This window comes from Heteronotia binoei, chromosome 8 (assembly GCF_032191835.1).
Source record: "Heteronotia binoei isolate CCM8104 ecotype False Entrance Well chromosome 8, APGP_CSIRO_Hbin_v1, whole genome shotgun sequence".
Taxonomy (NCBI): Eukaryota; Metazoa; Chordata; class Lepidosauria; order Squamata; family Gekkonidae; genus Heteronotia; species Heteronotia binoei.
This window is the reverse complement of record NC_083230.1, coordinates 120,247,177-120,373,617: the sequence shown is the minus strand read 5'-3', so window position 1 is coordinate 120,373,617 and position 126,441 is coordinate 120,247,177. Positions and strand designations below refer to the sequence as shown.

Below are 126,441 nucleotides of genomic sequence, written 5' to 3'. Positions count from 1 at the left end.
CCTCTTTGCCTGAAACGATTACTAAAACCCTGCTCGACAAAACGCAGGGTCAATTATTTCTGCTTTACCTTAATTTTAACATAGAGCAGAGGTGGCCGGACTTGCTTAACGTAAGCGCCGCATAGAATAAACGTCAGATGTTTGAGAGTCGCAGGACAGGGGGGAAGGGGAGGAAAGCGAGTAGATGGGGGGAGGAGAGGGAGGGAGGGAGAGCTGGAAAGGAGGCAACTTTAACGTCAAATGCATTCTCCAAGTTGTCGGCTGGCTTGGCTTGGAGAAATGATTTTAAAAACGCCTTCTCCGAGTTGGTCAATGGGGCTTCAAGAGCCACACAATGTGCGCGAAAGAGCCACACAATGTGCGCGAAAGAGCCACATGTGGCTCCCGAGCCCCCGTTTGGCCACCCCCTGGTATAGAGTATGCTGCGCAAGTAGAGAAACGATATAAGATCACCCACAAAAACATAGCAGAATGTTCAGATACCAAATCTGACCTTAACCCTGATCTCCTAAGTAGTTGTATGCATACAACGCCATTGTATTTTTTCTCCCTAAGCTTCAAATCAAAGGCTGTGTTTAGTTTAATAAGTTCCTAATTGGTAAAGGTTACGGAAAATAGCGTGTAAAAACTCCAACACAAATAAATGGTGCAAAGTCCTAGCTTAACATGAAGTGCCAGCAGAGAATGCACTGGTATTTCTGTACTGTGATAACAATGAGTGGGGATCCCCATTTCTTCAGAGTTTTCAAAAACAGAGGTGGCCTGTATCCTGTGGCCCCTCTTATACCTGCAAACCTAGGTATGCTCCCCTTGAAGTCAACTCCCATTGTACAAACTGTAATATATTTCTGAGCAAGTATCCATCACAGAGATAGGCCGCAGAGGGTAATTTGTGCACATAGTTTTAGAGCGGAGAAAAACCATCTCAAAAGTTTAATATTAAGTCCTATAACCAAAGCCCTCACTTCCTGAAGCCAAAGAAGTATTGAAGCCGGAGCAAAAGATTTATGACAGGGGTGTTAAACCCGGCCCGGCCCGACGAGGTCTCATTTATGTTGGGACTAGATGACCCTGGAGGTCCCTTCCAACTCTATGATTCTATGTCAGATCCGTCCCTCCTGGAGGTCCCTTCCAACTCTGTGATTCTACGTCAGATCCGTCCCTCCTGGAGGTCCCTTCCAACTCTATGATTCTATGTCAGATCCGTCCCTCCTGGAGGTCCCTTCCAACTTTATGATTCTATGTCAGATCCGTCCCTCCTGGAGGTCCTTCCAACCTCTATGATTCTATGTCAGATCCGTCCCTCCTGGAGGTCCCTTCCAACTCTATGATTCTATGTCAGATCCGTCCCTCCTGGAGGTCCCTTCCAACTCTGTGATTCTATGTCAGATCCGTCCCTCCTGGAGGTCCCTTCCAACTCTATGATTCTATGTCAGATCCGTCCCTCCTGGAGGTCCCTTCCAACTTTATGATTCTATGTCAGATCCGTCCCTCCTGGAGGTCCTTCCAACTCTATGATTCTATGTCAGATCCGTCCCTCCTGGAGGTCCCTTCCAACTCTATGATTCTATGTCAGATCCGTCCCTCCTGGAGGTCCCTTCCAACTTTATGATTCTATGTCAGATCCATCCCTCCTGGAGGTCCCTTCCAACTCTATGATTCTATGTCAGATCCATCCCTCCTGGAGGTCCCTTCCAACTCTATGATTCTATGTCGAATCCGTCCCTCCTGGAGGTCCCTTCCAACTCTATGATTCTGTGTCAGATCCGTCCCTCCTGGAGGTCCCTTTTCAACTCTATGATTCTGTGTCAGATCCGTCCCTCCTGGAGGTCCCTTCCAACTCTATGATTCTATGTCAGATCCGTCCCTCATAACAAATGAGCTTTGACACCCCGATTATGAAAAGCAAAAAGTCAGTACAGCTTGTATGTTAGACCTGGGGAGAGCTGGGTTCAAATTCACAACAAGCCATGAATCTGATCGTATGATCGCACAAGAAATTCTCAGAGCCTAGCTTACCCTGGCTATTGTGAGAATTCAGTGGAATCAAAGGCCCTTCTTGTCACCCTAAACCAGGGGTGTCGAACACATTTGTTATGAGGGGCCACATCTGACATAAATGAGGCCTTGTTGGGTTGGGCCATGTCGGGCTGGGCCAGGCATGTCAGGCCAGGCCGTGTGTGTATCTATCCAAGATTAGGTAGCAGAAATATAAACTTTATAAAGGACGCAGACAACACACAATTAATTTAAAATAAAGAACAAACCTTAAAAACATGCTTAAAACATTAGCACTCAATGGCCTTAAAGGTGCTTTCTTTGTATCTCTCCCATGGGATCCAGGGAACTGGACAAAGGAAGCTCTGGCTGTTTCCTTCCTTTCCCCTTTAAAGGGACTGGGGGGAGGAGCCTCAGCCAATAGAAGGAAGAGAGGCTTGGCTCAGTAGCTCTACTGTGCGATTGAGCAAGCCGTGCAAAGCAAGCTGTGATGCAGAAGTAAGCAAGATTTAGGGAGAAAGAAGCAGATGACAGCCAGTTGCTCGGGGGCCTGATAGGAGCCTGATTTGGCCCCCAGGCCACATGTTTGACACCTGCACCCTAAACCCTTTGGAAAAACCATGAAATAGAAATGTGAATAAATCCCAAAAGTGTCACTGTCTTAACCAGCTTCACCCAAAGTAACAACTCCTGGAATTCAGGAGGGGAATCCACGTTACTCTGACGCAGCAAAACTATACAGCAGTTTCGCATCTCCTGAAAGACAATAAACTAGGGTCCATTTTTGCAGTGGCGATGAGGGGATCCTTGCTTCTCCACTCCTTTTTTAGGGTAGCCACGTCCCCCCTGGACACCAACAGGGGACAGGGCAAAGATCCAGGGCCAGATCCAGGGTGGAAAAACTCCTGAAAAATTGGGGATGGAGCCTGGGTATGGTAAGGACCTCAGTGGGGTACATTGCCAGAGTCCCCCCTCCAAAGCATCCCTTTTTCTCTGGGGGGAACCGATCTCTGCAGTCTGGAGCTGAGCTGTAAATCCAGAGATCTCCAGGTCGCACCTGGAGGATGGCACCCCTACTTTACGGAGCAGGTTAGAAACAACAGGCTCGAGGGCCATGAAATGTGAGAAACACCCTGGGAAGCACCACTATGTGAAATGCAACACTATAATAACGACAATTTCACTTGGACCTATGAAGCTGCCGTCTACTGAATCAGAACCTCGGTCCATCAAAGTCAGTCTCGTCTACTCAGACTGGCAGCGGCTCTCCAGGGTCTCCAGCTGAGGTTTTTCACACCTATTTGCCTGGACCCTTTCTTAGTTGGAGATGCCGGGGATTGAACCTGGGACTCCTTCTGCTTACCAAGCAGATGCTCTACCACTGAGCCCACCATCCCTCCCCTGACTGGCAGTGGCTCTCCAGGGTCTCAAGCTGAGATTTTTCATGCCTACTTGCCTGGACCCTTTAGTTGGAGATGCCAGGGATTGAACCTGGGACCTTCTGCTTAGCAAGCAGATGCTCTACCACTGAGCCACCATCCCTCTCCATATATATGAAGCTGCCTTCTACTGAATCAGACCCTCGGTCCATCAAAGTCAGTATTGTCTACTCAGACCGGCAGCAGCTCTCCAGGGTCTCCAGCTGAGGTTTTTCACACCTATTTGCCTGGACCCTTCTTAGTTGGAGATGCCGGGGATTGAACCTGGGACCTTCTGCTTACCAAGCAGGATGCTCTACTGCTGAGCCCACCATCCCTCCCCTGACTGGCAGTGGCTCTCCAGGGTCTCAAGCTGAGATTTTTGATGCCTACTTGCCTGGACCCTTTAGTTGGAGATGCCAGGAATTGAACCTGGGATCTGCTCACCAAGCAGATGCTCTAACACTGAGCCACCGTCCCTCCCAATGGGGCATTCCATATCTCTTGACACTACTCCTGGTTTCTTTTTTTTTCTTTCTACACCTCCTACATAAAACACCTACCTCATCGGGATTGCTTTAGAAGAATGGGACTCTAATCCACAGAAGTTTAGGTAGCGCTAAAATGTGAGTGTTTAAACTCTCATCTACAATTAAAAGAGTTGTATAGCAAATTTCTTATCAGCTAGCACAGGGGTGGCCAACGGTAGCTCTCCAGATGTTTTTTGCCTACAACTCCCATCAGCCCCAGCCATTGGCCATGCTGACTGGGGCTGATGGGAGTAGTAGGCAAAAAAAAAACATCTGGAGAGCTACCGTTGGCCACCCCTGAGCTAGCACATAAATAACATGGAGAAGTTTCAGGGTCAATTCTTTCTGGAGCCTCCACCTGATGCCAGCCTCCAGGTGGGACCTGGAGATCTGCTTTTACAACTGATCTCCAGCAGGCAGAGATCAGCTCCCCTGGAGAAAACGGCTGCTTTGGAGGGTGGAGTCAATGTATCATGCTGAGGCCCTTTCTCTCCCCAAGCCCCCACCTTCTCCCAACACAGTATTTTCCAACACAAACCTGGGAATCCTACAGAGATCAGTTCTCCTGGAGAAAATGGCGGCTTTGGAGGGTGGACTCTGTGGCGTTGTACCCCACTGAATAGGGTTGCCAATCCCCAGATGGGAGAGAGGGCCCCCCCCCCTTCAAGGCTATCAGAAAAACAGGGGAGGGGAAATGAAATGTCTGCCGGGCGTTCCATTATTCCCTATGGCAGGGAATAATGTTTCCCAAACTTTCCCCCCCATGGTCCAGTTATTTTTACACTTCTCCTTCATGGCCCACTAAAATTCGGGGGTGGAGCCAGACTTAGGGGCTGGAGACAGGAAAGCCTGTCTCTTTCTTCTATAGAGGTCTCCAAGGAAAACAGAGCTCAGGCTTTGCAGCCTGTGTCAGTCTTCAAGCCTAGCTTTTTCTCTGCACAACAGAGAGACGGGAAAGGAAGAAGGCAGAGCAGAGCTTATGCTTTGCTGGGGGCGGGGCTAGCTTTGGCTGTTTCTTGTGACCCAGTATTGAGGCTTCCGTGCCCAGTACCGGGTCACGACCCTGCAAATGGGAACCGCTGCCCTATGGAGACCAATTTACATAGGGTATTATAGAAAATAGATCCGTGGGTATATGGGGCTTTGGGGGGGGCTGTTTTTTGAAGTAGATAGAGGCACCAAATTTTCAGCATAGCATCCAGTGCCTCTCCTCTAAGCACCCCCCAAATTTCAAAAAGATTGGACCCGGGGGGGCAATTCTATGAGCCCCCAAAGAAGGGTGCCCCTATCCTTCATTATTTCCAATGGAAGGAAGGCATTTAAAAGAAATGCAGTCCCTTTAAATGCGATGCCCAGAACTCCCTTCGGAGTTCAATTGTGCTTGCCACACCCCTTGCTCCTGGCTCAAACCCCCAAAAGCCTCCCGGCTCCACCCCCAAAATCCCCAGATATTTTCTCGAGTCAGACCTGCGAACCCTCCCACTGAGGTCCCTGTCCCTCCCCAGGCGCCATCCCCAAATCTCCAGGAGTTTCCCAGCCTGGAACTGGTGACTCTATCCCCTGCCCCGCCCCCACCTGTGGCCAGAGGGAACCTGGCAACCCCACCTGGTTATGAAGTTGCCAACCCCCAGATTCCCCCTGGAGCAAATGCCCACTTTGGAAGCTGGCTATGTCATCGCGCCCACCCTTCCAGGCTCCATCCCTTAACCTCCAGGAATTAGCGTTGCCAAACCCAATTCAAGAAATATCTGGGCACTTTGGGAGCGGAGCCAGGAGACTTTTGGGGGGTGGAGCCAGGAGACTTTGGGGGTGGAGCCAGGAGACTTTGGGGACGGAGCCAGGAGACTTTGGGGGCAGAGCCAGATGCAAGGTTGCGACCAGCATCATTGAACTCCAAAGGGCATTCTGGCCATCGCATTTAGAGGGACCGCACACCTTTTCAATGCCTTTCCTCCACTGGAAATAATGAAGGATAGGGGGCACCTTCTTTCGGGGTTCATAGAACTGGGCCACCTGGTCCAATCTTTTTTGAAACTTGGAGGGTATTTTGGGGAGAGGCACTGGATGCGATGCTGAAAATTTGGTGCCTCTATCTCAAAAAAACAGCCCCCCCCCCCCCCGGCAAGAGCCCCAGATACCTGCGGATCAATTCTCCATTATTTCCTATGGGAATAAGTCTCCATAGGGAATAATGGAGTTCCCAGAAGACATTTCCCCTCCCCCCCCCCCGCTTTCTGATGACCCTGAAGTGGAGGGAGGGGCTCCAAACCGGGGGAGGGGTCCCCTGCCCCCTACCAGGAATCCCCTCCCCCCCCCTTGAAGCTGGCAACCCCAGCCCAAAGGCATCCCACGAGGCGAGACCGTTATCTGTCAATCACCGGAGTGGGGGGGCCACCACCCGCCAGGCTGGGCTGGTACCTTCTTTCCTTGCTCTCCTCTTGCCCATAAAAAGACAATTCAGTAAAACCAATCGCACCCACCCTTCCAAGATCGATCGGGGAAGGGAAACCCCGCCCTCCTCCGCGGGGCTGCTATGAGCAGGCTAAACCAATCGAGCCCTGACGCTGACGTACTCCCCCACCCCCGGGATGCATCGAAGAGGAACGAAGGGAGGGCTGACTAATCGAGCCAGTTCCTCGTCGATGAGCTAGGCTGCTGCGGGAGAGGCAATCGATCCCAGATGAATCGATGACCCTGCCTGATTCTGGTGCTGTGAAGGGCTGCTGCGTGGAATGAATGGAGGCGCCTCCGCTCATTGACATATGAACATATGAAGCTGCCTTATACTGAATCAGACCCTTGGTCCATCAAAGTCAGTATTGTCTTCTCAGACTGGCAGCGGCTCTCCAGGGTCTCAAGCTGAGGTTTTGCACACCTATTTGCCTGGACCCTTTTTAGCTGGAGATGCCGGGGATTGAACCTGGGACCTTCTGCTTACCAAGCAGATGCTCTACCACTGAGCCACCGTCCCCTCCTCTGACTGTGGAGAGCAGAACTAGGAGTGCAGCCCTTGGAGGCATGTTTTTACCCCGGGCGGTCTCCTGCTCAGCTGCCTTCAGGCCAATATAATCTGATCCGCCTATGTTCAGGATTTTGTATAGCACCAAATATCTTAATTTTTTAAAATTGTTCATGTTTTATCGTTTTAAATTTGTAACTGAAATGGTTGGTTTTGCTCTGACTGTTAGCCGCCCTGAGTCCACTTCTGGAGTGGGCGGGATATAAAATCTAAGGTAAATAAAATAAATAAACTGAATGACCTTCTTTCGTTTCAGTGTCAAAAGCCATAGGAATTCTTGAGGATCCATGCTTCGGACCCACGGTTTCAGGCTGCTGCAGCGCCACAGTGTTAGGTCCTTGTGAACGGTCCAGTCCATAGTCCTGATCTCCACGTGATGCTGTGAATGATATTGGTTTTGGTGACGTTCTCTTTAAAAAAGTGGAGGATCCATGAAGATCCGACTCCTCCTCCCCTCCTGCACCTAACAGTAGTAAACTGTGTATTGTAAGGAAACAAAGTCCATTGTGTCTCTTATACATTGTAATGAAACACCGTTCCTCCAACATAAACATAGACTAGGCCGAGAGGGCACACTGTGCATACATTGTCATCTTTGGAAGTAGTTCCCACTGAAGAATTTATTCGTAAATAGTAGATACTGGACGGCAGCCACCACCAATGGTCTTAGATTTATACCTGGGGGTGGGTGCGTGCGGGGGAGTGACTGTGTGTATATATATATTTACGTATATACAGAGGTCATTTTGTAGAAAAATAGGTGGTGGAGCTCATCCAGGGACTGTTATGTAGCTGCACCTACTATTCAATGGACAAGGAGGTGAAACTCTCAGAAGGAGGAGGAGGAACTCTCAGAAAGGTTCAGGAGCTGTGCTCCTGTGAGTTTCCCACTGGATCTGAGGCCTGCATATATACTTCCTTGGCAGATACACGTAAAGTGGCTACAGGGTGCGGCTGGGTGTAACAGTGAGGGCAAAGGGTGAAGCTCTGTTATAGGTTCAGAGGATGTCATACTTTAGTTGGACAAGAAAAACCTCTGGGGAAGAAATGCCCTCATTTTGACCCAGGCCTTATTAGCAATAGAAAGAGCCCCGTGGCGCAGAGTGTTAAAGCTGCAGTATTGCAGTCCTAAGCTCTGCTCATGACCTGAGTATTATCCCCGGCAATAGCTGGTTTCAGGTAGCCGGCTCGAGGTTGACTCAGCCTTCCATCCTTCCAAGGTCAGTAAAATGAGGACCCAGCTTGCTGGGGGGGGAAGTGTAGATGACTGGGGAAGGCAATGGCAAATCACCCCGTAAAAAGTCTGCCGTGAAAACGTTGTGAAAGCAACGTCACCCCAGAGTCAAAAAACTGGCGCTTGCACAGGGGACCTTTCCTTTCCTATTAGCAACAGGATAATTAACAGACCTTCTCACATTCTGACGTGTTACTGTTTTATTGGTTTCCCACGCTAATGCTACCCAGATCAAAGGTTTTCTGAATTTGTTAATTTTACTATTCTGCCGTTGGATTTTAATTTTGTACCACTTTGCATTCTAAACCCCACAAGCTATAAGTAGCTCTGCTTACCGTACCTCATTCCTCGTCTGAAGAAGTGTGCATGCACACAAAAGCTTACATTCTGGAAAAAAGCTTGTTGGTCTTAAAGGTGCTACTTGACTCCTGCTTTGTTCTACTGCTTCAGACCAACACGGCTGCCCACCTGGATATACCTTAACATTGTGTGCTTTGCACAGGGATCATGCAGTTTGTCTCTTGCACAACAGTGCCCTTTGGTGTTTTACATTTTTTATTAGTTTTCCAAAGTGAAAAAGAGACAGAAGAAAGAAGAACTGGAAATAAAGAATCAATACAAAATATATCAAAGATTTCAGGTTTTCACGGCTGGTAACACATCATTAGGGGTTTGTAGAATCTTTCGGGATCAAGTGCCGTGTTCTACTGGAGAAAGTTTTCCTTCCAGACGTTTTGTTCTCAGCTGCGGAGAACATCCTCAGTGGCGTTGCAGCCGGAGCAGGCGCTCAGACCTTCTTGGCTGCTGTGCATTGAGTGGGGCCAGGGCTGCTGGAGAGCTGCTATTTGTAGGCTGGAGGGGGTGTGATGAAAGGGCAATTAGTTTGTGGATGTGCCCATTGTTTGGTGGGGCTTCCTGGAAGGGTAGTGATAAGGAAACTGGCTGTTGAATGTGACCATTGTTCTGTGTTAATTGCTGGGAAGGTTGGAAGGGGTTTGAAGATAAGGAAGATGGTTGTTGACTGTGCTGATTGTTCTGTGGAATGTGCTGATTGTTCTGAGACTTTCTGCAATTATAGTCTGTAGGGTGTTTTGCAGAGCTGGGTACCAAGATTGGTGGATGAAAATGCCTTCTTCCTTTCAGAAAGGAAGAAGGCATTTTCATCCACCACAATGGTCACATTCAACAGCCAGTTTCCTTATCACTCCGGCTGCAACACCACTGAGGATGTTCTCCACAGCTGAGAACACAAACGTCTGGAAGGAAAACTTTCTCCAGTAAAACACGGCACTTGATCCCGAAAGATTCTACAAACCCCAATACAAATATAGTCTAATCTGCGTGACGCTATTCCCTTAAAAACAGATGTTATCAAATAGTGCTCTTTGAAGCCGCTGTTTATGTATCCCCGCCCCTCAAACTGTGCTGTTTGTATGTGTGTTTACAAAGCGGTTGTGATGACAACCCTCATCTATGGCTCCGAATCGTGGGTTTTATACCCGTCATCACCTTGCGACTCCTTGAGCGCTTTCATCAGCGCTGCCTTCGCACCATCCTCAACATCCACTGGAGTGACTTTGTGACCAACACTGAAGTCCTCAAGCGGGCAGAGGTACCAGCATCGAGGCACTGCTGTTGAAGACGCAGCTGCGCTGGGCAGGGCATATTTCTAGGATGGAAAAACCACCGCCTTCCCAAGATTACCCTGTATGGCGAACTCTCCACCGGCCATCGAAATAGAGGGGCACCAAAGAAGAGGTACAAGGACTCCTTGAAGAAATCCCTTGGCACCTGTCACATCAACCATCACCAGTGGTCTGACCTAGCCTCAGATCGCAAAGCATGGAGGCACACCATCCACCAGGCTGTCTCTTCCTTTGAGAACGCACGCATAGCTGGTCTTGAGGACAAAAGGAGATTGAGGAAGAATCGCACTGCTACAGCACCAACCCTAAATCAGACTTTTCCCTGCAGCCGCTGTGGCCGGACCTGCCTGTCCCACATTGGTCTTGTCAGCCACCAGCGAGCCTGCAGCAAACGTGGACTACTGCACCCTTCTTAAATCTTCGTTCGCGAAGCCAAGCCGAGAGAGAGAGAGAGAGAGAGAGATCTGTCAGCTGAGGACTCCTGTCACATCTCTGATGGACTGTAGTCAAAATCTGAAAATAAAAGCTCACTAACAGCAAGCAGCTTATTTAAACTCCACGAAGGCCTTTGGCAGAACACCTGGCTTTCTCTGCTTTTCCACAACTCAGTCATGACTGAGCAGAGCAAGCCTCCCTAAGGCACGTGCTCAAAACTGGTGACATAACAGGGAATGTGACATTCTGTGCCTTCACTCCCCATGAGAAAGAGCAGGGCGCAGTCCCCCTCCAGAAAGCTTACAGGGATTCCTGTGTAAGGAATGACCCCCTGTCTTCACTCTTCCTGTTAAGGTATGCTGGCTAAGGCAGACCAGTTATAGAATAGGGACTATGCCATCTAGATGGCCATCTGACAGCAATGAAGATCCTGTGAATTTAGGGGGAGGTATCTGCGAGTTTCCTGCATTGTGCAGGGGGTTGGACTAAATGACCCTGGTGGTCCCTTCCAACTCTATGATTCTATGACTATTATATAATAGTATATATAGTTCGGGAAGGGACAGTGGCTCAGCAGTAGAGCATCTGCATGGTAAGCAGAAGGTTCCAGGTTCAATCCCTGGCATCTCCCATTAAAAAGGGTCCAGGCAAATAGGCGAGAAAAACCTCAACTTGAGACCCTGGAGAGCCGCTGCCAGTCTGGGTTTGATGGACCGAGGGTCTGATTCAGTAGAAGGCAGCTTCATATATGTTCAATACCTTAAATTTATTTTGGTGGCAGCTTTTGATTGTGTGTAACTCCAGAGAATTATCTCATGCAAAATGTTAAACATCTGGAAGCTTTACCACAAGATGGCAGTATAATCCAGACTGCATGCAATTTCAATATACTTTTTTTGTTGGGTGGGGGGGAGATTGCTATCAAGTTTCAGCCGATTTATGATCTAATCATCCTCCTCATCATTAGGGCTTTTCTTGTAGCAGGAACTCCTTTGCATATTAGGCCACACCCCCTGATGTAGCCAATCCTCCTGGAGTTTACAGTAGGCCCTGTAAGGAATTCTAGCAGGACCTCCTTTGCCTATTAGGCCACACACCCCTGATGTAGCCAATCCTCCTGCAGCTTTCAGCAGGCCCTGTACAAAGAGCCCTGTAAGGAATTCTAGCAGGACCTCCTTTGCATATTAGGCCACACCCCCTGATGCAGCCAATCCTCCTGGAGCTTCCAGCAGGCCCTGTAAGAAGAGCCCTGTAAGGAATTCTAGCAGGGCCTCCTTTGCCTATTAGGCCACACACCCCTGATGTAGCCAATCCTCCTGGAGTTTACAGTAGGCCCTGTGAGAAGAGCCCTGTAAGGAATTCTAGCAGGGCCTCCTTTGCATATTAGGCCACACCCCCTGATGTAGCCAATCCTCCTGGAGTTTACAGTAGGCCCTGTACAAAGAGCCCTGTAAGGAATTCTAGCAGGGCCTCCTTTGCATATTAGGCCACACCCCCTGATGTAGCCAATCCTCCTGGAGTTTACAGTAGGCCCTGTACAAAGAGCCCTGTAAGGAATTCTAGCAGGACCTCCTTTGCATATTAGGCTACACTTCCCTGATGGCCAAACTGTGGCTCTTTCACACATATTGCGTGGCTCTTGAAGCCCCCCTGCCCCGACCCATTGGCCAGCTTGGAGAAGGCATTTCTCTCTTTAAACCAGGGGTGGCCAACGGTAGCTCTCCAGGTGTTTTCTGCCTACAACTCCAATCAGCTCCAGCCAGCATGGCCAATGGCTGGGGCTGATGGGAGTTGTAGGCAAAAAACATCTGGAGAGCTACCGTTGGCCACCCCTGCAAACCGCTTTCCCAAGCCAAGCCAGCCAACAGCTTGAAGAATACATTTAAAAGTAAAGTTGCTTTCTTTCAACCTCTCCTTCCCTCATGTTCATGTCTTGCGGCTCTCAAACATCTGATGTTTATTCCATGTGGCTCTAACATTAAGCAACTTTGGCCACCCCTGAAGCAACAGAACAGAGAAGAAGATATTGGATTTATATCCCGCCCTCCACTCCGAAGAGTCTCAGAGCGGCTCACAATCTGCTTTACCTCCCCCCCCCACAACAGACACCCTGTGTGGTAGATGAAGATATTGGATTTATATCCCGCCCTCCACTCTGAAGAGTCTCAGAGCGGCTCACAATCTGCTTTACCTCCCTCCCTCCCCCACAACAGACACCCTGTGAGGTAGATGAAGATATTGGATTTATATCCCGCCCTCCACTCCGAAGAGACTCAGAGCAGCTCACAATCTCCTTTACCTTCCTCCCCCACAACAGACACCCTGTGAGGTGAGTGGGGCTGAGAGGGCTCTCACAGCAGCTGCCCTTTCAAGGACAGAGTCTCAGAACGACTCACAATCTCTTTTACCTTCCCCTCCCCCCACAACAGACACCCTGTGAGGTGGGTGGGGCCGAGAGAGCACTCCCAGGAGCTGCCCTTTCAAGGACAACTCCTGCCAGAGCTATGGCTGACCCAAGGCCATTCCAGCAGGTGCCAGTGGAGGAGTGGGGAATCAAACCCGGTTCTCCCAGATAAGGGAGCTCTGGCTGACCCAAGGCCATTCCAGCAGGTGCAAGTGGAGGAGTGGGGAATCAAACCCGGTTCTCCCAGATAAGAGAGCTCTGGCTGACCCAAGGCCATTCCAGCAGCTGCAAGTGGAGGAGTGGGGAATCCAACCCAGTTCTCCCAGATAAGGGAGCTCTGGCTGACCCAAGGCCATCCCAGCAGCTGCAAGTGGAGGAGGGGGGAAACAACCCCGGTTCTCCCAGATAAGAGAGCTATGGCTGACCCAAGGCCATTCCAGCAGGTGCAAGTGGAGGAGTGGGGGAATCAAACCCGGTTCTCCCAGATAAGAGTCCTCTCACTTAACCACTACACCAAACTGGCTGTCAGAAGGAGTCCAGTAGCACTTTTGAGACCTACAAAGCTTGCATTCCGAATAAAACTTTGCTGGTCTCAAAAGCGCTTCAAAGTCCTACTTCCTTCCCAGAGAGATGGGATCAGCAAGCCCCGCCCCCTCCTTTCCCCGCAGGGACCCCGCTTCCGCGTTCCCGTGATGCTCCGCGGCCTGGCCAACGTCTCCTCCGGTGGGTTCCTGCCTCGGCCGCAGCTTGAGCGTGAAAAAGGTAGCCCAGCCTACGGGTCCCGAGAGGGCTCAAGCGGGAAGGCGGGGCGAGCGGAGCGGAGGCGCCATTTTTAAACGGCCCGAAGAGGGCGGCGGTGCTGTGCCGCGGCCGGCAGGTGAGGGGGAAGCAGGAGGAGAAGGGCGGGAATAGCCGGCCAGGTCGCGGGTCGTCGAAGAAGCCCCGCGGCCCTTGGTCCCCGCTGAAGCTCGGGGGGATCTTGGGGTCTGCGGATCTCGTGGAGGGGGCTCGGGCCAGTGCGCGTGCGCGGCGGGAGGAAGCGCGAGCCAGGTGCCAGGTAACCAGGCAACCGACAGGCGCGCGCTCCAACGTCTCTCTCTCTCAGCTAGGGAATGAGGGGGCGTGGCTGTCGTGGGTGTGGCTTCAGGGGGCTCTGCTTGGGCTCTTATGAGAGCCAGGGGGTGTAAGTGGTTCAGGGAGACCCAGGCTTCGAATCCCAAACTGTGTCATGGAAGCTGACGGGGTGACCTTGGGCTCGTCGTGGTCTGCCTCACAGGGTTCTTGTGAGAATGAAGGAGAGGAGAATGATCCTAGAGTTGGAAGGGACCTCCAGGGTCATCTAGTCCAACCCCCCTGGACAATGCAGGAAACTCACAAACACCTCCCCCTAAATTCACAGGATCCTCATTGCTGTCAGATGGCCCTCTAGCCTCTGTTGAAAAACCTCCAAGGAAGGAGAGCCCACCACCTCCCGAGGAACCCCCTGCACAATGCAGGAAACTCACAAACACCTCCCCCTAAATTCACAGGATCCTCATTGCTGTCAGATGGCCCTCTAGCCTCTGTTGAAAAACCTCCAAGGAAGGAGAGCCCACCACCTCCCGAGGAACCCCCTGCACAATGCAGGAAATTCACAGATGCCTCCCCCTAAATTCACCGGATCTTCATTGTTGTCAGATGGCCATCTAGCCTCTGTTGAAAAACCTCCAAGGAAGGAGAGCCCACCACCTCCCAAGGAGGAAGCCTGTTCCACTGAGGAACCGCTCTAACCGTCAGGAAGTTTTTCCTAATGTTGAGCCGGAAACTCTTTTGATTTAGTTTCATCCCATTGGTTCTGGTCTGACCTTCTGGGGCCGCAGAAAACAATTCCTCACCATCCTTGTCTATATGACGGGAGAGATGGGGGGAGAAGAATAGGTTTCCCCCATCTAGGGTTGCCAGCCTCCAGGTGGCTCCTGGGGATTCCCCCCCCCCCAGAATGGCAGCTCATCTCCAGAGGAAATAACTCATTTCCCTTGGAGAAAAATGGAGGCATTGGAGCAGGGGTGGCCAAACTGTGACTCTTTCACACTTATTTAAATCGATTCGCCAAGTCGGCCAACAGCTTGGAGAATGCATTTAAAGTTAAGGTTGCTTTCTTTCCACCTCCACCTCCCCCCCATCTATTTGCCTGCCTGCTCTCAAGCATTTAAAGTTGCTTTCTTTCCACTTATCCCTCTCTCCCCATCTATTTTCCTTCCTTCCTCTGACCTTCATGTCTTGCAATTCTCATTTGACATTTATTCTACGTGGCTCTTAGGTGCAGCAAGTTTGGCCAAGCCTGCATTGAAGGGTGGGTTCGTTGGCCTTGCAACCCACTCAGGTGAAAGAGGCAGATGATGAAAAGGAAGGCAGGAAGGGTCGCATCAGTGCTTAGTTCTCCTGACCCTTTCTTACATTTCCAGGGAAATGCCAATCACCACTTTGGCATCAGGCAGCATTCCCCCCCCCCCCCGGACACTTTGGCCAGGGATCCTGGCCGTCTTCTGGGCGTGGAACAGGGGTCACTGCATGTGTGTGGGGAGGTATTTGTGAGTTTCCTGCGTTGCGCAGGGGCCTGGACTAGATGACCCTGAAGGTCCCTTCCAACTCTATGATGATACATTTCCCAGGCTCCATTCCAAAATCTCTACAACCCTGCCCCCTCCTCCATCCCTTGCTGGTGGCCAGGGGAGATTTGGCAACCCTGTCCCCTCTACTCCATGGAGGAGAAAAGGGGCTTCTCCCCCCTACCCTCCTGTTATTGGTACTCTTCCTACTATGGGGGAGAAGGGGAACATTTTTCTCCTATAGAGCCTTTCTGGTCAGGCAGCAGGAAGGAGAGTTAGGCAGGAATCCCCCCCTTTTTGCTTCAAACCTTCCCCCCCCCCCCAGTGCCGGGCAAATCTCTTTTGGGGGGCCAAGCCACCCACCCCCTTCATGCCCCCCACACATCACTTTCATCTTGGCAGGGCGTGTGGGCAGGTGATCCAGCTGCTCTCTGGCTTCTGCCCATCAGATCTGCGGTTGAAGAAGGCATGATTGTGTGTGTGTGTGGCTTTAGGGGGGGTGGGTCTGCTTGGTGTGTAAGTGGTTCAGAGATTAGTATCTGGGAGACTCAGGTTTCGAATCCCAAATTGTGCCGTGGAAGCTGACAGGGTGACCTTGGGCTAGTCGTGCTTGTCAAGAGTGCCTCTTGTCATTTAGCCAGAACGCTACTTTCGCTTCTCGCTTGGCCAGCTCCTATCTCTGTGTAACAACTGAAGCATTCCTTCTGCCTGAACTCAGGGATGGCCAAGGCCGTGTCTGCCTGATATGTGTGCCCTTGCAAGGGGGCTATGAAAGAACCAGGGGGGAGAGATCGCTTGCTTCGTGCTTTGAGCTTGAATGTATAACGGTTTTTACATGAGGTATAGGCAGAGGGCACTTGCCCGCCAACGCCAGTTTTCGCAAGAGCCGTCTTGAGCCTAACCTGTCAGTAAGTCAAGTAAAAGTCTATTATTTGAATGGCCTAGTGTTGATCACTGAGCTGCTGGGGACTTGACAATGCTCAGCCTCACAGGGTTGTTGTGAGAATAAAAGAGAGGAGAGGAGAATGATGTCAGCTGCTTTGCAGCCCCATTGGGGAGAAAGGTGGGATATTAATAAACCAAATCCATAAATTATACTACCCCAGGGACTGTCATTCCACGCTGGACACTGTCCTTTCCAGGTCCAGAGCAGTTTCTTTGGTTCCAGGGACTGTCATTCCAGTTGCAGGACACTTCTGCTATCCTGTATTCAGGGCTTCCTTGCTCTCTTTCTGCACTGAAAGCTCCAGCCGCACTTGGTTCTTGCAGCTTGGCAACCGCCTGCCGTGTCTACCAGGAGGAGTTAAATTTGGCTGCCCTTGCCTGAGCCTCCGTCTCCACGCATAACTCTTGTTTGGTGTCGTGGTTAAGTGTGCGGACTCTTTAGCTGGGAGAATCGGGTTCGATTCCCCACTCCTCCACTTGCAGCTGCTGGAATGGCCTTGGGTCAGCCATAGCTCTGGCAGAGCTGTCCTTGAAAGGGCAGCTTCTGGGAGAGCTCTCTCAGCCCCACCCACCACACAGGGTATCTGTTGTGAGGGAAGAAGATAAAGGAGATTGTAAGCCGCTCTGAGACTCTCATTCAGAGAGAAAGGCGGGTATAAATGTAGTCTTGTTGTTAAAGAATAAATGCAAAAATGGCCTTCAAGACTAACGATTATTGTGGCATACACCTTTGTTTTCTAGAGGCTGCTCGATTAGCATGAAGCAGCCTCCCTTGGCAGATCCACCTAAAGAGGCTAGAGGGGGAAATGTAGCAGCAGGGTCAAAGGGCAAGGCTCTATTACAGGCTCAGAGGATGTCATACCTTAACATTGTGTGCTTTGCACAGGGCTGGTGCAGTCTGTCTCTTGCACTTCGGTGCCCTTTGAAGCCGCTGTTTATGTCTCCCCCCCCTCTCTCTGTGCTGTATGTATGTTTGTGATCTGTTGGCTGAGGACTCCTGTCCCATATCCGATGAACCGTAGTCAAAATCTGAAAATAAAAGCTCGCTAACAGCAGCTCCTTTAAAACCCACAAAGGCCTTTGGCAGAGCCCCTTGTTTTCTCTGCATTCCCGAAAACTCAATGATGAGTGAGAAGGGCAAGCCTCCTTAAGGCATGCACTCAAAACTGGGGACGTAATAGGGACTGTGGCATTCCGTGCCCTTCACTCCCCTCGAAATAGAGCAGGGCGCATGACCTCTTCAGAAAGCTGACATGGGGATTACTACATAAGGAATGATCCACTATCTTCACTCTTCCTGTTAAGGTATGCTGACTAAGGCAGACCAGTTATAGAATACCGTAAGTTTATTTGGGTGGCAGATTTTGGCTGCGTGTAACTTGACGTCACCCCAGAGTCAGAAACAACTGGTGCTTGCACAGGGGACTAGCTTTACCTCTGGGGTGTCAAACTCATTTGTTATGAGGGCCGGATCTGACATAATTGAGACTCCATTGGGTTGGGCCAGGCCAGGCCATGTGTGAAGAAGTAGATATTGGATTTATATCCCGCCCTCCACTCCGAAGAGTCTCAGAGTGGCTCACAATCTCCTTTACCTTCCTCCCCCACAACAGACACCCTGTGAGGTGGGTGGGGCTGAAGAGGGCTCTCACAGCAGCTGCCCTTTCAAGGATAACCTCTGCCAGAGCTATGGCTGACCCAAGGCCATGCTAGCAGGTGCAAGTGGAGGAGTGGGGAATCAAACCTGGATAAGAGTCCGCACACTTAACCACTACACCAAACCGGCTCTCCTACCTATTTAAGATTAGGTAGCAGAGATATAAACTTTATAAAGGACACAGACAAACACAATTAAATACATATTTTTTTAAAACTTAAAACATTAGCACTTGTTGGTCTTTTTTTCAAATAAAGTTCCTTTTATTAAATACTACACCATAACAACATATCAACATAAATAACAACAAATACGCTAATAACAACAAATACACTAATCAGCGTAGAAAATGCAACAGTCAAACCTCGCACACACCTCATAAACACTCTCCTGTTCCCACAAGGAGTGTTAGGGGTTTGTCAATTCAGATTTCTATTATTCCAAAACGAGTCCTTTACTTTTCACCCAAGTATACATAGGATCCCATGCCTCTTTACATTTTTGTAAGTTACCGTCATGCAATCTTGTAGGCAGCATATCTAATTCCGCAGCTTCTAATAGTTTAGATACGAATTCCTCTCTATTAGGTATCTTCGACATCTTCCAGTATTTTGCATATAGTATTCTTGCAATCGTAACTATATGCAGTAATAATTTTGTCGTTGTTTTGGGGATAGCACTTGTTGGTCTTAAAGGAGCTTTCTTTGCATTTCTCCCACAGGATCCTGGGAACTGGGCCAAGGAAGCTGTGGCTCTTTCCTTCCTTCCGTAGGGGACTGGGGGAAGGACCCTCAGCCAACCGAAGGAAGAGAGCTGCTTGAAGGGCACTTGGTGTAATTAGTAGACTGATCAAAGCCACCAAGTAGTACACCGTCTTTCAGTTTGCAAAAATATATTACAAGGATTGTGTACAACACATAATAAACAGTACGATAACGATAGAGGCCGATGTTCACATTGAAATGAGAAGCTTAGTGCTGTGATTAGAGAATGCAGAACAAGGTTCCTAAATAATTGAGCCCTTAAACTGAAGAAGGAATTGAAATGTCATCAAAATCTAGAGAGACGTCTTTTTAAGAAAGCGGCTATGTTGAAGCTACGTTCCGCAGGAGCACCCACCTTGTGAATTTCAGTTGGACTATTTCCAAATTTGGACTTATATCTGTTCATTTGGGGATGGGGTTGTTTGGCCCCTTGGGGTTTCTGTTACTTTAAAAGGCCCTAGCGCCGCCAGCTTCTATCTTTATTGTATTGTTTATTATGTGTTGTACACAATCCTTGTAACATATTTTTGCAAACTGAAAGACGCTGTATGACTTGGTTGAACAAAGCAGGAGTCCAGTTTCACCTTTAAGACCAACCACGTTTTATTTAGAACATAAGCTTTCGTGTGGTCTCTAAGCACACTCCATCAGACGAGGGGATCAGGTATTATTTGGTGGCTTTGATCAGTCAACAGAAGGAAGAGAGGCTTGACTCAGTAGCTCTACTGTGCGATTGAGAGAGCCTGGAAAAACAAGCTCTGCCTCCTCCCCCTTCCTCCCCAAGGGAGGAGCCTCAGCCAATGGAGGAAATAGAGGTTTTGCCCTGTAGCTCCTGTGGAGCTGAGCAAGCCTTGCAAAGCAAACTGTTATGCAGAAAGAAGCAAGAGAGGGAGAAGGAAGCAGATGGCAGTCGGTTGCTCGGGGCTCCTGATTCGGCCCCCGGACTGCATAAGAACATAAGAAGCCATGTTGGATCAGGCCAAGGGCCCATCCAGTCCAACACTGTGTCACATAAGAGAAGCCCTGTTGGATCAGGCCAATGGCCCCTCCAGTCCAACATTCTGTGTCACATAAGAACATAAGAGAAGCCCTGTTGGATCAGGCCAAGGGCCCATCCAGTCCAACACTCTGTGTCACATAAGAACATAAGAGAAGCCATGTTGGATCAGGCCAATGGCCCATCCAGTCCAACACTCTGTGTCACATAAGAACATAAGAGAAGCCATGTTGGATCAGGCCAGTGGCCCATCCAGTCCAACACTCTGTGTCACATAAGAACATAAGAGAAGCCCTGTTGGATCAGGCCAATGGCCCCTCCAGTCCAACGCTCTGTGTCACATAAGAACATAAGAGAAGCCATGTTGGATCAGGCCAATGGCCCATCCAGTCCAACACTCTGTGTCACATAAGAACATAAGAGAAGCCCTGTTGGATCAGGCCAATGGGCCATCCAGTCCAACATTCTGTGTCACATAAGAACATAAGAGAAGCCATGCTGGATCAGGCCAATGGCCCATCCAGTCCAACACTCTGTGTCACATAAGAACATAAGAGAAGCCATGTTGGATCAGGCCAATGGCTCATCCAGTCCAACACTCTGTGTCACACAGTGGCCAAAATCCCAAACAAACCCAAGTGCCATCAGAAGGTTTACAAGTGGGTCTAGAAGCCCTTCCACTTCCCCCCCCCCCCCTCCACGCACCAAGAATACAGAGCATCACTGCCCCCAGACAGTTCCTATAATATACTGCGGCTAATAGCCACTGATGGACCTCTGCTCCATATTTTTATCCAATCCCCTCTTGAATCTGTCTATGCTTGTAGCCGCCGCCACCTCCTTTGGCAGTGAATTCCACATGTTAATCACCCTTTGGGTGAAGAAATACTTCCTTTTATCCATTCTAACCCGACCGCTCAGCAATTTCATTGAGTGCCCTCAAGTTCTTGTATTGTGAGAAAGGGAGAAAAGTACTTCTCTCTCTCCTTTCTCCATCCCATGCATAATCTTGTCAACCTCTATCCTGTCACCCCACAGTCGATGTTTCTCCAAGAGCCCCAAGCGTCTTAACCTTTCTTCATAGGGAAAGTGTTCCAAACCTTTAATCATTCTAGTTGCCCTTTTCTGGACTTTTTCCAATACTATAATATCCTTTTTGAGGTGCGGTGACCAGAACTGCACACAGTACTCCAAATGAGACCGCACCATCGATTTATACAGGGGCATTATGACCCTGGCTGATTTGTTTTCAATTCCCTTCCTAATAATTCCCAGCATGGCGTTGGCCTTTTTTATTGCAACCGCACACTGTTTTGACATTTCTGACAGCCCCACTTTACCTTTTTAACTCCAGAGAATTCTCTCATGCAAAATGCTAAGCTTTACCACAAGATGGCAGTATGATCCGAATTGCAATTTCAAGATAAGTTTTTGGGGTGTTTTTTTCCTGTCAAGTTGGAGCCAATTTATGGTGAGCCCACAGGGTTTTCAAGGCGGGAGACATTCTGAGGTGGTTTGCCGCTGTGCCTCCTTTTTATTCCTTGGTGGGTTTCCTGCCCAAATACTGACCAGGACTGATCCTGACAAAACTGGGTTAGTTGGAGCTATCAAGTTCAGAACGTTAACCAACCAATGCGGCTGACAAAGGTTATTGCTTAAAAGAAAATCAATAATTTTTAAACCAGTAAAAATATTTAATAGCAAGATACAACAACGAATAAGTCTTTAAATATTAATTAAAGATTACTAAATGCTCACGCACGGCCCCGTGGTGCAGAGTGGTAAAGCTGCAGTACTGCAGTCTGAGCTCTCTGCTTATGACCTGAGTTCAATCCCGGCGGAAGCTGGGTTTTCAGGTAGCCGGCTCAAGGTTGACTCAGCCTTCCATCCTTCCGAGGTCGGTAAAACGAGTCCCCAGCTTGAAAGTGTAGATGATTGGGGAAGGCAATGGCAAACCACCTCGTAAAAAAGTCTGCTGTGAAAATGTCGTGATGCAACATCACCCCAGAGTCGGAAACGGCTGGTGCTTGCACAGGGGGCTACCTTAACCTTTTTTTAAAAAAATGCTCATGTAAATGAAAATGTTTTTACGTAAGACATCTCTCATAACTATCACTACAATCTTTGTGTCATGACAAGAGTGCATTTTTAACCCGGAGCCTGTAGGGTTCTTATTATCGGCACTGTTTGGTACGCTGCAAGATTGGGACACCGCATTGGCTTGATGTGTAGTCTACCTCATTCTTTTGTATTTTTAAATTATTTTTTTCTTTATTTTGTCTTGCTATAGGCAAGTTTAGACATGCTTAGGTACAGGGAAAAAACAGTTATGTAAAATGCAGTCAACTGCGGCACTCTGCTAAAAAGGTAGAAAGGTCAAGGTAGTCCCCTGTGCAAGCACCAGTAGTTTTCGACTCTGGGTGTGACGTTGCTTTCACAACATTTTCACGGCAGACTTTTTAACGGGGTGGTTTGCCCTTGCCTTCCCCAGTCATCTACACTTTCCGCCCAGCAAGCTGGGGACTCATTTTACCTCGGAAGGATGGAAGGCTGAGTCAACCTGGAGCCGGCCACCTGAACCTGCTTCCGCCGGGATCGAACTCAGGTTGTGAGCATAGGGCTCCGACTGCAGCACTGCAGCTTTACCACACTGCACCACGGGGCTCTTAGCACTCTGCTACAGCTGCTCAAACGACTAACGTCAGGGAACTTTTCAGCAATAAGGCCAACAGAGGTGGATTATTGAACGCTCTTACGCATCTGTCTTTACAAAGAGTTTTTTTTCATCTGAGAACACAGGACAGTTTGACTTGCAATGATACTTCGGAATAAACACCGTTCTGTAGATTAGAACATCTGTCGCACCCAGAGGGACTGTCAAGAATGTAGCAAAGCTTTAGCTGTGGGACATGACATTTCCTACTCCAGACATATTTTCCAAGTAAAGATACTTGCTGTAGTAGAACTCTAACTTGCAAATGAAATGAGATTTACGAAACCAAATAGACGTTAGCGAAAAAAAATGCGTATTTCAGCAAAGACTTATGTTTTCTGTAACGCACCTTGTAGTCGTTAAAAAAAAATTAAACCATAAATGCGTTGACTGCTAATTAGGCGCTTTTCTGTTTGTACAGGTAATTTGGCCTCTGGGGATGCCCTTAAGGGAGAGAACAGCCTCTGTGACGGTGGCAGGCTTGGGCCGACAGCATTTGTACCCGATTGTCGTCTCAGCGCTTCATCAGAATGGACGCTCTGCCGAACTTTGTCCCTCCAGCGGGCGGACGGGGCGATCTCGTCGACCCACAAGTAGAATTGCAAAAATTGTTAATTGATGAAAGGATGCGATGCGAACATCATAAAAGCAATTACCAAACTCTAAAGGCAGAGCATACAAGGTATTTACTAGGCTTCCTTTTCTTTATCGGTTGAGGCGGGGAGCTAAATCAAGAATCAAACGAGGAAATGGCTGAGAATTTCTTCGCTGTTGAAGTCCATGTCTCTTTTCACTAATGAAATATTGTTTCTTACAAATTAGGTGCAGGTATTGTGAACTATTAAGCCAGTGTTCCTGCAATGCTTTTCTCTTTTTTTGTAAGTTCTATTCGCATGATGAAAGGCGCTGGGTTTATGTGGCAAGCAGTGTTCCCTCTAAGCTGCAGAGTCTGGTGAGCAGAAATTCTTACTTTGCAAGCTACTGGTAAAGTTGTGAGCTATTGCATCAATTAGTGTGCCTTGGGGTCATCCTTCCTGAGCAAAGACAAAAAAAATGTATGAGCCGGAGGCTAAAAATCTGTGAGCTAGCTCACACTAACCCAGTTTAGAGGGAACACTGGGGCAAACCACCCTAAGGCACCACACCGCTGTAGGTTTGTGTCACTAAGCCACTGGGATGATGAGTTTTCCAAATGTTTGAGAATGCTAACTGTATTTAATACACTTGAGAAATACACACAGTATTGAAGTATCATTCTTTGTGCCCCTGAACTGTTGTTGTGTCTTGGCATTTTTGCAGAATTCTTCTTAACAGTTAGGTAGCTCATCTAAAGATAGATGTGTTGTAAAAAAAACAAAAGGTAAAGGCAGTCCCTTGTGCAAGCACCAGTCGTTTCCGACTCTGGGGTGACGTTGCATTACAACGTTTTCACAGCAGATGTTTCATGGGGTGGTTTGCCATCGCCTTCCCTAGTCATCTACATTCCCCTCCCCCAGCAGGCTAGGGACTCATTTTACTGACCTTGGAAGGATGAGTCAACCTTGAGTGCCTACCTGACTCCAGCTTCCGCCAGGATCAAACTCAGGTCGTGAGCAGAGAGCTGGGACCGCAGTACTGCAGCTTTACCACTCTGTGCCACGGGGCTCTTTGAGATGTGTTGTAATATAACATAAAATTTAAAAAATGTCTTTCTAGGCTACAGAACGAATACATAAGATCACAAAATGAGCTCAAGCAGCTGCTGGAGGAAAAGCAAACTGTTCACGACAAATTTCAGGTTCTGCTTGCCGAATTTCGAGAGGAATTGCTGAATAAAACGAAAGAAGTAGAGGAATTAAAGACACAGGTAAGGTTATCATAATCTCATTTACATGAAGGAGTTGTGCCTGACCTACGGAGTTTATTATTCTCTCCCTTCCCTTTTAACAATCTCCTTTATCTTCCTCCCCCACAACAGACACCTTGTCAGGTGGGTGGGGCTGAGAGACCTCTCCCAGAAGCTGCCCTTTCAAGGACAACTCCTGCAAGAGCTATGGCTGACCCAAAGCCATTCCAGCAGGTGCAAGTTATCTCCCAGATAAGAGTCTGCACACTGTCAAGCATGCGGGTTCAATGACGAGTCGAAGTTGATACAAAGACTAAGTTTATTGATAGACCGATACTTTGGTGTAACAGGTTCTTGAGAGTAATGCTGACAATACATTGATACAATACTTTTAAGGCTTACTTCAAAGGGATTCCAAAGGATGGGGTTGTGGGGTAGCATTCACACATAAACTATCATAAATGTCTACATTCCCATAGTGTTATCAGGACTGTGTCCTTGCTTTCCCTAGATGGCTCATACTCCCTTACCGAAATGTATGGGAAGGTGCTGATTACTTGGTTTCAGTTCTTACTACTTCTAATTATAAGCCATAAAGTAAGACCAGGGTGGGGGAGGGAAAGAATAACAAGCTAGCAAAGTTGGATCCACCATGATACTTCACAGACCAGGTTAGGCAGGACCCTAAAACAATCAATTATTAATGGAATTTCACCATGCTTGACACTAACCACTACACCAAACTGGCTCCCAGGCTAACCTCAGGATCAAGCTAACCTAAAAATAAATATTATTAGAGAGAGAAAGACTACATAGAACATCAACATGAGCTTTACATAAGCTATAATCATTTTACATGCAGAGCTGATTATTTCACATACACAGTTGATGAAAATATCAAATGACTGATATAAACACAGGCATTTCGGCCACAAGAACCTTCCTCAGTGGCCAAAGATATATGCTATTTCAAAGTACATACATTCAGATGTAAATATATAAAAACTGAAGCCAGGTGTGGCTTTCTCACGTGTTGTGTGATTGCTGAGAATTTATGAAGTAGGCCATGGATAACGTCATGGTGACTGTACACGCACAACACCACTTCAGTGATGTAATAATAATCTGGTATAAAATTTCCTAGGTCTCTCTGGATGTGTGTGTCATCAACCAAGAGTTTCAATAAAGATTATTTGCCCCCATCCATCCATCCATCTCAAGACTTCCTCCAGGCACCAGTTCACAGTTTCTAACCATCTCCCTGGGATCCGTCAGAAGTGCAACATAGTGCAGAGTATCATCTGCATCTTGCTGACTACCCAGCCCATATCTTGGGATGACATGCCCCGGCAGTTTTGTGTAAATGTTAAAAAAGCAAGACAGAATCTCGTGGTACCCCAACTGATCGGGGCCAAAGGGGCTGAAGAAGAAGAAGAAATTGGATTGATATCCCGCCCTCTGCTCCGAATCTCAGAGCGGCTTGCAATCTCCTTTATCTTCCTCCCCCACAACAGACACCCTGCGAGGTGGGTGGGGCTGAGAGAGCTCTGACAGAAGCTGTCCTTTCAAGGACAACTCCTAGGAGAGCTCTGGCTAACCCAAGGCCATTCCAGCAGCTGCAAGTGGAGAAGTGGGGAATCAAACTCGGTTCTCCCAGATAAGAGTCCGCACACTTAACCACTGCACCAAACTGGCTGTCTAGTGGCAGTCCCCAGCTCCACCATCTGCAACCTACCTTTGATGCATATCACCCATCTTCGCTGCAATTCCAATAAGTGGTTTCGTTTGCTTTGATCAGTTGCCAAGTCAGAGTAACCTTGTTCATTTATATGAGCTGACCAGCTAGCCCTGTATCTTCTCTCCCCACCCTGCACCCCTGTACTTTAGGAGAGAATGCAGAAAACTTGGGTACTGATGGAGTATTTCTATTTCTCTTTCATGAAACCAGGGAAGAACGCTGAGAGATGTACCTGCAAGCCCTGCACCCTTTAAAGAATATAAGAACACATTCTGCATTTTCTCGTTTGTGGTCTTTGATACAGGAGTTGTCTGGTTAAATCCTCTATTTTTGTTGGTTTTGTTTTCTATTGATACTTAGGTGATAACTCCACAAAAACTGGAATTACTGAAAGCACAAATACAGCATGATTTAGAAACACCTATGAGAGAACGCTTTCGGAAGCTGGAAGAGGTAAGGGGGGAAAAAACCTTCTGAATAAAATGGCAGCAGTTTACCAAACCCTTACTTTCTTATTCACAGTCTGCCTTTTTCACTGAGGCTCCTGGTGAATAACAACAAATAACAGTGCAGTAAGAACAGTGTTATATAAGCAACAGTTACTCCACCTTCAGAGGACGGTGGGAGACAGGGGGGGCCTGGCGTGACTTTGTCCATGGGGTCGCAAAGAGTCGGATTCGACTGTGCGACTGAGCAACAAAAGCAGTGTTAGTCTACTGCAGCAAAAATAAATGGCCACCCCACTGAATGCTGTTCGGCATACGTTTTTATGTACTAGATGCTGGGGTCATTTTGTAGAAAAATAGGTGGTGGAGCTCATCCAGGGATTGTTATGCAGCTGCACCTACTGTTCAATGGACAAGGAGGTGGAACTCTCAGAAAGGTTCAGGAGCTGTGCTCCTGTGAGCTCCCACTGAATCCGAGGCCTGACTAGATGTAAAGCAATAACTCTTAATTGGATAGATCTCTGACACGGGAACTATGGGAGGGATCAGGATCTGCCTCGTTAAGAACCCCCAAATTGTATCTGACAAAGTGGGCTGCAGTCCACGAAAGCTTCTGCTGGAATAAAATTTGGACAATCTTTAAAGCGCCAATAAGCTCCTGTTCCTTTATACCAAATGAAGTGTTGTAAGCGATATCTTGCAGTCATTAGATAACAGCTCTGTTACCTTTTTACCTTGGAGAGCAAGTTTGGTGTAGTGGTTAAGTGTGCGGACTCTTATCTGGGAGAACCAGGTTTGATTCCCCACTCCTCCACTTGCGCCTGCTGGCATGGCCTTGGGTCAGCCATAGCTCTGGCAGAGGTTGTCCTTGAAAGGGCAGCTGCTGTGAGAGTCCTCTCCAGCCCCACCCACCTCACAGGGTGACTGTTGTGGGGGAGGAAGAGAAAGGAGATAGTGGGCCGCTCTGAGACTCTTCAGAGTGGAGGGCGGGATATAAATCCAATATCTTCATCTACCTCACAGGGTGTCTGTTGTGGGGGGAGGAAGGGAAAGGAGATTGTGAGCCACTCTGAGACTCTTCGGAGTGGAGGGCGGGATATAAATCCAATATCTTCTTCTTCTTCTTCTAAGTCTTTTGTCTTATTCCTCTCAGCTGTTGTATTAATGCGGTTGACACAGGGGCTGGAGCGAAGAGCCCACCTTTGATGAGTTGAAGCTAAATGAGTTTGATGAGTTGATGAGAGCCAGTTTGGTGCAGTGGTGAAGTGCGCGGACTCTTATCTGGGAGAACCAGGTTTGATTCCCCACACCTCCACTTGCACTTGCTGGAATGGCCTTGGGTCAGCCAGAGCTCTTGTAGGAGCTTTCTGTGAAAGGGCAGCTTCTGAGAGAGCTCTCTCAGCCCCACCCACCTCACAGCATGTCTGTGGTGGGGGAGGAAGGTAAAGTAGATTCTATGCCACTCTGAGACTGATTCAGATAGAAGGGAGGGGTATAAATCTATTATCTTCTTCTACGGCAGGGGTGGCCAACGGTAGCTCTCCAGATGTTTTTTCCCTACAGCTCCCATCAGCCCCAGCCATTGGCCATGCTGGGTGGCGCTGATGGAATTTGTAGGCAAAGAACATCTGGAGAGCTACCGTTGGCCACCCCTGTTCTACGGTCTTCTTAATGAGATCCCTTACCTAAGGAAGTGATCCCTTGCCAGATAATGCTTTGGCAAATATAACCTAAAACGTCACCATTAACTCCCTTCTGCAACACGGTATAACTCGTGTTCGGTTTGCACCCGGTAAATATTATCTGCCTGTTGTTTGTGCATGCGCCTGTACTTGGTTCACATCGATTCAGTTCGATCACACATTTCTTCTTCTTCGATTTAGGAAGGAGAAAAATACAGAACGGAATATAACAAACTTCGTTACGAACATGCTTTTCTCAAATCCGAATTTGAGCACCAGAGAGAAGAGCATGGCCGCATTTTGGAAGAGAGAAAAATAAAATACGAGTCTGAGGTAAGAAAGCAAACATACGAAAGAAGAAGAATTCAGGCCATGTGTTTCATTACCTTTCTATGAAAACAGGCAGAACTGCATGTGCGCAGGCCATTTACAATCTAATCCAATGTATGTTTATTTGGAAGTGGCCCCTGCCAGGTGAAGCTCTTTGCTAGTGACATCCAGGCCCTGCAGAACCTTTGTAGCTTCTAAAGGTTCTGTAATATGGAATTGTTCCACCAGGCTTTCCACTGGGGATAGTTTGCTACCACTTATTAGACCGTGTTAGGTCCCCTTACTTAGTGAACGTCTCATTTCAGATTCTCAGGCATTCGCATCTTTGCATTTCCAGTCAATGCCAACGGCTCTTCTTAAGGGAAGGTATCTTCAGATCCCAATGGCTCAGCGTTTTTGTATCTGTGGAGCTACAGTTTTAAAGGAGTTAATCCATGATATTTTATTTTGTCCCATGTACAAAGAGGCTAGAGCCAAATTTATTGATAACCTGTTAGCAGGGCGTACATTTTCTTCTGACACCAATAAGTTGGTCTTTTTGTTATCTGATACTGTTCCATTTGTCACCTCTAGAGCGTCTCTTTTTGACTTGGCTGCTAGAAAAATCAGAGCCAAAACTGCCTCCTTAGATTAGTTGACCTTATTTTAGATGTCTATAATTTTATAGTTTATTGATATTTACCATAAATGGGTTCATTGGATTTACAGCTTTTTAACTGTTTAGATATTGTCTCATCATTATGGTTTTATAATATCTTAGCAGTTTAAACCTAAATGTTTGTATTTTAGCATTTTAGTAATGCATTTAAGGTGTAATCGTTGCATTATACCCCATGTAACCCATTGGTCTGTTTATTGGACTGTTTTTCTCTCTGATTATTTTTTTTTTATGATACCGTGTTTAATCTTGTATTGTGGCGGCCAATGGCCATATGCAATAAATCTTTTCTACATTTCTACACTTATTAGCAGTGGCACCTTTAAAAAAAACAACAACAACCAACAACAAGCTCGGGTGTCAGTTGTCAAGTGCCAAATGGTTGTGTTTTATTCTGGGTGCTTGAGCTGGAATGCTGTTTTGCAGTTTGTCATTTAATGTTTTTTGTAAGTGTGTTTTATCTTTATAGATTGTTTTATTGAACATTGTGAGCTGCCGTGAGCAGTCTGAAATAAATAAATAAATTACGTAAATCAAGGGTGTCAAACATGCAGTTCGGAAGCCGAATCAGGCCCCCAGAGGGCTCCTATCAGGCCCCTGAGCAACAGACTGCCATCTGCTTCCTTCTCTTGCTTCCTTCTGCATCACAGCTTGCTTTGTAAGGCTTGCTCGATTGCACAGGAGCTGCAGAACAAAACCTCTGTTTTCTCCATTGGCTGAGGCTCCTCCCTTGGGAGGAAGCAGGGAAGGGAGAGTTTGCTTTGCCAGGCTCTCTCAATTACACAGCAGAGCTACCGAGACAAGCCTCTCTTCTCTTCTATTGGCTGAGACTCCTCCCCCTCCTGGGCCCCTGGGAAAGGAAGGAAGGAAAGAGCCAGAACTTCCTTTGCTCAGTTCCCTGGATCCCATGGGAGAGATACAAAGAAAGCATCTAAAACCAATGAGTGCTAACGTTTTAAGCATATTTTAAGTTTTTTAAAAAATGTATATTTGTGTTTGTCTGTGTCCTTTATAAAGTTGATATCTCTGCTACCTAACCTTAAATAGGTACACACATGTCTTGGCCTGACATGCCCCAGCCCAACCCAACATGGCCCAGCCCAACAAGGTCTCCTTTATGTCAGATCCAGCCCGCACAACAAATGAGTTTGACACCCCTGAGAAAATTATTAATTTCCTTGTTTTTCTGCTTTTCATAATCTGGAGAGGTACTGTTGGCCACCCCTGCAGTAGCTCAGAAGGTAGAATTTTTGCTCACAAAGCATCACTAGTTTTTTTTAAGTATTGATACTTTTCCTCTGAAATGGGAAAGAAACCACTTCCTAGCTCTGTCTTTACATTTCCTGACAGAAGGAGCCGTACATAACATTTTGGTGGTTTGGTGTAGTGGTGAAGTGGGCAGACTCTTATCTGGGAGAACCGGGGTTGATTCCCTACTCCTCCACTTGCACCTGCTGGAATGGCCTTGGGTCAGCCAGAGCTCTTTTATCTGGGAGAACCGGGTTTGATTCCCACTCCTCCACTTGCAGCTGCTGGAATGGCCTTGGGTCAGCCAGAGCTCTCTTATCTGGGAGAACCGGGTTTGATTCCCCACTCCTCCACTTGCAGCTGCTGGAATGGCCTTGGGTCAGCCAGAGCTCTCTTATCTGGGAAAACCGGGTTTGATTCCCCACTCCTCCACTTGCAGCTGCTGGAATGGCCTTGGGTCAGCCAGAGCTCTCTTATCTGGGAGAACCGGGTTTGATTCCCCACTCCTCCACTTGCAGCTGCTGGAATGGCCTTGGGTCAGCCAGAGCTCTCTTATCTGGGAAAACCGGGTTTGATTCCCCACTCCTCCACTTGCAGCTGCTGGAATGGCCTTGGGTCAGGCAGAGCTCTCTTATCTGGGAGAACCGGGTTTGATTCCCCACTCCTCCACTTGCAGCTGCTGGAATGGCCTTGGGTCAGCCAGAGCTCTCTTATCTGGGAGAACCGGGTTTGATCCCCCACTCCTCCACTTACAGCTGCTGGAATGACCTTGGGTCAGCCAGAGCTCTCTTATCTGGGAGAACCAGGTTTGATTCCCCACTCCTCCACTTGCAGCTGCTGGGAAGGCCTTGGGTCAGCCAGACCTCTCTTATCTGGGAGAACCAGGTTTGATTCCCCACTCCTCCACTTGCAGCTGCTGGGAAGGCCTTGGGTCAGCCAGACCTCTCTTATCTGGGAGAACCAGGTTTGATTCCCCACTCCTCCACTTGCAGCTGCTGGAATGGCCTTGGGTCAACCAGAGCTCTCTTATCTGGGAGAACCAGGTTTGATTCCCCACTCCTCCACTTGCACCTGCTAGCATGGCCTTGGGTCAGCCATAGCTGTGGCAGAGGTTGTCCTTGAAAGGGCAGCTGCTGTGAGAGCCCTCTCAGCCCCACCCACCTCACAGGGTGTCTGTTGTGGGGGAGGAAGGAAAAGGAGATTGTGAGCCGCTCTGAGACTCTGTCCTTGAAAGGGCAGCTGCTGTGAGAGCCCACTCCAGCCCCACCCACCTCACAGGGTGTCTGTTGTGGGGGAGGAAGTAAAAGGAGATTGTGAGCTGCTCTGAAACTCTGAGATTCACAGTGGAGGGTGGGATATAAATCCAATTCTTCTTATATTGGTTGGGGATGGAATGTTTTCATTAGTATAGATGCTACTTTGTATTTCATGCACTTTGCTAATATCCTGGGTTTATCAACCAATAGCCTCACTACTTGATTAGCTAGCTTAATAATGTGAAATGCTTATGTCAATAGAAACATCCAGCACCTAATTGAGTCTGAATACTAGTATATTTTTTGCATGCTGAAAGTTCCGTTTCACTCCTGTCCATATGAGTGTGTCGGTGAGCCTTCAGGCAGTGTGAGGAATGGAGATCCACGGCTCCTTCTAACACTGCCATCCAGGCCTCGTGTTCTGTGTGTCACGTAAGAAACAGGATTCCTGACCGGACTGTGCCCATAGTGTCAAGATCCCTTGCCATGTTGCATTCGTGCTGTATTAGGCTGGCTTGCTGTAGTCTATCTGTCTACTGTGTATCAACCCGAAGAATGTGCCCCACACTAGGAGCCAGCACAAACTGGCTCTCAAGCAGTGCTTCCTCTAAGCTGCAGAGGCTTGTGAGCAAAAATTCCACCTTGTGAGCTACTGCAGGGGTGGCCAACGGTAGCTCTTCAGATATTTTTTTTGCCTACAACTCCCATCAGCCCCAGCCAGCATGGCCAATGGCTGGGGCTGATGGGAGTTGTAGGCAAAAAAACATCTGGAGAGCTACCGTTGGCCACCCCTGAGCTACTGGCAATAAAATTGTGAGCTCCTGCATAAATTAGTGTGCTCTGGGGTCATCCTTCCTGAGCTAAGACAAAAATGTGTGAGCTAGAGGCTAAAAATCTGTGAGCTAGCTCACATTAACTCAGCTTAGAAGGAACACTTTTCTCAAGGTCATTGCCATCTTGTGGTGAATGCAACGCAATTACAATCCATTTGTTTCTACTTTTCTGCAAGAACCAACTGTCTTTGCAGAGGTGCGCTTTTAGTAACTCAGATTCTGGCGGGACCCCACTGTGGTCCCAGATAAGATATAAAATCTGACACCTATAGCCATCTTTAGTTCTGACACTCCCTTGGAGTGTTCTTCTGACACTCCCTTGGAAGTGTCTATGTTCTATCTATCAAATAAATAACCTGGAGAGCGTCTTTTATTGAGGATAGCAGCAGCGCTGACACATCGCATTGTTCTGTTCAACTGCCAACAGGTAGCAAGACTGGAGAAAGACAAAGAAGATTTGCATGGCCAGCTTCTTAGTGTCGATTCTTCAAGAGACAACAAGCAAGTGGAAGCGCTGCTGAGAGAAAAGGCCCAGCTGGTCCAGAAAGTAAAGGTGTTGGAAGCTGAAGTGGCAGAACTTCGAGCCCAGAAAGAAAACTCCGGCATGCAAGCGGAAAATGTCCAAAGGATACAAGTACGTCAGTTAGCCGAGATGCAGGCTGTGGTGAGATCCCTGGAGGTAAGGCGTTCTCATGGTCTTCCTTTTCTTTGTGCGCCGGCAGTATTTGGGGGATGTATGTTGAATTTGGTCATAGCCCTAAACTTGTATTAAGCTATCAAGGAAGTGGCTTTCACTCCAGTAAGATTGCAGGGCTCTACACGGGCCAGGGCCTTCTCGGTGGCAGCACCAACACTGTGGAATGCTCTCCCTGAGGCCATAAGAGCCCCGTGGGATCTCTCCCAATTCACCCTGTGAGGTGGGTGGGGCTGAGAGAGCTCTCACAGCAGCTGCCCTTTCAAGGACAACTCCTGCCAGAGCTACGGCTGACCCAAGGCCATTCCAGCAGCTGCAACCGGAGGAGTGGGGAATCAAACCCGGTTCTCCCAGATTAGAGTCCGCCCACTTAACCACCACACCAATAGATAAACAGAAGATTTGATATAATATAATCTGATCCGCCAGTGCTTTAAGATGCTGTATAGCACCGATATTTTGTCTTAAACTGCAAATAGTTTGTTTTAAACGTTTTATACCAGTAATTGAGATGGTTGGTTTTATTATTATGGTTAGCTGCCCTGAGTCCGTTTTTGGAATGGGCGGGATATAAATCCAAGGTAAATAAATATATAAGCATTCCTTGCAAAAGAGTGTACCGTTCAGTTCTTTGTGTGCCGGCAGTATTCGGGGGATGTATGTAGAATTGGGTCATAGCCCGAAACTTGTATTAAGCTACCAAAGAAGCGGCTTCTGCCTGACTCTGACTCCGGTGAGATTGCTTCCTGGCAAAACAGAGTCCTGTGCAGTGAGAGAGCTAGTTTGGTCTAGTGCGGGGGTGTCAAACCCAATTGTTATGAGGGTCGGATCAGATATCACTGAGACCTTGCTGGGCCGGGTCACGTCAGGTTGGGTCCGATGTTCCTTCTAAGCTGCAGAGTCTTGTGAGCAAAAATTCTACCCTGTGAGCTACTGTGATTAAAGTTGTGAGCTACCGGCATGAAAGTTGTGAGCTACAGCATCAATTAGTGTGCTCTGGGGGTCATCCTTCCTGAGCTATGGCAAAAATGTGTGAGCTAAAGGCTAAAAATCTGTGAGCTAGCTCACGCTAACTCAGCTTAGAGGGATCACTGGTTGCGTTGGGGCAGGCCATGTGTGTACCTGTTTAAGATTAGGTAGCATAGATACAAACTTTGTAAAGGACACAGACAAACGCAATTAAATGTTTTTTTAAAAAACAAACCTTAAAACATGCTTAAAACATTAGCACTCGTTGGTATTAAAGGTGCTCTCTTTGTATCTCTCCCATGGAACCCAGGGAACTGGGCAAAGGAAGCTCTGGCTCTTTCCTTCCTTCCCCAGGGGATCAGGAGGGGGAAGGTAAAGAGTCTTGGCTCAGTAGATTGAGAGCCTCCCCCCACTTCCTTCCCAAGGGAGGAGCCTCAGCCAATGGAGAAAATAGGGACTTTGCTCTGTAGCTCCTATGTGATTGAGTGAGCTTTGCAAAGCAAGCTGTGATGCAGAAGGAAGCAAGAGAGAGGGAGAAGGAAGCAGATGACAGCCGGTTGCTTGGAGGCCTGATAGCAGCCCTCTGGGGGCCTGATTTGGCCCCTGGGCCGCATGTTTGACACCCTTGGTGTAGCGGTTAAGAGTGTGGCCTGTGAGAGAACTGGGTTTGATTCCCCTCTCCTCCACGTGAAGCCAGCTGGTGCAACCTTGGTCAGTCACAAGTTCTCTCACAGCTGTTCTCTCAAGACCAGTTCTCAAAAGAGCTTTCTCAGCCCTACCTACCTCACAGGGTGCCTGTTGTGGGGAGAAGGGAAAGGAGATTGTAAGCCGCTCTGAGCCTCTGGGTATAAATCCAATTTATTGTTATTTTTCTTGTACTGGAGAGATGAATGGACTATTTACTCACATAACCTGTAATGTCATGATGATGGCAATAATTGCTATGTAAAGTATTTGGGGTGAGAAATGTTAATAAGAGATTTAATGCAGAGGGAACAGAGATATTGCGGTTCCAGAAATCACGCAAATGCCTTTAGAAAAAAGTAAGTCTATGTATTTGTTCTAACCTTAAACTACAATCAGGGTTGCCAATCCCCAGGTGGAGGCAAGGGATCCCCCGGTTTGGAGGCCCTCCCCCCGCTTCAAGGTCGTCAGAAAGCAGGGGGAGGGGAGGGAAATGTCTGCTGGGAACTCTATTATTCCCTATGGAGATTTATTCCCATAGAAAATCATGGAGAATCGATCCGTGGGTATCTGGGGCTTTGGGGGGGGCTGTTTTTTGGGGTAGAGGCACCGAATTTTCAGTATAGCATCTAGTGCCTCTCCCCAAAATACCCCCCAAGTTTCAAAAAGATTGGACCAGGGGGTCCAATTCTATGAGCCCCAAAAGAAGGTGCCCCTATCCTTCATTATGTCCTATGGAAGGAAGGAATTGAAAAGGTGTGCTGTCCCTTTAAATGTGATGGCCAGAACTCCCTTTGGAGTTCAATTATGCTTGTCACAGCCTTGATCTTGGCTCCACCCCCAAAGTCTCCTGGCTCCACCCCCAAAGTCCCCAGATATTTCTTGAATTGGACTTGGCAACCCTAACTACAATGCAACACTTGATGTACAATTAATATTCCATTTAGTCTTCAGTTTGCTGTTTTATAATCTAGTGCTTAAACTCTACTAGATGCTACATGGAAGATTAAGTGAACAAGTCCCTATTACAAAGCAATCTGCAGTCTAAGATGCGTTAATGTACAGCTGATAGTACCAAAAGGCTCCAACCAGATTTGAGGGCTAGTAATCTATTGCAGTTGCAATCCTGGGTGCACACTGGCGGAAACCAGGGGTGGGGGGGTGGGGAGCAGGAACACAGTTCCGACTGCCTTGGTGACAGGTGTGGCCTAATATGCAAATGAGTTCCCGCTGGGCCTTTTCTTTAAAAAGCCCTGTGCGAAACAATGGCGCCACTAGGGGTGTGTGGCCTAATATGCAAATGAGTTCCTGCTGGACTTTTTTTCTTTAAAAAGCCCTGTGCGAAACAATGGTGACACTAGGGGGTGGCCTAATATGCAAATGAGTTCCTGCTGGGCTTTAAAGCCCTGGTGGAAACTTCTGCATAGAAAACTTTTAGGACCAGGAGCCAGGAGTCTCTCCCATGCAGCAATTTAAAACTTGCTTTTCTTAAAAATATGAAGGCGGAGAAACAGTCAGTGAAGCTGCAGCTGGAGCGCGTTGAAAAAGAACTGCTGCTGAGTAACGAGCAAAACGCAGCCTTAACCAGCAAGCTGCATAAAGCAGAACGGGAGATTGGTGCTTTGACTACAAAAGTAAGTGTGTTTTTACCGTTTCTAGTGTGTATTTTCAGAGCTGTCGCAGGAAACGTTATCGCTAAGTGTCTCTTTGGAGACAAAACGTCTCCATTTACTTTTTTCCCCTTTCTCATAATTTTAGTGCTTGAGAAGTCATACGCTTACTATGCTTGAAGAGCATCCCTAACATTCTGTTCTCTGGCGCTAATATTGAAGGCAGCAGTTACTTACAGAAGTCACATTTAATAGCCATTAGGGAAACTGCCTTCTGCTCAGGCCAACCAGTGCCGGATTAAACCCTGCGGGGGCCCCTAGGCAATTGAAATCTCAGGGCCCCCCTTGCAAATTATCTCAGAGTTCTGCCACCCGCGGTCTCCACTGCAGCCTGCAGGCACCTTCTCAAAAGCCCCATTGACAAAGCTGTGGGGGAGAGGCAGAGAGAGGCAGACATGGCGATGACTCCAGCTGCACCAGGCAAGTTAGGCAGAAGCCATCACAGGGCCATCAAGGGCCCTGCGGGACTTCTCACAGTTCTGCAGGGCCTGTAAGACTGAATTGTTCCACTTGGCATATGGCATCTAAATGAGGGAGGGCCGCCACCCCGCCAGGACTTCTCTTGTATTCATATCAACCGCCTAGGATTCGATGGCTTTGGAGAGAGGACGACATCACATGATCCTGCTTAGATCCAATTAGCGAGAACAGGAAAAGCTACAATGGATATCCACTTGAAAAGGGATGCAATTTATTAAAAGTAAATTATAGAGATTCGTTTACCCTTTTGACGTTTCTGTAAATGTTTAAACGTTTTGATAATCTGCCCCAAAGTAGGCAACCGCAGCTACATCATTTCGGCAAGCAGATATACAAAGTTCTTATTGTGCGGAAGATCTCCAGCCATTCCTGCATGGGAGGGAATGGTCCACCATTGATCACAGGGCTCTGGAACCTGTAAATAAAACCGGGTTCTAGAAATGCACTTAGTGAACTATGGATCATAAATTTCTTGTTCCATGTGCTCAGAGAATTATCTTGGGATTCTAGTATTTATTTAATGGGATAGTAGCCACAGAATGCTCAAGAGCCCCGTGGCGCAGACCGGTAAAGCTGCAGTCCTAAGCTCTGCTCATGACCTGAGTTCAATCCCAGTGGAAGCTGGTTCAGGTAGCCGGCTCGAGGTTGACTCAGCCTTCCATCCTTCCGAGGTTGGTAAAATGAGGACCCAGCTTGCTGGGGGGAAAGTGTAGATGACTGGGGAAGGCAAGGGCGAAACCACCCCGTAAAAAGTCTGCCATGAAAACGTGAAAGCGACGTCACCCCAGAGTCAGAAACGACTGGTGCTTGCACAGGGGATGTTACCTTTTTTAAGCCACAGAATACCACATCAGCATTCTAATAAAAAAAGCACCACCCAAAGAGTGCTTTTGATCAGCATTAAACATGAGCCATGATGGCCACGTGTTTGATAAGGTTTCTAGGTTGGGTTTTTTTGTTTTGTTTTTTACTGCTTCACAAGTCATATTGATTATTTCACTTCCTAACATTTCAGGAAGCCGTTTCCAGGGGAAACGCAAACCGCTTGAAAGCGCCGCCCCTAACCCTTTCTGAACGACGCTATGATAGAAGTGGGATCTTGCTAACAATTCCTATTCTGTTCTATAGGCTGAAGAAGTGAAGCACGCAAACAGGTTGGAAATAACAAACGTCAAGCTGGAAGCCGCACGAGCCAGGAGTGAGATTGAAAGAGAAAGAAACAAACTTCAGACCGAAATAGACGGTAAAACTTTGTTACAATCAGCTGTTATTTCTACCAGAACTTTACATCCCACAGTAACAAGGAGAGCCCCAGGTGTGTGAGGCCTGCTTGGGCTGGCTGGATCTCTAGCCAGCCCAAGCAGGCCTCGCTTGCCTGGGGTTCTGCTTTCTTGTGTCGACTTGCTTTTGGCTGGTGCGTTGGGGGGCAGCATATGCTAATGAGTTATGCTAAAGAGCTCCACCACCTGATCATCCCTATTATATGTTAACATGGACAAATTTATTGCGGGGGGCACTTTTTCACCATCATACGTCTATCTGACGTGAATATTAAATTTTTCATCTGATCTATCTTTAACAGGCGTGTTATAGCATTTTTGTGAAAAAAGCAAACCATTTTTTAAAAAAACTATTCCTACATTGCAGTTTTAAGTAGAGGAGTACTTGTGTGAGACTTTTCTTGGAAATAAGAATTGAAGTCCAGTAACAGTCTGCCAGTACCATACTCCTGCTAATACTAATTGTAAGCCAAGAGTAAACAGTTAAATATTTATTACAAATAGGGTTTACCACAGCTAAAGTTAAGCAGTTTGAAATCTCATTGGGTTCCACAGGAAAGAGTTGTACTTAGCTTTCTTGGTGAGAGCAAAGGTCCCTCAGTGGCTATTAGCCACAGGGTATTGATGGAACTCTGTCTGGGGCAGTGATGCTCTGTATTCTTGGTGCTTGGAGAAGGGCACAGTGGAAGGGCTTCTAGTGTCCTGGCCCCACTGATGGACTTCCTGATGGCAGCTGGGGGGGTTTTTGCCCACTGTGTGTGTGTGTATATATATTTTGGCCACTGTGTGATACAGAGTGTTGGACTGGATGGGCCATTGGCCTGATCCAACATGGCTTCTCTTCTGTTCTTATGTGACACAGAGTGTTGGACTGGAGGGGCCATTGGCCTGATCCAACATGGCTTCTCTTCTGTTCTTATGTGACACAGAGTGTTGGACTGGAGGGGCCATTGGCCTGATCCAACATGGCTTCTCTTATGTTCTTATGTGACACAGAGTGTTGGACTGGAGGGGCCATTGGCCTGACCCAACATGGCTTCTCTTATGTTCTTATGTGACACAGAGTGTTGGACTGGAGGGGCCATTGGCCTGATCCAACATGTCTTCTCTTATGTTCTTATGGGACACAGAGTGTTGGACTGGAGGGGCCATTGGCCTGACCCAACATGGCTTCTCTTATGTTCCTATGTGACACAGAGTGTTGGGCTGGATGGGCCACTGGCCTGATCCAACATGGCTTCTCTTATGTTCCTATGTGACACAGAGTGTTGGGCTGGATGGGCCGTTGGCCTGATCCAACGTGGCTTCTCTTATGTTCTTATCAGTGGGAAACAAAGACTCTCCAGATGTCAAGAAGACAGGAGATGTTGTTTGGGGCAAGATGAACTTCGTTAATTCTCAGGTGTTCCTCTCTTGGGCCAAACTGCAATTGGACTTCCTGGTTTAGGGAAGTTTCCTGTCTAACTCCAGTTTATGGTGACATCCAGATCTGGGTGCCGTAAGAAGCTGAGTTTTGTTTCTTTCCCCGCCTCCATTAAAGCACTAATTAGAATCATGAAACTAGCCCCAGCTTGTTAAAAGTATCCGGAAGTTTTGATTGTGGTACTGTGCGTGAGAAGGGATGCGCAAGAAGGGAGCGCACATTCCCAAGACGAAACCTGCTTTGTGTTTGTGACAGACATAGTCACCTGAATGCAGTTGAAGACTTGGATCCTGTGACATCGTTGCCCTCTCTCTGGCCACTGTGAAGGTTTTGCACCATGGGGGAGCCATGCCATAGGATGCAAGCCAAAGAGTCTTCTTACATTTGTGTGGAATTTGTTTCTTAAATAGGGACACATTTCTCAGGGAATGTATCCTGTTCCTGGGGATTTTCCTCATTAAAGAAAGAGAAAGAAACAAACTTCAGACCGAAATAGATGGTAAACCGTCCCAATTTATAGCCAAAATGCGCAGTGGGAGGAATCCGGCAAGGCAACAAACAAGGGTGTATTGAACTCAAGGTGATTCACGAGTGTGAAGATGTAGCACTTTAAATGACAGCTGTTACTAGCAAGGCTGGATACTCACTTTTCAAATATATAAACCCAGAGTTACGCTCCGATAATGAAATATTGAAGACGACGTTAGAGCGGCACAAAGTGCTTTTAATGGAAAAGGATCGGGAGTTGGTGCGCAAAGTACAAGCCGCAAAGGAAGACGGTTTCCAGAAGCTTGCAGCATTTCAGGAGGAAAAGTAAGTGGCTTTGCACATTTTGTTGAACAGCCCTTATACAGAGTTGAGAACCGAGAGCAGTAACAGACTCCTTCCCTTTTACTGTATACCGCACACTGGCTGTGATCACACGCATTAAAATAATGCACTTTCAATCCACTTTCAATGCACTTTCCAACTGGATTTTGCCAGTCCACACAGTAAAATCCAGTTGGAAAGTGGACTGAAAGTGCATTATTTAGTGTGTGTGATTGCAGCCATTATGTCTCAGCTAAAAAACCTTGGTGGCTATTGCTGTTGAGTAATTTCTACTGTACTTTTCGAGTCTTGAAAATGCTTAATAGATATTGGACCTACAGCCTGCGCTTTCTAAAATTAATCTCCCTCTCTTCCAAGAAGCTTTTGATAGTATAGCACAGGGGTGGCCAAACAAGCTTAACATAAGAGCCGCACAGAATAAACATCAGACGTTTGAGAGCCGCAAGACATGAACATCAGATGTTTGAGAGCCAGGAGGGAGGGAATGAGAGGGGGAAAGAAATAACTTGAACTTTAAATGCATTCTCCAAGCTGCCGGCTGGCTTGGTTTGGAGAAGTGATTTAAAGAAGAAGAAGACTGCAGATTTATATCCCGCCCTTCTCTCTGAATCAGAGACTCAGAGCGGCTTACAATCTCCTCTATCTTCTCCTCCCACAACAGACACCCTATGAGGTGGGTGGGGCTGAGAGGGCTCTCACAGCAGCTGCCCTTTCAAGGACAACCTCTGCCAGAGCTATGGCTGACCCAAGGCCATGCTAGCAGGTGCAAGTGGAGGAGTGGGGAATCAAACCCGGTTCTCCCAGATAAGAGTCTCCACACTTAACCACTACACCAAAGAGACAAATGCCTTCTCCAAGCTAGCCAACCGGGGGGGGCGGGGTGGGGGGGCTTCAAGAGCCACACAACATGTGTGAAACAGCTGCATGTGGCTCCCAAGCCGCAGTTTGGCCACCCCTGGTATAGCATTTAGGGACGTTGGTAATATTTTTTGCAGTCGTTAAGTTTTTTCACTTTGGTGAAGGTGATATTTCAACCTGTAACTTCTTTCATGCCATCCCACTGGTATGGAGTTCTTGGCGAAAGTATCCCTCCCCCAAGGGGTCCTCCCTGCCAAATGACAGATGGAGATGAGAAAGCAGCACAGTTGGCAGATGGAGGCCTTTGGCAAGACTGCCCAAGGAAGTGGGGAACACGGCAGAGTGAGGGCAAGCCTTGTTTGTATAATACAGCTCATCAGGCAGGCATCATATTTGGCAGAACACAGAGCCACCGCTGCCCCGAGCAGGAGAATGGGCCTCGGCGAGTGTGCTCCTTACAGAACTCCAACAGCCAGTTTGGTGTAGTGGTTAAGAGCGGCAGGCTCTAATCTGGAGAACCGGGTTCGATTCCCCACTCCTCCACGTGCAGCCGGCTGGGTGACCTTGGGTCAGCCACAGTTCTGTCAGAGCTGTTCTCTCAAGAGCAGTTCTCTCAAAGCTCTCTCAGCCCTGTCTAGCTCACAGGGCATGGGGAGAGGAAGGGAAAGAGATTTGTCAACAGAGGCTAGATGGCCATCTGACAGCAATCCCGATTCTGTGGATTGGGCAGATCATGAGAAGGAGGGCAGGAAGGGTTGCATCTGTGCTTAGTCCTCGCAGCCCTTTCTTATACACCCAGGGAAATACTGATCGTAACTTTGGGGTCAGGCAGCAATTTTTCTCCAGGCCAGTTTTGCCAGGGATCCTGGAGAGGTTTATTATTTATTATTTTGCCAGTGTCCTGGCCTCACTGGTGGACCTCCTGATGGAACCTGGGGTTTTTTGGCCACTGTGTGACACAAAGTGTTGGACTGGATGGGCCACTGGCCTGATCCCACATGGCTTCTGTTATGTTTTTATATGACACAGAGTGTTGGACTGGATGGGCCATTGGCCTGATCCAACATGGCTTCTCTATGTTCTTATGTTGACACAGAGTGTTGGACTGGACGGGCCATTGGCCTGATCCAGTAAGGCTTCTCTTATGTTCTTATGTGACACAGAGTGTTGGACTGGACGGGCCATTGGTCTGATCCAGCAAGGCTTCTCTTCTGTTTTTATGTGACACAGAGTGTTGGACTGGAGGGGCCATTGGCCTGATCCAGCAAGGCTTCTCTTATGTTCTTATGTGACACAGAGTGTTGGACTGGATGGGCCATTGGCCTGATCCAGTAAGGCTTCTCTTATGTTCTTATGTTGACACAGAGTGTTGGACTGGATGGGCCATTGGCCTGATCCAACATGGCTTCTCTTATGTTCTTATGTGACACAGAGTGTTGGACCGGATGGGCCATTGGCCTGATCCAACATGGCTTCTCTTATGTTCTTATGTTGACACAGAGTGTTGGACTGGACGGGCCATTGGCCTGATCCAGCAAGGCTTCTCTTATGTTCTTATGTTGACACAGAGTGTTGGACTGGACGGGCCATTGGCCTGATCCAGTAAGGCTTCTCTTATGTTCTTATGTGACACAGAGTGTTGGACTGGACGGGCCATTGGTCTGATCCAGCAAGGCTTCTCTTCTGTTTTTATGTGACACAGAGTGTTGGACTGGAGGGGCCATTGGCCTGATCCAGCAAGGCTTCTCTTATGTTCTTATGTGACACAGAGTGTTGGACTGGATGGGCCTTTGGCCTGATCCAACATGGCTTCTCTTATGTTCTTATGTGACACAGAGTGTTGGACTGGATGGGCCATTGGCCTGATCCAACATGGCTTCTCTTATGTTCTTATGTGACACAGAGTGTTGGACTGGATGGGCCATTGGCCTGATCCAACATGGCTTCTCTTATGTTCTTATGTGACACAGAGTGTTGGACTGGATGGGCCACTGGCCTGATCCAACATGGCTTCTCTTATGTTCTTATGTGACACAGAGTGTTGGACTGGAGGGGCCACTGGCCTGATCCAACATGGCTTCTCTTATGTTCTTATGTGACACAGAGTGTTGGACTGGATGGGCCACTGGCCTGATCCAACATGGCTTCTCTTATGTTCTTATGTGACACAGAGTGTTGGACTGGATGGGCCACTGGCCTGATCCAACATGGCTTCTCTTATGTTCTTATGTGACACAGAGTGTTGTACTGCAGGAGCCATTGGCCTGATCCAGCATGGCTTCTCTGATGTTGGCAGGGCTGGGCTGTTGATGGTTTAAGTAATGTGATGAAGAAATAAAAATTATTGCTGCCTTTCACAGTTAATATATACTGCTTAACGTTTCAGACTAGAACTTGAAACCAAATTGGCAGAAATGGAGAAAAACAAAATGGAGCAAGACTGCGAGAGGCAACTGGAAAGGGATCAATATGAAAAGAAAATCTCTTCTCTGCAATTGGCAGAGGAGTCCAGCAGGAGGGAAATTCAGAACCTTAGGTAACATGAAGCGATTGTTAACGGTAACTAGGCGTATACATTTTTAACATTTTACGGAATGTGGCATTCCGTGCTGCGCATATATGCATAGAATATGAACATGGACCTTAATGCCTAGCAGCTTGTTTGTAAGCTGAGCAGAAAAACATGTCTTTCCTCCAAAAATGAGTTCGTACTCGAATGCATATAAACTGAAAACTCTTTATTTTGTAGCTATTTTTCTGCCAGAATCAGCGTGTTTATATTTGTTCTCCAAATGTCGCCATCTGTTCAGTTCTGCAGTACTGAAACCTGAAAGACCTAATAGATGAAGCTTCATCAGCTAAGGCTTTCGAATTTCCATGGCAGTTTATTCACAGTATTTGAAAAATGGCTATATAAGCATGTAAATCATGTGATAAAAAAGTAAAGGTAGTCCCCTGTGCAAGCAGCAGTCGTTTCCAATTCTGGGGTGACGTTGCTTTCACAACGTTTTCATGGCAGACTTTTTATGGGGTGGTTTGCCATTGCCTTCCCCAGTCATCTACGCTTTCCCTCCAGCAAGCTGGGGACTCATTTGATCGACCTCGGAAGGATGGAAGACTGAGTCAACCTCGAGCCAGCTACCTGAACCCAGCTTCTGTTGGGATCCAACTCAGGTCATAAGCAGAGCTTGGACTGCAGTACTGCAGCTAACCACTCTGTGGCACGGGGCTCCTAGCCCATATTGTTACTCACTTGGTAATGTCCAATAAATGCTAACATTTCCTTGTACTTGCTCTAATGAGACTCTCTGTCTCCTACTCCTCCCAAGAACTACGTGAGTACAAAGGAAAATTAGCTGTTGTAGCATCTCAATAAATTCTATAATATGCGTGTATTTTTTGTTAATGATTTTCTTAACTACTTTACATAGCATATTCTTTTAGACCAACAGGCAGGAGACAATACAAAGACAATTCAGAATACTGCCATCAGATTCCTTCCTCACAGATTTTCACCCAAAGGGTGATGAACATGTGGAATTCGCTGCCACAGGAGGTGGCGGCGGCTACAAGCATGGACAGCTTCAAGAGGGGATTGGATAAAAATATGGAGCAGAGGTCAATCAGTGGCTGTTAGCCACAGTATATGTGTGTGTGTGTGTATGTATATATGTGTGTGTGCGTGTATATGTATATATACACACACACATATATTGGCCACTGTGTGACACAGAGCGTTGGACTGGATGGGCCATTGGCCTGATCCAACATGGCTTCTGTTATGTTCTTATGTTCAGATTAAAGCATCCAATTAAAGCCTCCCACACCACACTGTAAATTGGACGCTTTAATCCAGGGGTGGCCAAATTTGCTGAACGTAAGAGCCACATAGAATAAACATCGGATGTTTGAGAGCTGCAAGACATGAATGTCCGATGTTTGAGAGCTGCAAGACGGGAAGGAAGGAAGGAAAATAGATGGGAGGAGGGAGAGGTGGAAAGAAAGCTCTTTTAACTTTAAACGCATTCTCCAAGCCATTGGCTGCCTTGGCTTGGAGGAGTGATTGAAAGAGACAGATGCCTTCTCCGAGCCAGCTGATGGGGTGAGGTTGGGGCTTCAAGAGCCACATGTGGCCCCCGAGCTGCAGTTTGGCCACCTTTGCTTTAATCTGTGAGGAGGAAATCTTTGATGGTACCTTGCTAGAAAAAAAGATTAACAAATAAATTACCAGGGCAGTGGAGAAAATTGTCATACCTTACTCAGGACCAGTTTAATCATCATCGTGAGTTCACTGAAGAAGAGGGCTTGCCACAAGACGTAGATGTAGAATTCTCATACGAACATTGGAGTGAATATTGAACACTGCATTGAATACGTTGCTTGATATTGACTGCGGAACATTGAATTTAATATGTTGTATGATGCTGCTACCATATATGTTGTGTGAAAATTGCCACAAGGTAAGTTAGATATGGTGTGCCCTTGAGGTAGTATTCTGAATTGCCTTTGTATTGTTGTCTGCCTGTTCTAAAAGAATAGTCTGGGGTAGGGAACAGTGGCTCTCCAGATGTTTTTTTGCCTACAACTCTCATCAGCCCCAGCCGTTGGCCATGCTGGCTGGGGCTGATGGAAGTCGTAGGCAAAAAAACATCTGGAGAGCTACCGTTGGCCACCCCTGCCTTAAGTGATATGTCCACACCCTCCCTGACTGAATTGCCATCCATGCCACCTTGAACTATCTCTGAGCTGTGGCTTAACTGTTTTATTTTTAATCTGTTTTAACTGATTGATTGTTTTACTATTTATCTGTTAGATTGCTTATTGTTAGTTTTAATGGTTTACTATGTTGGAACTCGCCCTGAGCTCACCACAGGAAAGGACAGACTACAAATTGACAGCAATAAATGAAATAAAGTAAATATTAGCTCTCCCAAGAAGTATCCACAGCAATCATCTTTATTAAAGGATTCCATGGAAACCTGGCATTACTTTTAGATCCCATGCAGGAGGATTAATATCGGATCAGGCCACCTTTCATTGTTCTGGAGTCGTTTCCCCTCCGTTCTTTATGCCGCTATCAGATTTTAAATTTCCAAATATCAACCTCACCTAAATTTCTCTATTTCTTAAAAAATATAAGATACTGCATTGTGTTACTTTTGCAGGCTGAAGCTTCAACAGCAAGTCATTAATTCCGAAGGGCTGGAAAAAGAGAGAAGCGACAATGCTCACCTCAAGCAGGTGAGGGTTTTGATGGCGCGACGTGTTTCGTCTTTTTGTGATACAGCATTAGACCGCTCGGTTTTAATTCAGAAAGCAACCAATCTGAGGGATGTTTGCGTTCCTGTGTTTCCACTTGGGCTTGCCAGTTTTAAAAAACAGGTAACGGAAAAGAGTTCTGCTGGATCAGGCGAGAAACCTATTATGGTCCAGCATTCTTTTCCAGCTGCAGTCAGCCATAGAGCCAGTTTGGTGTAGTGGTTAAGTGTGCGGTCTCTTATCTGGGAGAACCGGGTTTGATTCCCCCACTCCTCCACTTGCACCTGCTGGAATGGCCTTGGGTCAGCCATAGCTCTGGCAGAGGTTGTCCTTGAAAGGGCAGCTGCTGGGAGAGCCCTCTCAGCCCCACCCACCTCACGGGGTGTCTGTTGTGGGGGAGGAAGATAAAGGAGATTGTGAGCCGCTCTGAGATTCAGAGTATAGGACAGATATAAATCCAATATCTTCTTCTTCTCTTGGGAGTCTCCCGAGAGGCACAGAGGCAGGGGCTTTCTCCCTACCTTTGCACCTGTTGTCCTTGAAAGGGCAGCTGCAGTGAGAGCCCTCTCAGCCCTACCTACCTCACAGGGTGACTGTTGTGGGGGAAGGAGATAAAGGAGATTGTGAGCCCCTCTGAGACTCTGATTCAGAGAGAAGGGCAGGGTATAAATCTGCAGTTTCCTCCTCCTTCTTCTTCAGATGCTTTTGTGAACTCACAAGCCTGGCAACAACACCACCGCAGGACACATCCGGCTTGCCGTCTAGAATTTTGACAAGCAATACCGAATTCATCTCTTATCGTTTCTTTTTTTTTGACAGCACATCCAAGAGTTGCAGCTCCGCGTGGCTTCGCTTTCGCAGTCAGAGCAGGACTTCCTGGATTCCAATCAGAAACTCAAAGAAATGCTGGAAAGGTTAAAAAACGAATGCCAGAATGCCAGAAGTCAAGCAGAGAGGGCTCAGTTAGAGGCAGCGAGGTACGTGTTATATCAGGGGTGGCCACACTGTGGCTCGGAAGACACACGTGGCTCTTGCACACATATTGTGTGGTTCTCGAAGTCCCCTCTGCCCTGTTGGCCAGCTTGGAGAAGGCATTTGTCTCTTTAAATCACTTTGCCAAGCCAAACCAGCCAGCAGCTTGGAGAATGCATTTAAAGTTACAATTGCTTTCTTTCCACTCTTCTTTCCTTCCTGTCTTGTGGCTCTCACACATCTGACATTCACGTCTGGTGGCTCTCAAACATCTGATGTTCACATCTTGGGGCTCCGGCTCTGAAACATCTGACGTTCATGTCTGGTGGCTTTCAAGCATCTGCCGTTCACGACTGGCGCCTCTCAAGCATCTGCCGTTCACGACTGGCGGCTCTCAAGCATCTGCCGTTCACGACTGGCGGCTCTCAAGCATCTGCCGTTCACGACTGGCGCCTCTCAAGCATCTGCCGTTCACGACTGGCGGCTCTCAAGCATCTGCCGTTCACGACTGGCGGCTCTCAAGCATCTGCCGTTCACGACTGGCGGCTCTCAAGCATCTGCCGTTCACGACGGGCGGCTCTCAAGCATCTGCCGTTCACGACGGGCGGCTCTCAAGCATCTGCCGTTCACGACTGGCGGCTCTCAAGCATCTGCCGTTCACGTCGGCGGCTCTCAAGCATCTGCCGTTCACGTCGGCGGCTCTCAAGCATCTGCCGTTCACGTCGGCGGCTCTCAAGCATCTGCCGTTCACGACGGGCGGCTCTCAAGCATCTGCCGTTCACGACGGGCGGCTCTCAAGCATCTGCCGTTCACGACGGGCGGCTCTCAAGCATCTGCCGTTCACGACGGGCGGCTCTCAAGCATCTGCCGTTCACGACGGGCGGCTCTCAAGCATCTGCCGTTCACGACGGGCGGCTCTCAAGCATCTGCCGTTCACGACGGGCGGCTCTCAAGCATCTGCCGTTCACGACGGGCGGCTCTCAAGCATCTGCCGTTCACGACGGGCGGCTCTCAAGCATCTGCCGTTCACGACGGGCGGCTCTCAAGCATCTGCCGTTCACGACTGGCGGCTCTCAAGCATCTGCCGTTCACGACGGGCGGCTCTCAAGCATCTGCCGTTCACGACTGGCGGCTCTCAAGCATCTGCCGTTCACGACTGGCGCCTCTCAAGCATCTGCCGTTCACGACTGGCGGCTCTCAAGCATCTGCCGTTCACGACTGGCGCCTCTCAAGCATCTGCCGTTCACGACGGGCGGCTCTCAAGCATCTGCCGTTCACGACGGGCGGCTCTCAAGCATCTGCCGTTCACGACGGGCGGCTCTCAAGCATCTGCCGTTCACGACGGGCGGCTCTCAAGCATCTGCCGTTCACGACGGGCGGCTCTCAAGCATCTGCCGTTCACGACGGGCGGCTCTCAAGCATCTGCCGTTCACGACGGGCGGCTCTCAAGCATCTGCCGTTCACGACGGGCGGCTCTCAAGCATCTGCCGTTCACGACGGGCGGCTCTCAAGCATCTGCCGTTCACGACGGGCGGCTCTCAAGCATCTGCCGTTCACGACGGGCGGCTCTCAAGCATCTGCCGTTCACGACGGGCGGCTCTCAAGCATCTGCCGTTCACGACGGGCGGCTCTCAAGCATCTGCCGTTCACGACGGGCGGCTCTCAAGCATCTGCCGTTCACGACGGGCGGCTCTCAAGCATCTGCCGTTCACGACTGGCGGCTCTCAAGCATCTGCCGTTCACGACTGGCGGCTCTCAAGCATCTGCCGTTCACGACTGGCGGCTCTCAAGCATCTGCCGTTCACGACTGGCGGCTCTCAAGCATCTGCCGTTCACGACTGGCGCCTCTCAAGCATCTGCCGTTCACGACTGGCGCCTCTCAAGCATCTGCCGTTCACGACTGGCGCCTCTCAAGCATCTGCCGTTTATTCTGTGTGGCTCTTACATTAAGCAAGTTTGGCCACCCGTGTTATATCTTACTGCAGGCACTGAGAACTGGTCTTTGCCTCAGGCCAGGGGCACCATAAAGAAGCCATAAATGGAGAGGCCTAGCAGGGCTTCCTCACCACAGTATTGGCTGGACGGATGGAGATGCTCCCAGAGGTGAATCACGCAGATGCAGCCGCGTGACATGCAGAGCCGTCTGCGGGGATCATGGAAACATCTCTGATTTTTATTGATTGGGCTTTACTCGTATGCCGCATCGCAGCCTGGGAATTGCTCCTCTACCGCTTGGGATTCTGCTCCCTTCATATGGCCTTCCCCCATTGCTCAGTACTGTTAAGCTGGAGGACCGTCTCAGTTCACATTCACTTACCTGTTTGCTCAGGTCCTCATCCGAGCCCCTGCTCCTTGTGCCTCCCTACCTGAGTTAGTTACGTGGTCATGCCAGCAAGAGCCTTTTCGGCCTCTGCACTGCTATCTAGCTTGAACTACAGCTATTAGTCTTACACCAGTTTGGTGCACTGGTGAAGTGCGTGGACTCTCATCTGGGACAACCCAGTTTGATTTATCCACTCCTCCACATGCAGCCGCTGGAGTGACCTTGGGTCAGCCACAAGCTCTCTCAGAGTTGTTTTGCTCAGGAACAGTTCTCTCAGAGCTCTCTCAGCCCCACCTACCTCACAGGGTGTGGTAGGAGGGGAAGGGAAAGGAGATTGTAAGCCGCTCTGAGGCTCCTTGGTAGTGATGGGCAGGGGTCTAAGACCAATCTCTTCCTCTAGTCAAATGCAGGTCTAGGTTTCCCCCCAGGTATTCTATTTAAAAAGGGAAGGGCTTCTCTTGCATTCACTTACAAGGTAACCGTTTTGTGTGTATCGCCTTTTTAAGGGGGCCATCTGTAATTAATGATCTCTGGCTTATTTAACTCCTTTGCATCCCTGCCTTTCTCCCCAATGGGGGGCCCCCAAAGCAGTTTGCATCATTCTCCTCTCCTCCATTTTATCCTCACAACCACCCTGTGAGGTAGGTGTGGCTGAGATGGTGTGACTGGCCCATGGTCATCCGGCCGGCTGCGTCTCCCAGATAACTAGCCCAACACTCTTTGCTACTATACCGCACTCACGCCCGATATTTGCTTTAATATTTTTTTTTCCGTCAGCTGTTTGGTCTTTCTAGTTTGTTACGGATACAATCACAATAGCTAAGATTTATATTTTGACAGCTTCATTTTGATTGTCTCATTATTGATAGCTGCCTTGAGGAATAAAACACCTTAATAATAAGCGACCGTAAGAAACTCGCCCTGTAGGTTGCGTGGGCACAGCTGCCTTGCTTTGTGTTGGAGAGCCAGTTTGGTGTAGTGGTTAAGTGTGCGGACTCTTATCTGGGAGAACCGGGTTTGATTCCCCACGCCTTCACTTGCACCTGCTGGAATGGCCTTGGGTCAGCCACAGCTCTGGCAGAGGTTGTCCTTGAAAGGGCAGCTGCTGTGAGAGCCCTCTCCAGCCCCACCCACCTCACAGGGTGTCTGTTGTCGGGGAGGAAGGTAAAGGAGATTGTGAGCCACTCTGAGACTCTTCGGAGTGGAGGGCGGGATATAAATCCAATATCATCTTCTTCTTCCCCCTATCCTCAGAGAGAAAGAGGACAGGTAAGGATCCATGTTCCCTCTAAGCTGTGGAGTCTTGTGAGCAAAAATTCTACTTCATCAGCTACTGGCATTAAAGTCGTGAGCTGCCGCATCAATTAATTTGCTCCGGGGCCATTTTTCCTGAGCTAAGGTAAAAATGTGTGAGCCAGAGGCTAAAAAACTGTGAGCTCACTCCCACTAACTCAGCTTAGTACAGGGAACACTGGTCAGGATGCCTATGGCGATTAACTGTGTAGAGGGATTCTGCTAACTAGGCTATGCTGAGTACTATAGAGAAAAAACCCACTCCGTCTTTACGAAGAATGAGCTGGAGCCTTGTGAGAACGAGAGAGGATTTTTGGGTTCCACTTAAAAGCCATCAGTCTTGAAAAGGGCAACGAAACGTTTGACACTGGCTAACGTGGGCTGGTTTTATGTGGATGGACTTATTCTAGAATGATTAAAGGGCTGGAACACTTTCCCTATGAAGAAAGGTTGAAATGCCTGGGGCTCTTTAGCTTGGAGAAACGTCAACTGCGAGGTGACATGATAGAGGTTTACAAGATAATGCATGGGATGGAGAAAGTAGAGAAAGAAGTCCTTTTCTCCCTTTCTCACAATACGAGAACTCGTGGGCATTCGATGAAATTGCTGAGCAGCCGGGTTAGAACGGATAAAAGGAAGTCCTTCACCCAAAGGGTGATTAAGATGTGGAATTCACTGCCACAGGAGGTGGTGGCAGCTACAAGAATAGCCAGCTTCAAGAGGGGATTGGATAAAAATATGGTGCAGAGGTCCATCAGTGGCTATAAGCCACTGTGTGTGTGTGTATTTTGGCCACTGTGTGACACAGAGTGTTGGACTGGATGGGCCATTGGTCTGACCCAACATGGCTTCTCTTATGTTCTTAGGTTTATTTTACATCTCACTGAAAAAACAGTGGACTGAACATGCAAGACGGAAAAGGGATAATTTGTTTAAGTATCTGTGTGCAATCTGGATGAAAAAATTCATTACGGACTGTTCTCTTATGATTTTGGTTTATGAGTCAATAGCAGGCTCTTAACCTTCTAGAAGTGCCTGTGCACTTTAATTTACTTGTCTGCAGACTGTTTGAGAATAGCGGTTATGTCTAAGTGCCTACGGGCACTCTTGTGTTTCATATTGCAATCTGTTTAAGGTAGAAGCTTTGGAATATGAAAGTGCCTTTTGTGTACATTTATATTGTTCATCTTAGATGACTTAGGCGCAGAGTCTACTCAGAATGAGAGGCCAGATTTCCCCTATTACATATACCGGTATATGTTCTGATAGTGTAGTTTCACCCTGACTTTTTTCTGGTATAAATCAAGCTAGGCTTGCAAGCCAAAAATTGCTTCTTTCCCCCCTTAGGAATATAGAAGACAAGCGTGTGGAGTGGATGGAGGAGAAACATAAACTCGTTCAGCGCGTCACAAAGGCAGAAGAAACCTACGACCAGATGAGACAGAAATTACACCGGGCATCAGTTGTTCAGAAAAAGGTATGTTACTCACAACGAATGTCAGTCAGTCATATTTATTACAGTCATTAGACCATCCATGTACAGGAGAAAAGATACAAAACAAGAGTTGACAATTGAAAAGTTTGCATTCTTATATATGCAACATATGTCTGCAGGAAGTGTTTTCTTCTGGTTTAGATGAATTGTGTTTCTGCGTTCTGGTTCTGCTTTGCGACAGCGCCATCCTCAACAGAGTAACACTCTTTGAAATACAGAGGAGTGAGCCGTGTTAGTCTGTTGCTGCAAAATAGTCAAGTCCGGTAGCACCTTTAAGACTAACAGATTTTATTGTAGCACAAGCTTTTGAGAAACACAGCTCTCTGCATCACCTGCTTCATGTTATCTCTGTGCATCTCTGACAAAGAGAGCTCTGTTTCTCAAAAGCTTACGCTACAATAAAATGTGTTAGTCTTAAAGATGCTACCGGACTCTTGACTATTGCAAACCCTTTTAAGCCCACCAACTTCATTGCTTAGGATGAGCCTCTTACTAATTCATCAAACATATTATTGACCAGGGGTGGCCAAACTTACATAACATAAGAGCCACGTAGAATAAACGTCAGACATTTAAGAGCCACAAGACATGAACATCAGATGTTTGAGAGCCATAAGGGAGGGAAGGAAGGCAAATAGATGGAGGGGAGGGAGGGGAGAGGTGGAAAGCAAGCAACTTTAACTTAAATGCATTCTTCAAACCATTGGCTGACTTGGCTTGTGGAAGTGATTAAAGAGAGAAATGCCTTCTCCAAGCCAGCCAACAGGGCGCTGGGGGCTTCGAGAGCTGCACAAGATGTGTGAAAGAGCCACATGTGGCTCCCGAGCCACAATTTGGCCACCCCTGGTATTGACTGTTAATAACAAATATGTTTGAATCAAAAACGCCTAAAAGATAATAAAGTCTCTCTCGAGACGTTAAATAAGCGGCCCCGTGGCGCAGAGTGGTAAAGCAGCAGTACTGTGATCTGAACTTTCTGCTCACAACCTGAGTTCTCTGTGATCTGACCCAGTGAAAGCTGGATTCAGGTAGCCGGCCCAAGGTTGACTCAGCCCTCCATCCTTCCGAGGTCGGTGAAATGAGTCCCCAGCTTGCTGGGTGGGGGAAAGTGTAGATGACTGGGGAAGGCAAGGGCAAACCACCCCGTATAAAGTCTGCCGTGGAAACGTTGTGAAAGCAACGTCACCCCAGAGTCGGAAACGACTGGTGCTTGCGCGGGGGACCTTCCCTTTCCAGGAAGACGTTAAATGATGTTTTAAATTGTTTTATAAATTCACAGAAATGTGATAAAGACATAGAAAAACCGCTCAAAGATTGGAGCATAAATAAAATTCCAGTGCAGGCTTCGTTTCAAAATACTGTTTTTGTTTGCAAAATCATAAATAAGGTTTGTTGTCTAACAGATTCATTCAGTGTGATTCTGTTCTAATAAAACAGGGGTGGCCAACGGTAGCTCTCCAGATGTTTTTGCCTACAACTCCCATCAGCCCCAGCCAGCATGGCAAAAAACATCTGGAGAGCTACCGTTGGCCACCCCTGCAATAAAACAATACTATTGTTTTCTAAATCATATGAATATTTTCCCCTTCCCCAAGTAGTTTATGAGAAAGTAATGCACTCGTTTTCATAATATTCATAGAAGTGTGGAATCATAGAGCTGGACGGGGCCATAGAGGCCACCTAGTCCAGGAGTGCGGCCACACTTGCTTGACGTAAGAGCCACACAGAGTAAATGGTGGATGTTTGCGAGCCGCAAGACACGAAGGTCAGATGTTTGAGAGAAGGAAGGAAGGAGGCAAATGTAGATGGGGAGGGAGGGAGGAGGGAGAAGCGTAAAGAAAGCGACTTTAAGTGCACTCTCCAAGCTGCCCGCTAGCATGGCTTGGAGAAGTGAGTGAAAGAAGAAGAAGAAGAAGATATTGGATTTATATCCCGCCCTCCACTCCGAAGAGCCTCAGAGCGGCTCACAATCTCCTTTCCCTTCCTCCCCCACAACAGTCACCCTGTGAGGTGGGTGGGGCTGGAGAGGGCTCTCACAGCAGCTGCCCTTTCAAGGACAACCTCTGCCAGGGCTATGGCTGACCCAAGGCCATGCTAGCAGGTGCAAGTGGAGGAGTGGGGAATCAAACCCGGTTCTCCCAGATAAGAGAGCTCTAGCTGACCCAAGGCCATTCCAGCAGGTGCAAGTGGAGGAGTGGGGAATCAAACCCGGTTCTCCCAGATAAGAGTCCGCACACTTAACCACTACACCAAACCGGCTCTCCAATGCCAAACCGGCTCTCCAAGAGACCAATGCCTTCTCCAAGCCGGCCGATGGGGCAGCGGAGGCCTCAAGAGCCACACAGTGTGTGTGAAAGAGCCACGTTTGGCTCCCAAGCCGCAGTTTGGCCACCCCGATCTAGTCCAACCCCCTGCTCCATGCAGCATCAGCCGAGAGCACCCCTGACCACTGTGTGTCCAGCTGCTGCTTCAAGACTGCCGGTGAGGGGAAGCTCACTACCTCCCTGCTTATTAAGGTGCTGAGGATTGTCACGCCAATCGATAATGGTATCCTTAAATATACGGATTTCTTACTTACAGAGAAAGACACTGAACGACAATAAGCAAAAGAAACTGCTGGAGAAGATAGAGCTCTTAGAAGCCAAGAAAGAAGAGCTGGAAATTGAAAAACAGGTGTTGAACAGGTAATTTTTGGTATTGCTCAGGTTGCAGTATGGTTCCGCCATGTGATAAAACAATATTGCTGCACGATTAGAGATGTGAGTTGCTGCTGCACATCTGGATATGCCATTTTAAAGCCTTGCACTGGGAAGTTAACGTCGCGTCTTTTGTTGTTTCTTTCAGACAGAACGTTCCTTTTGAAGAACACATCCGGCTTCAGAAAAGGCTAAAAGACTTGCAGCGCAGACACAACGAATTCCGCCAATTGATTCTGTATCCCAGCATCCCAACCCAGAACCCCATCACTTCATTGTCATCCACTGTTGTCCCCAGGCCCGAGGCATCCTTCTATCATCTCCAAGTGGGTGACTTACTACCCAAAAAATCCCCAAAGGTTCATTTCACAGGGCGATAAGCCATTGCCAAGGCAGTAATAAACAGGAAAGGGGCAGGAGGCTTTCAAAGCTGCCGTGGCTGGGTTTTCTGGAAGTTTTGGATACCAGAAAGCATACAGAATGCAAGCATACCCACAGCATAGCTCAGGGGTGGCCAAACTGTGGCTCGGGAGCCACGTGTGGCTCTTTCACACACATTGTGTGGCTCTCGAAGCCCCTACTGCCCTGTTGGCCAGCTTCAAGAAGGCATTGGTCTCTCTAAATCACGACTCCAAGTCAAACCAGCCAGCAGCTTGGAGAATGCATTTAAAGTTGCTTTCTTTCTACCTCCCCCTCAACTATCTTCCTTCTTTCCTTCCTGTCTTCTTGCGGCTCTCAAACATCTGACATTTATTCTATGTGGCTCTTACACTAAGCTCTGCTCACAACCTGAGTTCGATCCCCAGCGGAAGCTGGGTTTTCAGGTAGCCAGCTCCAGGTTGACTCAGCCTTCCATCCTTCCGAGGTCGGTAAAATGAGTACCCAGCTTGCTGGGGGGGGGGGGAGTGCAGATAACTGGGGAAGGCAAGGGCAAACCACCCCGTAAAAAGTCTGCCATGAAAATGTTGCGAAAGCAACGTCACCCCAGAAGCGACTGGTGCTTGCACTGGGGACCTTCCCTTCCCTTACACTAAGCAAGTTTGGCTGCCCCTGGCATAGCTTATGTTAAGTAAGGAATTTCTGTGATAGACTCAGAATCCAAACAGCTGTTTTAGGTTATACTCAAGAGCTTGGAGTCTCCGACATACCGAGGTAAAGGTTCTGCTTGGGGTGTGTATGTGCGTTTTTACTTTGAGTCCTTTGTCCTCTCCTAAACTGCATTCTGAATCGGTTTCATTGCAGAGGGCCAAGAGCGTCTGGGATTCCCCTTATCTTCAATACCCTCAGTGGTTATCTGTCCCAAGGCAGCAGTTAGAGTTGCCAGTCCCCAGTTGGAGGCAGGGGATGCCCTGGTTTGGAGGCCCTCCCCCCACTTCAGGGTCATCAGAAAGTGGCGGGGGGGTTGAATGTCTGCTGGGCACTCTGTTATTCTCTATGAAGACTGGTCCCCAGGGCTTTGGGGGTAGAAAATGCCCAGTAGGAACTCATTGGCTTTCAGCTGAGGCCTCCCCCTTCAATCCATCCCAGCACTACAAGATCTGCTGGACCTGGACAACAGGTCACATCTGTCAGGCAGAATCTGCCACTTTAGTCTTTGTCATTTTAGATTTTACGTATTTTAAATTGGGTTTTTATTGGTTTTTTACTGTTGACTGTTTTTACGATGTAACCCACCCTGAGCCTGTTATAAGAACATAAGAGAAGCCATGTTGGATCAGGCCAGTGGCCCATCCAGTCCAACACTCTGTGTCACAGAAGAACATAAGAGAAGCCGTGTTGGATCAGGCCAATGGCCCATCCAGTCCAACACTCTGTGTCACATAAGAACACAAGAGAAGCCATGTTGGATCAGGCCATTGGCCCATCCAGTCCAACACTGTGTCACATAGTGGCCAATATATGTGTGCATGTATACACACACACACACACACACACACACTGTGGCTAATAGCCACTGATGGACCTCAGCTCCATATTTTTATCTAAACCCCTCTTGAAGCTGGCTATGCTTGTAGCCGCCGCCACCTCCTGTGGCAGTGAATTCCACATGTTAATCACCCTTTGGGTGAAGTACTTCCTTTTATCCGTTTTAACCTGACTGCTCAGCAATTTCATGGAGTGCCCATGAGTTCTTGTATTGTGAGAAAGGGAGAAAAGTACTTCTTTCTGTACTTTCTCCATACCATGCATAATCTTATAAACTTCTATCATGTCACCCCTCAGTCGACGTTTCTCCAAGCTAAAGAGCCCCAAGCGTTTTAACCTTTCTTCATAGGGAAAGTGTCCCAAACCTTTAATCATTCTAGTTGCCCTTTTCTGCACTTTTTCCAATGCTATAATATCTTTTTTGAGGTGCAGCGACCAGAACTGCACACAGTACTCCAAATGAGACCGCACCATCGATTTATACAGGGGCATTATGATACTGGCTGATTTGTTTTCAATTCCCTTCCTAATAATTCCCAACATGGCGTTGGCCTTTTTTATTGCAATCGCACACTGTCTTGACGTTTTCAGTGAGTTATCTACCATGACCCCTTCTACGGGAAGGGCAGGCTAAAAATTGAATAAAAGAATTAAATAAAATTGGCATGTTAGGCCACACCCATTGACACCAAACCATCCGGAACTACGTTCCTGTGCATTCCTGCTCAAAAAAAGCCCAGCCAGTCCCCATAGGGTGAATTGATTCATGGGTACCTGGGGCTCCGGAGGAACTATTATTTGAGGTAGAGGCACCCAATCTTCAGCATAGCATCCAGCGCCTCTCCCCAAAATGCCCTCCAAGTTTCAAAAAGATTGGACCAGGTGGCCCAATTCTGTGAACCCCCCCAAAAGGTTCCCCTTCCATTATTATTGGAGGAAAGGCATTTAAAAGGTGTGGGGTCCCTTTAAATGTGACGGCCAGAACTCCCTTCGGCGTTCAGTCGCGCTTGTAACAACCTTGCTCCTGGCTCCACCCCAATATCTCCTGGCTCCACCCCCAAGTCCCCAGAAATTTCCTGAGTTAGACCCTGTAGACTAGTGGGTGGAGCGTCCCAAGCAAAAGGTGTGGATGCTTCCGCCAATGCAAAAGAAAAAGGGGAGAGAAACTTCTGCAGTGGCTTTAAAAGAGAAACATAGAAAAGTGCTTGGAGGATGACTGACCACTCTGGAATGTCCTACTGCCTCCCCACCCCCGGCTTGAAGAACTGCTATTCCAGAAACACAAAGCCTTCTTGGGTGTGCGGATCTGGCAGTCAAAAAGCTTATGGTTTCCGTGTCAATTTCCTTTCATAGCAGATATACAAACATAGCCAGCTTCAAGAGGGGGTTAGATAAAAATATGGAGCAGAGGTCCATCAGTGGCTATTAGCCACAGTGTGTGTGTATATATATATATAAATTTTTTTGCCACTGTGTGACACAGTGTTGGACTGGATGGGCCATTGGCCTGATCCAACATGGCTTCTCTTATGTTCTTATGTGACACAGAGTGTTGGACTGGAGGGGCCACTGGCCTGATCCAACATGGCTCCTCTTATGTTCTTATGTGACACAGAGTGTTGGACTGGAGGGGCCACTGGCCTGGTCCAACATGCCTTCTCTTATGTTTTTATGTGACACAGTGTTGGACTGGATGGGCCATTGGCCTGATCCAACATGGCTTCTCTTCTGTTCTTATGTGACACAGAGTGTTGGGCTGGATGGGCCATTGGCCTGATCCAACATGGCTTCCCTTGTGTTCTTATGTGACACAGAGTGTTGGACTGGATGGGCCACTGGCCTGGTCCAACATGGCTTCTCTTATGTTCTTATGTGACACAGAACGTTGGACTGGATGGGCCATTGGCCTGATCCAACGTGGCTTCCCTTGTGTTCTTATGTGACACAGATGGGCCATTGACCTGATCCAACATGGCTTCTCTTATGTTCTTATATATCTATAAACATAGGAGAGCCAGTTTGGTGCAATGGTTAAGTGCGCGGACTCTTCTCTGGGAGAACCGGGTTTGATTCCCCACTCCTCCACTTGCAGCTGCTGGAATGGCCTTGGGTCAGCCATAGCTCTCACAGAGCTGTCCTTGAAAGGGCAGCTTATGGGAGAGCTCTCTCAGCCCCACCAACCTCACAGCGTGTCTGTTGTGGGGGAGGAAGATAAAGGAGATGCAGAGTGGAGGGTGGGATATAAATCTTCTTTCTCTTGTATGATAGACCTTATATGAATCTGAACATTTGGGGGTTAAGCACTCCTAACTGACCAGTGCGGGATAAAAATAAACTCCAGGCCGCAGTACTTTTTTTAAGTGGTCTTTGGTATTTTCCAGTATACTCAAGCTCATACCTCCTGCCTCCCTGCCGTATTGTGCTGGGACACTTTATTAAAGGCAAACAGAGACAAAAAGCACAAGAATAAAACTGCCTTTTCCACAGATGACGTCTTTATAGCCTCTGTCATAAAAGTATTATTCGCAGCAGATATATCTATCAACTTAATGTCCTTTCCTCCTTTGGTTTGCCTTTTAATTTCAAGGAGGAACAGCATCAAAGAGAACTTTCTCTGCTCCGCAAACGCCTGGAAGAACTGGAGACCACACAGAGAAAACAGCTGGAAGCGCTCGGTGCCTCTACCGACCGTGTTAGATCAGTAGCAAGTTCAGACTCTTGATACGTATGTTGGAAAAGGATGGTCCACCACCTGGGAACACTAAATCTGCTCCAACACTAAACGATTAAGCATTAGATGCACATTCTCCCTTGCCAAAAGCATTCACACAATGTGCCTTGAATGAAATACTGAAGTATATCCTTTGTTGTTTTGTAACATTTTGAACTAAAAAGTTAATTTCAACCAATACAGTCATGCAAAATAAAAATAACTTGAAGAAAATATCTTCTAAATTCAGATTATAAGGCTTATAATCAAATTTAAGGTTATACGTTGTGCTAAAACTTTTTCTAATAATGTTTGTATGCAAAAATTCCTTGTAAAATCTTTTGTTTTATATATATATATATATATATATCCATTTTTCATTAATAGATTACTGTGATTTGGAAGTGGGCAGCAGCAGTCCATGCAGACTAGAAAAGGAGGTGGAATTTTGGGATCACTAATTTTATATAACATAATACTTGATTATTTGCACTTTAACGTGACATTATGGGTTACTGAAAGTGATTGTTTGCACTTTAATATGACATTATGGGACACTGAGAGAAAAAAACAAGTCCTTCAGCTATCATAAATGAAGTATGAATATTTACCTTTTTTACAGAGATATTTGTATGCTGTGCAAATAAATGTTTTTAACAATGATCAGCCAGCGACTTGGAGAATGCATGTAAAGTTTCATTTCCACCTCTCCCTCCCCTATCTGTTTGCCTTCCTTCGGGCCCTGTGTGCCATAAAACATAATGCCAGGTCGCCGTTCCCAGCCTGCTCTCTCTGCCTCCCAGCCTGTGGCTGTCCAGATGTGTGGTAGTGACAGCCATGGTGCCCTTTTTTGCCTTTGCTCTTCCACTCGTTTCCGAGGCCAAGACGTCTTTCTCCTCAGAGAACAAGGCAGCCCAGTTGCCTCCCAATCCGTGTTCCGGCCTCCCTCCTCCACTGGCCCCATCCCTTTGTCAGCAAACCACTGCTCTGTGCCCCCGCCCTTGCCAACCCACCCCCTTCACCGTCACCAGGGGTGGAATTCTAGCGGAAGTTCCTTTGCATATTAGGCCACACCCTCCTGTAAGCTCCAGGAGGATTGGCTACAGCGGGGGGGAGGGGTAGCCTAATATGCAAAAGAGCTCCTGCTAGAATTTAACGTTTCTTTATTTCCACCTCTCTCTCCCTCCCCTCAACATCGTTGAGCTGCGGTTGGAGGAGGTAGAAGGGAAAAAACACCACCGCTCCTCTTTCTCCACCTTTGCTGCCATCCCCTCCCTCTGTTTTACCTCAGCCTTAATCCCACCCACTCCCCTGTGGCTTGGGAGCGACATGTGGCTCTTTCGCATGTTATGTGGCTCTCAAAGCCCCCCACCCCTGTTATGGCCAGCATGAAGAAGGCATTTGTTTCTTTAAATCGCTTTTCCAAGCCAAGCCAGCTGGCAGCTTTGGAGAATTTATTTAAAGTTGCTTTCTTTCCACCTCTCCCTCCCTTCCCCCATCTGTTTGCTTGCCTGTCTGCGTTCCTTCTTGACTTCCGGCTGTCAAACGCCTGGTGTTTATTCTACGTGGCTCTTACATTCAGCAAGTTTGGTATTAACCCTAACCCTAACCCTGCCCTAACCATTTCATTTTTATTTCTTGGAACACTTTTGACCACACACCTCACCACATGTGCCCACCTGTGTGCCCCCCCCCCAACAACCCCCTGCCTTCCCTCCCTTGGACCACTTGCCTGTGGGTCGGATAAGAGCTTTGGATGGGCCAGTTCCGGCACTTGGGCCGTAGGTTTGACACCCCGAACCGCTACAATGAAAACAAGGGTAGAATAGAAACATGACTGAGTCGTCTACTTTCCCCCAGTGTGTCGTGTAAGTTACAAACCGGTAACAATTCACCGAAGCTGCTAACAGACCAAATTAGATAAACGTAAAAGCTTTTATTTAATAGAAGTTCCGGAATACAGCACGATTGGTAGTTGAACAAAAAAGGCCACAATAGTGGGTTTCAAGGATCTTTTTACACCGTAACTATATCTAGTATAACAAAGTTCAGTAGTACATTAACAAGCTACCTAGTCATACCTGGATGGCACGTCCACCCCACACTGCTGGTTTCATGATTTAGTGTTGAACTGGTAGTAGGGAGACACAGTCCCCTAGCCCCCCCCCCAAAAGTAGGCAGAGTTGAACTCAACTCCTCGCCTGGACTGTTCCATGAGCATTGCCCCTTGGTTCACCCGCATCTACCACTGGAACTAGCAAGAGGTAACGATAGCCCAAATCGCTCGTCTTAATTCAGAACAGGGTAGGTCCGCTCCAGCTTTCATAGGAAATGGGGAAAGTATTCATGCTTTTTCGAGGAGTTCTTCAAAGCAAACCCCCTATATAACCACTTGGCTATGTTAATGGAACTGAGAGCCAGTTTGGTGTAGTGGTTTAAGAGCGGCAGACTCTAATCTGGAGAACCAGGTTTGATTCCCCACCTCCTCCGCATGCCGCCCCACTGGGTGACCTTGGGCGTTTCCCTGTTCTCTTGCCTTGGCCAGTGGCTGAAATGAACTGGAAACTGTGCCCCACAATCCTTTGCAGTTCCCACAGTGGTTTAAGAGCGGCAGACTCTAATCTGGAGGACCGGGTTTGATTCCCCACTCCTCTACATGCAGCCCCCTGGGTGACCTTGGGCTGTTCCCCCGTTCTCTTGCCTTGGCCAATGGCTGAAATGAACTGGAAACTGTGCCCCACAATCCTTTGCAGTTTGTTTCATATATCTGATGTAGAAAAGACTGTCTGGAGTTAAAAGAAACAAGTTAACATGGTCCTCCCGCTCAATCTCAGCAACTGACCACATGCGATTCACTATAGAATCCTACAGTTGAAAGGGACCTCCAGGGTCATTTAGTCCAGCCCCCTGCACAATGCAGGAAACTCACAAAGACCTCCCCCTAAATTCACAGGATCTTCATTGCTGTCAGATGGCCATCTCGCCTCTGCTCAAAAACCTCCAAGGAAGAAGATTCCAAGTTGTCAAGAGAAAGCTTTTACTCATTAGAAGATGGGATTGTTTTATCCCAGTGTTTCCCATTTGCAGGGTCGTGACCCGGTACCAGGCCACGGAAGCCTCACTACCAGGTCACAAGAAAAGCCAAAGCTAGCCCTGTCCCCAGCAAAGCTACCTCCACCCCATCTCTGTGTTGTGCAGAGAGGAGCTGGGCTGCCTCTCCTTCCTTCTCCCCCACTCCCAGTGTTTGAAAGAAAAGTTAGCATCCACTGGCACTTTAGACCCATGAAGTGTTCTTCAAGGTATGAGCTTTCATGTGCCTTGCAGTATATTCTTTTGGGGAGATTTCCCCGGGAGGCCTGGGTGGCAAAGAAGGGTGTATGTGTGTTTTTTCATCCAGGAGGGGCGGGGAGTGGGCATTCTAGTAGCTGTTTTTTTTTACCAAACAACCCCTGGGCAGAATTTTTGCTGGCTGGGGTCATCTGATGGTGAGGAAGGCCTTCCTTCCTTCCTTCCTTCCTTCCTTCCCTCCCTGCAAGTGATGCTCTGTCTGTATTCTTGGTGCTGGTGGTGGGGGGGAAGCAACAGTGGGAGGGCTTCTAGTGCCCTGGCCCCACTGGTGGACATGCTGGTGCTTATGGGGCATTGTATGAGGGAATTTTGGACTGGATAGTCCACTGGCCTGATCCAACATGGCTCCTCTTATGTTTATGTTCTTTCCATGTCTTTCTTTTCCTTTCCTTTCCCTCCATTTCATTCTTTCCCTTTCTCTTTCTTTCCTTCCATTTTTACTGGATGAAACTTTTCTGTTCATCATGCTGTTGTTGCAGACATAGGAGCTCTGTCAATGAAAAGTTGGCACCCCCAGTTGTAGCCAGGTGGCCTTCTATGAGATTTCTGTGTGAGTGAGTGAGAGTAAGAGGTGTGGGGCAAGAAGAGATTATTGGAGATTACTGCGGTATATCTCAGCAGCACTGGAAGAGATGGTACTATGAACTTGGCACCATTTTACTGGCCCTGCTTTTTAACAGCTGTCTGACACAGCTGTTAAACTCCTGCTGTAGATATTAAAAAGGATGAAAGTAGTTCACTGGCTAAGTATCTGCACAACAGATTGCTTTTAAAGGCATGGGAAACACAGCCAGTAAAAAGCTGCAAGTCCCTCATAAATATCCTTTTTGGGATAACTGCAGAAAAGCTTGTATGAACTTCATATAACTTGAAATTAATTCATTAATTGCAGTACAATTCTCTCCTACCTTTCACAGCAATTTCCCCATGTTTCAACCAAAGAAAAGTATGAAAAATAGCTGTCAAAAGATTTTCTTGAAACCACGCAAGCTTGGTTGTAGCTTGAGGCAGGGTTCCAGTAGCAGCAGCTGAAGGAAGGGCCTACTAAATGTGTCAGCACATTTTGAGGTACAGCAGCTCCCAGGGCCCAGAGTGGATGGTACACAGTGCTGGCATTCCTGATGGCAATGGCAACAGCACTCCCAACTGCATACACTGGCCAGTGCTGTTGAGGAAGGGATGTGTAGGTGGTGCAGGCAATTGAAAATGGGCTTGCAAGCTGGAGAAGAATACACAAACAGATAGGTGCATGCAGGTGTGGGGGTTAAAAGAGAGGACCGTCCACTTTCCATCCCCATTTTGGTTCAGCATGAGTTTCAGAGAGATTTTTCTGAAAATGAATTTACTTCCAAAGAAGAGGCAGGTCTGGGGAAGTGCCCTGGAAGCGACATCACAGGAAAAGGTGGAGTTTTGGTTCAGTGTGCCCTGGAAGTGACATCACTTGGTCCTTGACACCACAGGAAATGACGTAATTCCTGTCTCCCGGCTCCACCTCCAAAGTCTCCTGGCTCCACCCCCAAATTTTAGTGGGCCACAAAGGAGAAGTATAAAAATAACCGGGCCACGGGAAAGAAAAGTTTGGGAAACCCTGTTTTATCCAGTTTCTCATGTCTCAAAGATGATAAATCTGAATGCGTGCACAAAAAAGCTCACACCTTGAATAAACTTATCGGTTGGTCTTAAAGACGCCACTGGACTCCAAAGCTATTCTCCTGGCTTTGAGAGAACTTGTGGCTGACCCAAGGTCACATCAGCAGGTGCATGTGGTGGAGTGGGGAATCAAAACATTGAACAGAGATTCCGTACTCCACTCCGAATCTCAGAGCGGCTCACAATCTCCTTTATCTTCCTCCCCACAACAGACACCCTGTGAGGTGAGTGGGGCTGAGAGGACTCTCACAGCAGCTGCCCTTTCAAGGACCACCTCTGCCAGAGCTATGGCTGACCCAAGGTCATTCCAGCAGCTGCATGTGAAGAAGTGGGGAATCCAACCCGGTTCTCCCAGATAAGAGAGCTCTGGCTGACCCAAGGCCATTCCGGCAGCTGCAAGTGGAGAAGTGGGGAATCCAACCCGGTTCTCCCAGATAAGAGAGCTCTGGCTGACCCAAGGCCATTCCAGCAGCTGCAAGTGGAGGAGTGGGGAATCCAACCCGGTTCTCCCAGATAAGAGAGCTCTGGCTGACCCAAGGCCATTCCGGCAGCTGCAAGTGGAGAAGTGGGGAATCAAACCCGGTTCTCCCAGATAAGAGAGCTCTGGCTGACCCAAGGCCATTCCGGCAGCTGCAAGTGGAGAAGTGGGGAATCAAACCCGGTTCTCCCAGATAAGAGTCTGCACATTTAACCACGACACCAAACTGGCTCTCTACGGATACATGCAGTGACTAATCCCCTTACTAGCCCCTTTATACAGGATTAGGCTAAGTCTGTTGAGCAGAAAGACTGAATTGACTGAGGCCTTATTGGATAGGATCACAGCTATGCCACTTCAGTGCCTTTTGTTTTAATAAAGTTCTGCCCCCCCCCAAAAAAAATAAAAGAAAAAGAGAAAAGAAAATTCAAGCTCTATTGAGGTCTACTGAAGATCTTCAGACGGATATTAAAAGATTACAGTCACTTTTGGGCCTGCTTATTGGAGGAAATTGCTAGATTGAGATATGCCATTGAGAGGTTCCAACAGGAGGGCTGGAGTGGCCCCAGAAGAGAGTTGGGACCGCTCACCATGTAACTTGCAGTTGCTCCGTCCCGTTTCTCCGGGGAGATGTGGTTGTCTCCATGGCAGGAGGAAAAAATTCTACCCCCTGACTGGGAAGACTATTCCTGGAAGTGGAGCCATGTGAAAGCCGAGACGATCCAGGGCAGGGGTGTGTATGTGTGTCAATTCAGTTTGTTGAGTTTTAAATAAAGTTGCGTTCCCCCGACAAAGGAAAGAAAATTCTAGCTCTGTTCTGAACCTGAAAGGCAAACCAAATTTTCTACCCGCTAAAAACCGGCAGTAAGTTGACGGGAAAGACGGAGAGAAAAGAGCTCTAATCAAAATCTTCCGGTGTGAGGCCCTAGAGCAAACTAATTTCTGCAGCAGCGCACTACGTTTTGCTCACAAAGACTCCACAGCTTAGAGGGAGTGTTGGTGAGCAGGTACATGGCAGATGACCCCCAGGTGAAAGGGTGGAGCCAGTACTGCGCACACTGCGCTTCACCTAAAAAATTCCTCTGCGCAGGCCTGAAGGGCATATCCACATACACAACCCACAACACATCAAGTCCTGCAGCGATGGGCAAGGGGCGAAACGGCAGGTGGAAGGTGCCACTGGAAGCCGCAGTCCCGATCCTGCATGTAGGCGGTTCAGGGTATTGGTCGCCTGATGCTAACCCGGAGACGAAAGCATTTTTCGGCAGCACCCTGAACGACCAAGCAGCCTTATCTAGGGACAGCACTGCTTGCTCCACACGGAGAGGGGCCTAGACAGCACCAACCCTAAATCAGACTTTTCCCTGCAGCCGCTGTGGCCGGACCTGCCTGTCCCGCATTGGTCTTGTCAGCCACCAGCGAGCCTGCAGCAGACGTGGACTATTGCACCCTTCTTAAATCTTCGTTCGCGAAGCCAAGCCGAGAGAGAGACTTCCGCTCACACAAAGCGCTGGGTTCTCCCACACCCCGATGAAGGCCTCCGTGTCACACACAACACTGCCCCAGGAACCACCAACCGTGGATCCTCAGGAGGAGCTTTTCAGTGGGCACATGAAGAGGCTACAGGGGGAGATGGAAACTTTATATGCCACAAGCTCCATTCACGGCTTGTTGTAAAATCATCCATCTTTAGTGAAAATTCAGCAAGATGCCTACTATTTAAAACACTGCAACTGGCAAAGGAATACTATCGCATAGGGATGGCCAAAGTGAGCTCCGTGTGGCTCTTTCACACATACTGTGTGGCTCTCAAAGCCCCCGTCGTCCTGTCAGCCAGCCTGGAGGAGACATTTGTCTCTTTAAATCACTTATCCAAGCCAAGTCAGCTGGGAGAACGCACTTAAGGTTAACGTTGCTTTCTTTCCATCTCTCCTGCCCTCCCATGTCGTTGTCTGCCTGCCTTCCTGTCTTGCAACTCTCAGACATCTGACGTTCTAGTCTTGCAGCTCTCGTACATCTGACGCTTATTGAACATATGAAGCTGCCTTATACTGAATCAGACCCTCGGTCCATCAAAGTCAGTCTTGTCTACTCAGACTGGCAGCGGCTCTCCAGGGTCTCAAGATAAGGCTTTTTGTGCCCACTTGCCTTGGACCCTTTTGAGTTGGAGATGCCGGGGATTGAACCTGGGGCCTTCTGCTTCCCAAGCAGATGCTCTACCACTGAGCCACCGTCCCTCCAATTCTATGCTTATTCTATGAGGCTCTTACATTAAGCAAGTTTGGCCACCCCTGCTATAGCATAACCAAATATTATATTAACAAAGGAAGACTGTAAAGGTCAGAGAATCGCTCCCTCAGAGACCAGTACATCTTCCCAGGCTTCTTTTCTAAAAACCAAAGTCTTTCTGAAATCTTCAGAGCCCATAATATTGCAAAAGATCGTGCTATGTTGCCAAATCTTTGTTGTTTTAAAGTACTAGCTAAAAAGGCCAAACTGTCTTGCCTTTTTCCTACCAGAATATGAAAGAGCATTGAGAAGCGCATGTACATACACGTGGCACAGGACAGAGAACATAACAGCCATGCTAAGTCGGACAAAAGGCCCACCTAGTCCAGCATTCTGTTCACACAGTGGCCAGTCAGTTCCTCTGGATGGTCAACCACAGGGCAGAGAGGCCGAGGCCTTCATAAGAACATCAGAAGAGCCCTGCTGGATCAGACCAGTGGTCTACCTAGTCCAGCCTCTCATCTCACACAGAGGCCAACCAGTTCCTCTCAAGGGCCAACAACCGGCCAGAGAGGTTGAGGCCTTCATAAGAACATCAGAAAAGCCCTGCTGGATCAGACCAATGGTCTATTGAGTCCAGCCTCCCATCTCACACAGTGGCCAACCAGTTCCTCTAGAGAACATAAGAGAACCCATGTTGCATCAGGCCAGTGGCCCATCCAGTTCAACACTCTGTGTCACGCAGTGCCCAAAAAATCCAAGTGCCATCAGGAGGTCCATCAGTGGGGCCAGGACACCAGAAGCCCTCACACTATTGCCCCTCCCAAGCACCAAGAACACAGAGCATCACTTGCCCCAGATAAGAGAGTTTCAACAATACGCTGTGGCTAATAGCCACTGATGGGCCACTGCTCCAGATGTTTATCCAATCCCCTCTTGCAGCTGGCTATGCTTGTAGCCGGCTATGCTTGTTGTTGGTGCGGCAACAACAGGCAGAGAGGCGGAGGCCTTCATAAGAACCTCAGAAGAGCCCTGCTGGGTCAGACCAGTGAGCGTCCACCTAGTCCAGCCTCCTGTCTCACACAGTGGAGCAACCAGTTCCTCTGGAGGGGCAACAACAGGGCAGAGAGGCCAAGGCCTTCATGAGAACATCAGAAGAGCCCTGCTGGATCAGACCAGTCAGGGTCCATCTATTCCAGCCTCCTGTCTCACACAGTGGCCAATCAGTTCCTCTGGAGAGGCAACAACAGGGCAGAGAGGCCAAGGCCTTCATGAGAACCTCAGAAGAGCCCTGCTGGATCAGACCAGTGAGGGTCCACCTAGTCCAGCCTCCTGTCTCACACAGTGGCCAATCAGTTCCTCTGGAGAGGCAACAACAGGGCAGAGAGGCCAAGGCCTTCATGAGAACCTCAGAAGAGCCCTGCTGGATCAGACCAGTGAGGGTCCACCTAGTCCAGCCTCCTGTCTCACACAGTGGCCAATCAGTTCCTCTGGAGAGGCAACAACAGGGCAGAGAGGTCAAGGCCTTCATGAGAACATCAGAAGAGCCCTGCTGGGTCAGACCAGTGAGCGTCCACCGAGTCCAGTCTCCTGTCTCACACAGGGGCCAACCAGTTCCTCTGGAGGGGCAACAACAGGGCATAGAGGCTGAGGCCTTACCCTGAGGTTACCTCCTGGCTCTGGGATTCAGACACCGGACTGCCTCTGAATGCGGAGGTTCTCCTCAGTCACCATGGGTAACTGCCCATGATAAAACTATCCAATCCCCTTTCAAAGCCTTCTAAGTCATCAGCTGTGATCACATCCTGCGGCAGCGAGTTCCACAAATTAACTATACGCCGCGTGAAGAAACATTTCTTTTGGTTTGCTTTAAGCCTCTGTTTCGGAGCCAAGGGGAAGTCATGCAAAGAGCTCATTCCAAACAAGATTTTTTTTTTCACACCACTCTACACAACATTCTTAAAGTTTGCTAGTGAATAGTACCACAGTAAAAATTGAGATATTTAAAGTAGTTGGCAGTGTATGACACGTTTGCTTAAACACAAAAAGCGGAGAACGGTTTCAAAAGCGCTCTTCTTCGAACTGTAAAATAAATATTCTCCTCTACGCTATCTTTGCACATTGCCGAAAGCTAACACTACAAGACTTCCACAATCCAGTCGTCCATGATAAATCGTAACTAGGAACGGGCACGAACCGGGAGGAAATCGAAAGGGTTCCATTCAAATGGCTTTCATAGGCGGCGTGTGCACTCAGAAGTGAATACAAAAGAAGAAGATATTGGATTTATATCCCGCCCTCCACTCCAAAGAGTCTCAGAGCAGCTCACAATCTCCTTTACCTTCCTTCCCCACAACAGACACCCTGTGAGGTGGGTGGGGCTGGAGAGGGCTCTCACAGCAGCTGCCCTTTAAAGGACAACCTCTGCCAGAGCTCTGGCTGACCCAAGGCCATTCCAGCAGCTGCAAGTGGAGGAGTGGGGAATCAAACCCGGTTCTCCCAAATAAGAGTCCGCACACTTAACCACTACACCAAAGTGGCTCTCCTACAGGAGTAACTGGAAGGGTGCATTGGGGAAGGGGGGTAATGCTAAGGGTTGGCTGCAGTCAGGGCTGTAGCAACCGGGAGGGGCACAGGGGTGGTGCCCCCTATAGAACCTTCTACCTAATCTTCCCCAACACACACATCCACTTGCCCCCGTGCATTCACTTCTGAGTGCGCACACTGCCTACGAAAGCCATTTAAACTGAAGAAGAAGACGACGACTGTAGATTTATACCCCACCCTTCTCTCTCAATCAGAGACTCAGAGCGGCTCACAATCTCCTATATCAGGGGTGGCCAACGGAAGCTCTCCAGATGTTGTTTGCCTACAACTCTCATCAGCCCCAGCCACTGGCCATGCTGGCTGGGGCTGATGGGAGTGGTAGGCAAAAAAACATCTGGAGAGCTATCGTTGGCCACCCCTGTCCTATATCTTCTCCCCCCACAACAGACACCCTGTGAGGTGGGTGGGGCTGAGGGCTCCCACAGCAGCTGCCCTTTCAAGGACCACCTCTGCCAGAGCTCTGGCTGACCCAAGGCCATTCCAGCGGCTGCAAGTGGAGGAGTGGGGAATCAAACCCGGTTCTCCCCGATAAGAGTCCGCACACTTCGCCACTACAGCAAACTGGCTCTGAATCCTTTCTCTGCAAGGGAAGATTAGGGAAGACTGGGTGGAGGTGCTGCAGATTCTATAGGGGGCACCAACCCTGTGCCCCCCCCCACACTGGCTACGGCCCTAGCTGGAGTACTCTGCATGGCACACGCACACACACCCCAACAACCATCCCTTCCGGGTGCACACACCGCCTATAAAAGCCATTCAAACGGAACCCTGTCGATCCCCCCCCCCAACCGGTCCGTGCCCACCCCAAATCTTAACTGTCTAGAACTGCCATTCAATCAATATTCAATGATGCTACGAACTACGGGATTCACTCGGATAGCCTTGCAATTCAACACAAAACAAAAGCAGCAGCGATGCAATGTTAACGTTCGGTTCTCCGCGCCTTACTTCCGTTTGCTTTTTGTGTCAGTGGTCTGGAAAACGCTAGAGGCGGACATAAGGTTTTCTATATATTGTCCAAGAACTTGATTTTCTGATTTCAGTTTCAGGTTTTCTTCTTTAACGGCGTCAACTCTGGCAGACAGATCTGTAAAGACAGAGACACTCACCGATCAGGGTTGCATTCAGGCGGCACAGCTGTGCCTTTGGGTGTTCAGTTAGAAAACATTTGGGATACGATTGCCTTTGCTATAAGCATTTGCTAAGCATTTAAGCATTTTTCACCAAATGGTATAGAACTCCGGCGACTTTAGCCAATATGTTTCCTGGGTTGAGCCCTAAGTGTTGGCACTGTAAGAAAGAGAAGGGATGGTACACCCACATGTGGTGGGAGTGCCCGGAGGCCAAGAAATTATGGGAAATGGTAGTGGGAATGATAAAGGAATTCTTTCAGGTAGAGCCGAGAATTAACTTTGAATTAATGCAGATGACTATATTAGGGAATGAGACAACAGGGAAGAATGATCAAGATTTACTAAAAGCAATGATATCAGCGGGTAAAGCGGTAATAGCGGCAGGATGGAAGGATAAAAGTAAATGGAAGGAAAGAACTTGGCATAACTATCTCTTCGATTTTATCCAGTCGGATATAGCTGCTATAATGTCGCAAGAAGAATCATGGGAGGAAAGAAGATCAAAAATCAAAGAAAACCTACTTGAAATGGGCGAAGGAAGAAAGGAGAGTGGACATTCAGTGGAAGCTTCAAGTCCTTTGACCCTGGCTGGAAGAAGAGGATGTATAGACTAAGGGGTGGGTGGGTTGCGGGGGGAAATGTAAAATGGATACCAGAAAGCATGTAGAGAAATGGATAATGAATAATAATAATAAAAATATACATATAGAAAAAAAACGGAAAAAAAAGCATTTGCTAAGAGGTGTATTGCAGCTTGAAGAAGCTCTTTGCTAAGATGTCTGTTATACCCTGAATATGCTCTCTACCAAGAGGTTTATTGCAGCTTGGAAAAGTCTCTGCTAAGAGGCTTTTCTAGCTTGAAAAAGCTTTTGTGAAACATGGGTATAAGTACAACCTTGTCCTTTCCTCTTTGAAAATTTGGCTGCATCCATTGAGAGACATTCATCACTGGGAATATCACACCAGGATTACATGGAGAAACTGGACAATTTTACCATATAAAGGAAAAGAACTCTCGGTGTAAATGCTTCCTTTTGTTCAGACTGAGTATTATGGTTGTTTTGATGAAAGCAATATATGCGGGTTAAATACAATTATTTATATTTGAATGGTTTTTCTTGTTGTGTCGTTGGATATAGAAGCTGGTTCCCGCGGGGCTTTTTGCTTTTTGTTTCCGTGTTGGTCTAAAGCAGCAGAACGAAGTTTGAGTCCTGTGGCATCGTTAAGACCAACAGTGTTTTACTCTGGGTATAAGCTTTCGTGTGAACCAGCTGCCGGAAGAGGTGAGGGCCCTGCGGGACCTTGGGCAGTTCCGCAGGGCCTGCAAGACAGCCCTCTTCCGGCTGGCTTACAACTAACTGACAGTGGAAACTTTATGGAAGGTTGTAGTGTAGCATTTTGGCAGATCGTTTGTTCTATAGGTTTTCTATTTTACTCTTTTAAATTGTTGCAAATCGACGTATTTTTAAAACCAAACTCTATGTTAGATTTTATATGTTGTGAGCCGCCCTGAGCCGCTTCGGTGGGAAGGGCGGGATATAAATTAAAATAAACTGAAACTGAATGCACGCTTCATCAGATACAGCGGAATAATCAATGTTAAGAAGACCCTGCCCTTTATACCCCGCCCTTCTCTCTGAATCAGAATCTCAGAGCGGCTTACAATCTCCTTTATCTTCTTCCCCCACAACAGACACCCCTGTGAGGTAGGTGAGGCTTGAGAGAACTCTCTCAGAAGCTGCCCTTTTAAAGACAACCTCTGCCAGAGCTCTGGCTGACCCAAGGCCATTCCAGCAGCTGCAAGTGGAGGAGTGGGGGAATCAAACCCGGTTCTCCCAGATAAGAGAGCTCTGGCTGACCCAAGGCTATTCCAGCAGGTGCAAGTGGAGGAGAGGGGAATCAAACCCAGTTCTCCCAGATAAGAGTCCGCACACTTAACCACTACACCAAACTGGCTCTAAGTTACTGCATCTCCCTGGTTTGAAACAAACTATACATCACTGCATCCCAAACCACCAAACTTTGTGTGGATGCAGTAAATTCAATTTCAAATCCCTGTTCAGCCATGAAGCTCACCACCATGCCTTAAAATATGTGATCCACCCTTCCTAAGAGAGCCAGTTTGGTATAGTGGTTAAGTGTGAGGACTCTTATCTGGGAGAACCGGGTTTGATTCCCCACTCCTCCACTTGCACCTGCTAGCATGGCCTCGGGTCAGCCATAGCTCTCGCAGGAGTTGTCCTTGAAAGGGCAGCTGCTGTGGGAGCCCTCTCCAGCCCCACCCACCTCACAGGGTGTCTGTTGTGGGGGAGAAGGTAAAGGAGATTGTGAGCCGCTCTGAGACTCTTTGGAGTGGAGGGCGGGATATAAATCCAATATCTTCATCTACCTCACAGGGTGTCTGTTGTGGGGGAGGAAGGGAAAGGAGATTGTGAGCCGCTCTGAGACTCTTCGGAGTGGAGGGCGGGATATAAATCCAATATCTTCATCTACCTCACAGGGTGCCTGTTGTGGGGGAGGAAGGTAAAGGAGATTGTGAGCCGCTCTGAGACTCTTCGGAGTGGAGGACGGGATATAAACCCAATATCTTCATCTACCTCACAGGGTGTCTGTTGTGGGGGAGGAAGGTAAAGGAGATTGTGAGCCACTCTGAGACTCTTTGGAGTGGAGGGCGGGATATAAATCCAATATCTTCTTCTACCTCACAGGGTGTCTGTTGTGGGAGAGGAAGGTAAAGGAGATTGTGAGCCGCTCTCAGACTTTTTGGAGTGGAGGGCAGGATATAAATCCAATATCATCATCTTCTTCTTCTTCTAATCTAATGTACTGAATAAAATGGAAACAAGTCCTAATAGGGTTCAAACTCTTCCTTAACTGCAAGGAGGGAGGGTTGCCAACAACCCAGAGCAGTGGTGGTCAAATTTGCTTAATGTAAGAGCCGCATAAAATAGATGTCAGATGTTTAAGAGCCACAAGACATGAACAAAGATCACACACACATCTTTATTAAAACTCTTAATATATTCTTTGCACAGAAAGATAGAATACATATCTATGCACTTTACAATATGACCAGGCTAAAAGGAGACCTTAAAAAAAAAAGCTGGGAATAACAGTCCCTATAAGACCAGCTCAGGGAAAGATTAGGGAATTATTTTTGGCACCAGTGGGAGAAGGAAACACACATGTACAATACAAATCACTGAATAGTGTTCACATAATTATGCATCTCTCTTCCTCTTGACACCAAGGTTAGTAAATACAGCTCCTACCAGAATAATGAAACTAAGGGGGAACCTCTTAGTTCCTCCTTGATTTCTGGGAGCCTCACAATATGTGTGAAAGCCATATGCGGCTCCTGAGCTGCAGTTTGGCCACCCCTGACCTAGAGGAAAATCATGACACCTCTATTAAAAGGACCAGGTATTTTCTTCTAGGTTATTGGCACCCCAACCTGTAGATTGTCAATGTGTTTGTAAGACTGCAACCCACGCTCACACCTGAAGCCACCCTGCTGAATGGACACTCGCTAGGATAATCAGGGTACCAGACTGCTGCCTGTATTTGCATCCATGCTTGTAAATAAGTTACACTAACCTTCAAGTGTATGCTGCAGTTCCAAAACCTGATTAATAAGCCGCGTTTTCTCTTCCAATTCCACTTGATTTTCAGCCTCAACCGCTGTTAAGAAACAGATCATGTTGAGAACAGCTCAATATTGTCATGAATGAGCAAACACAAAAAAAGGAGTAAAATGCCATCTACCGTCCATATCTGCATTCATCATGGTCGAATGAACCTTCTCGTCTCTTGGATTCTGTACTTCAGAGATGTGCTCTGTTTAAAGGGAGAAAAACACCATGAACAGCATGCATATTAACAGACCCAGATCGCCCAGTTTAATAGAAGAACTGCAGATTTATACCCCGCTCTTCTCTCTGAATCAGAGACTCAGAGCGGTTTACAGTCTCCTTTATCTTCTCCCCTCACAACAGACAGCCTGTGAGGTAGATGAAGATATTGGATTTATATCCCGCCCTCCACTCCAAAGAGTCTCAGAGCGGCTCACAATCTCGTTTAACTTCCCTCCCCCCACACACAACAGACACCCTGTGAGGTAGATGAAGATATTGGATTTATATCCCGCCCTCCACTCCAAAGAGTCTCAGAGCGGCTCACAATCTCCTTTACCTTCCCCCTCCCCCTGCACAACAGACACCCTGTGAGGTAGATGAAGATATTGGATTTATATCCCGCCCTCCACTCCGAAGAGTCTCAGAGCGGCTCACAATCTCCTTTACCTTCCTCCCCCACAACAGACACCCTGTGAGGTAGATGAAGATATTGGATTCATATCCCGCCCTCCACTCCAAAGAGTTTTAGAGCAGCTCACAATCTCCTTTATCTTCCTCCCCCACAACAGACACCTTGTGAGGTAGATGAAGATATTGGATTTATATCCCGCCCTCCACTCTGAAGAGTCTCAGAGCGGCTCACAATCTCCTTTACCTCCCCCCCCCCCCCCCACAACAGACACCCTGTGAGGTAGATGAAGATACTGGATTTATATCCCACCCTCCACTCCAAAGAGTCTCAGAGCAGCTTACAATCTCCTATATCTTCTCCCCCCACAACAGACACCCTGTGAGGTGGGTGGGGCTGAGGGGGCTCTCCCAGCAGCTGCCCTTTCAAGGACAACCTCTGCGATAGCTATGGCTAACCCTAGGCCATTCCAGAAGGTGCAAGTGGAGGAGTGGGGAATCAAAGCCAGTTCTTCCAGATAAGAGTCCACGCACTTTACCACTACACCAAACTGGCTACGTGACACCAAACTGGATAGGTTACATTCAGGGCTTTTTCTTTGTAGCAGGAGCTCCTTTGCATATTAGGCTACACACCTGTGATGTAGCCAATCCTCCAAGGGCTTACAGGGCTCTTAGAGCAGAGCCTACTGTAAACACCAGGAGGATTTGCTACATCAGGGGGGTGCACATTAATTCTAGAGCCTGCCCTGGAGTTCTGACAATGGTATTGCCAAGGTGCCACCTGTGCCCAAGTTAACCAGATCACAGTATAGTCGGTCCCTGGGAACAATTTTATATACCATTGCGAACTACATAGCTGAAGCAGATGAGGGACATCAATGCAATAGTAAACACTGCCATTCAGTACAATACCTTGCCATTCGCTTATCCCCAAATAACTAACAATTGCAATAAACTCCTACTCTAAAGAGGAGCATTTCCTGTTTATCAGATTTATATCCCGCCCCCCACTCCGAAGAGTCTCACAGCGGCTTAAAATCTCCTATATCTTCTCCCCCCACAACAGACACCCTGTGAGGTGGGTGGGGCTGAGGGGGCTCTCACAGCAGCTGCCCTTTCAAGGACAACCTCTGCGATAGCTATGGCTGACCCAAGGCCATTCCAGAAGGTGCAAGTGGAGGAGTGGGCAATCAGACAAGGAAGGTGGAATTCTAGGAAGAATGCACAGTATGGGCGCGCTCACCCTACACCGAATAATGCGTTTTCCAACTGGATTTTTTCAATTGCGCAAGAATAGCAAAAATCCAGTTGCAAAACACATAATTTAGTGCAGTGTGTGCGTACCCTATGCGGCGGATCGGAATTAACACCCAGATGCAGGGTGGGTCTAGGTGCTGGACTTAGGGTTGCCAAGTCCAATTCAAGAAATATATGGGGGCTTTGGAGGTGGAGCCAGGAGACACTGGGGGTGGAGCCAGGAGCAAGGGTGTGGCAAGCACAATTAAACTCCAAAGGGAGTTCTTGGCCATCACAATGAAAGGGACTGCACACCTTTTAAATGCTTTCCCTCCATAGGAAATAACGAAGGATAGGGGCACCTTCTTTTGGTTCTCATAGAATTAGACCCCCCTGGTCCAATCCTTTTGAAACTTGGAAGGTGTTTTGAGGAGAGGCATTGGATGCTATGCTGAAAATTTGGTGCCTCTACCTCAAAAAACAGGGCTCCCTAGAGCCCCGCAGATTAATTCTCCATCATACCCTATGCTATGGGAATCGGTCTCCATAGAGTACGATGGAGTGCCCAGCAGACATTTCACTCTCCCCCCGCCCCCGCTTTCTGATGACCCCGATGAAGCGGGGGGAGGGCCTCCAAACCCCCACCTGGGGATTTAGCAAAAAATAGAACAATCTGAGTAGCACAAAACAATCAATATTTTATCATAGTCTTAAAGATGCAGTGACATTCAAAGTTCAAAGAAACAATCACATACATGCCCAATGGAAAAGTCTCTCACTCAAAAATCATTATAGTTGTGTATAAAATCTAGTCCTCAAGGGAGAACAGACATCAGTGTAGTAAGTCTATAAGTCAATGGAGACTACGTTGATGGCTATTCTCCCTGGATTCACGTTGTGAGACAGTCAACTAGATTTTATACACAGTAATAAGTGATTTTAGGGAGCCCCATGGCGCAGAGTGTTCAAGCTGCAGTACAGCAGTCCTAAGCTCTGCTCACAACCCGAGTTTGATCCCCGGTGGAAGCTGGGTTTTCAGGTAGCCGACCCAAGGTTGACTCAGCCTTCCATCCTTCTGAGGTCGGTAAAATGAGTCCCCAGCTTGCTGGAGGGAAAGTGCAGATGACTGGGAAAGGCAAGGGCAAACCACCCCGTAAAAAGTCTGCCGTGAAAACGTTGTGAAAGCAACGTCGCTGCAGAGTCGGAAACGACTGGTGCTTGCACAGGGGACCTTTCCTTTCCTTATAGTGATTTTATACTAGACTAGATTTTATACACAGCTATGGTGATTTTGGGTGAGAGACTTTTTCCATTGGACTTGTATGTGATTGTTTCTTTAAACTTTGCCCGTCACTGCGTCTTTAAGACTACGATAAAATATCGATTCTTTTGCGCCACTCAGATTCTTCTCTTTTTTGCTATATCTGTACTGAGCATCCTCGTTTACCACCCACCTGAGAACTGGCAACCCTAGCTGGGCTCCTTAATTTTCCATTCCCCGCTATGCTAAAATTTTGCTAATGGGAAGATGCCAATCCTTGAAGAGCTTCCGACGTACGGCTCCTTGCATCTCTAAAAGGCAAGATTTTGCATCTCACACCCCAAATGCAGCCAGGCAAGAATCAACCCTCCATCAACACATGCTGCCCCTGGTGGCCTGGCCTCCCCAAAGGCGGCGCTGCACCCTTAACTCCCCATGCAGGAGGAGCTCAGGCCTGAGCATCCCTCCCTGCATCCCTCTCCCCGTGCGCCCGCTCACCTGCACACCTTACCTGCACGCTCCAACCCCAGCCTGGTCCAGGGAAACCACTGCGCCTGCGCGGCCTCCCCCTCGCCCAGCCGACTGCGCACGCGCTTTGCGCCTTGGAAAACAACCTGCGCGTCGGAGGGCGGGTCTTCGGGGGGGAATCCTAGAAGCGCCAATCGCGAGGAGGCTGAGCTCGCCGCTCCGAGCGAAAGAGCCAATAAGAGAGGCGGGGAGACATCAGCCGAGACTTCCGGGCCCGTTCTATAAGGCAGTTAAATACCTCATAGAAGGCGCCTCCCTTCTGCCATACAGTTATGAGGGGGATTATCTGCTGCACAGTTATGAGGGAAATTAGTTTAAACGAATCAGCCCTCACAGTCTAAAGCCCGCAAATACAGTGAAAAGCCCTTCCAGCCAAACCACCCCTCAGTCATCCCCCAGTGGGGCCAAACTGAGGGAAAAGGCCTCGCTCTGACATGTCTTTGGAATATACCAACCCCTCAACAAAGAGGGGGGAGAGGGAAACGCCTCTCCTTTAGTTTTGAAGGAACTACTCGACCCAAACCTTCCAGATGCACAGCTGAGTGTTTAGACTTATCAAACGCTGCATCTGGTTAAGCTAAGAATATCTTCGATTTCACCCCTCCCCGCTGCAGTTTTAAGAACATTTATGCTCCCCCCCCCTTATTTGTGTTTGGAACAGTCCTCCAGTCCAAGGAGAACAGTTTGCAAAAAAACAAAATAGGAGTCAAGTGGCACCTTTAAGACCAACTTAGTTTTATTCAGAGCAGACAGCTTTCGTGCGCTCTCTAAGCACACTTCATCAGACAAGGAATCTGGTACAGTGAGCAAAGCCACACATAGCGGGTAGGCAGTGGCTCAGAATGCAAACTGGTACAAATTTAAGATCCAATGACAGTATAGTAAAATTATCTGGTAGGGAGTGGTTTAGGATGCAAAATGGTACAAATTTAAGATCCACTGACAGTATAGTAAAATTATCTGGTAGGCAGTGGCTCAGAATGCAAGCTGGTACAAATTTAAGATCCAATGACAGTATAGTAAAATTATCTGGTAGGGAGTGGTTTAGAATGCAAAATGGTACAAATTTAATATTCAATGACAGAATAGGAAAATTAACAAATTGAGCAAACCTTTGATCTGAGTATCATGACCATGCAAAAGCAATAAAACAGTAATATGTGAGAATGTCTGTTAATGTCTGTTAATGACTATATTGTATTAAGCCTGGGTCAAAAGGAAGGTATTTATATCTCAGAAGATTTATATCTCAGATTTCCCATCCAACTAAATCTTCTGAGATATAAATACCTTCCTTTTGACCCAGGCTTAATACAATATAGTCATTAACAGACATTCTCACATTTTGACATATTACTGTTTCACTGCTTTTGCATGCTCATGCTACTCAGATCAAAGGTTTGCTCAATTTGTTAATTTTACTATTCTGTCACCGAATCTTAATTTTTTTTTTACCATTTTGCATTCTAAACCACTCCCTACCAGATAATTTTACTATGCTGTCATTGGATCTTAAATTTGTACTAGTTTGCATTCTGAGCCACTGACTACCAGCTATGTGTGGCTTTGCTCACTGTACCGGGTTCCTCGTCTGATGAAGTGTGCTTAGAGAGCACACGAAAACTTACGTTCTGAATAAAACTACGTTGGTCTTAAAGGTGAAACTTGACTCCTATTTTGTTCTACTACTTCAGACCAACACGGCCGACTACTTGGATCTATCTACATGGAGTGTTTGCGAAAAGCACAGGAAACCTGCAGGAGGCTTCCCTCACAGTGCCAAGGGATTTTGTTGGTCTTAAAGGTGCCCCTGAACTCTTAACTTTGTTCCTAGATCCAGAGGAGTTAGCCGTGCTAGTCTGTTGCTGCAAAATAGTAGAGTCCAAGTAGCACCTTCAAGATGAACGAATATTGCTGAAGGCAGCATAAGCTTTCGAGAAACACAGTTCCATGCATCTGATGAAGAGAGCTGTGTTTCTCAAAAGCTTACACGACAATAAAATTTGTTGGTCTTAAAGGTTCCACTGGATTCTTCACTTGCTTCCTAGATCCAGAGGAATCAACTGTGTTAAACAGTTGCTGCAAAATAGTAGAGTCCCAGTAGCACCTTAAGGACTAACAAATTTTATTGTAGCATAAGCTTTTGAGAAACACAGCTCTCTTCATCAGATGCGTCTGGCAAAGAGAGCTGTGTTTCTCGAAACCTTGTTACACTAAAATTTGTTGGTCTTAAAAGGTGCCCCTGGACTCTTAACTTTGTTCCTAGAACCAGAGGAGTTAGCCGTGTTAGTCTGTTGCTGCAAAATAGTAGAGTCCAAGTAGCACCTTTAAAACTAACAAGTTTTATTGTAGCATAAGCTTTTGAGAAACACAGCTCTCTTCACCAGATGTATCTGATGAAGTGAGCTGTGTTTCTCAAAAAGTTATGCCATAATGAAACTTGTTAGTTTTAAAGGTGCTACTTGGACTCTACTATTTTGCAGCAACAGCTGTATCTGGCGAAGAGAGCTGTGTTTCTCAAAACCTTCTGCTACACTACAATTTGTTGGTCTTAAAGGTGCCACTGGACTCTTAACTTTGTTCCTAGTTCCAGAGGAGTTAGCCGTGTTAGTTTGCTATTGGTGCAAAACAGCAGAGCCCAGTAGCACCTCTAAGACTAACCAATTATATTGTAGCATAAGCTTTTCAGAAACACAGCTCTCTCTGTCAGGAAAAGAGAGCTGTGTTTTTGGAAAGCGTATGCTACAATAAAATGGGTTAGTCTTAAAGCTGCTACTGGACTCTTTACTAACTTTTGCTCCATTAACCTTCTCTTTGCTGAATGTAATGTCAAGATTTTGCACAAGAGCCACCACTATGAAGTCCCTGTATAGGACAGGGCTGTAAGATTGCAATTTCACTGCATACCAAATCCAGTGAAAGGGGGCTGGTTCTCATCTGTGTGTGAGAGAGAGAGTGTTGTGTCTTGCAATTCGGTCCCTGAATTTACAACACAGCGCGAGTGGCAGTGCGCGCGCACGGAGGTGACCAGTGGGAAATCGCAGGTCGCTGGATGTAAGGACTAAATGCAATCCGCCTATGAAGACCTGTGGCGGGAAGTTTAACTGGTCACAATTGGACCTGGCCAGGTAAGGGGGTTGTTCCAGGAGATGTATATAATTGGAGCCCAGCCATGTTGTCTTTGTGATGTACTAGCCAATAAAGCATGTTGCCTTCTAAACGTCTCGGAACTCAGTACATTAGAGAGAGAGAAAGAGACAGAGACAGAGACAGAAAGAAAAACATTCTGTTGAGCTTTATCCAGAGTAATATTATCTGTAGAAGCCCTTTTTTACGAAAGGAAGTAACTTCTTGATAAAAAAAGAAGAAGAATTGTTCCTGTCAGTTTGGGTAGGATTCAAATCAAAAGTTATTGTGTCTAAAATAAAACAGTCCCATAACCTCATAAGCCATGCGTGTTTGGAGGGTGAAGTTGGCTGTTTCCACATTGTCGCAATAGCATGCCTTGCTGCTACGAACGTAAGAGAAATCAGTTCTCGGGTATGTTTGGGTATGTTCGGAATTTCCCATAGATTTAATAAAGCCAGTTCGGGAGTAGAAGGTAAAGATACTCCAGATAAGAGAGGTTACTTCTGCAAAGATTGGAGTCCAAAAAAAGGTGGACAACTCCACCAGAGGTGAAAAAAGAGAGCCTAATCCTCCACAATTCTTATAACAGTTTGGCGAAACAGATGAAGTAATACGAGATAACTGAAGAGGTGTTAGATACCAACGCGCTGTACCTTTATAAGTCTGTAATTGAACGTTATGGGCTTTGGACTTATACAGCCCCGCGCACTATTTTAATGGCGGGGAGGGAGGGAAGGTGGTGATGGGGAAAGCAGCAGGGAGAGGAGGGAAGCTCTTTCTTGCTTATCCCTCACTACCACCCTCCCTTCCCTGCCATTAAGATAGTGCACCAGGCTGGAGGCAGAAGCAGCCCCAGCCACCCGCCCCGTGCTAGTTAAAGGGCCCACGAAACAACTGATCATCCGGCCCTTTTAGTGGGGCGGGAGGAGGTGGGGGGCTGCTTCTGCCCCCATTGTCAGTTTCTCCCAGGGCCGGATCTAGGGGGGGGGCAGAGGGGGGTATAGGGTCCATTGGGGAGGGGTGGTGGCTCAGTGGTAGAGCATCTGCTTGGGAAGCAGAAGGTCCCAGGTTCAATCCCCGGCATCTCCAACTAAAAAGGGTCCAGGCAAATAGGCGTGAAAAACCTCAGCTTGAGACCCTGGAGAGCCACTGCCAGTCTGAGAAGACAATACTGACTTTGATGGACCAAGGGTCTGATTCAGTAGAAGGCAGCTTCATATGTTCATATATGTTCATATGTTCATTGTATTCTATGGGACCATAAGATCGAATGGCCTAAAAGGGGGCGTCGTTTTTTAATTTTGCCCCCACCCCCCTCAAAAATGTGTAGATCCGGTCCTGGTTTCTCCTGGCCTCTTCCCCTCCCTCCCAGCCCCGATTCAATGCCGATCCTGTGAATTTAGGCAAAACATGAGAAGGAGGGCAGGAAGGGCCGTATCAGTGCTTAGTTTTTGCGGCCCTATCTTATAAGCCTAGAGAAATGCTGATTACTCCAATTTTTCTCCCGGTCTGTTTGGCAAGGGATGCTGGAGGTTTTTTCCATCTTCTGGGCATGGAGGTCACTGGGGATGCATGTGTGTAAAGGAGGTATTTGTGAAGTGCCTGCATTGTGCAGGGGGGTTGGACTAGATGACCCTGGAGGTCCCTTTCAATCCATGATTCTATAAGCGGGTGACACCCATCACGTCTGAGCAGGAAATAATGAAGGATAGGGGCACCTTCTTTTGGGGCTCATAGAATTGCACCCCCTGGTCCAATCTTTTTGAAACTTGGGGGGTATTTTGAGGACAGGTACTAGATGCTATACTGAAATTTTGGTGCATCTACCTCAAAAAGCAGCCCCCCCCCAGACCCATATACCTGCGGATCAATTCTCCATTATTTTCTATGGGAATAAGTTCCCATAGGAAATAATAAGAGTTCCCAGCAGACATTTCCCTCCCCTCCCTTCCCCCTTTCTGATGATCCTAAAGGGGGAGAGGGCCTCCAAACCAGGGGGGGGGATCCCCCGCCGCCACCTGGGGATTGGCAACCCAAAGAAGAAGAAGAAGATATTGGATTTATATCCCACCCTCCACTCCGAAGAGTCTCAGAGCGGCTCACAATCTCCTTTACCTTCCTCCCCCACAACAGACACCCTGTGAGGTGGGTGGGGCTGGAGAGGGCTCTCACAACAGCTGCCCTTTCAAGGACAACCTCTGCCAGGGCTATGGCTGACCCAAGGCCATGCTAGCAGGTGCAAGTGGAGGAGTGGGGAATCAAACCCGGTTCTCCCAGATAAGAGTCTGCACACTTCACCACTACACCAAACTGCCTCATTCCTAAACTGGAGGCTTTGCTGAATTGCAAATGCAAAAGAGCCTCTAGCCTCGCCCCGGCCCCGCCTCCTTTGCAGGGGCTCTGCCCAAGGAAGCTCCTCCAACCAGAAGTCAGCAGGAGATGCGTGGAAGGATGGGAGCGATCGATGTTCTCTGCGATCGGCTTGCACAGGTGACCCGGAAGCGAAGCGTCATCGCGCTTAGAACTTCACGGAGGGGCTTCAGGCCGCAGCGATGATGGCTGCGGAGGACCAGGGCTACCCAACGACGTCCATTGAGGACGATTTTAACTATGGCAGCAACGTGGCATCGGCCAGCGTGCACATCCGCATGGGTAAAGAATCCTGCTCTCCCCTTTGCCCCATTCCCTCCTTCTCTTCAGAGAACTAGGCTTGCCAACCTCCAGGTGGCACCTGGACATCTCCAGGTATCACAACTGACCCCCACCAGACAACAAAAAGATCAGTTGACCTGGAGAAAACAGCTCCTTCTAGGGTTGCCACTCCCCAGGTGGGGGCAGGGGATCCCCGGTTTGGAGGCCCTCCCCCCGCTTCAGGGTCGTCAGAAAGCATGGGGTGTGTGGAAATGTCTGCTGGGAACTCTGTTATTCCCTATGGAGATTTATTCCCACAGAAAATCATGGAGAATTGATCCGCGGGTATCTGGGGCTCTGGGGGGGGCTGTTTTTTTAGTTAGGGGCACCAGATTTTCAGTACAGCATCTAGTGCCTCTCCCCAAATTACCCCCCAAGTTTCAAAAAGATTGGACCACCTGGTCCAATTCTATGAGCCCCAAAAGAAGGTGCCCCTATCCTTCATTATTTCCTATGGAAGGAAGGCATTGAAAAGGTGTGCCGTCCCTTTAAATGTGATGGCCAGAACTCCCTTTGGAGTTCAATGATGCTTGTCACATCCTTGATCTTGGCTCCACCCCAGTGTCTCCTGGCTCCACCCCCAAAGTCCCCTGATATTTTTTAAATTGGACTTGGCAACCCTAGCTCCTTTGGAGAGTAGATTCCATGATATTATACCCAGTGTTCCCTCTAAGCTGAGTTAGTGTGAGCTGGCTCACAGATTTTTAGCCTCCGGCTCACACATTTTTGTCTTAGCGCAGGAAAAATGGCCCCTGACCACAAGCATTGAGGCAGCAGCTCACCGCTTTAATGCCAGCAGCTCACAAAGTAGAATTTTTTGCTCACAAGACTTTGCAGCTTAGAGGGAACGTTGATTATATCGTACTGAAGCCCCTCCCCAAAATCTCCAGGCATTTCTAGACCTAAAGCTGGATCCACCACAGACGGAAGGTAGGACCAGAACCAATGGGTTGAAATTAAATCGAAAGAGTTTCCGGCTCAACATGAGGAAGAACTTCCTGACTGTTAGAGTGGTTCCTCAGTGGAACAGGCTTCCTCGGGAGGTGGTGGGCTCTCCTTCCTTGGAGATTTTGAAACAGAGGCTAGATGGCCCTCTGACAGCAATGCAGATCCTGTGAATTTAGGGGTAGGTGTTTGTGAGTTTCCTGCGTTATGCAGGGGGTTGGACTAGATGACCCTAGAGGTCCCTTCCAACTCTATGATTTTATAAGGAAGCCCTCCTTTGCATATCAGCCTTCCTGGTTACCTCTAACGTCATCTCTCTGTCTGTAGTTGAGATGCTAAAAGTAACAGCTGCTCATGAGACCACGGAGAAACCCAGAACTGTCGTTGTCCTCCTCTTGCCTCTCCTGTAGAAGCAAATTAATGTTCTTTTAAATTCAGGCCATGTGAGTGAAAGTGTGTATTTGTTTTTAACTTAATCTGTTTCATATATTAACAGAAGGAGAACTGACCGGTACACATTGTCTCCATATTGCAAGTGCTGTAATGCTAAATAAACAGGAGGTTAACCTATTGTTGTCTGTGGAGGAACCAATTTTGGATTTTAATTGATGCTGTTAAATCCTTTTTCTACATTTCTTAGGCTTGCATTCTTGCTCCTTTCAAGACATCGTCCGCTTCTCAGTTCTTTCTCGTCACTTCCTTCTGGAATTAAATCGTGAAAGAAATTTTGCTGTAACTAAACCATGCTAACATGTTGTTTTTATTTCCTACCTAGCTTTCTTGAGGAAAGTCTACAGCATATTATCAGTTCAAGTTTTTTTGACCACCGTGACCTCCGCTGTTTTTCTGTACTCCACCACAATTCGGACATTTGTACACGAGAGGTAGAGTCCTCTAATGAATCCTATTGAATAGGCACTTTCGTTCTACCTTTTACAACTTATAGTGTTAGCCTATGGTCGTCTAGGAAAATATTTATGACTTGCATCTTTGCATCTGTGGCATAGTTCCCTTCAGAATAATCAGGGGCTAAGAGCCTTGATTTGTATAAAAGAACTTTTGTTAGATTATGATTCTGCTATAAGCAAGGGATTGGGGGTTGCTTGCCACCTTAAAAACAAAAAAATCCCCCGCATCCATTCCTTTCAAAGTCATCTAACGCAGACACCAAGCAGTTGACAGTTTTTCTGGCAATGAAGACAAAACTATGGGATAGCCTTGTCTACTTAAGTTTGGCGTTTCAGTGTGCTGTTAAAGGTATAGGAGCAGAGCAGCATTTAAAGGCGAGAGCCCACAAAAGAAGGAAATAGAAATGGGGCTGCTACAGGTCTCAGATTCAATGGGAGCTCACAGCAGCACAGCTCCAGAACCTTTCTGAGAGTTCCTCCTCCTCCTTCTGAGAGTTCCACCTCCTTGTCCATTTTGGTGTAGTGGTTAAGTATGTGGACTCTTATCTGGGAGAACCGGGTTTGATTCCCCACTCCTCCACTTGCACCTGCTAGCATGGCCTTGGGTCAGCCATAGCTCTGGAAGAAGTTGTCCTTGAAAGGGCAGCTGCTGTGAGAGCCGTCTCCAGCCCCACCCACCTCACAGGGTGTCTGTTGTGGGGGAGGAAGGTAAAGGAGATTGTGAGCCGCTCTGAGACTCTTCGGAGTGGAGGGCGGGATATAAATCCAATATCTTCATCTACCTCACAGGGTGTCTGTTGTGGGGGAGGAAGGGAAAGGAGATTGTGAGCCGCTCTGAGACTCTTCGGAGTGGAGGGCGGGATATAAATCCAATATCATCTTCTTCTTCATTGAATAGTATGTGCAGCTGCATAACAATCCCTAGATGAGCTCCACCACCTATTTTTCTACAAAATGAACCCTGGGCTGCTGGTACTGACATGATTATTCCGTGTTCTAAGGTTGTGATACATAAATGGTGTGTTCTGATCTTGGTAGTTTGGTGCAGTGGTTAAGTGCGCAGACTCTTACCTGGGAGAATCGGGTTTGATTCCCCACTCCTCCACTTGCAGCTGCTGGAATGGCCTTGGGTCAGCTATAGCTCTCGCAGGAGTTGTCCTTGAAAGGGCAGCTGCTGTGAGAGCCCTCTCAGCCCCACCCACCTCACAGGGTGTCTGTTGTGGGGGGAGAAGATATAGGAGATTGTATGCTGCTTTCTCTGATTCAGAGAGAAGGGTGGGGTATAAATCTGCAGTCATCTTCTTCAGCATTATCATCCCCATATAGCTGAGTGATGTTGAGATTGGGAGATAATGGCCCTGTTCACACAGCGTGTCGAGTCCGTGTTAAACTGACCTGGTTCTGTTCCGAATATTTTTGTTCCGGATATTATCGATCAGACTGCTACACTGCGGTTCGAATCATTCTGCGGTGAAACCGTCTTTTGCCGTCCACATGACGGCACCGTATAGTTCTTTTTTTTTGTTTCCCCCACTATTATGCACATTATGTGCATAAGCACATTATGCATGTGTGCATAGGTCAGAAAACATGTGGTTATGCAGTTATGCGCATATAGCTAAGTAATTAAAAAAATTATCATGGCATGTACCATGTCTTGTAAGCCGCCCTGAGCCTGCCTTGGCGGGGAGGGCGGAGTATAAATAACAAATTTATTATTATTATTATTAAAATGGTGACCGTAAACCAGATGTCTGAGGCCCCTTTTGCTCTGGGACAGCCTTCAGCCATCCGGAAGTTGTTTAATATCATAGCAAAACTCTCCAGATGGAGAAAAATATGAGGTGAAACCAAACGACTCAAAAAGCATCACAAAGGAACAGGTAACAAAATAATCCGGTTTGAAGAAGGATTGGCGGGGGGGGGGGGGGGGCGGGTGGCGACAACAATTGACTACTGGGAGGTAGATGTTGCTGTCTGATCAGCCACTTTTAATCCGGTAAGAAACAGCAGCGACCAGGCCCGGGACTAGGGGTGCCTGTGCCCCTAGGCCGAACCCCTGACCTCCGCCCCCTAGGGGGTTTTTGTGCACACCCCCAATAACATCATAATGACATCACTGCCCTCCCCTTGGCTGCCCACCTGCCCGCTGGTCGTCCACTGGCCGCCCACCGCCATTTACTTCACCTCGCCCAGCACCATCCCCACCCACCCCTTGCACCGGCTGCCAGCTTGGTAAAGTCCGGGGGGGGGGGCGCATGGCAGTGACTTAATAATTACATCACTGCCACGTGCCCCCCCCCCAGACTTTGCTGAGCCGGCAGCCAGCATGGGGAGTGGGCAGGGGACTGCGGCAGGCGAAGGGAAGTAAATGGCGGTGGCCGGCAGGTGAACGACAAGCGGGTGGGTGACCGAGGGGAGGGGAGGATGGCGGGAAGCCCAAGGGAGACAAAAGACAGTGGGCAGGGAGGCAAACGGCAGCGGGTAGCCATGGGGAGGAGATGGGGGTGGGCGGCTACACGGCGAATGGTGGCAGGTGGGTGGTGGCGGGGAGGGGCAGTGGCGGCTACAGGGAGAGGGGGCGCCTCATGGCGCCCCTAGGCCAAGAGTACTTGGCCTACTCCCACACTCCGGCCCTGGCAGCGACAACTGATTAAACTGTGCGTCTGAACAGGCCCAATGACTTATGAAAGGGCTGTGAACTAGGATCTTCCTTGAACACCATCGCTGATGCAGTGAGGCAAGGAGGAATGAGGGGGCAACTAGCAGCATATTAGAAAAGGTTGAATCGTGAGGGAATGGATAACAAGATCCTGGTTCACAGCCCTTAGAATACGAAGTCATCATGTCAGTGCCAGCAGCCCCATTTCTGTTTCCTTCTTCTGAAGGCGCTCACCTGTTATAGAGATGAATCGAGCTAGATCAGTTCTATATCAACCAATAAAGGTTGTGTGATGTGATGTGCGATACCGGAATCCGTAGTATTCACAGTCACAGAGGAGGCAGGTTTTCGTCCTACTTGTATGGTTTCTGAGTAATTGTTTTTATATCTTGGTGAATGACAACCATTCGCTTCTGCTGGGCAACAAATGAGTAACTGTGCGGAACTGCTAAGAACCGTTTCCCATCTCGGTTCCTGGAAAACCTCACATCGTGGGAAGGCTTTGCACTCACTCCAGTGGTGTCTTTTAATAAACCCAATCTTTCTCTCATAGCATTCATCCAGCAGTAAGGAAAGGAAAGGTCCCCTGTGCAAGCACCAGTCGTTTCCGACTCTGGGGTGACGTTGCTTTCACAACGTTTTCATGGCAGACTTTTTATGGGGTGGTTTGCCATTGCCTTCCCCAGTCATCTACACTTCCCCCCCAGCAAGCTGGGGACTCATTTTACTGTCCTCGGAAGGATGGAAGGCTGAGTCAACCTTGAGCCGGCTACATGAAAACCCGGCTTCCACCAGGGATCGAACTCAGGTCGTGAGCAGAGCTTAGGACTGCAGTACTGCAGCTTTAACACTCTGCACCACGGGGCTCTTTACACTAAAAGGAAAGGAAAGGTCCCCTGTGCAAGCACCAGTCGTTTCCGACTCTGGGGTGACGTTGCTTTCACAACATTTTCACGGCAGACTTTTTACAGGGTGGTTTGCCACTGCCTTTCCCAGTCATCTACACTTCCCCCCACCCCCCAGCAAGCTAGGTATTCATTTCATCGGAAGGATGGAAGGCTGAGTCAACCTCGAGCCGGCTACCTGAAAACCCACCTTCCGCCGGGGATCGAACTCAGGTCGTGAGCAGAGCTTAGGACTGCAGTACTGCAGCTTTAACACTGTGCCACGGGGCTCTTATCCAGCAGTAAACTGTTTAATAAATACTAAGGTTTTTTTTTAAATATAGATTTAAATTTGAGGTCTTCATGGGCATGAAATATTTGTTGCTTGTAGCAGTTTTGTGGGGGGGTTTAAACTATATGTTCTGTGCAGATATTCCCGCCCCTCACCCCACACTTCGTAGCACTTGATTCTGAACCTATGTCTTAAAGAAAAATTCAGCAGTTAGATGTATGTCAGGGGTGGCCAACGGTAGCTCTCCAGATGTTTTTTTGCCTACAACTCCCATCAGCCCCAGCCATTGGCCATGCTGGCTGCGGCTGATGGGAGTTGTAGGCAAAAAAAATCTGGAGAGCTACCGTTGGCCACCCCTGATGTATGTGATTAATTTTTATTTTTTTTACATTACAACAAAAATAGGAGAGTAAATATTTCTGATCAATGCTTATGTTCTTTGTTCAATCTTACAGCCCTGGTGTACTTCTGCTGTCCTTGCTTGGCTCTTTGGCTGTGATTGTGGCATTGACTATATACAGACATCAGCATCCAGTTAATTTATATCTTCTCTTTGGATTTGTAAGTATTAAAAAAAAGGCAGCCCACTGTGCAAGCACCAGCCATTTCTGACTCTGGGCCTATAATCTCAAAATCTGTGCAAATATTTTTAAAGTAGTTATTGACATATATATTTTATTTTCACTCCCCCCTCCCTTTAATATTTCTTTGTTTTTCTACATTTATGTTAATGCCCCTTCCTTAAAAACAATTTTCACAGGTGTTGGGGGAGTGTATTATTGTGCAAAATGACGTGTCTGTCAAATATTGCACATGCTGGGTATGCATACATTCCGTACAGTACAGGGGTGGGGAACCTCCATCCCGAGGGCCATATGCGGCCCTCGAGGTCACTTGGTGTGGCCCTCGGGGATTGCTGGGCCAAACCGAGCCATGTGGCAGCCTCCTTCGGGCCTGGCTGGCCAGCGAGAATCGTGGGGGCCAGCTGCTCTGTACAGCAGCCTCCCCAGGGCCAGGCAGGGATCACAGGGCCCAGATGTACTGTGAGGCAGCCTCCCTGGGGCCTGGCTGGCCGGCCAGAATTGCTGCAGGGCCTGGAAAAGTTACTGTCACAGTTCAGTTTGCACTTGATTATCCCAGCTGGTGTGGCCTAATATGCTAATGAGTGTGTGACCTAATATGCTAATATTAGGGGATGTGGTCCAATATGCTACTGAGTTCCTGCTGGGCTTTTTCTACAAAGAAACCCCTGGAACTATGCATCTGCCTAGGGCGGTGGGCTGGGTGTGTGTGTGTGTGCCAGATTAGGCTCTCCTCACATGACTTCAAATAGAAAAACAATTATTTGCATTAATTTTGCCGGCCTGAATCATTCTCCCTCAGCAGTGTGTTTTTTTAAATTGATAATTTTTTATGGCCCACGAATGATGTTATAAATATCCATATGGCCCTTGGCAGAAAAAAGGTTCCCCACCCCTGATATAGTGGTTCCAGTTTGTATACTAGAGTCATGACCTGGGCTTTCCCCATCTTTTCAGTGTTAAGAGACAGTTCTGCCCACACAGCCCTTTGGATTGGAATGGATGAGTGGCACTGCTGCCATAATGTTGACTGCAAACTATACTGCCCCTCCCCTTTTTTTTTCCTTGCAGACTCTTTTGGAAGCACTGACTGTTGCTATCACCGGTAAGCACCCTTATCATGTAGTCTTTTCATCCCAGTAAGAAATGAAAATGCAGATTTTCAACAGAGGCTAGATAGCCATATGACAGCGATGAAGATTCTGTGAATTTAGGAGGAGGTGTTTGTGAGTTTCCTGCATTCTGCAGTGGATTGGACTAGATCAGTGGTCCCCAACCACCGGGCCCCGGACCAGTACCAGTCCGTGGTCCGTCAGCAACCAGGCCGCCAACTGAGCTGCCCCCCCCACAGTGCCCCACAGCCTCCCCCCCCCTCATGCTGCCTTGTCCTCCCGCGTCACCTCCTCCTCCCTCCGTGTTTATTATGTTAAGCCGGGGAAAGCGCATTCCCCGCTCTTTAAAAGCTCACTTCTCTCCCCCGCGACAGCAGTTGATCCGCGGGAGAAACCGGCAGCAGCGGCCAGAAACTGATGAACAAGCCACGCTGCCTGGGAGCAGGAGGGGGTGGGGTGGGGAGTGGCGAGGCTGCCACATTCTGTTTCCCCACCCTGCCGGTCCCTGGTGCCAAAAAGGTTGGGGACCATTGGACTAGATGACCCTGGAGGTCCCTTCCAACTCTATGATTCTAGCATTCTGTAAATTTGGAACCTCCATTACCCTCTGAATCTTTAGTAGTTTTGCATAGGGATTGTCTGCAGCAGGAGACTAAGCTCAGTAACCATGCCCATGCCACCGTGAAGTTGTTTGTGGGTGCACTGGTTCTCTGAAAATGAAACAGCTGCAAACCGCTGCTTGCGTGCCCGATTACAAAAGGTTTTCAGCCTTGAAAGAGCATCGTTTTCCTGGTTTTTTGCTTAGCAGAACAAGAGAGGCAAAAGAAGAGCCAGAATTAGGGTTTGTAGAATCTTTCGGTCTCAAGTGCTGTGTTCTACTGGAGAAAGTTTTCCTTCCAGACGTTTCGTTCTCAGCTGCAGAGAACATCCTCAGTGGCGTTGCAGCCGGAGCAGGTGCTCTGACCTTCTTGGCTGCTGTGCATTGAGTGAGACCAGGGCTGCTGGAGAGCTGCTATTTCTAGGCTGGAGGGGGTGTGGTGGAAGGGCAATAGGTTTGTGGATGTGCCCATTGTTTGGTGGGGCTTCCTGGAAGGGTAGTGATAAGGAAACTGACTGTTGAATGTGGAAGCCCGACCAAACAATGGGCACATCCACAAACCAATTGCCCTTTCATCACACCCTCTCCGGCCTAGAAATAGCAGCTCTCCAGCAGCCCTGGCCTCACTCAATGCACAGCAGCCAAGAAGGTCAGAGCGCCTGCTCCGGCTGCAACGCCACTGAGGATGTTCTCTGCAGCTGAGAACGAAATGTCTGGAAGGAAAACTTTCTCCAGTAGAACACGGCACTTGAGCCCGAAAGATTCTACAAACCCTAATGATGTTACCAGCCGTGAAAACCTGAAATCTTTGATAACAAGAGCCAGACTTAACGGTTTCCCTATTGAGCACTTTTCTATTGAAGTGAACGTAATCAATTTTCTATGATATAACAAATAATAACAGAAAAGCGCAGGGGAGATTCGAGTGCAGTTTTATTGCTAATATGCAAACTATTACTTATCAGAATACAGTCTGTTTCCTGAGTACACAGACCCTTTTGCGCATTCCTGTTCCATTGCATTCTGTAGAAAGGAGTATAAATTCTAATCTTAAAGCCTAGATCTGAGTGCTTCCTAGTCAAGGATAAGCAGTTTATATCTGGTGTCATTCTTAGGCCTTACCAGCTTTTCAGTATGATGCTTCTCTGATTTGGATTTAAGTAAGCAGTGGTATCAAATGAATGATACGTGGGATTTAAGTTAAATTTACTTGTTTGCTTTTTTAACGTAGTGACTTTTTATGAAGTATCTGTTGTCCTGCAAGCCTTTATTCTGACGACGGCTGTATTTCTGGCTCTCACTGTATACACTTTACAATCCAAACGGGATTTCAGCAAAGCTGGAGCCGGGTAAGTTTCTTTTAAAGACCCATATTAAAACAGGCATAAGAATGTATTTTTAACCTTCTGTCATTGATATATAAACAGTAAATTTAGAGTACGCTTGGACATCATAAACGGTTTCGTACTGAAATAATATAAAGGGCTTTCTGCAGAGAGCCACGTCCAGAGCTGTGTAACAGGTACAGGCAACTGACCAATTTCATACCCTCCGCCTCTCCAAAAAAAACCCAAGACAGTTACATTAAAGTTGTTATTATCTGCCTTAATTGTGTAAGTGTACGTTTATAATAATAGAGCCAGTTTGGTGTAGTGGTTAAGTGCGTGGACTCTTATCTGGGAGAACCGGGTTTGATTCCCCACTCCTCCACTTGCACTGGCTGGAATGGCCTTCAGTCAGCCAGAGCTCTCTTATCTGGGAGAACCGGGTTTGATTCCCCACTCCTCCACTTGCACCTGCTGGAATGGCCTTCAGTCAGCCAGAGCTCTCTTATCTGGGAGAACCGGGTTTGATTCCCCACTCCTCCACTTGCACCTGCTGGAATGGCCTTCAGTCAGCCAGAGCTCTCTTATCTGGGAGAACCGGGTTTGATTTCACACTCCTTCACTTGCAGCTGCTGGAATGGCCTTGGGTCAGCCAGAGCTCTCTTATCTGGGAGAACCGGGTTTGATTCCCCACTCCTCCACTTGCAGCTTCTGGAATGGCCTTGGGTCAGCCATAGCTCTCTTATCTGGGAGAACCGGGTTTGATTCCCCACTCCTCCACTTGCACCTGCTGGAATGGGTCAGCCAGAGCTCTCTAATCTGGGAGAACCGGGTTTGATTCCCCACTCCTCTACTTGCACCTGCTGGAATGGCCTTGGGTTAGCCATAGCTCTCACAGGAGTTGTCCTTGAAAGGGCAGCTGCTGTGAAAGCCCTCTCAGCCCCACCCACCTCACAGGGTGTCTGTTGTGAAGGGAGAAGATATAGGAGATCGTAAGCCGCTCTGAGTCTCTGATTCAGAGAGAAGGGTGGGGTATAAATCTGCAATTCTTCTTCTTCTAATGTGTATTCAGAAGGTTTGGGTGTCATGTATTTTTAAATCTAAGATAGAATGAGCTTTGACAATTCCAAGGAAATTAATTTACATCCTACTGTGTGTTTACAGGCTGTTTGCTTGCTTATGGATTCTTCTCCTTTCAGGTTTTCTAAGGGTAAGATGTTATGTTCTTGATTAATATTGAATACAGTAATGGGTAATTACAATTTTGGAGACATTTATGCACTAAGTTAACAGTTTCATCAGAACAATCTTATGTTAGGGCGGCCAATCCCCAGTTGGGGGGGGGCAGGGGATCCCCCGATTTGGAGGCCCTCCACCCGCTTGAGGGTCATCAGAAAGCAGGGAGAGGGGAAGGAAATGTCTGCTGGGAACTCTATTATTTCCTATGGAGACTTATTCCCATATAAAATAATGGAGAATTGATCCAGGTATCTGGAGCTCCCGGGAGAAGGGCAGTATTTTGAGGTAGAGGCACCAAAATTTCAGCACAGCTCCAGTTCCTCTTCCCAAAACACCCCCCAAGTTTCAAAAAGATTGGACCAGGGGGTCCAATTCTATGAGCCCCAAAAGAAGGTGCCCCTATCCTTCATTATTTCCTATGGAAGGAAGGCATTTAAAAGGTGTGCGGTCCCTTTAAATGTGATGGCCAGAACTCCCTTTGGAGTTCAGTTATGCTTGTCACACCCTTGCTCCTGGCTCCACCCTCAAAGTCCCCAAATATTTCTTGAATTGAACTTGGCAACCCTATCTTAGGTGCAGTTAACTCTTCACGAGAGGTGAGTTTTTACCAGTCCTCCCCTCTCTGCAGTCTTCGGATTGCCCCCCGTTCTTTGCGATCCCCTTGGAACAGCGTTTCAGAAGGCATCTTAGGCTTCAGAGAGAAGCAAGATGCACTCTGCTAACAGCCATTCGTCCTTAAACAGAAAGTTTCGGTGGGATACAAACCCTTTTTAATCATTATGTTTATTGGATGGGTTTGCCTGATAGTTTGTATACTTTAGTATTACGGCAAAACCATTTCGGTCACTTTGCTAGCAAACGGAGCACATTTAGAAAAAATTTCTGCATTAACAGTCATTATAAAATGCTTTGTGTTTATGAAAAACATCCCCCCCCCCCCCCGCCGCACCTCCTCCCCCCTTCGTTTTTGCGATGTTAAGGCCAGGAAAAGCGCCTTCTGATGCACACACTCCACCGCTGGCCGCTGCTGCCGTGGTTTCAGCTGATCAGGAGGGGGGTTAGCATTTAAAGAGCCAGAAAGCACTTTCTCCGCCCTTAACATCATAAAAATGGAGGGAGGAGGAGGCGCCACAGGGGGGGGGCCAGGTCGAGGCTGCGCGGCCCGGTTGCTGATTGGGTCATGGACTGTTACCGTTCTGGGGTCCCCTGCTGTGAGTGCTAACACTGTAATGAGGCGTAATTATACTAGAATTACACAGAATTATATCTTTCTGTAGCGGCTGTCCTGTGAAAAGTAAAGAAAACATAAAACTGTCAAACTTCACGGCTGGTAACATCATTAGGGTTTGTAGAATCTTTCGGGCTCAAGTGCCGTGTTCTACTGGAGAAAGTTTTCCTTCCAGACGTTTCGTTCTCAGCTGCGGAGAACATCCTCAGTGGCGTTGCAGCCGGAGCAGGCGCTCAGACCTTCTTGGCTGCTGTTCATTGAGTGGGGCCAGGGCTGCTGGAGAGCTGCTATTTGTAGGCTGGAGGGGGTGTGATGAAATAGCAGCCTACAAATAGCAGCTCTCCAGCAGCCCTGGCCCCACTCAATGCACAGCAGCCAAGAAGGTCTGAGCGCCTGCTCCGGCTGCAATGCCACTGAGGATGTTCTCCGCAGCTGCGAACGAAACGTCTGGAAGGAAAACTTTCTCGAGTAGAACACGGCACTTGAGCCCGAAAGATTCTACAAACCCTAATAAAATTGTATATTTTCATTAGAAAATTAAAGGCTTGTGAATATAGCATGCAAGGGATTATGTTCTTAGCCGGATACTCTTAAATCTGTTTTAGGCTTGTGTTGTCTGTGACTCCTTGTATTTCTGTTCCCAGATTTTGAATGCACTTCAAAAATATGTTCTAAGTCCTCACTGAATGCTGCAGAAGCAAAATGTTTGCTCTTTAGTACGAAGCAGATTGTCATTAGAAACAACACCCCCCCCCCACTTCGTTGTGTTAACTTTAAAGGATACGGCATAGTTGTGGTCGTTGCTTGTGTGTGTAGAAACGAAGTCAGTTCCGTTGTCTGTAACAGCAGTAATATTGTACTGACAGACATGGAAAAAAAGGAAAGGTCCCCTGTGCAAGCACCAGTCGTTTCCGACTCTGGGGTGACGTTGCTTTCACAACGTTTTCACGGCAGACTTTTTATGGGGCGGTTTGCCATTGCCTTCCCCAGTCTTTTACACTCCCCCCCCCCCCTCAGCAAGCTGGGGACTCATTTGACCAACCTCGGAAGGAGGGAAGGCTGAGTCAACCTTGGGCCGGCTACCTGAACCAGCTTCCGCTGGGATAGAACTCAGGTCGTGAGCAGAGAGTTCAGATCACAGTACTGCAGTACTGCTGCTTTACCACACTGCGCCACGGGGGACAGACATGACAAAGCCTTATACTGACAAGAAAGCAAAACAACTGAAACCACGATGACGAATGCATGAAGCCACGAAAATAGTATCTAGTTTGCGTATACAGATTCTTCGTAAGCAAGCCAAATGTTCCCGTTATTAATTATAGCTATAATATGGTTAACTTGGATTTTGATGTGTTTTTACAGAAGACATTTTGAACTAAACCTTTATGTTTGTGTGTGTGTGTGCTCTTTGGCTTTAGATCTTCTTCTACAGTGAAGTCGCTGAGCTGGTATTTGCCGCTGCAGGTGCACTTCTGTTCTGTGGATTTATTATCTATGACACTCATCTCCTAATGCACAAACTGTCTCCTGAAGAATACATACTGGCTGCAATCAACCTCTATTTGGATGTCATCAATCTGTTTCTGCATCTGCTGCGCTTGCTGGAAGCGTTTAATAAAAAGTAATTGGGAGCTGTCCTTCAAAACTGTGAGATTTGGATACGGTGTCTAAATTGTCCATTTTAAGGCATAGAAAAATCTGTGGTGTTCTTTGAAGCTTGTTTTTACATTCCAGGCCTGTCGAGTGTTTTCAGTACAAAGGATGCATTAGAGAGAGCTGCTGTTTTATGATTCTGTTCTGAGATCAGTTAATTGCACATTGCCGTCACCATGGTTGTTCCGCAAGGGCTGCGTGGCATCTGTTTGCGTATTATTGATTGAAAGACTTGGAGAGCCAGTTTGGTGCAGTGGTTAAGTGTGCAGACTCTTATCTGGGAGAGCCAGGTTCGATTCCCCACTCCTCCACTTGCACCTGCTAGCATGGCCTTAGGTCAGCCATAGCCCTGGCAGAGGTTGTCCTTGAAAGGGCAGCTGCTGTGAGAGCCCTCTCCAGCCCCTCCCACTACTGTGAGAGCTCTCTCCAGCCCCACCCACCTCACAGGATGTCTGTTGTGGGGGAGGAAGGTAAAGGAAGGTAAAGGAGATTGTGAGCCGCTCTGAGACTCTTCGGAGTGGAGGGTGGGATATAAATCCAGTATCTTCATCTACCTCACAGGGCACCTGTTGTGGGGGACGAAGGTAAAGGAGATTGTGAGCCACTCTGAGACTCTTCGGAATGGAGGGCAGGATATAAATCCAGTATCTTCATCTACCTCACAGAGTGTCTCTTGTGGGGGACGAAGGGAAAGGAGATTGTGAGCCTCTCTGAGACTCTTCGAAGTGGAGGGCGGGATATAAATCCAGTATCTTCATCTACCTCACAGGGTGTCTCTTGTGGGGGACGAAGGTAAAGGAGATTGTGAGCATCTCTTCTTCATCAACCACCAATTGTGTCAATAAGCAGTATTGAATTCTATTGTATTTCTGCAGTAATTGCCACAGATGAGACCTTCGAAATTCACAATTGTGTCGGGAAGGATGACATAAAACTGAATCTCAGTTTTTGCTGTTGCATACTGAATATTTAAATTCGACAAAACTGTACTGATTTTGGTCATTTTGAAAGCTTACACTAATACCATTTTAAGTGAAGGAGTTATTTTAAAACATAGCTCTTCTTCTTCTAATATGTTTTAATATAATTTTCCTTTAATAAAATCTATATTAATATCCCAAAATAATACCATATTTTGAAAGGAATAACCTTGATAAAGTGCATTGCATTCTTTGGATGACTTTGTTCTGGAGGTGGATAACTGTCGGATAATGTTATTTAACGGCACATTCTTCTGTTGTGAAGATCTGCAGGTTGGTAAATTTTTAAGAAATGCAAAAAGAAAAAAAGAACACATACTTGCAAAATATTTATGTACAGAACATTTAAAGGACAGTATTCCGATTGGTTTTGTACTCGGAAATGTTGGCAGAACATGAGAGGCAATTCCATTGAACCCACTCTTCCATTAGAATGGTAGGAACGGATGCAAATAAATGAATTACTCTTGTGCAAGCCCCTGGTCCATTGATTTGTTGTTTATTTAGTGTTATAAGGCTGGTAATGAAGTTTATCACTTAACAGGAAAGAAATACCAATATTTGATCATTACCATAATCCTACTGCTAAGCTCCATGAGGGTAACTGTCTTCCATTTTGATGTTGTCCTGGACTCACCCAGTGCTAAAGTTCTAAAATGAGATGTGGGAGACTGCCTCCACATCATGTTCTCTAACTTTGCTGTTCAGTCACACAGTCGAGTCTGACTCTTTGCGACCCCGTGGACAAAGTCATGCCAGGCCCTCCTGTCTTCCACCATCCTCCGAAGTCTGCTCAAATTCATGTTAGTTACATCAGTAACGCTGTCCAGCCATCTCTTTTGCCATCCCCTTCTTCTTTTGCCTTCTGTCTTTCCCAGCATCAGGGTCTTCTGCAGTGAGTGCTCCCTTCTCATTGGGTGGCCAAAGTATTTGAGTTTCAGCTTTAGTATCTGACCTTCCAGGGAACAGTCTGGGTTGATTTCCCTTAGGACTGACTGATTGGATCTTCTTGCAGTCCAAGGGACTCTCAAGAGTCTTCTCCAGCACCACAGCTCAAAAGCATCTATTTTCCTGCGCTCGGCCTTCCTTATGGTCCAGCTCCCACAGCCGTACATTACTACTGAGAATACCATCGCTTTGACTATATGGACTTTTGTTGGCAGGGCGATGTCTCTACTTTTTATTATATTGCCTAGGTTTGCCATAGTTGTCCTCCCAAGGAGCAAACACTGTGAGTTACAAACGCGTAAAACCAGCATTGTAATCCTGGTTCCTAATAACCTGTATGGTCATGAATGTAAATATCAAGGGGGAGTTTGCAAAAAGGATGATTTAGCGACAAAAATGGAATGGAAGAAGCACGCACATTTAACTGCCACTGACCAAAATACTTTGGTTACCAGAAATCATTGGTAAATTGATTAGTCTGCATTAATATCCCACAGTGTAGTTGAATTGCTTCATGACATAATAGATAGGGGGAAGAGGAGACAAATGGAGGTTTATTACTACTTTGTTCCTCCTATCATAAACTCTGTCCTTTGTTGCATCCTCAGACTCGCTTAACGCATGCCCAATCTTGCCTGGATAAACTGAGCAACTGGTAATCTGATCCAAATGTGGCTTGGATCCTGGTACCATTAGGTGAATCTGTAACTGGCTGACGGATCGCACCCAAAGAGTGCTTGCGAATGGTTCCTCATCCTCTGCTTCAGGAAGCAGAGGACAGCCAGTTGCTTGGGGGCCTGATAGGAGCCCTCTGGGGGCCTGATTCGGCCCCCAAACTGCATGTTTGACACCCCTGCTCTAATGCTTTTTAAGGTCTACATTTAGTCACAGTGGACTTCCAGGGTCATCTAGTCCAACCCTCTGCACAATGCAGGAAACTTATAAACACCTCCCCCTAAATTCACAGGATCTTCATCGCTGACAGAGGGCCACTCAGCCTCTGTTTAAAAGCCTCCAAGGAAGGAGAGCCCACCACCTCCCGAGGAACCCCCTGCACAAGGCAGGAAACTCACAAACACCTCCCCCTAAATTCACAGGATCTGCATTGCTGTCAGAGGGCCATCTAGCCTCTGTTGAAAAACCTCCAAGGAAGGAGAGCCCACCACCTCCCGAGGAACCCCCTGCACAAGGCAGGAAACTCACAAACACCTCCCCCTAAATTCACAGGATCTGCATTGCTGTCAGAGGGCCATCTAGCCTCTGTTGAAAAACCTCCAAGGAAGGAGAGCCCACCACCTCCCGAGGAACCCCTTCACAATGCAGGAAACTCACAAACACCTCCCCCTAAATTCACAGGATCCTCATTGCTGTCAGAGGGCCATCTAGCCTCTGTTGAAAAACCTCCAAGGAAGGAGAGCCCGCCACCTCCCGAGGAACCCCCTGCACAATGCAGGAAACTCACAAATCCCTCCCCCTAAATTCACAGGATCTGCATTGCTGTCAGAGGGCCATCTAGCCTCTGTTTCAAAACCTCCAAGGAAGGAGAGCCCACCACCTCCTGAAGAACCCCCTGCACAAGGCAGGAAACTCACAAACACCTCCCCCTAAATTCACAGGATCTTCATTGCTGTCAGAGGGCCACCCAGCCTCTGTTTAAAAGCCTCCAAGGAAGGAGAGCCCACCACCTCCCGAGGAAGCCTGTTCCACTGAGGAATCGCTCTGACGGTCAGGAAGTTCTTCCTAATGTTGAGCCAGAAACTCTTTTGATTTCATTTCAACCCATTGGTTTTGGTCCTACCTTCTGGGGCCACAGAAAACAATTCCACCCCATCCTCTATAGGACAGCCCTTCAAGGACTTGAAGATGGTGATCCTATCACCTCTCAGCCGTCTCCTCTCCAGGCTAAACATCCCCAGCTCCTTCAACCTTCTTCATAGGTCTCCTGTGAGGTGAGTGGGGCTGTTTCACGGAATAGTGTCAAATGCAGCTTCAAAAGCAACAAATGCAACATACAGTGCCCCAGATGGGCTTAGAACATAGTTGCGACAGATGAGCAGCAGTGCCCACTGCATTTGCAACCACTCAGATTAATATGTTATGTTTATTCATGTAAGTCAGGGGTGGGGAACACCTCCATCCCGAGGGCCGTCTGCGGCCCTTGAGGTCACTTGGTGCGGCCCTTGGGGATTGCTGGGCTGAACTGAGTCATGTGGCAGCCTCCCTGGAGCCTGGTTGGCCAGCAAGGATCGTGGGGCCCAGTCGCACTGTGCAGCAGCCTCCCCAGGGCCAGACAGATCACAGGGCCCAGATGTACCGTGCAGCAGCCTCCCTGGGGCCTGGCCAGCTGGCCAGAATTGCTGCAGGGCCTGGAAGAGTTACTGTCACAGTTCAGTTTGCACTGGGTTATCCCAGCTGGTGTGGCCTAATATGCTAATATTAGGGGATGTGGTCTAATATGCTACTGAGTTCCTGCTGGGCTTTTTCTACAAAAAAAACCCTGGATCTATGCATTTGCCTAGGGCAGTGGGCCGGGTTGTGCGTGTGTGCCAGATTAGGCTCTCCCCACGTGACTTCAAATAGAAGAACAATTATTTGTATTAGTTTTGCCGGCCTGAATCGTTCTCCCTCGGCGGAGCACTGTTTTTATAAGTTGATATTTTTTTATGGCCCGCGAATGATGTTATAAATATCCATATGGCCCTTGGCAGAAAAAAGGTTCCCCAACCCTGAGCTAGAGGAGTGAAAGGGATATAGCCAGGGCTTTTTTTGAGCAGGAACACAGTTCCATCTGGCTTGGCATCAGGGGGTGTGGCCTAATATGCAAACAAGTCCCTGCTGGGCTTTTTCTACCAAAACAGCCCTGGATATAACATAACAGTTAAGCAGAGCAGGACAACTGAAATATGGGGGATGGAAGAACGGAGGGCTTTGCAAGTAAGAACAACTTTATAGTCAATCTGCAGCGACAGGAGGCCAATGTAAGGATCCAAGGAAGGTTACAACAGGGCTGAAACAATGGAAGAGGTAAATGAGTTACGTAGCAGTATGCTGGACAGTGGTGAATTTGCCAGGTGCAAGACCAGTGAGGAAGGGATTGCAGTACTCAAACTTTGGCCGTTTTCCCACTGAGCTTACCTTGGAGCGACATCCCTCTTCACCGCGCAGCGTCTGCGCGGATTTCCCACCAACTGCTCCAAGGCTGCTCCAAGGAACCAGGAAGTTCCCGACCTTTTGCGTCGCAAATGTAAACCGTCAAAAACCAGTTTACATTTGCGACGCAAAAGCCGCGGCTCTTCCGGGTTCTGCGGAGCAGTTGGTGCGAAATCCGCGCAGACGCTGCGCGGTGAAGAGGGACGTCGCTCCGGGGTAAGCCCTGTGCAAAAATGCCCTTTGTCAAGGTAAGAGAATAACCAACGTTTTTGCTAAAGTGACGAGCAATGCACTTTTGAAGCCTGTAAAGAAAAAAAACCCCAATACAACCTAATGATAGACTGAATATGGAGATCACAGGAGAGGGAGGAGTCAAGCACCAAACTAAAACCACAGGCTTGTTCTGCAGCATGGGTATATGAAGTGAACCGGGCCTGGACAGGAAGCTCTGAAGTTCAATTGTGGACCTACTGAGACAGCAATGAGAGATTCAAGTATTAATATCATAGAATCATAGAGTTGGAAGGAACCTCCAGGGTCATCTAGTCCAACCCCCTGCACAATGCAGGAAACTCACAAACACCTCCCCCTAAATTCACAGGATCTTCACTGCTGTCAGATGGCCATCCAGCCTCTGTTGAAAAACCTCCAAGGAAGGAGAGCCCACCACCTCCCAAGGAAGCCTCTTCCACTGAGGAACCCTAACGGTCAGGAAGTTCTTCCTAATGTTGAGCCAGAAACTCTTTTGATTTAATTTCAGTCCATTGGTTCTGATCAGACCTTCTGGGGCCACAGAAAACAATTCCACACCATCCTCTAGATGACAGCCCTTCAAGTCCTTGAAGATGGTAATCCTATCACCTCTCAGCCGCCTCCTCTCCAGGCTAAACATCCCCAGCTCCTTCAACCTTTTCTCATAGGACTCGGTCTCCAGACCCCTCACCATCTTCGTCGCCCTCCTGTGGACCCGTTCCAGCTTGTCTATATCCTTCTTAAAATGTGGTGCCCCAAACTGAACACAATACTCCAGGTGAGGTCTTACCAGAGCAGAGTAAAGCAATACCACCACATCATGTGATCTGGACATTATATTTCTGTTGATACAGCCCAAAATTGCATTTGCCTTTTTAGCCACTGCATCACAATGTTGACTCATGTTCAGCGTACGATCCACTAATACCCCTAGATCCTTTTCGCACATACTACTGCTAAGATAAGTCTCCCCCATCCTATAACCATGCATTGGATTTTTCCTACCTAAATGCAGAACTTGACATTTATTCCTGTTAAAATTCATTTTATTGATTGATTTATCAGAATGGCAATTGGAGACATGGGATTGGATGGCGGGATAAAGTTCAAATATATAAAAGGGAGACATCAGCAGTGTGTCACAGCTTACTAAAAACTGTAGGATTTGGTTAAATTTCTTACAATAATATTTATGCCTTGCTCCAAAGTGTGTTTCTTTGGAAGTCTGTTCTGCTGAACCTAACAGAATTTGGATTTTTAATCAGTATATTTAGGACTACAGTGTTTTGAGGTTCCTGCAATTTCTTTGCATATCTGCAAGAAAGGTTCAGAATGGGCTCTTTGATTCTTCTTTGAAAGAGTACCTTCCCCAGCCTTTTCAGGTGCTACTAAAGTCTTGTGTCATTTTGCTACTGTATATTAATAAAGCTATCCCTCTGGAATAATTTCGCAGTCCTAAACTGAAATACCTTGCAATGCTGATGAAATTAGCAGCCGTTCAGAAAGAACTTTTGCATTTTCTGTGCTGCAGACATTTCTGGACTCCAGCTAAGGTTCCAAAAGTAAAACTCCTGATAATTCAAGATATAAGTTTCAGTAAAAATCCAACAATACTTCTCACACTGTGTATGCTTTTAAGATGATATTCCCACCTTAATGATATTTTTGTCCTACAAAGAAGTAAAACGCCTGATAATTCGAGATATAAGTTCCAGTAAAAATCCAACAATACTTCTCACACTGTGTATGCTTTTAAGATGATATTCCCACCTTAATATTTTTGTCCTACAAAGAAGTAAAACTCCTGATAATTTGAGATATAAGTTCCAGTAAAAATTCAACAATACTTCTCACACTGTGTATGCTTTTAAGGTGATATTCCCATCTTAATGATATTTTTGCCCTACAAAGCAGTAAAACTCCTGACAACTCAAGATACAAGTTCCAGTAAAAATCCAACAATACATCTCACACTGTGTATGCTTTTAATATGATATTCCCATCTTAATGATATTTTTGTCCTGCAAAGAAGTGTCTCCAGAATTTAGAAGTCATTTACAAAATCGCAATTTGCACAAAAATGTTAAAAAGAAGCAATTTGAACAGGCAAAACACTTGCTCATACGGAGTGATCTGCAGCCTACGTTTGGGCACCATTTAACAACTAAGCATTTCAAGAAGATTTAACATCGCTTGTCCAGGCTTACTCCCCAAACGTTAAGGAACTGGAAGCTGCTTGTTGTTCCTTGTGCAGGGTCATTGCCCTGTTCTTTAGGGCTTCTGCCTTAGCATCGTTCTTCTCCACACCATCTCCAAGTTTGTACATTCGGCTAGCATTGGCGCATGCCCATGTGTGTCTTAAGTCACATGCTTTCAGAGAATACTCCAAAGCCCGGCTCATGTCCTTTGGTACTCCAGGGGCTCCTTGAAGATATATAGCACTAAGATTAAAGCAGCTAGGAGCAAAACCGCCATCACAAGCTTTGCTGTAATAGTCCCTGGCTACGGAGGCATTAGGCTTCTCATCATAATTCCCTCGCCCATCATGTTCCAATAGTCCAACGTTGTGACAAGCTTCCGTGGATTTCTTGCCACCTTTCTCACAAGATTTCAAAAAGCAGCTGTAGGCAGCTTTTAAATCAGCTGGTAGACCACCTGTAAAGAGCATTTAGGTTACTTAGTATTTATACAGCACTTTTCTGTAGGATTTCACATACCGTATTTTTCGGACCATAAGACGCACCCCCCCCAAAAAGTGTGGGGGGGGGAAGTGTGTGCGTGCGAAGGGACGTACCTTCCTCCGGGGTGGGGCGATCCGCTGCCTCTGCCTCCGATCCCGGCGCTTCCCCCGCGCCTGCCTGCCTGGCTCCAGCTTCTTCCAGCAAGCGCTGGGATCGCTCCACGCTGCCCCCACCGCAAACCCAGCGCTTCGCGAGCACCGGCTGCGGAGGGGGCAGCGTGCTTCCTCCGTGCCTGTCTGCCTGGCTCCAGCTCTGACACTTACAGCAAGCGCCAGGATCGCTCCCTCCGATCCCGGCGCTTGCTTTAAGCATCAGAGCTGGAGCCAGGCAGACAAGCATGGAGGAAGCACACTGCCCTCTCCACAGCCGGTGCTCGCGAAGCGCTGGGTTTGCGGTGGGGGCAGCGTGGAGCGATCCCAGCGCTTGCTGGAAGAAGCTGGAGCCAGGCAGGCAGGCGCAGGGGAAGCGCCGGGATCGGAGGCGGAGGCAGCGGATCGCCCCCCAGGAGGAAGGTGCGTCCTATGGTCCAGAACGCCTTATGGTCGGAAAAATACGGTATATTATCTTAGTAACTCTTAATTATTCACATTACAGAGAGGAGACTGAGACCAAAATAAATGCATCACTAAGGCGAAATTTGCACTGGGGATTTTGTGACCTATCGTTCATTTCCTTATCTACTTGAGCTAGATCTGAGTCCAGTAGTCTCTTAACAGACTAACAAGATTTTCAGACCCAAACTGAGGATTACCAGACCCCCCAACTTGTCATTCTTTTAATCCGTTAAAAACATTTTCGCTATTTTGCGTACTGATTCACCGCCCACTCTCTGTCTATGTAGGGCTGCTAATTCCATCCCATTCCATTGTCTGATGAAGTATGCTTTCAGTAAATGAAAGCTGACATTCTCAAGAACACTCTGTTGGTCTTAAAAGGTGCTATTGGACACCATCTTTGTTCTACTCCATTCAGCAGATATGTGATAAGGGAGCTCTGACTCTCAAAAAAAGCTTATACTCCCAAGTCACATGAGTCTCTAAAGTACTACTGGCTCTTCTACCACAAACCAACACAGCAACCCCCTGAAATTATCCACATGATCGTGTCATATTTTTCCCCAGTGTCATACATAACCTTGCTTTATTTTATTTGTTTGCTTTTAAGATAAGTGTGATGACAGAAAAGGGATTTTCCCTTTACCTTTTCCAGTTATATAATAAGCTCCAAGTTTGTAGCAGCTCTCACTGTGCTGGTTGTTTTCACAATTTTCCTTCAGTACTTTGGCAGCTGCTTCATAATTTTTCCTCACCCCATCCAAGTAATCAGCCAGACGATGACAACCTGAAACATGGTAAGAAGCTTTATGCAAAGTATGATCACAACTTCACACTTCCGGTGGAGCTCTGCTTTCTTGCTTGTTGGATTGGACTTTCATCAGTTGACACAGAGAGTAGCTTGTTCTCAGTCTCTAAAGGTAAAGGTAGTCCCCTGTGCAAGCACCTGTAGTTTCCAACTCTGGGGTGACGTTGCTTTCACAACGTTTTCATGGCAGACTTTTCATGTGGTGGTTTGCCATTGCCTTCCCCAGTCATCTACACTTTCCCCCCAGCAAGCTGGGTACTCATTTTACCGACCTCGGAAGGATGATGATGAAGAAGAAGATATTGGATTTATATCCCGCCCTCCACTCCGAAGAGTCTCAGAGCGACTCACAATCTCCTTTACCTTCTCTCCCCCCACAACAGACACCCTGTGAGGTAGATGAAGATATTGGATTTATATCCCGCCCTCCACTCCAAAGAGTCTCAGAGCGGCTCACAATCTCCTTTATCTTCCTCCCCCACAACAGACACCCTGTGAGGTAGATGAAGATATTGGATTTATATCCCGCCCTCCACTCCGAAGAGTCTCAGAGCGGCTCACAATCCCCTTTACCTTCCTCCCCCACAACAGACACCCTGTGAGGTGGGTGGGGCTGGGAGGGCTCTCCTGGAAGCTGCCCTTTCAAGGACAACTCCTGCGAGAGCTATGGCTGACCCAAGGCCATTCCAGCAGGCGCAAGTGGAGGAGTGGGGAATCAAACCTGGTTCTCCCAGATAAGAGTCTGCACACTTAACCACTACACCAGACTGGAAGGCTGAATCAACCTCGAGCCGGTAACCTGAATCCAGCTTCCACCGGGATCGAACTCAGGTCGTGAACAGAGAGTTTGACTGCAGTACTGCAGCTTATAGCAAAAGAGGTGCAGAAGCTCTGATTCAGAGGTCGGTTTGATTAGTAAATTCTAAATCAATATTTCCATTGCATACATGACTGCTACCAATGACGTCTCTTCACAAAATTTTCGAGGAATACCTGTTTTCTTACCAGTTTTCTTCACAGCTCTTCCATTGGCCTATAGTCCCAAGGAACTTAGGCAATTCTCCTGTTTGTTTCAATAAAAATCACTTTACAATATACATATTTAAGGTTGCAGTCTTTGTTTGAAAAACTACTAATGATAACACTGCGCCTGTAATACAACAACAAAAACTGCACAAAATTGGATGAAAAAATACATTTTTCATCCAGAATAAAGGAAAATAAGGTTTTTGTTCTTTTGTTTGAAAAAAACCACTTGTAACACATTTACAAAGTGCTTGTGTAAAACTGAAATCATATATATGCATAGCTACAATGGGACTACCTTCTAAGTGAACACATGGGATTGAGCTGAAAATTTCAGACCCTGCTTTTGTTTAAGGAAGATTACACACAGCTTGCCAAATAGCTTGGAGAAAAGCATTCTGTCCCCTTAATAGAGATTTAACATGTGGAAATCGGTAGCTGAAGATTTTCATGGCATGGTGATAAAAATGGCATGGTTAGATAAAAATATGGAGCAGAGGTCCATCAGTGGCTATTAGCCACAGTGTGTGTGTGTGTGTGTGTGTGTGTGTGTGTGTGTATATATATATATATATTTGGCCGCTGTGTGACACTGAATGTTGGACTGGGACTGGATGGGCCACTGGCCTGATCTAACATGGCTTCTCTTATGTTCTTATGTGACAAAGAGTGTTGGACTGGATGGGCCATTGGCCTGACCCAACATGGCTTCTCTTATGTTCTTATGTGACACTGAATGTTGGACTGGATGGGCCACTGGCCTGATCTAACATGGCTTCTCTTATGTTCTTATGTGACACTGAATGTTGGACTGGATGGGCCACTGGCCTGATCTAACATGGCTTCTCTTATGTTCTTATGTGACACTGAATGTTGGACTGGATGGGCCACTGGCCTGATCTAACATGGCTTCTCTTATGTTCTTATGTGACACTGAATGTTGGACTGGATGGGCCACTGGCCTGATCTAACATGGCTTCTCTTATGTTCTTATGTGACACTGAATGTTGGACTGGATGGGCCACTGGCCTGATCTAACATGGCTTCTCTTATGTTCTTATGTGACACTGAATGTTGGACTGGATGGGCCACTGGCCTGATCTAACATGGCTTCTCTTATGTTCTTATGTGACACTGAATGTTGGACTGGATGGGCCACTGGCCTGACCCAACATGGCTTCTCTTATGTTCTTATGTGACACTGAATGTTGGACTGGATGGGCCATTGGCCTGATCTAACATGGCTTCTCTTATGTTCTTATGTGACACAGAATGTTGGACTGGAGGGGCCATTGGCCTGATCTAACATGGCTTCTCTTATGTTCTTATGTGACACTGAATGTTGGACTGGATGGGCCACTGGCCTGATCTAACATGGCTTCTCTTATGTTCTTATGTGACACTGAATGTTGGACTGGATGGGCCACTGGCCTGATCTAACATGGCTTCTCTTATGTTCTTAAATAACATCCCATTAAGACTCTATTAAAGGAACAAGACGTTTTTCTCCACAGAGTTGGAAACCTTAGGTGTAAAACTCATTATTTAAGCGTTTCGAGTTACAACTCGGAAATATTACCGGGAAGCGGCTAAACGACGTCCGTATTATTGAAGTTCATGCTTACCGTCGGGATCCTTTTCCTTATAGCACTGAAAACTGAATTCCACTCCCAGATTTTCCAAATAGTCCTTCACCTCCTCTTCATCCTCGAAGTTGACCAGACCAGCCATTTCACTTCAGAGGCGAAAAATGCAGGGAAAGGTAGTGCATTCCACCCTTGCAAGGTGAAAGTGTTCCGGGAAATATTTTCCTGCCGCATAGAATCATAGAGTTGGAAGGGACCTCTAGGATCATCTAGTCCAACCCCCAAAAAGAAAATTGGTGACGGACACGATCAAGGGACGGGATGCGAGACTTGAGCTCTATACTGCGGAGGGAAAGTAGGAAGGTGGGTGGGAATATGCTGGCTTGGGCCATGGTCGTTTGTGTAGGTATCACGTAATAACTTAAACTGGGTTTCCGTGCGAACGCATTTCAGAGGATCAGACGTATTAGTATTTTACAGCAAAACAGTGAAGCGTCTTACAGCACCGTAAAGGCTGTTTCATTGTAGCGTGAGTTTTGAAGGATTTGCTCAGATATATTAGGTATTATTGTCTGTCAATACATCTACAATAATTATATACAGGCACAGGCAGTGGCAAATCAAATGCAAGACTGTGATCAGGCAGGCAAAAAGGGACTATGAGGAGCATATTGCAAAAAACATAAAGAGCAACAATAAAAATTTCTTCAAATATATTAGAAGTAGGAAACCAGCCAGGGAAGCAGTGGGGCCCTTGGATGACCATGGGGTAAAAGGATTACTGAAGGAGGATGGGGAAATGGCTGAGAAGCTGAATGCATTTTTTGCCTCCGTCTTCACCGTGGAAGATGAGAAGTGTTTGCCCGCCCCAGAACCACTAATATTGGAAGGGGTGTTGAAAGACCTGAGTCAGATTGAGGTGACAAAAGAGGAGGTCCTACAACTGATAGACAAATTAAAAACTAATAAGTCACCAGGTCCGGATGGCATACATCCGAGAGTTCTGAAAGAACTCAAAGTTGAACTTGTGGATCTTCTAACAAAAATCTGTAATCTTTCATTGAAATCTGCCTCCGTTCCTGAGGACTGGAAGGTAGCAAATGTCACCCCCATCTTTAAAAAGGGTTCCAGAGGAGATCCGGGAAATTACAGGCCAGTCAGTCTGACTTCAATACCGGGAAAGTTGGTAGAAACCATTATCAAGGACAGAATGAGTAGGCACATTGATGAACACGGGTTATTGAGGAAGACTCAGCATGGGTTCTGCAAGGGAAGATCTTGCCTCACTAACCTGTTACATTTCTTTGAGGGGGTGAACAAACATGTGGACAAAGGAGACCCTATAGATGTACATGTGGACAAAGGAGACCCTATAGATGTTGTTTACCTTGACTTCCAGAAAGCTTTTGATAAAGTTCCTCATCAAAGGCTCCTTAGAAAGCTTGAGAGTCATGGAGTAAAAGGACAGGTCCTCTTGTGGATCAAAAACTGGCTGAGTAATAGGAAGCAGAGAGTGAGTATAAATGGGCAGTCTTCGCAGTGGAGGACGGTAAGCAGTGGGGTGCCGCAGGGCTCGGTACTGGGTCCCATCCTCTTTAACTTGTTCATAAATGATTTAGAGTTGGGAGTGAGCAATGAAGTGGCCAAATTTGCGGATGACACTAAATTGTTCAGGGTGGTGAGAACCAGGGAGGATTGTGAGGAACTCCAAAGGGATCTGTTGAGGCTGGGTGAGTGGGCGTCAACGTGGCAGATGCGGTTCAATGTGGCCAAGTGCAAAGTAATGCACATTGGGGCCAAGAATCCCAGCTACAAATACAAGTTGATGGGGTGTGAACTGGCAGAGACAGACCAAGAGAGAGATCTTGGGGTCATGGTAGATAATTCACTGAAAATGTCAAGACAGTGTGCGTTTGCAATAAAAAAGGCCAACGCCATGCTGGGAATTATTAGGAAGGGAATTGAAAACAAATCAGCCAGTATCATAATGCCTCTGTATAAATCGATGGTGCGGTCTCATTTGGAGTACTGTGTGCAGTTCTGGTCGCCGCACCTCAAAAAGGATATTATAGCATTGGAGAAAGTTCAGAAAAGGGCAACTAAATGATTAAAGGGCGGAACACCTTCCCTATGAAGAAAGGTTGGAAACGCTTAGGGCTCTTTAGCTTGGAGAAACGTCGACTGAGGGGGTGACAGTGATTGAAGTTTACAAGATAATGCATGGGATGGAGAAAGTAGGGAAGGATTAAATTACTTTTCTCCTTTCTCATCAGAACTAGGGATCGATGCGAATGCTGAGAATTGTAACGTGATAAGGAAGTACTTCTTAACAAAGGTGATTAAACTGGAGTAATTCCTGCACAGGAGGTGGTGAGTCAACATAGGCTTAATCACTGCCACAGAGGTGCTCTAGCTATCTAATATGGAGCTAAGAAGGTCATGCAGTGTCTATTACCACAGTGTGTGTGTGAGTGTATATATATATTATATATATATATATATATATATATAATATATATATATATTATATATATATATATATATATATATATATTATAATATTTGGCCGCTGTGTGACACAGAATGTTGGACTGGATGGGCCATTGGCCTGATCTAACATGGCTTCTCTTATGTTCTTATATACATACGAGATGTGGGCGAAGTAGCTCATGGTGAACACCTGAGAGAAAAGTTCCCGATCTCCCCCCCCCCAAAAAAAAAACAAATGATTATATACATACGTATGGGTATAGAGTGAAAAATTGTAAAACAGTGGAACCAAACAGCTGTGAAATAGTAGAGCAGCAAATCTACACTTTTATACTAGCTACAGGGACTGAGTAAAAAGTTGGATCTAGAGGATTTTAAACCAGGGCGCTTTTTTTGTAGAAAAAGCCCAGCAGGAACTCATTAGCATATTAGGCCCCACCTCTAATGTCACCATCATTTGCATACTAGTACACACCCATGTTGCAAGAACTGATTAGCGTGTTAGGCCACACCCTCTGACATCACCAGAAGTGTGGTCATCCAGCCCTGCCCATCTCAGAGTTTCTGATTATTGATGCTGGAAATGTTAGACAGAGTAAGACACTATAGCCACTCCAGCAGACAAGCACGCCATGTACCTTAGGTTTAAAGCAGTTTCCAACTCAGTTATCAGAGACTGCCATGTTGCCAATTTTTTAAATGGAGAAAACTGAACACTGAGAAACTCAGGACTGTGTGTGTTCAAATTCTGAAGAGCCCTGGGGAATAAAGGAAGCTGACAGATAACAAGACCATAGAGTTTTTCATAGACCTTCAAAAGGTGGAAAATTAATTATAAGCAAAAGTGTAAAAAGGGAAACCATGTTTCATTTAAAAACACAAGCTCTGCTTCCTATTGACTCTCATTTAATCTTTCATGTTCTCTGGTAAATATTTCTGTTATCTTCCAGGATGTGATGGAAAACGAGACCTGTAAGTCGTCGGCATTTTAGTGACAGTACGCTCCAAATTCCAGGCAATTTCCCCCACCACTTTCATCTAGATGCTAAACAGCACAATAGTGGAAAATCTCCATGTGCCACCTGGAGGTTGGCAACTCTAAATGCATGTACAGACTAAACCTCACCTAGCACTATAGAGCACTGTGTCATCTTGTAAGGGGGGGGGGGGGAGTGAAATGAAACTACACCAGAAATTTCTGCCATTGCATAGTTGCATCCATATTAGGAGCCCCGTGACACAGAATGATAAGCTGCAGTAAACAAAAAGGCAAAGGTAGTTCCCTGTGCAGGCACCAGTTGTTTCCGACTCTGGGGTGATGTTGCTTTCTCAACGTTTTCACGCAGACTTTTTATAGGGTGGTTTGCCATTGCCTTCCCCAGTCCTCTATGCTCTCCCCGCAGCAAGCTGGGGACTCACTTTACCGACCTCGGAAGGATAGAAAGCTGAGTCATCCTCAAGCCAGCTACCTGAAAACCCAGCTTCCGCCGGGATCGAACTCAGGTCGTGAGCAGAGAGTTCAGACTGAAGTACTGCAGCTTTACCACTCTGCGCCATGGGGCTCAATTAAGCTGCAATAAAAAGATAAAGGTAGTCTCCTGTGGAGGCACCAGTCGTTTCTGACTCTGAGGGGACGTTGCTTTCATAATGTTTTCACTGCAGACTTTTTATGGGATGGTTTGCCATTGCCTTCCCAATCCTCGACACTTTCCCCCCAGCAAGCTGGGGACTCATTTGACCGACCTCGGAAGGATGGAAGGCTGAGTCAACCTGGAGCTGGCTACCTGAAAACCCAGCTTCCACCGGGGATCGAACTCAGGTCGTGAGCAAAGAGCTCAGACTGCAGTACTGCAGCTTTACCACTCTGCGCCACGGAGCTGCTTAAAGGTAAAGGTCGTCCCCTGTGCAAGCACCAGTCGTTCCGACTCTGGGATGACGTCGCATCACGACATTTTCACGGCAGACTTTTTACGGGGTGGTTTGCCCTTGCCTTCCCCAGTCATCTACGGTTCTCCCCCAGCAAGCTGGGGACTCATTTCACCGACCTCGGAAGGATGGGAGCTGAGTCGACCTGCAGCAGTACCAAATGCCAAACTACCAGAGACTTTCTCACTACTATCTATTTTGCTGTGCAAAAGCCCTTAACAAGAATGCAAAACAACGGAGGCTCTCTTCCTTTCCAAAGTCTCCCAGACTCAAAGAGAGGCTCACCCAGGCTCCTGCAGAAATGTGAAGGCGCGCACCTTGCAAAATGCAAGCCCTTCCCCAGCTTCTTCGAGCCTTCCCAAGTGGAAAGGCACACGGTTCCTACTGGCACTGCAGCTTCCCTGCCAGTTAGCTGGCAGGGGAGGGAAAGCAACCTCCAAAACTAGGACCTGGGGCCTGGCAAGGCTAAAGGCAGGCAGTTAGCTCTCTTAGAAAGTGCCTGTTTTTTCCCAAGCCACTCGATTGGAGAAGCACGCCTGGAAGCGCAGGCAATCTTTCAAGTGCCTGCCTGCTCTCACAAGTCAAACACGAGAACCACGGTAATGAGTTGAACAAAGCAGGAGTCAAGTGGCGCCTTTAAGACCAACCCATTTTTATTTAGGACGTCAGCCTTCGTGTGCTCTCTAAGCGCGCTTCATCAGACGAGGAATCCGGCACAGTGAGCAAAGCATACAGAGCTGGTAGGCAGTGGCCCAGAATGCAACGTGGTACAGATTTAAGAACCAATGATGATGATGATGAAGAAGATGATGATATTGGATTTATATCCCGCCCTCCACGCCGAAGAGTCTCACAGCTGCTCACAATCTTCTTTACCTTCCTCCCCCACAACAGACACCCTGTGAGGTGGGTGGGGCTGAGAGGGCTCTCACAGCAGCTGCTCTTTCAAGGACAGAGTCTCAGAGCTGCTTACAATCTCCTTTACCTCCCCCACAACGGACACCCTGTGAGGTGGGTGAGAGCTATGGCTGACCCGAGGCGATTCCAGCATCTGCAAGTGGAGAAGTGGGGAATCAAACCCGGTTCTCCCAGATAAGCGTCCACACACTTCACCACTACACCAAACTGGCTCTCCAAGTAAAATTATCTGGTAGGCAGTGGTTTGGAATGTAAAATGGTACAATGACAGAATAGTAAAATTAACAAATTGAGCAAACCTTTGATCTGAGTTAATTTGTTAATTTTACTATTCTACATTCTAAACCGCTGCCTACCGGATAATTTTACTTCACCGTTATTGGCTCTTAAATCTGTACTATGTTGCATTCTGGGCGACTGCCTACCAGCTATGTATGGCTCTGCTCAGCTATGTACGGCTTTGCTCACTATGCTGGATTCCTCATCTGATGAAGTGTGCTTAAGAGCACATGAAAGCTTACGTTCTGAATAAAAACGAGTTGGTCTTAAAGGCGAAACTTGACTCCTGCTTTGTTCAATGTGGAAGCAGTGTTAGTTACCGCTTGCTATATTTACCCCCCGGGGTCTATAATTGCCTTTTTGAAATGGGGTGACTGGAACTGTGCAGAATATTCTGAATGTGTGTGTGCGCATTATGATGCTCACCATTTTATCTTCAATCAATATCCTAATAATTCCTACCATAGAATTTACCTTTTCTACCATTGCTGCACATTGGGTTGAAGTTTTCATTGTGCTGCCTACCACAAGCTCAAGTTTCCTTCCTGGTTACTCACTGCAAGTACAGACCCATCTGCGTATTGTGAAGCTGGGATTTTTTGACCTTGCCTTCTAGACTTACCTGCAGAGGCGCTACTGAAGGTTCAAGATGCCCATATAAGGTGGCCAGAAAATGTTTCCATGTTCATGTTTTAATTATAACAAAAATATCTCTGTGCCTCCTTACTTTTGCAGACTGATGGTACTGGGGAAATTACATTACAATTATATACTATAACGTTTGTGTATTAGTTTGTTTCCTTGGAATCCCTCCTTAAAGGACAACATCTCATATGACCTCCTTTCTTTGCTTTCCCACTGATGTACATTAATGAGCTCTGTCAGCTACACTATATTTGTTCTACAAGAAAGTCTTCCAAGGATATAAAAATAAATGGAGAAACGTATTAGTGCTAAAACAGCGGTATTCTGATGTTGGGTTTTCATTGCTTCGGGTTCTGGTATTCCAAGGGGGTCTCCTATCCAAGTACTAGTATTGTGTTCAGTTTTGGGCACCACAATTTAAGAACGACATAGACAAGCTGGAATGTATCCAGAGGAGAGCAACAAAGAGGTCTGGAGCCCAAATCCCGTGTGGAAAAGCTGAAGGAGCTGGGGATGTTTAGCCTGGAGAGGAGACAATTGATACGATCACTATCGTCAGGTACTTGAAAGGCTGTCATATAGAGGATAGTGTGGAGTTGTTTTCTGTTGCTCTGGAAGGGTGGACCAGAACCAATGGGTTGAAGTTAAATCAGAAGAGTTTTCATAAACATTAGGAAGAACTTCCTGACACAATTGTTTTCCAGTAGAACAGGCTTCCTTGGGAAGTGGTGTGGCTCTTCTTCTTTGGGGGGTTTTAAGCAGAGGCTAGATGGTTGTCTGACAACAATGCTGATTCTGTGAATTTCCTGCATTGTGCAGGGGGTTGGACTAGATGATTCGGGAGATCCCTTCCAATTCTATCGTTCTAGCCAGAATTGACCCTGCTTAACTTCTGAAATCCGACGAGATTGGGCTTGCCTGGGCTATTTAGGTCAAGGTTTGGTTCTCATTGCATCTTGAGCATCCCCATAACAGATGCAGGTAGCTTCAAGGGGAAATCTATACAGGAACCCTGAAGCTTCAACAGCTTCCTGGCAAGCAGAAATTCAATAATAACCATTTTTTTCCCCAGCAAGAAAATCTGAAGACGTATTTGAGCAAGCTTATGGGAACTCCGCACACCTGATTCGTCTCTTGTGATGCTCTGATACTATCAGTTTTATCCGCCAACAGGATCAGTATCCTTGTGGTAAGTAAATACATCATAAGGTGAAACAGGACCATTACGAAGTGAGTTTGTCTGCCTTTCTCAGCTTGTTGATGTGGCTGGCTAAATGATGACTCTGACTTCCAGAATATAAACAGGATGGGAGAGCCAGTCTGGTGTAGTGGTTAAGTGTGTGGACTCTTATCTGGGAGAACTGGGTTTGATTCCCCCACTCCTCCGCTTGCGCCTGCTGGAATGGCCTTGGGTCAGCCATAGCTCTGGCAGAGGTTGTCCTTGAAAGGGCAGCTGCTGGGAGAGCTCTCTCCAGCCCCACCCACCTCACAGGGTGTCTGTTGCAGGGGAGGAAGGGAAAGGAGATTGTGAGCCGCTCTGAGACTCTTTGGAGTGGAGGGAGGGATATAAATCCAATATCTTCATCTACCTCACAGGGTGTCTGTTGTGGGGAGGGAGGGAAAGGAGATTGGAGGGAGTGTCTGTTGCAGGGGAGGAAGGGAAAGGAGATTGTGAGCCGTTCTGAGTCTCTTCGGAGTGGAGGGAGGGATATAAATCCAATATCTTCATCTACCTCACAGGGTGTCTGTTGTGGGGGGGGGGAGGTAAAGGAGATTGTGAGCCGTTCTGAGTCTCTTCGGAGTGGTGGGAGGGATATAAATCCAATATCTTCATCTACCTCACAGGGTTGTCTGTTGTGGAGCGAGGAAGGTAAAGGAGACTGTGAGCCGCTCTGAGACTCTTTGGAGTGGAGGGCGGGATATAAATCCAATATCTTCATCTACCTCACAGGGTGTCTGTTGTGGGGGAGGAAGGTAAAGGAGATTGTGAGCCGCTCTGAGACTCTTCGGAGTGGAGGGTGGGATATAAATCCAATATCTTCTTCTACTACTACTACTGAGAGAGATGGTGGGCAGTCAGGAGACAGACTTGCCATGGCATGCTAATTTCCATAAATAATATAATGCTTAGACTAATTCTTTAGTTTCTGGTCAGGAACTATTGTCCAGGACAAATTCCTCCTTTTTTAAAAAAAGATCTTCCATATTGAGCTTTCAAATAAGTTTAGTCAGAAGAGCACTCTGGTCATTATTCTCTGATACAACCTTCCGCCAACGTGTTAGCAATCGGGGGAATGAATATGATTATAAGCACAAGGTCTTCATTAGTTAGAAGTGTTTATTAATCAAAACAACTCTCCCCCGAAGAATATACAAACCTTTCATTTATAGTTATGGGCAAGGGAGATAGGTTTAAAAAAAGAGAAGAAGTCTGACAATATTGTGCAACTTGGGAATTTTCCTCTCTGCCAAACTAAATGGACCTCCAGGGCCTGGATTCTTGTTGGATTCCAGCAGCCTTTTGATCACAGTAACTGACATTTCCTTTTGGAACGTTAAGAATGAAATACTTTCTCTCCCCCCCCCTTTTTTTTTGGGGGGGGGATGATGCACTGTGATGCAGCACGTGCTAAAATAAATTCTCAATGGGTATGAATCGAGTGGCTTTTTATTTAGCGAGAAATATGCATCAGTATTGCCTCCTAAACTTTACTGTTTCCTGGAACCAAAAACTGCAATTACCGGTAACTCTTTTGCTCCAGATAGAACACCCACATGTTCCCATCCAGAGAGCATGCCTGCATAAACGGAAGTTTGCTTCCAAATCACACTTGGTTGTAAATCAAAAGGCCATCAGCCACAAGTGAGGAGGATCTTTCTGCTGGATTGTTGCATGAGTGAAGATAAAGGGAAGTGTGTGTAGGATTGCCAGATTTCCAAGAAAACAGGAAGCCAATATAGACTACTGCAACGCATTACATATAGAATTGTCTTCCCAAGTCCTTCAGAAACTTCAGTTGGTCTAAAATAACAGGGGACTCACCACAGAGAGCATATTCTCCTGTACTCAGTGATCTTTACAACAGCCCTGTAAAGTAAGTTAGTATTAACTACCTGTTGCAGATGGGGGGAGGCTGAGGGAGAGGGTTATCTAAAGTTTGTTTAGTTAGTCGATGACAGGTGCAAGATTTGATCTGGAGACATCCAGGGTGACAGCTTGTCTGTGTGCAGGCAGGGTGCCCAGTCCCAGTTGATGCCCCATTTACCATGGTGAGACCCCCAGTGAAGGCCCAACCTGGCCAAGCTTCAAGGTGCAGGGTAGCGGTGTGTATTCGCTATAAGCTGAGCTGGAACACCCCCCGGATAAACAGTGTTCCCTCTAAGCTGAGTTGGTTTTGAGTGAGCTCACGGTTTTTTAGCCTCCGGCTCACCCATTTTTGTCTTAGCTCAGGAAAAATGACCCCAGAGCAAACTAATTGGGGAGGGACAGTGGCTCAGTGGTAGAGCATCTGCTTGGTCCCAGGTTCAATCCCTGGCATCTCCAACTAAAAGGGTCCAGGCAAATAGGTGTGAAAAACCTTAGCTTGAGACCCTGGAGAGCCACTGCCAGTCTGAGTAGACAATACTGACTTCGATGGACAGAGGGTCTGATTCTGAGGGTATAAGGCAGCTTCATATGTTCATATAATTTACGCAGTAGCTCACAATTTTAATGTCAATAGCTCATGAAGCAGAATTTTTGCTCACAAGACTCCACAACTTAGAAGGGAGTGTTGCTTATACAGTATTTATCAAGTATTTTCTCAGCCGGTTACTGAGTGGGGCTGGCGATTTTACTATCCAAAAAGGGCTGCTGGAAAGCTCATGTTCGCCACTTTGAAAAAGGTGTTTAAAAGGGTTCTCTGAGCCAACAGCAACAGAGACAGGGATGAGAAGGGGCCTCCTCACGCACTTGCACTCTCTGTAGTCACTCACTACCTTCTGCTTTCCCCCCCCCCCCAACAGAAGCATAGGCTGTGGAGGCTCTCCCAGCCTCTCACCCATTTCCTCCTCCACACACCAGCTGTGTCAGGGTCCCGATGAGCTGGCAGTTGGCAGCAGGGGCCCTGGGAGCTATGGCAGTTGGGTGGTTGGCTGCAGTAAGGCTCTCTTCAGGAAGACAGTGAACGTGCCACTTTGGAATTCACTCATAGGCAGTGGAGCTTGCAAAAGGCATCTGAAGGGACCACATTCCCCTTTAAATGCCCTTCCCTCCCTCCGTTGGAAATAATGGAGAATGGAGGCACTTCCTTTGGGGTTCACAGAATTGGACCCCTAGTACAGGGCCCAGCCCAGCCAAGGTGGATACCTAGGAAAGCTTTGTCCAGGACTGGAAGAGAAGGAAGGGTCCCAGCTGAAGGGAGGTGGAGGAAACCTTCAAGGGCTGACTGGCTCATGCAATAAGGTGTGAGGACACGTAATAAGGCTGTGAGAGCCTATTTAAAAAACTCTAAACCTCAGGCTAGGGCAGAGGTGTTGCGGCTGCTCTTGCCTCAGAAACAAGGGACAAGCAGGGGAGCACCCTGACAGGACGTCAAAACCCCCCCCCCCCCCCCCCCCCCCCCCCCGGTGAGCATAACCCCTCTCCCCTCTATATCTGAGGCCTCAGGGACCTTTCGGGGGAAGTGTTTGTGAGTTTCCTGCATTGTGCAGGGGGTTGGACTAAACGACCCCTGGAGGTTTCCTTCCAACTCTATGATTCTATGAGGAGGCAGCTGAGAGATAGGATCACCATTTTCAAGTCCCTGAAGGGCTGTCATCTAGACAATGGTGAATTGTTTTCTGTGGCCCCCAGAACCAATGGGTTGAAATTAAATCAAGAGTTTTCGGCTCAACATTAGGAAGAACTTCCTGTTTTCTTATGGACATAGGAGATTTTTGTGTAGAGATATTCAGCCTTACCGCTTTCTTTCCTACAGAACTGTAGGTGCACTAGATGAACTGAAGATTAGAATGGAGTACAGACGTTTCCTACAGTCAGACAGAAAAATATCCATCTTTGCACATGAAACGTATCTTTACTGGCCCATTAGATATTTTCTTTTGAGACGCAGCAATGATAATTGATCCCATCTCAGGTGGACAGTTCTTGTCTCTTTCAATCCGTTAACTAGTCAAGTTTGTTGTGATTTAGGGACTAGTTAAGTGCAGAGACTTGGGAAATAAGGATGCCAGTCAAGAAAAGGGCTCCTTTTCTAAGTAGGGATGAAAACACTTGAAACTTAATCATATACTGTTCCAACGACACCCATTTATTTTTGGGTTTGTTTTGTGTTTTTTTTTAGGAAAGAAACATTTTAACAGCGGACAATGAAGCTTTGAAATTGAAGCTTAAACACGCACATAAGAAAATAGAAATGCTCAGCCTTCAGAGAAACCACATACTGGAAAGCAGGGAACATGGAGACTGCTTGTAGCCAACAAGTAAAGAGCCCTCTTATGAATGTTATAAAGGCTGATTCACCGGAGCATATGCAAAGTGGCAGGAGAATTTTAAACAGAGCTACTCCTGCTGAAAACATCCTGTTCTGGTAGTTAACAATATTCATAGATGTATGCATGCTCCATAAAATAGTTGGCATTCAGTCTGGCAGGAACAATATAGTTTAGAATTCCTTTAAAACAGGCACCCATGTTTGTCTTCGTATATCATTGCCAAAGAACAGTGCATGATGTGCCGTCTCCATAAACATCTCCCTTTCTAGAAGTGGACATCTGCCGTCATCTTGAGCATGTTTTCTAGCTAAAAGGTACAACTGCAGACTGCGTTTTTTTGTTTTTTTTTAAAAAAATACCACTGTGGTGGGCGGAAGCAAACTTCTAATACAGCACAGATCTGAAAACAGGTAACACTGTACAACGTGAGGGGTAAAACACTGGCTTGCAAAACGATCAGTTCAGAGTCTTCACCATAATCTTTCTAAATGTACTATATGTTTAACAATAGAGCCAGAGGACAAGATCCCACAAAGGTAAGTCCCACTGATTTCAACTGACAGAGCTGAGCATGTGGCTAACCAGCTCACTGAAATCAGTAGGTCTTTAAGTGGCTGATCTGATACTGTGGGAAATATAGCCCGCTATATGCAGCATGCTGCAAAGCATTGAGTATATTGATTTTCCTGTATAGTATCTCAAGCGTGGTTCTCTCCCTTAATTTTTGTGCGACTTGGAAATGTCTAACCCTTGGCTGGATTGTGTCTATAAATTGTAAGTGGGAACAATTGCATTTCTTTCCTTGTGATCTTCCCCGTGAATTAGATTTAGAATGCGTTGAGTGCATTCAGCGTTCAAAACATTTTGTGCATATTACTGTTGATCATTATAACAACCCTATAAGCCAGACCAGTGTTATTTATATGCCAGACTGGCGACTGAGTTTGAAGAAGAAGATATTGGATTTATACCCCGCCCTCCACTCCGAAGAGTCTCAGAGCGGACTCACAATCTCCTTTACCTTCCTCCCCCACAACAGACGCCCTGTGAGGTGGGTGGGGGCTGGAGAGGGCTCTCACAGCAGCTGCCCTTTCAAGGACAACCTCTGCCAGGGCTATGGCTGACCCAAGGCCATTCCAGCAGCTGCAAGTGGAGGAGGGGGGAATCAAAGCCGGTTCTCCAGATAAGAGAGCTATGACTGACCCAAGGCCATTCCAGCAGGTGGCAAGTGGAGGAGTGGGGAATCAAAGCCGGTTCTCCCAGATAAGAGAGCTCTGGCTGTCCCAAGGCCATTCCAGCAGCTGCAAGTGGAGGAGTGGGGAATCAAAGCCGGTTCTCCCAGATAAGAGAGCTCTGGCTGTCCCAAGGCCATTCCAGCAGCTGCAAGTGGAGGAGTGGGGAATCAAACCCGGTTCTCCCAGATAAGAGTCCGCACACTTTACCACTACACCAAACTGGCTCTGAAAGTAGAATGACTTGCCTAAGGCCACCTAATGAGTTTGTAGGCAGAGCTGAAATCTGAACCAGTGACCTGCAATTTACAGCCAGTGTGCTATGCTAGCTCCCATATTCAGATTTGGGACACAAGTCGCAACAACATTTCTGGATGAGCTTTTTGTGCGGCTTTCATTTATTCTGCTAGGGATTTTTCTCAGAGATTGGGAATAGATCTTGGATTCATATTCTTCCTTTGACTCCCTTAGTAAGGGAATATTATAGTCATCTAATTGCAGAAGCACTTCATCAAGGCATTCGCCATAGGGGGAATCGAGCATTGCAAACCTATGGCGCATTTCTATTTCTTCCCCGGTTCATGAGCTAGATTGGCAGTTAAGAATCTAATCTGACTACTGCACAGGTGGATAATTTGAAGACAATGAATGTCCGATACAGAAGTTACAGGTAGGTAGAAAATTTATCTTAAGTGAAAGTCGTTACACTGAATAGCAATTTTATCAGTAAGGATGTTTGTGTGGTTCAGAAGTCATGCTGTGAAGCCAGCTATAATTTATCCACACTTCCTACTTGAAGTAAATAGTACTATTTATTATTAACATTAATACTGTCTGTATCCTCCTCCCCTTCCACCATAGGACTCTCCATATCCACCTCTCCCACTGTATCCTCCTCGCCCTTGAAAACCACCTCCTCCCCTCCAATTGCCCCCTCCTCCTCCCCTCCCCCCACCTCCTCCTCCTCCCCCCCAGCCACCCCCTCCTCCTCTCCCTCCACCTCCTCCTCCCTCCCCAGCCACCCCCCTCCTCCCCTCCCTCCACCTCCTCCTCCCCAGCCACCTCTTCCACCACCCCCCTCCTCTTCCACCGCCATCTTGTCTCCTTCTGCCAGGGAGGCATTTCAGGAGGTGGTGGCTCAATTTCTGTTGGTCTGCCTCCACGGTCTGGTACTCGACCCATCAAGACCTGTAAACCAAAGTTTAATTAAGGTCAATATTTACCCAGTGAACATTCATATGCCATCTTTCACAAGGAGGAACATATTTGCAGCCACCAATATGCTACTCTGAAGTAGGAGAAGTCACACTGCCCATAAGTAGCACTCAACTCAGGGTTACAGATTTACGAAGAAAGAAAGACCATCGCACAGTTCCTTTGACAACAAAATCATAATGGGGTAAACCAGGCAGACATCAGTTTGTGCATGGAAAGAAAATACCAACAGCTGTAGTAGAGCAGTTAATGTAAGAAAACAGTGCCTTGAGGTTACGCAGAAAGATTGTACAAGACAGCAGGGTTCCGAAATCCATGTCTCAGCTAAACTATTGGACAGAAGAGCACAACAGTTTTGGATGTAGCACATTTCGTTGTTTCTTTCCATGTATTCTAAGGGCTGGAGTTTTCATTCACCGTTACAAACCTTTAGTTCTCTTTCTAACTACACTGCAGACACGTCAGGACATTTTGCATGTTATTTGTGACAAATCTGTCCATGCCACAATGGTCTCATTTTTTTTTTTTTTTTTTGGAAAAATTAAACATTTATTGAAGTTCAAACAAAAAAGTACAAACAGAAAACCAAAGACACCACCAAAAAGTAACTTTACAAGAAAGAAGGAAAAAAAAAAAAGAGAAAAACATATACCCCATACCCACCCATCTTCCACCACCACCTGTGAAAGGAGCTTTAGGAGCATGTAGGGATATTAAATCTACTGTCTCATATCATATCCCATACCTTTCGCCATAAATACACAGGTTCCCAGGTTTTTATGCATTCTTGCCAGTTTCCATCTCTCAACTTATGGTTAAAACATCCATTTCGGCAGACTCCAGTAACTTGAACAAAAATTCTTCCTTACACGGGATTTGGGGGGGATTTCCAATATTTTGCGAAGAGAATTCTGGCTGTTGTAATCATATATATTACCAATTTTTTTCTCACCCTGTGTTAAGTTTTCTCTACATACACTCAACAAATACAGTTCGGGAGAGTGTTTCACCTTTTCTTTAATACCTTTTGAATCCATATGCTTATTTGTATCCAAAATTTCCTAGCAATTTCACAGTTCCACCAAATGTGGTATAGTGTCCCTCTAGCTTTTTTTACATTTCCAACATTTATCGTTATAAGTTGGGTTCATTCTGGCTAATCTCGCTGGAGTCAGGTACCACCTATACATCATTTTAATATAGGTTTTCTTTGAAGACTGCCGATTTAGTCAATTTAATATTATATTTCCAGATCTTTTCCCATTCTTCCAATTCAATCGAATAGCCAAAGTCCTGTAACCACTTTATCCAGCACTCTTTAACCGTTTCCGACTGCATTTCCATCTCCAATAACCACTATAGATTTTTGAAATAAGATTTTTGGGTTCATGTATTATTGTGTCAAATTCATTTACTTTAGCATCTTTAGGAAATCCCACACACTTTTGTCAGATTGGTATATTGACTTAATTTGGCATCTGACCCACCAGTCCGGATTATATTTGCTTCCAGATTTAAAATTATTTTTAGTATCTAACAGAGTTGAGTAGTTTTGAGGGTTTTCCCAGTCGTATAAATTAGGGTGGGTGGTTGCCTTCCACTGGTGAGACCCACAATGGAATATATGTATAAATTTTCTTTTTAAACTCAAACCAAATCTTATAAATTGCTTTCCGAACTTCATGTGCCTGGAAGTTTGGTGTTTTTTGGGGAGGTCCTGGTACCAAATATATGCATGCCAGCCTTTAGTCAGTCCCTGCCCCCTCTAAAACTAGTAATCTTTTGTTTTCTAACAGACACCAGTCTCTGGCCCAGGCTAAGCAAGAGGCTTTATAATATAAAATACCAGTTTGGTAAGGCCATACCCCCTCTTAGTTTGCTCTCTTGGAGAATTTTTAACTTAATCCTTGGCTTCTTGTTTTGCCATATAAAGTCCAGAATCATTTTGTAAGCTTTTGAAAGAACGAGTTGGGAAGTTGGACTGGGATCATCTGGAATAGGAATAGGATTCTAGGCAGAGTGTTCATCTTTATAGTGGCTATTCTTCCCAAAAGGGAAATTTGCAAGTCTCGCCATTTCTCCAAATCTGTTTCAATTTCTTTTAAAATCTTTTCGTAGTTGTCACAATAGAGAGATTTCACGTCGTTTGTTAAATAGATTCCCAAATATCGAATTTTCTTCTCTTTTTTGAAGCCCGATTTGTCTTCTAATTGTTTAATTTGTTCTTTAGTCATGTTTTTAGTTAGGAATTTGGTTTTTTGTGTATTAACTTTGAATCCAGAAACTTCTCCAAATTGTTTCAGG

At 47.2% G+C, this 126,441-nt stretch overlaps 5 protein-coding genes and 1 non-coding gene across 10 annotated transcripts in view; 2 read left to right on the top strand and 4 right to left on the bottom strand.

Annotated features, from left to right (window-relative positions):
• Window positions 1-3,468: 3,468 nt before the first annotated feature.
• TRNAS-GCU (transfer RNA serine (anticodon GCU)) lies at window positions 3,469-3,541 on the bottom strand. Its single transcript has one exon. It is a non-coding gene; the product is annotated as a tRNA-Ser (tRNA).
• Window positions 3,542-13,367: 9,826 nt separating this feature from the next.
• Window positions 13,368-60,593, top strand: LOC132576637 (centrosomal protein of 83 kDa-like). 3 transcript variants are annotated; one of them, XM_060246001.1, is made up of 16 exons: window positions 13,368-13,446; window positions 22,770-23,030; window positions 24,044-24,194; window positions 26,272-26,364; window positions 28,241-28,372; window positions 32,792-33,043; window positions 36,214-36,345; window positions 37,990-38,104; window positions 40,233-40,377; window positions 43,640-43,789; window positions 46,419-46,494; window positions 47,332-47,489; window positions 52,448-52,577; window positions 55,176-55,279; window positions 55,440-55,617; window positions 59,805-60,593. In XM_060246001.1, exons 2-16 carry the CDS (start codon window positions 22,879-22,881, stop codon window positions 59,937-59,939), a joined length of 2,103 nt encoding a protein of 700 aa, XP_060101984.1. In that variant the 5' UTR covers window positions 13,368-13,446; window positions 22,770-22,878; the 3' UTR covers window positions 59,940-60,593. The 3 variants fall into 3 exon arrangements, with proteins under 3 accessions (XP_060101984.1, XP_060101985.1, XP_060101986.1); XM_060246002.1 differs by having other exon boundaries at window positions 13,427-13,561; XM_060246003.1 differs by lacking the exon at window positions 13,368-13,446 and adding an exon at window positions 13,546-13,741.
• A 10,513-nt stretch (window positions 60,594-71,106) lies between these two features.
• Window positions 71,107-75,232, bottom strand: LOC132575931 (short coiled-coil protein). The gene is made up of 3 exons (XM_060244619.1): window positions 75,138-75,232; window positions 74,970-75,053; window positions 71,107-71,326 (listed from the first exon to the last, which is right to left on the bottom strand). Exons 1-3 carry the CDS (start codon window positions 75,157-75,159, stop codon window positions 71,184-71,186), a joined length of 249 nt encoding a protein of 82 aa, XP_060100602.1. The 5' UTR covers window positions 75,160-75,232; the 3' UTR covers window positions 71,107-71,183.
• An 8,995-nt stretch (window positions 75,233-84,227) lies between these two features.
• On the top strand, window positions 84,228-97,910 carry LOC132576627 (protein lifeguard 4-like). The gene is made up of 7 exons (XM_060245988.1): window positions 84,228-84,443; window positions 86,203-86,311; window positions 90,629-90,734; window positions 91,826-91,859; window positions 93,696-93,813; window positions 94,954-94,999; window positions 97,678-97,910. Exons 1-7 carry the CDS (start codon window positions 84,344-84,346, stop codon window positions 97,882-97,884), a joined length of 720 nt encoding a protein of 239 aa, XP_060101971.1. The 5' UTR covers window positions 84,228-84,343; the 3' UTR covers window positions 97,885-97,910.
• A 7,300-nt stretch (window positions 97,911-105,210) lies between these two features.
• On the bottom strand, window positions 105,211-115,002 carry LOC132576626 (cytochrome c oxidase assembly factor 7). 3 transcript variants are annotated; one of them, XM_060245986.1, is made up of 4 exons: window positions 114,659-115,002; window positions 109,997-110,182; window positions 107,184-107,324; window positions 105,211-105,897 (listed from the first exon to the last, which is right to left on the bottom strand). In XM_060245986.1, the coding sequence occupies exons 2-4, from the start codon at window positions 110,100-110,102 to the stop codon at window positions 105,446-105,448; spliced, it is 699 nt and encodes a 232-aa protein (XP_060101969.1). In that variant the 5' UTR covers window positions 110,103-110,182; window positions 114,659-115,002; the 3' UTR covers window positions 105,211-105,445. The 3 variants fall into 3 exon arrangements, with proteins under 3 accessions (XP_060101969.1, XP_060101968.1, XP_060101970.1); XM_060245985.1 differs by having other exon boundaries at window positions 114,691-114,983; XM_060245987.1 differs by having other exon boundaries at window positions 109,997-110,299; window positions 114,659-114,874.
• Window positions 115,003-123,586: 8,584 nt separating this feature from the next.
• The window catches only part of LOC132576625 (protein FAM98B-like), a 24,614-nt gene continuing 21,759 nt past the window's right edge, over window positions 123,587-126,441 (bottom strand). Inside the window, 3 exon segments of the mRNA XM_060245984.1 lie at window positions 123,587-123,941; window positions 123,944-124,024; window positions 124,027-124,110. Of these exon segments, the coding sequence (XP_060101967.1) occupies window positions 123,747-123,941; window positions 123,944-124,024; window positions 124,027-124,110 (360 nt within the window). The 3' untranslated portion in view covers window positions 123,587-123,746.

Coding starts and splice junctions, on each gene's coding strand:
- LOC132576637 (XM_060246001.1), top strand. CDS start 22,879: ATGGACGCTCTGCCGAACTTTGTCCCTCCAGCGGGCGGACGGGGCGAT. Junction 28,373..32,791: donor AAATAAAATACGAGTCTGAG/GTAAGAAAGCAA, acceptor AACTGCCAACAG/GTAGCAAGACTGGAGAAAGA. Junction 36,346..37,989: donor TTGGTGCTTTGACTACAAAA/GTAAGTGTGTTT, acceptor TCTGTTCTATAG/GCTGAAGAAGTGAAGCACGC.
- LOC132575931 (XM_060244619.1), bottom strand. CDS start 75,159: ATGATGAATGCAGATATGGACG. Junction 75,054..75,137: donor GATGAATGCAGATATGGACG/GTAGATGGCATT, acceptor GTTTCTTAACAG/CGGTTGAGGCTGAAAATCAA. Junction 71,327..74,969: donor ACTGCAGCATACACTTGAAG/GTTAGTGTAACT, acceptor CTGTCTTTACAG/ATCTGTCTGCCAGAGTTGAC.
- LOC132576627 (XM_060245988.1), top strand. CDS start 84,344: ATGATGGCTGCGGAGGACCAGGGCTACCCAACGACGTCCATTGAGGAC. Junction 90,735..91,825: donor TATATCTTCTCTTTGGATTT/GTAAGTATTAAA, acceptor TTTTCCTTGCAG/ACTCTTTTGGAAGCACTGAC. Junction 95,000..97,677: donor TCCTTTCAGGTTTTCTAAGG/GTAAGATGTTAT, acceptor CTTTGGCTTTAG/ATCTTCTTCTACAGTGAAGT.
- LOC132576626 (XM_060245986.1), bottom strand. CDS start 110,102: ATGGCTGGTCTGGTCAACTTCGAGGATGAAGAGGAGGTGAAGGACTAT. Junction 107,325..109,996: donor TAAGGAAAAGGATCCCGACG/GTAAGCATGAAC, acceptor ACCATGTTTCAG/GTTGTCATCGTCTGGCTGAT. Junction 105,898..107,183: donor TTATTATATAACTGGAAAAG/GTAAAGGGAAAA, acceptor TGCTCTTTACAG/GTGGTCTACCAGCTGATTTA.